General features: G+C 42.0%; 2 protein-coding genes across 3 annotated transcripts; one reads left to right on the top strand and one right to left on the bottom strand.

The window, feature by feature from the left end:
- Window positions 1-1,654: 1,654 nt before the first annotated feature.
- On the top strand, window positions 1,655-114,294 carry LDAH (lipid droplet associated hydrolase). Of its 2 annotated transcripts, none has more exons than XM_030311573.2 (7): window positions 1,655-1,753; window positions 15,967-16,122; window positions 31,469-31,612; window positions 46,138-46,307; window positions 79,774-80,008; window positions 94,738-94,820; window positions 112,151-114,294. In XM_030311573.2, exons 2-7 carry the CDS (start codon window positions 15,969-15,971, stop codon window positions 112,373-112,375), a joined length of 1,011 nt encoding a protein of 336 aa, XP_030167433.1. In that variant the 5' UTR covers window positions 1,655-1,753; window positions 15,967-15,968; the 3' UTR covers window positions 112,376-114,294. The 2 variants fall into 2 exon arrangements, with proteins under 2 accessions (XP_030167433.1, XP_030167434.1); XM_030311574.1 differs by lacking the exon at window positions 1,655-1,753 and adding an exon at window positions 1,765-1,959.
- Window positions 114,295-128,215: 13,921 nt separating this feature from the next.
- On the bottom strand, window positions 128,216-132,423 carry GDF7 (growth differentiation factor 7). Its single transcript, XM_030309061.1, has 2 exons — window positions 132,024-132,423; window positions 128,216-129,183 (listed from the first exon to the last, which is right to left on the bottom strand). Exons 1-2 carry the CDS (start codon window positions 132,421-132,423, stop codon window positions 128,216-128,218), a joined length of 1,368 nt encoding a protein of 455 aa, XP_030164921.1.
- Window positions 132,424-144,179: the final 11,756 nt, after the last annotated feature.

The following is a 144,179-nucleotide window of genomic DNA, read 5'->3' on the forward strand; positions in this document are numbered from 1 at the left end:
TGAACACAGCTTTACAGAATGCTCACCATGTCTCATACCCTATTCTAGACCTAGAGAATACAAAGATAAAAGAAGGAAGGGGTACTTGTCCTCCAGGACCTCACAGTCTAATGCTGAAGACAAATAAGCAACCTAACAGAATATAAATGGTGATATAGGACTAAAAAGGAGGGACCTCACCATACCTGGGGCACCAGGGAATGCCATTCCAAAGTGAATCTTGCATCATATGTTGCAGTTGGGGGGGGGGGTGGTGGAGGGATTAGGGAATGGAGGAAGAAGAGCATACTGGACAGAGGGAAGAGTGTGCACAAAACAAATGAAAGCTTTCATGAAGACAGCATGAGCATTCCAGAAACAGCAAGAAGATGTGGAAAACAATGAGGCTGCTTCAAGTAATCAGGTATAGAAGAGTAAGTGCTTCAACAATAGCAGAGGGAGTGGGAACTCATCCAAGCATGATGTACCATATAGAGTTGTAGAATCCAGCTCTGCCAAGTGAGGTTGGACAAGTTAATTTTCTGTGCCTTACTTTATCGTGCAGATAAAAATGGAGATAATCATAGAGTGTCCATCAGTCTGGAAAGAGATTTTTGTTTTTAAGTGATTGAACTCTCTTGGTTAGGTTTTCTGGCATAGGCTTATTTAATGAAATCAGAGACATAAATCACTTGAGCAAAGCACCACAAATGTATTCACAAGGATTCAAAGAAAGGCTGCATTAGTTAATCATGTTCATTGAAATGCACACACTGAGTTGTGCATTAGTGATGAGAAAAAATACCTTGAACATATGTAATGCCATTGCAATGTAATCACTCATTTAGTTTGTGTATTTGTGTTGCCAGATTCTATGGTCACATGTTAATACTGATCTCATTGGGCTGTTGGGAGGATTAAAAATGAGTTAATTCATAAAAAAAAAAAACCTCTTAGAGGCTTTTTCTAAACTCATTAACTATTGTTATCAAGGAAGTAAAACTGAAAAATGGAGAGGTAATGAATAAGAGGTACCAGTCCACTGCTAACAACCCATTGGATGGTGGTCCTATCACTGAAATGTTGAATACAAAAGAATCAAAGCTTCTTTCCTAACTGTGGGTAAGATTACTAGTTTGCCAGCCTACTTGTCTGCTTCCTTCCCTGGCTATAAAACGACGTCACATTCACTACTGCATTTTTGGACAGATGAACACGGATCAGCTACTATGCGCTGGGTACTGAGAATGCAACAGTTCACAAGATCAGTGTAACTGTCTTCATGGAGCTTGGGTACGTTAAGTTCGAAATACCTCTGGAATCGACATTTTCCACGGTTTTCTAAAGTGTGGAGTAGCAGAGGCTGGCCCTCTTAATGCTAACAAACAAGGTCCACTGAGAATCAACTTTCCTATGTATATGGGTAAGTGAAAGAAAGAGACGAAACCATTAACGGAGGAAGGGAGGACAACGCGGTAAGGGAAGAAGCAAACGAGATTGACTGAAATAAGAGGAGGATAACATTCAAATGAAAAGGAAGACAAAGGTCCAGAACAGCTACACCCTCCCGACGCTCTCGCTGAACAGGAAACACACGCCCCAACCCACGCTCAACTGCCTCGCAAACCTGAGAACGTCGCGCATCTTCAAAGGACCGCCTCTCCGCAGTGGTGCCCGGCGCCGCGCTATGACGTAAGGGTAGACGGGACTTCCGCTCCGAGTGCCGCCTGAGCAGCAACGTTGCGATAGAGCCTGCTGTTTTCTAGGCTGACAGGTGAGGCATTGCCTTGGGGGGACGACTTTGCACGAGAACAGACAGGCAAGCGGGCACAGGGGAGCCAGAGACCTTCCTCTGTGTGGTTTCTCGTAGAGCCTGGGTTGCCCTGGGCCCAACGGCCCGCAGGGCGTAAATAACTGCTGCGACCGCTCGAGGTTCGGATCCACTCTGATGCTGTCCCAGCAGTCGCTCCTATGGGCGCGGTAAGGAGCCATTTGTACTAACTGCAGCCTGCCTGCGGGACGTTTATGGAGGCCCTTTTGGGAGTAGGGGCTTGGACATTGGGCAGTTGGCCGGGAAGAAGTGACTAGCAGGGGCCAGTCTGGGCCGGAGACTCCACAAAGATCAGAGTTCTTGCAGTTCTAAGAAATTCTAAGAGCTCTAAGCCTCTAACTAGCCCTGGACTAGTCACTGTCTTCCCTGGAGCATCCCACTTATCCATCGGCGGGGTCATTAAAGGCTGTTTTCGTTTGACCTCAGTTTTCTCCGTCGGATCAGCCTCCTCCCCCCATCCTCTTCCAAATTTGTTACACCAGGTACCCTTGAGTATTGACTCATGGGCCAGTCTCTGAACTTGACACTTCCCTACCACATGTTTGATGTTCAGTCTTAGTTGCTCAAGTATTTTTCTGTGGCACCAACGTCAGAACTGAGCTCCTTCCTTTGAACTTAGAATGTAGCATGTTGGGGAAACCGTTGGGGCTTTCAGTTGCCTCAACTGCTTGCCCTGCATCATGGTATTTTAAAGAAGGAGTCTGTGCCTCAATTTTTCTCATCTGTAAAATGGGATACATTGGTATCCATTTGTTAAGATTGTCTTATCAAACAAGATAATTCTTGTGGCACTTAGAACAGTGTTTTACACACAAAAGCACTCCATAATCATCCACTGTTACCGAATGACACACCCATACCCACACCCACTTCACAGCTCTCTAGATGTTCTTTGCAGCAGGCATCTTGTGCTCACACTGCTTTATAATCACTCTTCACCCTAAGGCCTTAACTGTAAATTCTTACCCTTGAGTTTTTTTTATTTTTTCACACAAGGCAAGATGAGACATGTATTCTTTGATTCACAAATTCATTTCTCCTCTCACAAGTAGTAACAGAGCACCTGCTTTGTGTCTTGTATGCCAAACACTGGAAGAGTTCATAGTCTATATCTGAACCCGTAGTTCTTAGCCACTTTTGTTCCAAGAGCAAATCCCTGTGATGAAAGAGATAGATATAACAAAAAGAAACCCAGAAAACTTAGGGAAAATCTCTGAAATCTTATTCATGAAGGTTTTTTTTTTAAGCTTCTTTCTAAAATGATAAATAGGAAAGTCTCTTTTGGTTCCCCCCATCCCCCATTTTTCCACCTAAAGGTGAACGCCTGCAGGATTTTGGTATAATGTGCATCATGCCCATTCCTTCTCTGACTTTCTCCTACAATACTGTGCTATTTATTCAGATTCTATAGTACTACATAAAATTTCAGAGTGCTATGTGACTGGAAAATACTGGAATAGGAGTCTTCTGACTATAGAATTGATTTTGCCATTTAAAAGCCCCATAACCTTGGACAAATAACGTAACATCAGTTGTACATCCTGTCGTGCAGGCATTGTTAAAGTCAGAAGAGAGGACGAGAATGTACTGCACAAATGAAAAGAATTACAAAGAAGGTGGTTTTGTTGTGACTGGTGAGATTATCATCAAGTCAATATAGAAAATGATGACTTCCTCTAATATGTTATTTGGAGAAAGATGAAATGAATATAAATTTAATAGTAAGCAGACTAAAAATGTTCTGTTTATGCATCTATTATGTGTTGACTTGCAGCTGTATGTTTTGAAGCTTACATGTGACTGTGTGGTAAGATTCCTGGTTTTTCTCTTTAATTCCACTTATACCAATTGCAATTAAATAAGTACATGTGTAGTTTCAAAAACTTTCTTATTCTGACATAAATTATATATTGACAGGAAGTTGCAAAAAAATATATATAAGGAGGTCCCCATGTCCCATTCAACTAATGTTCCCCAATGGTAGCATCTTGTATAACTATAGTATAATTTTTTAAACCAGAAAATTGACATTAATGTATCTACAGAATTTATTGAGATTTTCCCCATTCCATAAACACTCATTTGTGTGTGTATATAGCTTCATATAACCACCATTTTCTTTATAGCCACAACCTTCTCATCCTACCTCAGTCCTTAACCCCTGGAAACCACTAGTCTGTTCTCCAACTCTTTAATTTTGTCTGTTTCAAGAATGTAGTATAAACACAACCATACAGTGTATAACTTTTTGAGATTACTTCGTATTAATTCCTTTGCGATCCATTCAAGTTGTTGAGTGTATCAATAGTTTGTTTCTTTTTATTGCTGAGTAGTATTCTGTGGTATGATTTACCATAGTTTGTTTAACCATTCACTTGTTGAAAGACATATGGGTGGTATCCAGTTGTGAACTATTACAATTACGACTAGTATGAACCTTTGTTTGAAGGTTTTGTGTGAACATGTTTTTATTTCTCTGGGATAAATGCCCAAGAATGCAATTGTGCTAGGTCACATGGTGTGTATTTAGTTAATTTATATGATATGATTTTTCTTCTTTACCATCTTGATATGGAGGATTACATTGATTTCTTAATGTTAAATGTACCTGAAATAGATCCTACTTGATCATAGCATATAATAATTTTTATACATTGCTGGATTCTTTTTGCTAATATTTTATTAAGGTATAGATATGACAGGCATTGGTATGTAGTTTTCTTTCTTTTTTTGTGCTGTCTTTGTCTGGTTTTGTCTTTTATCAACCCACAGGTACTCTAGAGTCTTTAGTGATAAACCCCTATTTCATTCCTAATATTAGTAATTTGTGTCTTCTCTCTTTTCGTCTTAGTGGAGTTTTATTGATTTTATTGATCTTTTTCAAAAAACTGCTCTTTATTCCATTCATTTTTCTGTACTTTCAACTTCAAAATTTTTTTTAATGTTTACTTTTGAGAGAGAAAGAGTGTGCGCATGAGCAGTAGAGGGGTGGAGAGAGAGACACACACAGAATCTGAAGCAGGCTCCAGACTCTGAGCTGTCAGCACAGAGCCCAAATCAGGGCTCAAACTGTGAGATCGTGACCTGAGCTGAAGCCGGCCGCTTAACTGACTGAGTCACCCAGGCGCCCCTACCCTTTCCACGTTTCATATGTAATTGTCCTATTTCCTCTATATACATTGAGCACCACATCAAATAATGCTATGAACTTTTGGTTCAAGCATCAAATATGATTTAAGAGCTTCATAAGGAGAAGGATAGTCCCTTATATTCGCCATTGCTTTTAATCATTCCATTGTTCGTCCTCCTCTGAAGTTAAACGTTATTCACTTACTTCTTTCTGTTTGGAGAACTTCCTAAGGATAGGTCTGTAAGGGACAAATTCCTTTAGTTTTTCTTCATTTGAGAATATCTTTATTTCCCCTTCATTCTTGAGAGGTCGTTTTTCTTGATACAGGATTTGTAATTGATAGTCTTTTTCCTTCAGCACTTGAAAAATGTTGTGCCACATTTTCCTGGCCTCCCTGATATCTAATGAGAAATCTGACATTCTAATTACTGTTCCCTTATAGATACTATTGTCATTTCTCTGTGGCTCCTTTAAAGATTTTTTTCCCTTATTTTGGTTTTCTGAAGTTTGACTATAAGGTGCTTTGTATTTCTGTAGTTAAGAAACTCTGTCCCGGTAAATATGAAAATTTATTATGTGAAAAAGATTGTATTTTAATTCAGTGGAGGAAAAGATGTTTTCTTTATTAAATGGTATTATCTTAAAGAAAACAAAGCAGATACTTTTATAGGTGGATTAACACTTTAAATGTAAAAACTAGAATAACAAAAATGAAAATAAACATCTAAGAAGCTGTATGTAAAATATAGGAATCCAGAAAAGGGCCAAGGGTCAGCAATATACAAAATTCTCTTGCAAGTCAATAATAAAAAGATAACCCATTTGGAATGTTGGCAAAGAATATGAATAGACAATTCATAGAAAACAAAGTCCAAAAGCCCAGCAAACATGAGAAGATGTTCAAATGCACTAGCAGCCAGAGAAATGCAAACTAAAGAGTGCGATGTTTTATACCCGAAGACTTAAAAGAATTAAAAATAATGGTAACTCTTGCTGATGATAGGATTATAGAGGGAAAGATACCTTCCTAGATTGCTGGATGAAATGTGATTCTTACACCCTTTTGGAAAGCCATCTGGCAACACCTATTAAAATTCAACCCAGGAATTCCACACTTGGGAATCTGGCCATTAGAAACAAAAGAACTGGTGTATATGGATATATGTAAGAACATGGGGATTTAAGAGTACTTATGGCAACATTGTCTCAAAATACTGGGAGTCAGTGGAGCGCCTGTCAGCAGGGAAATGGTCACATGAATTATAGTGTATCCATATTATAGAACCATTTAAAATAATGAATTGGAGTTACACTATTTGACTTAGCAGGATTTTTGTGTGTTATTATGAAAGTAAAATACATCGGAGTGTGTATAATATGCTCCTACTTACCAAATACTGACAATTCATATTTATCAAAATTCATATAAATGTTTATGTATATGTGTATGTGATTATAGAAAGATATGGAAGACCTTATACTGAGTTAGTAACTTGAGTTTAGGAGTAATATGCATGGACGTGAAAAGAAGAGGTAGAAATGAGGCATATAAAAGATTAAAAAGTAATTGACCATTTTTTAAAAATCCCAGTATATATTATATCTCATTTATACATTCAAATGAAATTGTGCGTGTGTATGTAAAATTTCTCAAACAAAGAACATGACCCCTGGAGTCATTCAGACATCTGGGTTCAAATTCTGACTCTACCACAGTCCAGTTTACAGGTTGTGTGACCTTATGCAAATTCCTTAGTATCTTTCAGTCAATTTTCTTCTCACATGTTTTGTTGGGGTAGAGGGAGGAAACAGTAGTACCCATCTCATAAGATTTGTTGTGAGGGTTAAGTGATGACAATATGTATAAAGTGTTTAGCACAGTGCCTGGTTTATAGAAAGTACTCTTAAAATGTGAGTTCTTACTATTGCCTCACTTCTTTTGCTCTTTGACATTTGTATGTTTTTAAAAATTCATTACCAGCTCCTAACTTTCTGGAAACATTCCCCTGTGGCTTATATGACTTTACATATCTTCTTAGTTCATGCCTGTTTCTAATTGTTCCTTTTCATTTTTTAGCTGGATTTTTTTTTTTTTTCTTGCTTGGGGAAATTCCCCTCCCCCAAAATTGCAGCAGGAGCTGTCAAAGAATCTTTTGAGTTAGGTGACTGGGTGAATAATGGTACTCTCTATAACAACAAAGTCAGGATCTAGGATGGGATCTGTAGAGTTTATTTTTGAAACAAGATGATTTTAATTTTTGACACTTATAAAAGTTTGGTGCATCAGTGAGGCACCCAGATGAAAATGCTCAGTAGTTAGCACTCAAAGGGATGAGGGCCTGGGGCAGAACCTTTGGGTACAGGCAATGGAGGAGGAAAAGGTTCTCAGTGAGGATGGGGAGGTATCATAGAAGCGAAGACAAAGGAGCTCTTTAAGAAGGAGCTGGGCAGGGGCACCTGGGTGGCTCTGTCGGTTAAGCGTCTGACTTCGGCTCAGGTCATGATTTCACACGCCATGAGTTCGAGCCCCGCGTCAGGCTCTGTGCTCACAGCTCGGAGCCTGGAGCCTGCTTCAGATTCTGTGTCTCCCTCTCTCTCTGCCCCTCCCCTGTTCATGCTCTGTCTCTCTCTGTCTCAAAAATAAATAAACATTAAAAAAAATAAAGAAATTTATTTAAAAAAAAAAAAGGAGGAGCTGGGCAAATCATCTCTCTACTGTGACCTTTCTGGAGCGTTAGCTCTGTGGGCCCCACTTTCTTCCGGTATTGTCACTTATTTTCTTGAAACTTGCTGTGTTCGTAACTGAATCAGCTTCCTTTCCTCCAACTAACTTCCTTTCCCCAGTATTTCCCCTTTGTGTGGACTAGTGCTTTCATTCTCCTCATCTTTAGCATCAGAATCTAAGTCAACTTTGCACTCACCCTTCCCTGGCTTGTCATACAGAATCATTACTAAGACTCTAGTCTCTCATTCAACTCCTTTATTCCCAGCCTCATTTCCTGCTTAGGTTTTTTTGATAGTATCCAAGATTTAGTGTATTCTTCTGGGGTTTTTTTTCTCCGTCTTTCACAGTCTTTTTAAAAGAACTACATTGGGGCGCCTGGGTGGCGCAGTCAGTTAAGCATCCGACTTCAGCTCAGGTCACGATCTCGCGGTCCGTGAGTTCCAGCCCTGCGTCGGGCTCTGGGCTGACGGCTCGGAGCCTGGAGCCTGCTTCTGATTCTGTGTCTCCCTCTCTCTCTGCCCCTTCCCTGTTTATGCTCTGTCTCTCTCTGTCTCAAAAATAAATAAACGTTAAAAAAATTTTTTTTAAAAAATAAAAGAACTACATTAATCAAATCCTTCCCCATTTTAAAAACCATCAGACTTCCTGTGCCTTCAACACTTTCCCAAACTGTTCAGAAAAAGAGAGTGAGACGTTAAAGGGAAAAGTTAATACGATCACCATTGACAAAATTGGTCAAATCAGCTTTTAGAAGGTTGTATGTATATTCTGTCCCTCTCTTAAAGGCTCAAAAATTCTTATTAGTGTAACTTGAAAAGTTCTGCAGAACCGAAATTTATGTATCTTTGTTTAACTTATTTTGGTAGGTTGTGTTTTCCAAAGTTGGCCACAATAACTCCCATACCACATATTCTTGTTGCAATGACTTTGACATGCTTCATTTTGAGAGGGGTTCATTTTTCCTCTCTTTGAATATGGGTAGGCTGTGGCTAACATGCCACTGATGCCATGTGACTTGTGAGGCTAGGTCTTAAAAGGTTACTGTTTTAGTTTGGTCCTCTTGAGACAATTGCTGTTGAAACTCAGCCATTATGTTCTGAACAAGCCCAAAATAGTCCATGTGGAAGGACCACATAGAGTTGTCCAGTGCAGGTGTTCCTGGCCAAAACCTATCTGACAGCAGCATCTGTCATCAGACATGTAAATAGAGATACTTCCAGATGGCATCTCCTGCCCCCAGTGTACATATCACACACCCGGCTGTTGAGTCTTCTCAGCAAAGGTCCCCAACATTATGGATTAGAGATAGGCTATTCTTCTGCTGTGCCATTTGTCAATTCCTGACCCAAAGAATCCATGAATATAGTAAAATGGTTGCTTTAAGCCACTAAATTTTGGGGTAATATGTTATGTAGCAAGAGTAACTGGAACACTCATAAAATATATACGATCTTGTCTGTGAATAATGACAGCTTGCTTTCTTTTTATCCAATTCACATACTTTTATTTCTTTTCTGTGTCTTATTGTATTGGCTAGGACCTCAAGTACAACACAGAATAGAAGTGTTGATAGCAGATTTGTCTTGATCTCAAACTTTGGGGTCGGAGGTGGGGGTAGGGTTGGTTTTCAGCATTGCACCCTTAATAAAATGTTTGCTGTAGGCTTCTTTTATAGATACTTATATTTCATCAAGAAAGATCCCTTTTTTTCTTTCTTTCTAAAGAGTTTTTTCATGATTCTTTATTGGATTTTATCAAGTGTATTTTCTGTATTGGTTGAGATGGTTATATGGCTTTTCTCCTTTATTCTGTTAATGCAGTAAATTGACTAAATTTTGAATGTTTAAACAGCCTCACATTTCTGATATATACACAGTCTGATTGTCATGTATGGCCATGGTATGAATCACTGGATTTGGTCTGCTAATATTTTGAATAGAGTTTTTGCATCTATGTTCATGAGCGAGGTTGGCCTGTAACTTTTCTTTCTTATAATGTCAGGTATTGATACCAAGATACGCTGGGCTCATAAAATGAGTTAGGAAGTGATCTCTCTTTTTCTGTTTTCCGGGCAACTCTGTTAGATTGGTGTTATTTCTTCCCTAAGCATTGACTCTCATCTGGCCCAGGAATTATGGACTCAGTGTCTTTACTAGCTATTGGACTATTAAGAGTCTTCTAGCCTTTTTGTGTTTGTCTGTATTGGAATTTGCCCATATCAAATGTATTGGCATAAAATTCTTCATGATATTCTTTATCATTTTGATGATATAACTCCATTATATTTTTAATGTCCATAGAACCTAGATTGATAGCCTCTTTTCCCATCTTATTGGTTATTTGTGCCCTTTTTCTTTATGAGTCTTCTCAGGGGCGCATTTATTTATAACTCTTTTGAAAGGCTAACCTTTTGGCTTTGTTAATCCTCTCAAATGTAAACTTTTTTCCTATTCCATTAACTTCTATTCTTTATTATTTTCTTTTTTCTATTTTTCTTTATTTGGATTCATTTAGTTTTCCTAACTCCTTAAGATAAATAGTTACATCTTTAATGTCCAGCCCTTTTTCCCTAATATTTTAGAAAGCATTTTAAGACTTTAAATTCTCCTGCAGTCATACCTTTATCTGCATCCCATACATTGAAATTTCTTATTTTCATTATTTATTTCATTATTACTTAGTTTTCAATTACATTGTGAATTCTTCCCCTACTCATCAGTTATTTGGACATTTGTTGCTTAATTTCCAAAAATTGGGGGATTTTCTTATTATTTTTGTTTTTTTTATCTAATTTCCACTGTGGTTAGAGAACATATTCTATTATTTCATTTTTTTGGAAATTTATTGAGACTTGCTGTATGGCTCAGTATATGGTCAGTTTTGGTAAATGTTCATGTGCACTTGAAAAGGATGTGCATTTTGCAATTATGTGGTACGGAATTCTACACATGCTGATTGTGTTAATTATGTTAATATAAATATTATGTAATTCAAGTTTTCTATATTTTTATTGGCTTTTTTCTTTGTTTATTATTTCAGATACTGAGGAATGTCAGAATCCTCTACCACAATTGTGGTCCAATCTATTTCTCCCTTTACATTTGCTAATTTTTAATCTATCTCTGGAGGCTAAAATATTATGTACATACTTACTTAGAATTGTTATGGTCTCCTGGTGGATTGACTTTTTGAAATGTTCCTGTTTATGTCTCATGTGCTTCTTACTTTAAAGTTTACTTTTTAAATCTGACTTCAGTATAACTATACCATCCCTTCTTTGATTAGTATTTCCATGGTTTATTGTTTCCATCCTTTTACTTTTATACATTATGTATCCTTATTCTTAATGTGTATTATTTATAAGTAGCACACAATTACTTGTTTTATTTTTATCCAATCTGATCATCTTTGCCTTTATCTAATTAGTGTAATTGGTCTATTTACATTTAATTTATTACTGTTATATTTGGGCTTAAGTAGTTTTACTGGTTTTTTTTTTATTTATTTGTTACACTTGGTCTGTATTACTTCTCTGCTTTCTTCTTATATTTATATTAATTATATTCTCTATTTCCTCTTTTATTACACATTCTTGAGCAGTTCTTTTATTGGTTACTGATTTTTTTAACAGATTTTTTTTCCAGTACTGTTTTTTCTCTAGCTTTTCATACGGTTTCAACACAAGCAAGGCTTTCCTTGCTAACATGGGATTGAACTTAATTCTAATGTACGTTTTAAACTAAATTTAAAACAACCCCCTGGGGCGCCTGGGTGGCGCAGTCGGTTAAGCGTCCGACTTCAGCCAGGTCACGATCTCTCGGTCCGTGAGTTCGAGCCCCACGTCGGGCTCTGGGCTGATGGCTCAGAGCCTGGAGCCTGTTTCCGATTCTGTGTCTCCCTCTCTCTCTGCCCCTCGCCCGTTCATGCTCTGTCTCTCTCTGTCCGAAAAATAAATAAACGTTGAAAAAAAAAAATTTAAAACAACCCCCAGACTCACCAGATTCATAGAGCTCTCCAGTATGTTAACGTTCATTAATAGAGTAACTAAAAACTTAACAGAACTTTAAATAAAGCTTCTGCTGCTGTTTTTGTACATATTTGTACTTCTTTTGTTGTGTTTTGAAAACAATTACAAATTTTATATCTCATCACTGGGACTTAAAAAATTCAATTTTCACTTGTTTAGTCACTAAATATTCTACAAGTAGTTTTAGTACTAGTGCCCAGAAACATCATTAATTAACTGTCAGTCAGGGCTCAGGTACATGCAAAGTATATGCTCTGCTCTGTGTAATTGTGGGACATTAACACAGCCCTAGTGTTTTAACTCTGAAAGAAAATCATCTTACTACCTCTGTTTCAAAGTTAGTGTACTTTAATTGAAGACTATCTGCACATTGCAACACAAATTTGGTTGTGCTCATCACAGCAAGTGCCCTCCTTGATACCCATCTCTCATTTGGCCCATCCCCCACCCAACTTCCTCCATCAACTCTCAGTTTATTCTCCATAGTTAAGAGTCTGTTTTATGATTTGCCTCTTTTTCCCCTGCCATCCGTTTCATTTTCTAAATTTCATTTTCCACATATGAGTGAAATCATAGTATTTCTCTTTCTCTTATTTTGCTTAGTATATCCTATAGCTCTATCCATGTCATTGGAAATGGCAAGATTTCATTCTTTTTTATAGCTAAGTAATATTCCATTATATACATATAGCACAACTTCTTTATCCATTCATCAGCTGATGGACATTTGGGCTCTTTCCATTATTTGGCTATTATTGATAATGGAGCTGTAAACATCGGGGCGGATGTGCCCCTTCAAATCAGTATTTTGTATCCTTTGGGTAAATGCCTAGTAATACGATTGCTAGATCATAGGGTAGTTCTACTTTTAATTTTTTTTTTAACTTTTATTCATTTTTGAGAGAGAGAGACAGAGTGAGAGCAGGGGAGAGGGAAAGAGAGAGGAAGACACAGAATCCGAAGCAGGCTCCAGGTTCTGAGCTGTCAGCACGGAGCCTGCTGTGGGGCTTGAACTCACAAACCATGAGATCATGACCTGAGCCAAAGTCGGACGCTCAACCCACTGAGCCACCCAGGCACTTTTAATTTTTTGAGGAACCTCCATACTGTTTCCAGAGTAGATGTACCAGTTTGTATTCCCACCAAGATCGTAAGAGGGTTCTTCTTTCTCTGCATCCTCACCAACATCTTTTGTTTTCTGTGTTGTTAATTTTAGCCATTTTGACAGGTGTGAGGTGATACCTTATTGTGTTTTGTTTTGTATGACACAAGTTTTTTAAAAATACTTCTATCATTTGCAGTTATTACATGCATGAATAAAGCAGAATTCTTATTGAGTAGCCAAAATGAAATGCGAATGTTGTTTGGATTTGGATGCTAAAGCTAAATGAGACTCATTTATAACTCCACTTGCAAATATTTTTGTTCATTAATGTAGCCTCACTGTCTCACCGGCTGACTTTATAATAAATAAATATTATAAATTTGAACAGTAAAATTTATACTGATCAAATGCTGCTTTTCTGTTTTATATATTGTCTAGGTTTGTGTAAGATTTAATTGGAAATTTTTTTTTCTAAATAAAATTAAACCCATTAATAAAAACAGATGAACACCTATATTTAGGTAAGTAAAGCTTACCTAAATTACACAAATTGTATTCACACTTGGTTTTTATCCACCCTAAGTCTTGCTGGTTATCAAAACTGATTTCATTTAAGATTGCTTATAGGCTGTGTTTGTAGGTAGGGCCATCAGCCTCTACTATTATATACTTAGAACACATTGTCCCTTCTTAATTGGACACTTGTTTGCAGACCAAATCACCTTGGATTCTTAGGTAAGGAAGAACTTGAAATTTCTTACTGTTAGGGTTTCCTTTGCTTTTCATTTATTTATATATTTTTTATTATTCTATTATTATTATTATTATTATTATTATTGGCTATGTGGGAATCAGAAACATAAGTGTGAGTAAAATTAAAAGATGCTCTGTTGGGGCGCCTGGGTGGCTCAGTCCGTTGAGCGTCCGACTTCAGCTCAGGTCATGATCTCGCGGACTGTGAGTTCAAGCCCCGCGTCGGGCTCTATGCTGACAGCTCAGAGCCTGGAGCCTGCTTCAGATTCTGTGTCTCCCTCTCTCTCTGCCCCTCCCCTGCTCACATTCTGTCTCTCTCTCTCTCTCTCTCTTAAAAATAAAGATTTAAAAAAATTTTTTTGAATAAATAAAAACACTAAGAAATTAAAAAAAAAAAAAAAAGATGCTCTGTAATACATAGGTTTACTCCAGGTCTCTTAGTTGTATTTTATTTGAGGTATTTTAGAGGTGTAATTAATTTTTTGTTTTCCAGATTTTATAGACTGTGTTTGAGTTTCTTATCTATTTGAATTCTCATTAATTTTGTGGCTAATCGAACTCCCAACATGTCATTTGCTTAAAGTTAAGTATTTATGAATAGAATATAGTTAATAACTTTGCATTCTCTTCTAGTGCAAGTATGCCGTTTATCCAGTGTCTTCTTGGATGGTGCTCTAATTTAATGTAGTATAGAACAGTTAAATCTCATTGTTTCCAACATTTTATAAATGTCATAAGAGCTTTATAAATATACTCTGTTGTGTGACAGTTTCAGAGATTGGAGTACAGTGACAGGTATTAGTGAACTAAAGATCGATACTTAAGAAAATGCGAGATGATACTTTCATTTATTTAGTCAATTTATTTTGAATGAAGAGGAGTCCCCACTTTTTGAGTAATATTTTTTTTTATTTTCTAAGTAATTTTATTTGGGAAAGTTTTAGACTTTGGGTTACACATGGAGATTGGGGTGTATGTTAATGTTTTCTTCCTTCCTGTGTCCAATCCTTACCTTAACCTAAGGTGGCTGTCAATCTGGGGAGGTTTGGGTGGTGCCGGTAGTGAGTTTGTTGACTGTTGTGCTATGAGAGTATGGCATGACATGAATAACAAGTGCATAGATTACCAGGTGAAGTTTACCTGGTTACCTTTACCACTGTTGACTTATGTTAAAGAAAGGTGCTGTGAGTTTAGAGTTTATTTGAGGAGTTCAGGGAAGACCTCAAGTAGGAGGTAGGATTTGAGCTACGTCTAAGATGGGAAAGATTTGAAGAAAAAAATCTGGATAGGCAATGCAGGATGTATCAATCTAGATCCATTCAAGAGACAGAAGCCACACAATAACTCACATGGTTAATTTAATATAAGGAATTATTAAGCTGTGGAAGAAGAGAAACTATAAAGTTACTGTATAAAGAAAACTCTAAAGATCGCCTAGGGATGAGAGAAAGTACCCAAGAAGAGACAAACTGGGAACGTGGGTTTAGATCTTATTTAAAAGGTGTGGTTGCAGCCCAGTGTGTGGTAGAGAAAGTTGGTGGTTGCCTGCGCCAAAGCTGATCCACAGTTGCCATGTCAGGACGTGAACCAAGACTGGTGGGAGGGAGTGCAGAGTGAACCAGGGTGCTGGTGTAGGTGTGAGGTCTGGAGCGTGTGGTGCCTGCATGAAAGGGCCACAGGAGCAACTCCAAGTGAGTTGAGGCTGATAGGCAGGTACAGAGGAAGTTGGGACACTGCTTTGGTTACTGCTGGAATGGGGAGTTGAAGAAGCTTCCTTTTTTTTTAAGCAACCCAGAGCTCTATTGGGCAAGGCACTTCCAGCCTACTGTGTGTGACAGAGGTCAAGTGGCTGGCTCTTCAGTGTGCATGTGACTAAGGAGAGGGTGCAGGGAGCAGCCACCTGGTCTGAGGTATTATCTGGGACTCTTGCTACATTGCTGCTGCTGCCAGAATAGAGAGCTAGAGAAAGAAGAAACACATTGCAGCCAACCAAATGCTGGACAAACTGTACTCTATAGGCACCTAGTATTAGAGTAGGGTTTTGTTTGGTTTGGTTTGGCTTTTCAATCTTGGCGCTGTTGACTTTTGGGCTAGATAATTTTTTTGTTGTGAGTGTTATCCTAGGTGTTATAGGATATTTAGCAGGATCTCTGGCTAATCTGATCCTGATTCATACTCCTGTGAAGTCTTTCACTTCACTGAAGATGTGTCTCCCTGTTTCTCCTTACTCTTGTGGTTTGTTTTAATTTTGTGTGTGTGTGATCCTATAATCCAGAATAGATGAGTGGTCATATACCTACCGTATATGCTTGTGTTTATTGAAATTTGCCTTTTTTAAAAAATTCTTGAATATTGTCTTTGGCCCAAGGTTTTACATTTTAGCAACTCATTTTATTGTTTTTCTCCTCTCATTTAGAAATGGACTCCAGTATTAAGGAAGAAGTTCCTGTGCATGAGGAATTCATTTTATGTTGTGGAGTTGAAACCCAGGTTCTAAAATGTGGGCCCTGGACTAACCTCTTCAATGAGCAGAGAGCCAACAGGCCTAAGCTGCTTATTTTTATTATTACAGGTAAGTTTAAAAATGTGGATTTTTCAGATTTTATTTTATTTTATTTTTTTTTTTTTTAACGTTTATTTATTTTTGAGACAGAGAGAGAGCATGAACAGGGGAGGGTCAGAGAGAGGGAGACACAGAATCTGAAACAGGCTCCAGGTTCTGAGCTGTCAGCACAGAGCCCGACGCGGGGCTCGAACTCACGGACCGCGAGATCATGACCTGAGCCGAAGTCGGCCGCATAACCGACTGAGCCACCCAGGTGCCCCAACTTTTTCAGATTTTAAAGAGAATTTGATAAATATAAAAAGCTTTGTGGAAAGAAATAAAATCACTCAAACTATTGATAACAACCATGCTTAGTACTTTAGTGGCTGGGCTTTTTGTTTTTCTTCAGTGCATTTATATTATGTATATTGTGTTGTGTATTACATATGCATTTTATTTTTATTGTTTTTAATATGAAATTTATGAAATTGGTTTCCATACCACACCCAGTGCTCATCCCAACAAGTGCCCTCCTCAATGCCCATCACCCACTTTCCCCTCCCTCCCACCCCACATCAACCTTCAGTTTATTCTCAGTTTTTAAGAGTAAAAAAAGAGGATCCTGGGAAGATGGCAGTGTAGGAGACGATGGGCTCACCGCGCGTCCTGCTGATCACTAAGATTCCCCCCACATTGGCCTAAATAACCCAGAAAACCGCCAGAAGACTAGCAGAACGGAGTCTCCGGAGCCAAGCGTAGACAAGAGGCCCACAGAAGAGGGTAGGAAGGGCGGTGAGGCAGTGCGCCCTACACGGACTGGCGGGAGGGAGCCGGGGCGGTGGAGGGGCAACCCACTGGGCAAGGCAGAGCCCCCGAAGTCTGGCTTGCAAAAGTGGAGGGGCCGGACTCCATGAGTTCTGACAGCCAGTGGGACTTAACATCTGGAAGGTTATAAGCTAACAGCTCTGCTCAGAGAACGGGAGGGCTGGAGGACAAAGGGAGGGAGAGTTGTTGAGCCCGGAGGACAGAGCTCAGCTTGGCAGGGAACAAAGGCGCTCCCAGCGCCATCTCCCTCGCCCATCCCCCTCGCCCATCCCCCAGCCAAAATCCCAAAGGAAACCGGTTCCTGCCAGGGTACTTGCCTGCACCCCGCAAACACCCAAAGCTGTGCTTCTGCGGATCCATTCCCTCCGGCGGATCTGACTCCCTCTCGGTGCCGCAGGGCCCCTCCCGAAGCGGATCTCCGAAGGAAAAGCGAGCTGAGCCTGCCCCTCCCGCCCCTATGCACCTTGCCCATCCACCCCAGCTAATACGCCAGATTCCCAGCACCACAAGCCTGGCAGTGTGCAAGTAGCCCAGATGGGCCATGCCACCCCACAGTGAATCCCGCCCCTAGGAGAGGGGAAGAGAAGGCACACACCAGTCTGACTGTGGCCCCAGTGGTGGGCTGGGGGCAGACATCAGGTCTGACTGCAGCCCCGCCCACCAACGCAAGTTATTCAAGACAGCACAGGGGAAGTGCCCCGCATTCCCGCACCACTCCAGGGACTATCCAAAATGAAACAGAAGAATTCCCCTCAGAAAAACATCCAGGAAATAACAACAGCTAATGAACTGATCAAAAATGATTTAAACAATATAACAGAAAGTGAATTTAGAATAATAGTCATAAAATTAATCACTGGGCTTGAAAACAGTATAAAGGACAGCAGAGAATCTCTTGCTACAGAGATCAAGGGATTAAGGAACAGCCAGGAGGAGCTAAAAAATGCTATCAATGGGGCGCCTGGGTGGCTCAGTTGGTTAAGCGGCCAACTTCAGCTCAGGTCATGATCTCGCGGTCCGTGCGTTCGAGCCCCGCGTCGGGCTCTGTGCTGACATCTCAGAGCCTGGAGCCTGTTTCAGATGCTGTGTCTCCCTCTCTCTGACCCTCCCCCGTTCATGCTCTGTCTCTCTCTGTCTCAAAAATAAATAAATGTTAAAAAAAAAAAAAATTTTTTTTAAAATGCTATCAATGAACTGCAAAATAAAATGGAAACAACTACGGCTCGGATTGAAGAGGCAGAGAAGAGAATAGGTGAACTAGAAGATAAAATTATGGAAAAAGAAGAAGCTGAGAAAAAGAGACAAAAAAATCCAGGAGTATGAGGGGAAAATTAGAGAACTAAGTGATGCACTAAAGAGAAACAATATACGCATAATTGGTATTCCAGAGGAGGAAGAGAGAGGGAAAGGTGCTGAAGGTGTACTTGAAGAAATAATAGCTGAGAACTTCCCGGATCTGGGGAAGGAAAAAGGCATTGAAATCCAAGATGCACAGAGAACTCCCTTCAGACGTAACTTGAACCGATCTTCTGCATGACGTATCATAGTGAAACTGGCAAAATACAAGGATAAAGAGGAAATTCTCAAAGCAGCTAGAGATAAACGTGCTGTAACATACAAAGGGAGACCTGTAAGACTCGTGACCGATCTCTCTACTGAAACTTGGCAGACCAGAAAGGAATGGCAGGAGATCTTCAATGTGATGAACAGAAAAAATATGCAGCCGAGAATCCTTTATCCAGCAAGTCTGTCATTTAGAATAGAAGGAGAGGTAAAGGTCTTCCCAAACAAACAAAAACTGAAGGAATTTGTCACCACTAAACCAGCCCTGCAAGAGATCCTAAGGGGGATCCTGTGAGACAAAGTACCAGAGACATTGCTACAAGCATGAAACCTACGGACATCACAATGACTCTAAACCCATATCTTTCCATAATAACACTGAATGTAAGTGGACTAAATGCGCCAACCAAAAGACATAGGGTATCAGAATGGATAAAAAAACAAGACCCATCTATTTGCTGTCTACAAGAGACTCATTTTAGACCTGAGGACACCTTTAGATTGAGAATAAGGGGATGGAGAACTATTTATCATGCTACTGGAAGCCAAAAGAAAGCTGGAGTAGCCATACTTATATCAGACAAACTAGACTTTAAAGGCTGTAACAAGAGATGAAGAAGGGCATTATATAATAGTTACAGATTCTATCCATCAGGAAGAGCTAACAATTATAAATGTCTATGCGCCGAATACGGGAGCCCCCAAATATATAAAACAATTACTCATAAACATAAGCAACCTTATTGATAAGAATGTGGTAATTGCAGGGGACTTTAACACTCCACTTACAGAAATGGATAGATCATCTAGACACATGGTCAATAAAGAAACAAGGGCCCTGAATGATACATTGGATCAGATGGACTTGACAGATATATTTAGAACTCTGCATCCCAAAGCAACAGAATATACTTTCTTCTCGAGTGCACATGGAACATTTTCCAAGATAGATCACATACTGGGTCACAAAACAGCCCTTCATAAGTATACAAGAATTGAAATCATACCATGCATACTTTCAGACCACAATGCTATGAAGCTTGAAATCAACCACAGGAAGAAGTCTGGAAAACCTCCAAAAGCATGGAGGTTAAAGAACACCCTACTAAAGAATGAATGGGTCAACCAGGCAATTAGAGAAGAAATTAAAAAATATATGGAAATAAATGAAAATGAAAATACAACAATCCAGACGCTTTGGGATGCAGCGAAGGCAGTCCTAAGAGGAAAATACATTGCAATCCAGGCCTATCTCAAGAAACAAGAAAAATCCCAAATACAAAATCTAACAGCACACCTAAAGGAAATAGAAGCAGAACAGCAAAGACAGCCTAAACCCAGCAGAAGAAGAGAAATAATAAAGATCAGAGCAGAAATAAACAATATAGAATCTAAAAAAACTGTAGAGCAGATCAATGAAACCAAGAGTTGGTTTTTTGAAAAAATAAACAAAATTGATAAACCTCTAGCCAGGCTTCTCAAAAAGAAAAGGGAGATGACCCAAATAGATAAAATCATGAATGAAAATGGAATTATTACAACCAATTCCTCAGAGATACAAGCAATTATCAGGGAATACTATGAAAAATTATATGCCAACAAATTGGACAACCTGGAAGAAATGGACAAATTCCTAAACACCCACACGCTTCCAAAACTCAATCAGGAGGAAATAGAAAGCTTGAACAGACCCATAACCAGCGAAGAAATTGAATCAGTCATCAAAAATCTCCCAACAAATAAGAGTCCAGGACCAGATGGCTTCCCAGGGGAGTTCTACCAGACGTTTAAAGCAGAGATAATACCTATCCTTCTCAAGCTATTCTAAAAACTAGAAAGGGAAGGAAAACTTCCAGACCCATTCTATGAAGCCAGTGTTACTTTGATTCCTAAACCAGACAGAGACCCAATAAAAAAGAGAACTACAGACCAATATCCCTGATGAATATGGATGCAAAAATTCTCAATAAGATACTAGCAAATCAAATTCAACAGCATATAAAAAGAATTATTCACCATGATCAAGTGGGATTCATTCCTGGGATGCAGGGCTGGTTCAACATTCGCAAATCAATCAACGTGATACATCACATTAAGAAAAGAAAAGATAAGAACCATAGGATCCTGTCAATCGATGCAGAAAAGGCCTTTGACAAAATTCAGCACCGTTTCTTAATAAAAACCCTCGAGAAAGTTGGGATAGAAGGAACATACTTAAAGATCATAAAAGCCATTTATGAAAAGCCCACAGCTAACATCATCCTCAATGGGGAAAAACAGAGCTTTTTCCCTGAGATCAGGAACACGACAGGGATGTCCACTCTCACCGCTGTTGTTTAACATAGTGTTGGAAGTTCTAGCATCAGCAATCAGACACCAAAAGGAAATCAAAGGCATCAAAATTGGCAAAGATGAAGTTAAGCTTTCACTTTTTGCAGATGACATGATATTATACATGGAAAATCCGATAGACTCCACCAGAAGTCTGCTAGAACTGATACATGAATTTAGCAAAGTTGCAGGATACAAAATCAATGTACAGAAATCAGTTGCATTCTTATACACTAATAATGAAGCAACAGAAAGACAAATAAAGAAACTTATCCCATTCATAATTGCACCAAGAAGCATAAAATACCTAGGAATAAATCTAACCAAAGATGTAAAAGATGTGTATGCTGAAAACTATAGAAAGCTTATGAAGGTAATTGAAGAAGATATAAAGAAATGGAAAGACATTCCCTGCTCATGGATTGGAAGAATAAATATTGTCAAAATGTCAATACTACCCAAAGCTATCTACACATTCAATGCAATCCCAATCAAAATCGCACCACCATTCTTCTCAAAACTAGAACAAGCAATCCTAAAATTCATATGGAACCACAAAAGGCCCTGAGTAGCCAAAGTAATTTTGAAGAAGACCAAAATAGGAGGCATCACAATCCCAGACTTTAGCTTCTACTACAAAGCTGTAATCATAAAGACAGCATGGTATTGGCACAAAAACAGACACATAGACCCATGGAATAGAATAGAAACCCCAGAACTAGACCCACAAACATATGGGCAACTAATCTTTGACAAAGCAGAAAAGAATATCCAATGGAAAAAAGTCTCTTTAACAAATGGTGCTGGGAGAACTGGACAGCAACATGCAGAAGATTGAAACTAGACCACTTTCTGACACCATTCACAAAAATAAACTCAAAGTGGATAAAGGACCTGAATGTGAGACGGGAAACCATCAAAACCCTAGAGGAGAAAGCAGGACAAGACTTCTCTGACCTCAGCCGTAGCAATCTCTTACTCGACACATCCCCAAAGGCAAGGGAATTAAAAGCAAAAATGAACTACTGGGACCTTATGAAGATAAAAAGCTTCTGCACAGCAAAGGAAACAACCAACAAAACTAAAAGACAACCAACAGAATGGGAGAAGATATTTGCAAATGACATCAGACAAAGGGCTAGTATCCAAAATCTATAAAGAGCTCACCAAACTCCACACCCGAAAAACAAATAACCCAGTGAAGAAATGGGCAGAAAACATGAATAGACACTTCTCTAAAGAAGACATCTGGATGGCCAACAGGCATATGAAAAGATGCTCAACATCACTCCTCATCAGGGAAATACAAATCAAAACCACACTCAGATATCACCTCACGCCAGTCAGAGTGGCCAAAATGAACAAATCAGGAGACTATAGATGCTGGAGAGGATGTGGAGAAACGGGAACCCTCTTGCACTGTTGGTGGGAATGCAAACTGGTGCAGCCACTCTGGAAAACAGTGTGGAGGTTCCTCAGAAAATTAAAAATAGACCTACCCTATGACCCAGCAATAGCACTGCTAGGCATTTACTCAAGGGATACAGGAGAACTGTTGCATAGGGGCACTTGTACCCCAATGTTTATAGCAGCACTCTCAACAATAGCCAAATTATGGAAACAGCCTAAATGTCCATCAACTGATGAATGGATAAAGAAATTGTGGTTTATATACACAATGGAGTACTACGTGGCAATGAGAAAGAATGAAATATGGCCCTTTGTAGCAACATGGATGGAACTGGAGAGTGTTATGCTAAGTGAAATAAGCCATACGGAGAAAGACAGATACCATATGGTTTCACTCTTATGTGGATCCTGAGAAACTTAACAGAAACCCATGGGGGAGGGGAAGAAAAACAAAAAAAGAGGTTAGAGTGGAAGAGAGCCAAAGCATAAGAGACTCTTAAAAACTGAGAACAAACTGTGGGGCTCCTGGGTGGCGCAGTCGGTTAAGCGTCCGACTTCAGCCAGGTCACGATCTCGCGGTCCGGGAGTTCGAGCCCCGCGTCGGGCTCTGGGCTGATGGCTCAGAGCCTGGAGCCTGTTTCCGATTCTGGGTCTCCCTCTCTCTCTGCCCCTCCCCCGTTCATGTCTGTCTCTCTCTGTCCCAAAAATAAATAAAAAAAAGTTGAAAAAAAAAATTTTAAAAAAACTGAGAACAAACTGAAGGTTGATGGGGGGTGGGAGGGAGGAGAGGGTGGGTGATGGGTATTGAGGAGGGCACCTTTTGGGATGAGCACTGGGTGTTGTATGGAAACCAATTTGACAATAAACTTCATATATTGAAAGAAAAAGAAAAAAACAAAGTTAGAGAGGGAGGGAGGGATTCAAACCGTAAGAGACTCTTACATATACATTTTAAATCATAATTGGAAGTATGCATTTAGTTTTATAATCTTTTTAAAATTTCTTAATACCTAGAATAATTAGAACTACCAAATTTGTGACATTTTTCTAAATAATTTTTTCTGTCTCATTCCAAGATGATTGTAAGTTTACTGTGGAACGTTTATTTATTCTGAGATGTGGAAGCTGGGTCATTTGTGACTTTTGCAGAATCACTATCAGTAGAATGTCTGGGGTAGTTTCTTGATTGTAGATATTCAAAGCCCTTTTAAACTTGTACGTTAGAACATATTATATGTATATATATATGGAGAGAGAGAGAGAGAGAGAGAGAGAGAATAGATATCTATCTATCTATATAAAGATATATCTCTATATATCTATATCTCTATGTCTCTATATATCTATATCTCTATATAGAGATATATAAATATGTCTCTATATATCTATATCTCTATATAGAGATATAAAGATATATAGAGATATATTTATATATCTATATATCTCTATCTCTATATAGAGATAGATATATAGAGATATATAGATATATAGATATATATAGATCTATATATAGATATATAGAGATCTATATCTCTTTATAGAGATATAAAGATATATAGAGATATAGAGATATAGATATATAGAGATATACCTTTATATAGGTAGATATATCTATAGATATATAGATATATAGATAGATATCTCTATATATCTGTATATCTCTATATAGATATATCTATTTATCTGGTGTATATATATATATATAGAGAGAGAGAGAGAGAGAGATACATATCAGTCTTAAAGATTAAGATTAAGAATGAAATTGTGACTACATATCATACCGTATATAGCTAAGCCAATGAGGTATTATGATTGCGTTTCTTTTCTTGTACATTTTTTTCTTGTTGTTCTCTCTGAGCTAATTATTGTCTTATTTGCTTAGTTTTCTACTTTTGAATCACTAATTTATCCTAAAATTATTCTCTAGGAAATGAGAAAAAAAGTCCTTTTAATGCATTTGAGTAATCAGTCTGGTTTTGGTTTTGTTTTTCTCATTTTTGTTTTGTTTTGTTTCGTTTCTTTGGAGATACGCTTCCCAGAACTCTCAGTTCATTGGCTCCAGTCTGGACTGATTGCTCTGTAGGTCTGCTGCCCAGGCCATGCTGGGAATTCCTGTCACTTTTCTCCTGAGTTAGATTCCATTTCCTGGATCCCACATTTTCTTATTTCTTGCTTTATTGGTTAAGCACATCTCTTAGTAACTTCCTGAGAAGAGGTACATGGGAAGTAATCTTTTAAAGATCTGTCATGTCAGAAAATGTCTTAAGCTTCTAGTTTGGAGATAATTTTTCCTTAGAATTTAGAGGGCATTTTAGCTGTTTTCCATGGTCCAGAGCTGCTTTTGAGAAGTCTTGATATCATTCTGATTTTTTATCTTTTGTATTTGAAGCTCACCTGCAAGGAAAAGCATTTTAGATCTTTTCTTTGTTCTAAGATACTGAAACTTTACCATAAAGCACATTGTATGGATATTTTTTTCATACACTATAGGTTTTTGTGTACCCTTTTAAACCAGAGAGTCATATACTTCAATCCTAAGAGCTATGTTTTCTCTTCTTTTTTTATAGTCACCTGTTTCATGGGTAAATTATCATTTTCTTTGGCTTCTTGCATTATTAGAGTTTTTACTTTCTTCCTTTTTCTGTTTGTTTGCATTAGCATTTGTTTTTCCTCAAATGTCTGGTAATCCTGACTACCCTTTCATTTTTAAGAGGAAGACACAAACAGCTATTGGAATCTTTGTGTTCAGGGATGAGGCTTGTCCTCAGGTGTGCCTAGAGTGACCAGCTATTGTAGTCTGAGAGATTTTATTGAAGGACACATGCCTTTCAGTACTAAAACCACAACAGTCCTATGCAAAACAGGATGGCTGGTCACCCTAGATCCCACGCTAGGGTAAGGGTAATTGGGTAGGGACCCAGCATTTCACTGGAGAATTTCCAGCTTTCAGTTATCTCTACCTATTTCTTGGGTCATTCAGTTTTCCTAGGAAGGAATCTCCCAATATCCTGTTTGAGGAGTGGAAACCTGTTTGTGAATGTTCAGGGCTGAACAAGGGAAAGAAGGTAGGAAGTTTCAGTGTTTAGTAACAGTTAATCAAAGCTCTTCTCAGTATAGTGCTTCTGTTTTCAGTTGGCCTAAGATTCCTGACCCAAAACCTCTTCCGTTTAACCTCTTCTGGAAATAAAATTTCCAGTTTCCTTTCATGATATAACAGTCATTTTAGAAAGCAGTCTGTTGGCATCTATTGAAATTAAAAATACATATGCTTTAATAGCAGCTAGGGAGAGTTTGAAATTATAGGCATGACAAGTACTGTTTGATGGAGCAGAGATTTGAGGCCATGGTAGAGTATAGGATTGAGAAGGTAAGTAGAAATGTTGTCTTGGACTGGAGACAGGATATTCTTCAGAGGCTAGCATGAAGGAGGTGAAGTTAGTTACCAAAGTGGAGAAAGTGTGAAAGCACGTCAGAGAGAGTAAAGTAATTTCCTGCCTCCTGAGCTCTGTTTTTTCTTCTAATTAAGAGTTGAGGTGATCTGTTGAGAATAAATATGGCAGAGGGTAGATAAGGGCCCTGAGGAAAGGGGTCAGCATTGAGAATAGCAGGTATACAGGATGAAAGGAATTATCAACTGAGAACAAGTAGATTTTGAGCAGCACTGTGATGGAATAGCAGGTATATTGGGAGTGAAGTCTGACCTATCAGAGGTAGAATGGTTTGAATGTTAACCATTTCTGGGTAATGAAAAAATCTAAACCAGTGGTTCTTAAAGTTGGTGTTGGGACCAGCAGTAGCATCTGAGAACTCATCAGACATGCAGGTTCTCGGGCCCCTCCCAGACCTTCTGAACCAGAAACTCTGGGGGTGGAGCAGTCTGTGTTTTAACACGCCTTCCAGGAGATTGTGATATGCTTACCACTGATCCTAGGCTGTGGCTATCAGAATTAGTTGCTTAAGTTTCATGTGCAGGAAGTTCGTTGAATTTGATCAGGGTAATGAATTATGGGACAAAGGTGTTGGATCGGGGCGCCTGGGTGGCGCAGTCGGTTAAGCGTCCGACTTCAGCCAGGTCACGATCTCGCGGTCTGTGAGTTCGAGCCCCGCGTCGGGCTCTGGGCTGATGGCTCAGAGCCTGGAGCCTGTTTCCGATTCTGTGTCTCCCTCTCTCTCTGCCCCTCGCCCGTTCATGCTCTGTCTCTCTCTGTCCCAAAAATAAATAAACGTTGAAAAAAAAAATTAAAAAAAAAAAAAAGGTGTTGGATCAGTGAATCTACCCAGATTTTGAAATCTCCTGCCATGGAATGGCACCTAAAATTGTTATTTAAGGGCCAGGGTTTTCAGGGAATGTGTGAGAGTGACTAAGAAGTTGATAGACAGAGATGGAGGAGGAGAGGTTGTTGCAATAAGGTAGACGAGTAGGTGGAGCTGACAGTTCCCTGTGCTTCCCTACTCAGAGGTGTCCGTTCACTCACTCACTTACCCTCAGAGCTGGGAAGCTTGTGTTGCAAAAGTCTTTGCTCTCCTTGAGGTGCATGAAGTGTTAGAGAAGAGTGCGGGCTCTACTGTGGACGCTTGAAAGGAAGAGTCCACCACAGGGGAGAGCCAGGTTTAAAATATGAGGAAGAGACAGATAGAGGGAGCATTCAGTGAAGACACTGTGAAGAAAGAAGCTTAAAACATTTGTTGCTTTGTGGTGTCATTGTTTTGTGGTGCTTTGACATTTTCAGATCATTCTTAGTTTTTTAGTGTTCTTTTATGTTTGCCCTTCTATTCTCATTGCTGCCCTTGGCCCTTTTCCTTGGAGTTCATGGGAGCTGAAGGCTGGTGCTGCTCATTAGTTTATGGAGTTCAGAATTGTATTTTATATTTGGGCTTAATCTATTTATACTGTGGGGAAAATTAGGATGACAGTATTTCAAAGATTGTTAAACCACTGAAGACATCATATTTAGTCTGTCTCTGATAGATTGATGTAACATGTCATTTTAAATCACTTTGCTTTTGCAGCTAGCAAAATTAATCACTTTTAAGTTGGTAATGATAATGAGGAGTGATTTATTAGAATCCACAGATTGAGGAACTTTTAATTTAACTTCGTCTTTTCCAGTGAAGCTTTGTTGTAGAATTTCTGTTAAGTAACAATATCCTTGGACTTTCTTTAAATAGAGAAATGACCAAAGGGAACCAATTTGAGAACTCACTGTAAAATATATTGAGTCATTATAACTCTCCAGTGGTCATATGGGGATAATAGAGTCATCCAATATGTCTTAGATTTGAGTACAGTGATCAGAAATGGAGCGGACAAGGCTCCATGTGCAAGCCCAGTGTTCTTTCCATCTGACAACCTTCTGTATAGATGCTATGCCACATTAACTTTATATGTGGCAGGTTTTGTCTCCTACAAGATTAAGTGGAAGGCAAAAATCTACAATTGCAATGTTGAATAGTTTATTGGCAGTTGGGGTCTAGAGATGGTCACCACAGCCTCTGTTATATGTTACTCAAGCACTTGACTATATGTTTGATCAAGCATATGTTTATAACACATTTTGATATCCTTTGATAAAAAGTTTTACTAGCAGTTTTGTATTGAAATGTTTTCAAACATCCCTATACCTGAAAATACACGTATACATACATGTGTGAATGTGTGTATATCTGATTTTAGCTGCAGAAATAAGACCCTTTCAATTTTTTGTGGTTTCCTAACCAGAAAGTTAAATTCATGGTTCATAAAGTGTTATTTAAGGGCCATGATATTTAAGTAGTGAAGTATGCAAAGACATTTAAACGGTTTGCATTACATTTTCCACTTCTATCTCACTTGTCAGTCGGATCTTCCTGATACTTACTGGCCATTGTGGACTCTTCTGTTTCTTCAGGAGCCAAGCTCTTCATTGCTTGAGGGCCTTCGTACCTGTTCTTCTCCTGTTCTGGTATCTTCTTTCCTCAAATTTTTACAAGGTCGATTTCTTTTCATCTTTTGGGTCTTAGCTAAAGGTCATCTCCTTAAACATTTTTCTCAGGCCACCCTAATCTCTTCCCTTGAGGATCCTCCCACAATCATCATATAACTTCTCCCACTCTTGAATTAGCTTCTTTATTTATTTAGTTATATGTATATATTTTCCTACTGAATATGAATTATAAAAAGGCCTTTAACTGTCTTGTGCCTGACACAGTGACTTCCATGTAGAAGGTGATCAGTAAATAATTGGTAACTAAAAGAATATACAAAAGAAGCTATAGTACTGAATAGAATGAAATGAACATGAAGCAGTTGAAAGTATCATTTACTTGATGATGACAAAATAGTGAACAAGAAAGCTTCAAGGTATTTGCTTAAGATCTTATAGTCATTAAGCAAAAGAACTCAGAACCCAGAGATAGGTGGAAAAAATTGTTTTGTAGCAATTCATTAGCTAGTACTTTTCAGGTTCATATTGTAACTCATTGTATTCGTGGTAATTATTGCATCTAACTCATGTGTGTGTTATCTTTGGATTCTCCTTAAACCAGTTTTAATGTGCTGTGCACCTTAAACTTACAGAACACGACATGTCAGATTTATTCAATAAAAAAATAAATATATAATAACAATTACAGTAATAATAGCTACCATTTATTCAGCCCTTTCTGTGTGCCAGGCATTGTGCAAGTAATTGCCCATTCATTATTCCTAATGATAAGGCCAGCTACTCTGTGGGGCTTTTATAAGATTAACTAATACAAGGTATGCAGAAGATCCTAAACCGGATAGTTTATGATGAAGAACTGAAATGATGAAGAAATCAGTGTCAGGTAGTTTATGTTCTTTTCTAAATTCAGTATTATTATTTTCTTTTGTATACTCTTCCAGTCATCAAATACTTATTGAGCACTTATCATCCGTGTGACCTTGGGCAAGTTGTTCAACCTCTTTGTACCTCAGTTTCGTCATTCATAAAATGGAAGTAATAATAGTACTACCTCAGGTTGGGACTAAATGAGTTAATACATGTAAAGCACTCAAATGCTGCCTAGCATGTAGTAAGTTCTAGCACTTTAAAATGTTAATGACTATAATTTTCTACCCATGTGAAAAAAAATGGTAAAACTTAGCTGAGAGACCTAAAACATTTAAATATGAGACATAACCCACTCCCAGAAGATTATACTCAGTAATATAAAAGACATCAAACCTTTTTAAATTAATGTATAAATGAGGTGAATTTCATCAGAATTCCAAAAATAAATTTTAAAAATTGAACCTGGTGGAAATAATTCTAAAGGTTATGACACCAGCCTAGAAAATTTAGGGGAAAAAATTAAGAGAAGGGATTTGGCCTGCCAGTTACCGAAACATTTTAAAAAAAAAAAGAAAGGAAGGAAGAAAAACACAATGTAGTAATCAAGGCAGTATGGTGCTGGCAGAGGAGAAAAGGAAAAAATAAATGGAATTATTTGGAATCAGAATTAGCAAGCAAATGTAAGAATTCAGGGTTGAATTCAGAAGACATTTCAAATCAATGCAGAAAGAATGGGTTATGTAGTAAATGGTCTTGGGGCACTTGGCTAATCATTTGGAAAGAAGTTGGATTGCTACTTTGTACTTGATACTAAAAAATATTCCAAACTTATTAAAGATTTAAATATAAAACATGAAACAGTGCTGCCCACACCCACCTTAGATGTTATAGCCCTAGTGCTGTACATCCCTCCTCTCTTCATCAGCCAGTCAGCTGACCAGAGAACATATTACTGCATTTAAAGAAGTTTCTGTACTATTTAACAAAGATGTCACTGGCACAGTTACAAAAAGGAATTTAGAACTCAAGTCACTAGGTCTGAATGCAACAGAAGCAGACTAGCAATATGGACGACAAGACCATTTACCACCATCGCTAGCCATGACACGTCTGAGTAGCTAACATTTATACAGCACTCGCATCGAGCCGTGTTTAGGTGCTTTACCTTTATTAATTCACTTAGTTCTCACATTAGGTAGTGCAGTTATTATCCTCATTTTGAAGACAAGGAAACCAAGGCTCGAGAGGTTAAATAACTTTCCAGAGGTCACACACTTAATAAGTGCAAAGCCGTGATTCCAACTCCCACAGTCTGGCTCCCGAGTCTGCCCTTAACCGCTTTGCTACATTCCCTGTCAAGAAAACTGAAATGATGAAGAAATCAATGTCATTTGACAAGGGTGGCAGAGGTTATATCAGTGCAACAAAACCATGTCATCTAATTACAAAGAAGAGAAACCTAATAGCATGAAAAAATAATAAATTGTACAATAGATATTGCTGGAAATGAACTAGTGTCTGTGAAAGCATTATACAGATGGTGACTGCAAGATGAAACCCCATTTCACTGTCATTTCCCCCTAAGATATATCAGATTGACTCTTTTTTCTAAAAGGTTATTATTCATTCTGTTTCTCTATAGCAAGCCCATGTCAAAAATACCTTCTGTACATACACAAGAAAAATCTATATGTCGGTGGTCTTTTTCCCAAAAGGTCAAACTATACATATGTTTACAATAGAAGTACTTGTGATAAATGACAAGGAAACACTCAGTACACTCCTCAAAGTACGCTTTGTGAATGATTCTTACACTGATTTGTTTTCATGCAGCTTGGTAACTGAGCAGAATAATATCTTGAAGGGCTTTAGAGGCAGGATTAATGACTTTAAACCAATAGGATGATAATGGGAAGCCAGTGTAAGGTGTTTAAATAGGATACAGCTATGATTTGATCTGAAGTTTGAGGGTATCTCTCTGGGTACCTAAAGAATGGATTCCCGGGGGACAAGAGTAGCCAGAACTCCCATTGGGAGACTAGTGCAGAAAACTTGATGGGAAGTGATAATGCTAATGGAGAGAAGTAGACAGTGTAAGGATGTATTTTGGAAGCAAAGTTCACAGGACTCACTAGGGAATTGGCTGTGAAGAACAGGGACAAACCTGGTGTTAGTACTTGAGCATTTGGTGTAGGGTTGGTGGCTCCATTTATTAAGGAATAGGGAGGAAGAATTTATCTTGAAACAGTTGGAGAACAAAGCAGGAGCAGGAATCTTCTGAGCGATCATTCCCAGACTTAAGGCAGAAAGGATATTAAAATTGAAGTGTATGTGTCAATGTTAGTAGATTTGTAGAAGAAAGCGTGAGGATAAATCCATCGTTTCCACTCTGCACATCTTCTTATGTGAGCTTAGCTTTGGTTAACTAAGATCTGTGTTTCTTTTCTTAGGTAATCCAGGTTTTTGTTCCTTTTATGTACCATTTGCAAAGACTCTGTACTCCTTAACAAACAGACGCTTTCCAATTTGGGTTATCAGTCATGCTGGACATGCTTTGGCGCCCAAAGACAAGAAGATTCTTACAACCTCAGACGGTATGTCTTTATTAACATCTGCTTTCCTTTACAGTGAGTGAGTGTTCATGAATCTGGAAAGCCTGCTAAGGTTAAGAGTTACATCATTGAAAACCTCTGCTTGTGGCATTGGGCCCAGGCTCTCACATTTTGGTAATTTTAGGGTTTTTAGAGTCATTTTAATTTTTTAAGGTAATTTTCTCTAAAAATTTGAGCAGATCAAACAATTTGTGTAAAACTTGCCTTTTCTGTGTACCAGCTAGTAATCAGCTATATATTTATTGATCAAGCACTGTATCTCCAGAGTTGTACCATGAGGTGCTGGGGGGAAAAAGTATTGTAAGCCATGGTCCTTACTCTAAAGAGGCCCTTACTCTAACATTTAGAGAATGATTAAGTGATAAACCCTGGCCTGCTAATCATGTAGATATCGAAGAAGTGAACAAAGGAGAGAACACAGTATTGGTTTGAAAAGACTTTGTGGAATAGATGGGTTTTGACAGTTGAGTAGAATTTGGGTCTGGGGGTAAGGCGAGTGCACAGGTGTAACAGGCAGAAGAATTAGCACAGCAGGGAGAGAGATTCAGTAGGTGTGCCAGTGCTGGGCAGGGCCAGACACGGAGGAGCCTTGGACCTGGGGAGAGAGCTCTGACTCCATTGCCGGAGGCCTTTAAATGCAGGACATAAAACCATATAGCTGCAAATTACTTGCTTCTAAAGCATAAAAATTTGGCATGTTCACTCTTCTAAAATAAAACAGTGAGAGGGAAAAAAAATACAACTTAACTTCTCTGTAGGCATCTCATTCAAGGGCCATTTGTCCTAAGCATGTCCCTTAGTTAATTTGAGGTGGGAGAGAGGTGGCTGTGGTGTCATTGCTGAGTTGCTCCTCGTCCTGGTGTGCCTCTCCTGTGGTATGAGCATTTTAATGAGCATCTAATTATATGGGAAACCACATGTGGGTAGGGAGGGAGAAAAGGGCAGGTGATAAGGGAACTCTCTGTACTAATCAGTAAAAATTTTCTATAAATCTAAAACCATTCTGAAGACCTGCTAAAAATTACTGGAATTTAAAAATAATTTAATATTTACATTGTGCTCTTTATCACTGTTTTAACTTGGCCTGCCATAACAGAAACCATAGACTAGGTAGCTTGATTAATAGGAATTTATTTTCTAGTAGTTTGGAGGCTATAAGCCCAAGATGAAGGTTACAGCATGGTTAGGTTCTGGGGAGAGCCCTCCTCCTGGCTTACAAATGGCCTCTTTCTCTTTGTGTCCTCATATGACAGGGAAGGAGACAGAACAATTTCATGTGCTCCAGGAAGCTCTCTGATGTCTCTCCTTGCAAGGCCACTAATTCCATCATTAGGACCCCACCCTTATGACCACCTCTAATCCTAATTACCTCCCAAAGACCCTATCTCCCAGTACCATCACATGGGGTTTATGGCTTCAATATAAGAATTTTAAGGGAGACAAACATTTAGTCCAGGACAGTCATGAGTAAGAATGTTTTATACATATATTTTTAAGCTTTATTTATTTATTTTGAAAGAGAGAGAGAACAAACGAGAGGCTGAGAGAGAGGGAGAGAGAAAGAATCTTAAGCAGGCTCCACACTGTCAGCACAGAGCCCAACTCAGGGCTCGATCTCACAAACCTTGAGATCATGATCTGAGCGAAATCAAGAGTCAGACACTCAACCCACTGAGCTACCCAGGTGCCCCACGAATGTTATATATTGACATTCCAAATCTGATCACAAGTATAGGTCAGCATATATATATATGTACCTGAATATATATTGTACCTGAATAATACTAAAACATACCAGTTACTACTTGAAATAGTTTTACTAAATATTTAATCAGGTTTTAATAGTTGCCTTTGGTCTGTCCTCAGAAGTATTTCAAAACTGGTCCTTTGAGGGTACCAGGGTGACTCAGTCAGTTAAGCCCCCAACTCTAGATTTCAGTTCAGGTCATGGTCTCATAGTTCATAGGATTGAGCCCTGAGTCAGGCTGTATGCTAACAGTGTGGAGCCTGCTTGGATTTTCTCTCTCTCTCTCTCTCTCTCTCTCTCCCCCCCTCATAATAAATAAGTAAACATTAAAAAGGAAAAAAAAAAGAAACTGGTTCTTTGAAGCTTTGAGTAATGAGGGAAGTTTCTGTTCTAAGTAGAATTTCTTCCCACATTCATGAACATCTGCATGTGTGCTAAATTTGTAATAATTGCCTTATTTGAAGAAGCGGGTGACAGCTAAGAGGTGTCTTATTTTTATCCACATCCTGTTTTTGGCTGTTAACTGGAATATACGGTCAAGACACAATGTAGTTTTTGCAGAATTTAGGAACCAGAACCACCCTCATGACTACAAGGTTGATGGCTCTTTGGTTCTGTTGTTAGTATGGAATTTGGTTCTCTTTTCTTTTCCCTCCTGAAGCCGTAGCTCAAACTCTGTGTGTGTCACCTCACTGTGAACATCTCAGCTCCCTGGCTCTTGACCTCCTCTTAATTCTCACATATGGTAGTAAAGATCAGCTTCCTGAAATGTTAGTTCTGGTTCCAGAGTCCTGTGTTAACTTTAAGTTGATTTTAACATGAGATACCAGCTCCTGAGAATGGAATTTAATCTCCTTCCTCCCCGCCCCCGCACCCCACCAATTTCACTTAATTTACTCATTTTAACTTGTCTCTTTGCTAGCACTTAGGGAAAAATATGCCTGCACTTACAACAAATCTGTTGGACTTATATTGTTTATTGTTAGGTAAGTCATCAGCCAGATTTCCTATGTCCTCCTCTTTCTTTAAGATATCACATGTAAGATTACCCTCATCTCAGGGGCGCCTGGAGTAACTCAGTTGAACATCCGATTCTCAACTTTGGCTAAAGTCATGATCTCACAGTTGGTGAGATGAGACCCCCATCAGACTCTGTGCTGACAAGCGTGGAGCCTGCTTGGGATTCTGACACTGTCTCCCTTTCTCTTTGCCCCTCCTCTACATGCTCTAAACAAACAAACATTAAAAAGAAAAAGATTACCCTCATCTCCAGAAACCCTCCACTCCTCTCTGCTCAGTTTCCACTCTGCGCTCAGGCCTTTGGTAAGTCAGACTTCACTTCAGTACTTTAGTCGCTCAGATTTCTTCTACTACACTTCCACCATCTTTTTTTACTTCCCTAATTATCTTCTATGTAGAATCATAGATCTACAGATCCAGTGCAATCCTTGTATAAATTCCCACCAAAATTCCAATGGCATTTTTCACAGAAATCGCAAAAAAAATCCGGGGTGCCTTGGTGGCTCAGTCGGGTAAGTGTTCGACTTCGGCTCAGGTCATGATCTGATGGTTTGTGGGTTCAAGCCCCACATTGGGCCCTGCGCTGACAGCTCAGAGCTCAGAGCCTGCTTCGGATTCTGTGTCTCCCTCTCTCTCTGCCCCTCCCCCACTCGCACTCTGTTTCTGTCTCTCAAAAATGAATAAATGTTAAAAAAATTAAAAGAAAAAAGAAATAAAAAAAAATCCTAAAACTCGTATGGAATCATAAAAGGCACCAAATAGCCAAACAAACCTTGAGAAATAAGAACAGAGCTGAAGGCGTCATGCTTCACGATGTCAAACTATATTGCAAAGGTGGTAATCAAAACAGTGTCACACTGGCATAAAAACAAACCAGTGGAATAGAATAGAAAGCCCAGAAATGGACACACACAAATAAAGTCAATTAATCTTTGACAGGGGCTCCGAGAATGCACAATGAAGAAAGAGATAGCATCTTCCGCAAATGGTGTTCAGAAAACTGTATATCCAAATGCAGAAGAATAAACTGAAATACAGTTTATAAACTGAAATACTGGAAATTAATTCAGAATGGATTAAATACTCACATTAAGGCCTGACACCATAAAACTTATTCTAGAAGAAAACATAAGGAAAAATACTCCTTGACAGTGGTTTTGGTGGTGATTTTTTGAATATGACACTGGAAGTATAGGTATGAAAAGCAAAAATAAACAGTGGGACTATCTCTAAAAAGCTTCTGCACAGCAGAGGAAACAATCAACAAAATGAAAAGATAACCTGTGGAATGGGACAAAATATTTGTAAACCATCTATCTGATCCAAAATATATAAGAAACTTACATACTTTGATAGCAAAAAAATTAAAAGTCTGATTTAAGAATGAACAGATTTTTTTCAATAGCCAAGAGGTGTATGAAAAGATGTTCAACCTCACTAATCATTAGGGAAGTACAAATCAGAGCCACAGTGAGACTCACTTCACATCTGTTAAGATGACTGTTATCAAAAAGATAAAAAAAAAGTAACAAGTATTGCCAAAGGTGTGGAGAAAGGGGAACCCTTCTGTACTGTTGGTACAACCATTATAGAAAATAATATGGGAATTCCTCAAAAATTGAAAATAGAATTTCCATATGATCCAACAATCCCACTTCTGGATATATATCTTTTTAAAAAATATTTGTTTACTTATTTTTTTTTTATTTTATTTTTGGGACAGAGAGAGACAGAGCATGAACGGGGGAGGGGCAGAGAGAGAGGGAGACACAGAATCGGAAACAGGCTCCAGGCTCCGAGCCATCAGCCCAGAGCCTGACGCGGGGCTCCAACTCACGGACCGCGACATCGTGACCTGGCTGAAGTCGGACGCTTAACCGACTGCGCCACCGAGGCGCCCCATTTGTTTACTTATTTTGAGAGAGAGAGCGTGCGTGGCGGAGGGGCAGAGAGAAAGAGAATGAGAGAATCCCAAGCAGACTCCGCGCTGTCAGAGCAGAGCCTGATATGGGCCTTGATCTCATGAGCTGTGAGATCATGATCTGAGCTGAAATCCAGAGTTGGAAGCTCAACCTACTGAACCACTCAGGCGCCCCTGGATATATGTCTAAAGGAAATGAAATCAGTATCTCAGATATCTGATATGATATCCCATATTCATTGCAGCGTTATTCACAGTATATGGATAATTCCAGGATATTGAAACAACTTAGTGTCTGTTAATGGATGAGTAAAGAAAATGTATATGTAGACACAATGGGATATTATTCAGCTATGAGAAAGAAGGGAATCCTACCTTTTCAACATATTGATAAACCTGGAGGATAGTATGCTAAGTGAAATAAACCAGACACAGGAAGACAAATACTGTATGATCTCAGTTATATGTGGAATTGAAAAAGTCAACCTCCCAGAACCAGAGGCTAGAATTTTAATTGCCAGGATTTGAGGAATAGGGGAAATAGGAAGGCATTGGTCAAAGGGTACAAACTTTCAGTTGTAAGATGAATAAGTTCTGGGGATCTAACATACAGCATAATGATTCTAGTTAATAATACTATATTGTATAACTGAAATTTGCTAAGAGAGTAGATCTTGGTGTTTGCACCATCACAAAAAAGAAAAGAGGTGATTATTCCCTCCATCTCGAGCCTGCTGATGGCAGTGCCCTTAGTTAGGGATGCCTGCAGCACTTGCCCACACACACATCACTGGTAGGGAGCTCCACAGACATTTCCTCCATCAGGGCACATATTATGGCTGTACTGGCTCTTGTGGTTCTTATTGTGATCCGCAGGATTCACTTCAGCAAGAAGCCATCAGGGAACTCTGAGGAAACAAGATTTATTACCTATAGTTCCTGGAGGGTACATGGCACGGGGAACAGATATGGGGCTCTGCCTTTATTAGGGTCTGAGGGTGGGGTGTCTACAATTTTGGAGGTTTACTCTGTAGAGCCAGAATTAGGGTTTGGGAAGGTAGAAGTGGGTCACACAACAGTCAGTTATTTAAATTACCCAAGGCTTGAGGGAGGGGAGGAGGGTGATGGGTATTGAGGAGGGCACCTTTTGGGATGAGCACTGGGTGTTGTATGGAAACCAATTTGACAATAAATTTCATGTATTGAAATAAATAAAATAAAATAAAATAAAATAAAATAAAATAAAATAAAATAAAAAATTCAAAAAAAATAAAAAATAAAAATAAATAAAATACTTAACTCAAAAAAAAATAAAAAAATAAAATAAATTACCCAAGGCTTTCTGAAAGGTACCTTTGTGGGTGGGGGGGGGGGGTGGTCTAGTTCCTTATCTGGTTGTTTTGCTAGCAGCTGTGTCATAGAGATGGCAATATGTTTATTGAAGATGGATGTCTTTTGATGTGGATACCTCGTTAATCAAAAGCTTAAGGTCAGGTACTTACACTACACTGCGTAGGTGATGGATATGTTCATTTGACTCTGGTAATCATTTTACATTGTATACACATATCAAATCACGTAAAAACAATCCTGCATAACCTAAATATATACAATTTTTATTTGTTCATCATATTTCAATAAAGCTGAAGAAAAACAATTATAGATAGTGGATGATGGGTACTTGGGGATTTGTTATACTATTCTCTCTACTTTTGTGTATGTTTGAAAGTTTCCACTCTTGAAAAAAAACTTTAAAGAAATAAAAATAATTATAGAATCTTAGATCTAAAAGTATCTACAGCAATCCTACCATGAACGCTTATTTTTTAAGGAAAGAAAATGAGGCCCAACAAGGCTAAATCACCTGCTGGTGAGTGGCAGAATTTTGACAGAAGTGCCTTTTTCATAGTGTCTTTTTCTCTGTGTTATTGTGTGTGCTTGCGCACACTTGTGTGCATGTGTGTGTGTGTGTGTGTGTCCTTGTGTCCCTCTATGAATGCAGTTCACTTGAGATTGAGAGTCTTTTACACTTTGCAAAAGACTAGGGTATACTTTGAAAAGTAAGTCGATCCTGATTACCTAGTGTGAGAGATTTTCAGAGCAGTAGTAAGTGAAACTAAATACACAGATCTTGTTGCCTTGATTAAAAACATCTATTTCAACAGCCATTGTATTGAAATGTAACTGAAGGTGGACAGAATGTAGAGCAGATACTTGCTCTGCTATGAACTTTTTTAAAAGATACATCTTTATTGTTTTAATCTATTTCTTCATAATGTGCCCAAAGAAATTTGGGGGTTCAATACCATAGTTTTTCCTTTGTAAGGAAATTTATGTGTTTGCTTAAAGTGTGTTTTTGCTGTTTGGAAAACAGAGGTGTTAAAAGAATTCTTCTTAGAAAACAGACTCACTTAACATGCTAAACCTCCAGAAGCTGCCGGCCCTTCTGACCTGTTATCTTAACCTCTGGCAAGAGAAGAGACAAGCCCAGGACAGAGGGAGCCAGGAAGTAGTGGAAATACCTCGGGATACTCAGTGAAGGATAATGCATCTTCTTTTCTGTAATGTAATGGTGATTAGCTAACATATCTGATTCCTACATTCTTAACCTGAGTGAGAAAGACCATCTACAATAGAAGCTGTGTACTGAATTACCTAATGAGAGCAACATTCAACTCAGTTATCAACAGTAAGTCCTTAAGTGAAGACAAAACCAAGCATTTGAACATGATGAGCAACTTTGAAAGTTGAAAATAGATTCAAAGAGTAACCCTAGATGAGGGCTTCTCAAATTTTGGCCAGCATCAGAATCACCTGGAGGATTCGTTAAAGCAGATGAGTGGGTGTCACCCCAAGTTGTTGATTCACATAGATGTGGGGTGGGATCTGAGAATTTGCATTTTTAACAAGTTCCTGGGTCATGTTGATACTATTAGTCCTGAGACCACATTTTCATAACCATTACTGTAGATCTTCACCAGTAAACACTAGTGAGGAAAACCAGTAGAAATTAACTGTTGTATGTCTGGATTTCTGAGAAATGTCTTTAGTTCTTGTCTTATTGTTCTTGTTATTTATAACTTTGAGTATACTTGTTGCTTAGGCTTCTTCTCTAGTATTGAGTTAATAACTTAGTAATTAGAGCCTGGTTCCTTTGCTCCCTAATGAGAACAGTGCCATCTAGAGGCATTAGCTCAGAGGGCCACCAGAGGGCCAAAGGAAGCTGTGGTTTATCTAGAGAGGGTGAATGGACAACTCATCATCATCGAGGGTTTATTGGCAACCTACTTGGTTATTACATGAAATTCCAGTCTCCGCCTTTTAGGTTAGTGCCTTTCTTTTTTTTTTTTTAAATTTTTTTTCAACGTTTATTTATTTTTTGGACAGAGAGAGACAGAGCATGAACGGGAGAGGGGCAGAGAGAGAGGGAGACACAGAATCGGAAACAGGCTCCAGGCTCTGAGCCATCAGCCCAGAGCCTGACGCGGGGCTCGAACTCACGGACCGCGAGATCGTGACCTGGCTGAAGTCGGACGCTTAACCGACTGCGCCACCCAGGCGCCCCTTTTTTTTTTTTTGTAATTTTTTTTTTTTTTGTTAGTGCCTTTCTAAAAATTTGTTTAAATGTTTATTTTTGAGAGAGAGAGAGCATGCAAGCAGAGGAGGGGCAGGGAGAGAGACAGAGGATCTGAAGCAGGCTTTGCACTAACAGCAGAGAGCTCAATGTGGGGCTCAAACTCACAAACAGTGAGATCATTACCTGAAGTCGGATGGTTAACCAGCTGAGCCACCCAGGTGCCCCGGGTTAGTGCCTTTCTGTCTGTTCTGAGGAGCCAAAACCTCTGTGCAGGGCAGGGGAGGGTGCTGTGGGCCCCACTTGCACCCTCATTTAACCAGAACAGTTCTGCTTTCATCTGTTTTACATAGTGAAAGTTATGTTTGCAAATGCAATCCATGGTAGATTGCTTTGGATAGGCAGGACAGATATATTATTCATCATCCAAGATTATTGCTCTAAAGTACAGGTTTTTTGACATGCAAAATATGGCGTGAAAAAGATGTAATCATTGAGAGAAAGGACATAAGCTATAACCACCCATCAAATGTTGAAAGTATGTTTTGCTTCATATTAGCACATGTTAAAATTATGAACAGTTGGAAATAATATTCTAGTTGCACCACATTATCACAATCATAAATTGAGTATAATTGGGAGAACAGATGTTCACCGATGTCAGGAGGGGGTGATTCAAGACAAAAAAAAAAAAAGTGTGAAAAGAAAATGTGAGGAATTAGAAGTATAAACTCTTTCTGGCTTTGATTTACTATAGAGTCAGCTTACTTGATGGCAGATTCATTATCAACTATTTTAAGTCATTTGTTCAAAAAGTATAACATAAAAGCTAGAAATCACAGTGGTTTAGTTTCAGCTGATAAAACATTACCTAAAAAAGTTATACAATCTTTCAACTAATGATGAATTTGGGTCATGCTTATCCAAAGAAACAATAAACCACTCCCATTCCAGTATTCAAACAGAAGGAAAGAGAGAAAAATGGAGTTTTCTGTCTTGCCAGAACCTTGATTGTCAGAGGAACATGAAGGTAAAATGGAATGGGTAGATGAGCCCAAGGCAAGGACAGTCAGGGGCTCACAGTCATTGGAAATAAACAAGTCTCTAAGTAAGTGGGAAGAGACAGAAAACCAAAGGGCAGAACAAGAAAGGAAGTTAAGAATCAAGCAAATTGTAGAGTCTTGGGGGAGACAGAAGTAAGAAGCACAGCAGGACTAAGGAGAGTGACACTGCAGTTAGTGTCCTGTTACTGGGTCTCTGCCCCTTTCTTTGTGGACCTTAGGTATCTTCTTACTGCTCATGCAGTGGAACCCCGACTTCTTGGTGATGTTCAGTGTCCTCCTTGATCTAGTTGCAGCCTTCCTTTCCAACTTCATTTGTCTTGTCCCACCTCTCTATAACCATAGACACAGAACTCATCACTTTCCAAAATTACACCTCACACTTTTATGCCTTTGAGCTTTTGTTATTTACTGTAATAACATTATGTTCTCCTTGCTGAATCAATCTCTCTGTCTCTTTCTCTCTCATTTCCCATATTTTCCCCCATTGAAATCTTTAGCAGATCATTGGGTTTTGTCAGGGTTTTGGAAAGCATAATTTGATGACCCTGGTTTTCACCATCTATTTGGAGAATAATAATTAAAAATTATTTTACAAGGCATGTTTGGGTTTTACAAAGGTTTTTGTTTGATAGCGGTTTTAAATAGAGTGCCTAACGTCACTGCGTTACATATCTTAAAGGCTAACAGAGTCACACCAATGTTTAGATACAGGGAGTTTACAGAACTACTTAGGGAGCCAGGGACAGTCAGGGCCTAAACTATGAGGGTGTGCTTTCACATTGACTTAGTAAATTCAGGGCACCATCATAAAAGGAAGGCCTTTGGATCAGTAAATTAAATAAGCATAAAGAATTAGAGACAGTTCATGTCCACTGTTTCACTGATATTTGGCAGAAATCTAGGTAAAGTCCTTTGGGGCTTTTGTATTCCATTGAGAATAATGAAGAAGTGAAGGGTGGTTTCCCCTATAAAACTGATGTAAGATAGGTAAGAACAATATGCCAAAGCATTCTTTATTAAAAAATTTTCTTTTATTTTGAGAAAAAAATTTTAAATGTAGAAAAGTACAAACAGTAGTGTAACAGTCCAAATTCTGTTAGTTGATTTTCTCTTGATAGTTAACACTTTGCCATAATGGCCATATTTACCATCATTGCCTCAATATTTTCTGTTAATAAATAAAACAATACAGAAAATTTTCATTTTTAGATCCTATCTCCAGTTATAATTTAGAGTAAATTATATTTGTAGTGACATGAATGTAATGATGCACAACATGTGATATTGTTTTGTGTTTTTAAAGCTTTACCTGAAGAGTAAATCATATATGTCTTCCTCAAAGCATTCTTTAAAATATGAAGTGCCATTTTTAGCCTTTTAATATCCCTATGTAAGTTGTTTAATTGAAGTTATTATTAATAAATAGCTTTGGAGTAATGATGGGGGCAGGATGGAAGAGTCCACTAGTTGAGAAATTCTGGTGTGAGAGTGGAGAGCTACTGTCTGTAGACTCAGTCCCAGCAAAAGGCTCATGTAGGCTAATCTCCAATTTTGTTAGTTGGATTGCATTTGAGTGTATAGAGTATACATTTATAGTAGTATGCACTAGTAAAGAATATTTCCTGGATGTTTATCTTGGTTTATTTGGAGAAGGACACAGTAGTTTTCATGAAACCAGTATGCATTACCTTTCAGCTGTGATGCAGTAAAAATGTGTCCTTTTCTCGAGGAAATGCTTGATATATACTTATTTCAGTGTTTTACAATTGTGTTTTTATCTATTTCTGTTTGCTCTTATTAGATTCTGAATTCCTTGAAGGGAAAGGGATTATATTGTATTTATATCTGTATTTTCAAAGTCACCATGAGCCAACTAGTCACCATTTTCTGTCAGAATGGTCAATTCAGTTGATGTGAAATGGAACAAAATAATAGTTATCAGATTTCCTGTATCCAGAATCTGTCATTTTTTTATTTATTTTTTTAATTTATTTATTTATTTATTTACTTATTTATTTATTTATGTATTTAGAGGGAGGAGGGGCAGAGAGAGAAAGAGAGGGAGACAGAGAATCTCAAGCAGACTCCACACTGCCAGCACAAAGCCCAATGCAGGACTTGAACCCACAAACCGTGAGATCATGACCTGAGCCTAAATCAAGAGTCAGATACTTAACTGACGAGCCACCCAGGCACTCCCATAATATTTTGATCTAAGATTGACAGAATGTTAATAACTGGATCAATCAATTTGAATAACTAGATGAAAAGTAAATATGAAGTGCTAATATTACTTAATTCCTCTATGAACTTTGTAGAAACAGATTATATATACCTTTTGAAATAAACTCCAGCATCAGTAAATGAGCTATAAAGTAAATTCCATAGAAATGGGCCTAAGAAATAGGGCCAGGTTCTAAAATGGAATTGTCAGTATCATATTTAAGACTGTATCTGGATAAAGATTATGTTCCAAACATACTTTGTTGATTGTAATTTGGAGTACATTTTTCTATTGAAAGAATAGCTTAAGTAATTTCCATATTATTCTTCTTCTGATTTGGGTACAATTGAATGTAGTTTTTTTTACTGTATTTTGTGGACAGTAAGTTAATGATTTCTAGCATTTTTTCTGAGTATATTATAATAAAATATGAAAATATGTAGTGAAGTTTATAGCTTTTTAACTTCTAGTTTTTGCTAGTAAAATAGTGTCCAGGTAGCACATTTAAATTTGCTATCAACATTATTTCTAGAAAGTGCTTTCTCCTTTAATCTCACTACTACAGCAGACACTAATAAGTAACGTGTTTGCCTTGGGAATCTTCTGAGGAGTTCCCAGAGGTAAAGCCAGATTTACTTCTGAAATATTCATTTGAGTAATCTTTTGAATTTTAATATGCATTAAAGTTTATCCAAAATATAACCTTTTAGAACCTTATTTCTGCTGCCAGTGAAGTTTTAAAATGTTCACTACATTTAGCTCGTTCCCTTTCTGTTTACACTATCCACATAAATGTCCTTGGTATATATTCGAGGGAGGACATAAATGACAGGAACTGAAGTGACAGCAATCGTAACTATCATTTCTGTCACAGTTTATGCCAGACAGCTGTGCTCTGTGCTTCAGAAGCGTTGTGTTTACACTGCCAAGACTACCTCCATTATATATGAGGACACTGAAGCCAGGTTAAGGGACTTGCCTTAGCCACCCTCTTAGTGAGGTTCTCGGCTGGGATTTAGACCCAGATTTATCTTGCCCCTAGCACCCATGATGTTTACTACACCATACTATCCCAACGAAAGGAAGATTTTTGACATTTTCAAACATTGGGTATTTTGAAAAATAAAGGATTTGGCTTGCAGGTGTTATAGATGCTTGTTTTTAGAGTATCAGAGAACAATATGATCCCTTCTGGGTAGACTGATCAGAGAAGATAAACTGAGAGGGAAGCATAAACTACTCAAACTTAAGTGTAATATTAAATAAACATTTGGGTTGGGAGCTATCAGGGGCCCTACCAAAGTCAGACTTCCAGATTCTGTCTCTTCCCAAGTCTGTTTGATGCTGAACTTCCTTGTTAAACGGAGAATGGATTCGAGGCTGACGTAGGAAGAAGGATTAGGGCAGAACACATCTTACCCGAGAGATCAGTAATACCATGGAAAAAGGGAACTAAGCCTCACTGACTGGGTAGAAAGGTCTTCAGAAACTGTATGCCAGGCATTGGGAGACAGAGATAAGAGACACAAATTGTAAAGTAGGAATAAATCAGGAGTAGTGTGGTGAGATAAACATGGATGGGATGTTGTGGGAACCGAAAGGAAGGCTACTTTCTCCTCGCCTACTGAATCATAAAATGGCTTTTCAGAGGAGATGACACTTGTTGGGAGGTTGAAGGATGAAGAAGAGTTGGCCAGATTAACGGGGGAGCTGAGCACCGAAGAAAATGAAAACAGCACGTACAGATAAAACTAAAGAGCAGTCCTTTGCAGTGAGTTTCAGGTACCTTTCGAATGAGCCACGTTGTGGCTCATTATAGTTTGCATGAGTAACTTGTAGGAGTCAAATTCTAGTAAACCAAATTTTAATAAAGAATTTATTACACCTTATGATACTTTGAAACATTACAGGTTCATAAGGAAAACCTACTGACGTTTTCTATATGCATAGAATATCAGAGCTGACAGCGTCCTCAGAGAATGTCTAGTCAGTACATATTTTCACGCCACACAAATATTTACTGCGTGCTAGTAGTCACAGAGGATACAGATGAAAAGATGGACCTTGCCTCCAAGGAGCTCACAGCCTCCGAGAGGAAATAAACAGACCATAACACAAGTATGATAAAGGGTTGTAATAAGGATAGAGAGTACTGGTTAAACACAAAGGAACGCTCATTCATTTTTCTTGGAGATTAGCTAGATAAAGGTTTAATTAGCTCTTGAAGATTCCAGAAGACAGTTCATTTAAGGAAGGAAAGGAAGAAAGGATATTTCAGTTAAGGCTGCTGGTTAAAAGGAACAACTTACAACATTTCTCCTTAAGGCCTTCAGTCAAAGTTCTTCAAACAAAAACTACCTCAAATAATGAAGCACTGTCATGGATAGTTGTCTATTAATAATATAAACTGGCCTAACCAGTGGTTCTCAGTGTGTGGTCCTGGGACCAACATGTCTGGGAAGCTTAGAAATGCAAATTCTTGGGCCCCAACCCAGACCTACTGAACCAGGAAGTTTGGTGGTGGGGCCCAGCAGTCACCACTTTCACGTGTCCTGCAGAGGATTCTGATACCTGATCAAGTTTGAAAACTAGTGGCCTAAGCGAACTGTAGTTCATGGAATAGTTGAAAGTTCATGGGCTTTGAGGACAAAACCTGGGTTTGAATTGAATCTCACCTTTCTCACTTATTAGGTGTGTGACTGTCAGTCTATCACCTAATGTCTGTGAGCTTTGGGATTTTCATCTATAAAATGAAATCACTAACACTTCCTTTCCAGGACTGTTGTGAAGACTGGTTGATGTAATTTAAATAAAGTGTTTAACACTGTAGCTAGCACATTTGTAGGCTTTAAATAAATGGTGACTGCTACTGTTGTTAGTTTTTTTAGATATTTTTCCCAGTGAATTTATTACTTTCACTAATTGAGTGAAAACATATTCATATCTTTTGCTTTTAGATTCAAATGCTCAAGAAATCAAAGACATCTATGGACTACAAGGTCAAGTGGAACACAAGCTAGCTTTCTTGAGAACTCATGTGCCAAAGGAAATGAAACTTGTGGTCATTGGCCATTCAATAGGCTGCTATATTTCCCTCGAGATTTTGAAGCTTGCTCCTGAACTGCCAGTAAGTATGCCTCAGGCGGTGACGGTAGATGCCTGATGATGTTGTTGCACAAATCCTCCTCAGCTCTCCTTCCCCCTTTTGTCTCTTGTTTAACTGATCAGTAAAACAGAGAGGGGGGTTATTTGGTGGCTGTGTTTACTTTTATTTGTATTACTGTGGGCCTGTGCTAGTGTATGTATGTTCATGCAATTTCCATGTGTTTCAAAAAATAATACGGTAAGAGGTAGGGGTTTTTCCAGATGGATGCCATTGAATCTAGGGTTATCTGGAATTCTTAAGTTGTATGTAACTCATTGTCTTTTATAAAAGAATAGTGAAGAGCAGTTACCAGCTACCACCCAGCAAGAATCTTTTTTGGGAGAGTATTTTGCAAATGTTCATGCCTCCTTTCAAAAGGAAGAAAATTTATCATCATTATCATCATTATCATCAGTAGGCAAACAACAGCTGCCCTTTATGGAACACTAAATCTTTATTAGGTCATAAGTCTGGGCCCTTATCTGTTCCACAGCTTGGCAGCCTTTTTGAGACATTCACTTATTCATTCGCAAATTATTGTGTGCCACTAGGTGTCAGATATTAAGTGAGACACTGGAGACACAGAGACCTGTTTAAAGTGCCCAAGAAAGCTAGTGAGCTAGAAGAGACTTAAAACAGAAACTTGTACTTTCACTAACATGTACCATTGAAATGACCTTTTGAATGGATGCAATTCACAACATAAAGTATTTCTTTATTTGATAAACATATATTAAACACTGGCCATGTGTCAGGCCCTGAGCCGTGTTTCGAGGACATCCCAGTGAGTAAGACAGCCTTTGAGGTAAGAGAGTCCAAAGTCTCGTGAAGGAGACACACTAACCCATAGGTCTGATAACTATGATCTTACGTAAGTACGGGGTGTGAGGGAGTACTATTTAACCTTGTAATCCAAATGCAAGATTGAAAGTGATTCCTTCCTGGAATTCCATTCCATATGATAAAATACATCTAGTGGAGTTTCGGAGCTCACTAGGAATTTTCTCTTTCTACCAGCTTGGCACACTTACTTCTTATAATCGCCCTTAGGAAATGTACAACTATAGCCTCCATGGGTGTGTTTTTTAATACCAAATGGAAATTGTTAACTTTCTTTTATTGAGTATAAGAAAATGTATTTTTCATTTCTGAATGTGATTTTGATAAATTCAAGATTGCAATCCATTCGCTGTTTTTTGTTTCTATTTTTTTTCCCATGGATAAGCCATCTTAATCAGAAAGGAGAGATTTCATTTCTGTTTTTAGCATTTGGCTTGGCTTCTAATCTCTTTTATGCCTTCTAAATCTCCTCCAGTACTGTGTGATGAGGTTACCATCTTCACAGTGCCCAGCCCTGCCACTCAGTGCTTCTGTTTACACAGTTGCCATAAGCCCTGGTTCCAGAGCTAAGACACCTACCTATGTTCAAACAGTCAGTGTCATATTTTGTCTGTGTGACCTGGGACAAGTTATGGAGTATCTCTGTACCTCTGTTTCCTCATCTGTGAAATAGGGATAATAATATGTTCCCCAAAGGATTTTTGTGAGGAATTATATAAAGAAGTAAGAATGCTGTCTAGACCTTAGAAGTTCCATAATAGGTATTAGCTATTATTATGATGATGGAAATGACAGTGGAACCATTGGCTCACTAATTAAGTACTATATTAGTTATCAACAGCAAGTAACAAATTGCCCCAAAGCGTAATAGCATAAAACCATACACGTTTATCCTCTCACAGTTTCTGTGGGTCTGGGATCTGGCTGATCTTATGATCTTATGAGACTGCAATCAAGGCGTCTTCCAGGGCTACAGTCTCATTTGAAGATTTGAATTGAGACAGAGGTGCTTCTAAGCTCACTTATGGGGTTGTTGGCAGGACTCCATTCCTTGAGGGCTTTTGGAATGATGACCTTGGTTCATTGCTGGCACTTGGGTGGAGTTCACCTTCAGTTCCTTAACATGGGAGAGTCTTTCTAACTTGCCTCATTAGAGCAACTAAGGTAGAAGAGCCAGAGGAAGAGTCTGATTGCAAAATGGAAGTCACAGACTGTAACCTCATTACAGAAATCATATCCCATTACTTCTACAGTATTCCACTTGTTAGAAGTAAATCACTAGGTCTAGCCCCACCCCACCCCCGACTCGAGGAACAGATTACACTAGAGCATGAATATTAGAAAGTAAGGATCACTGGGAGCCATGTCAGAGGATGCCTGCCACACCACTACTACAGTTAGGATTCCACTTGTGTGGTGTACAATCAAGTATGTAGATACATAGATCTATATAAATTAAAAGACTGCATTTATTTCCCAGTATAGAGGTGAGTTTATCCTGTCAAATAGAGTATAGCAAACTGATATGAAATAGAATTTTGGGTTATTAGTTATCCCAGGTGTTTTAAACACTTAAAAAATACATATTTTAAAGAAAAGAGTCCTTGGCATATTTGAAATAATAATAGCATTACCATTTGTGATAGTTAATTTTTTTTTTATTTATTTATTTTGAGAGAGTGCATGCACAAGCAGAGGTGTGGGGGTGGGGGCAGAGAGAGAGGGAGAGAGAATCCCAAGCAGGCTCTGTGCTGGGCATGGGGCTCAGTCTCACAAACCATGAGATCATGACCCAAGCCAGTATCAAGAGTCTGATGCTTAACTGACTGAGCCACCTAGGAGCCCCCATTTGTGGTGGCTAATTTTACGTGTAAACTTGACTGGGCTAAGGGAAAGCCAGATAGCTGGTAAAACATTTCTCAGTATGTCTGAGGATGTTTCCAGAAGAGATTAGCATTTTCATCAGTTGACTGAGAAAAGAAGATTTGCTCTCATCATTGTGAGTGGGCATACTCCAATCCATCCAGGTCCCAAATAGAACAAAACTCAAGAAAGGAGGATTCTTTATCTCTCTTCTTCAGTTGAGACATCCATCTTTTCCTGACCTCTGACACTGGAGCTCTGAGTTCACTGGGCTTCAACTCTGGGCCTTACACCATCAGCTCCTCTGGTTCTCAGGCCTTCAAACTCGGACCGAATCATACCACTGGCTTTCCTGGTTCCCGGCTTGCAGATGGTATATTGTGGGCCTCCATAATCATGTGAACCAGTTCCTATAATAAGTCTCCTTTTATATATATCTATATCTTTGTGCGTGCGTGCGTGCGTGTGTGTGTGTGTGTGTGTGTATCTCCTATTGGTTTTTTCCTTCTGGGGAGCCCTGACAAATACACTATTCTGTAAACATAGAGAAGAAAATATTCATTTCTGAGTCCTTCACAGTCTATTAACTTAATCACCGATCTTTTTGGTTTTTGTTTGCTTCTCATCGATTCTGCATGTGATGTATGGTTTCTCTTGTGCATATTTGAAAGCAGTTGTTGAACACACCTGTTTTGAACCCATCTCTCCATTTTGGCATGCATTCACAGGTCTGTTGGGAAAAAAATACAAATGCATCTTAAGGTTAATGCAGCTTCTTACAGCTCCTTTAGCTTTAGAGCTTTCTAATTGTTGCTCTACTTCCAGGTGTTCTTGCCCTTGGAATAGTGGTGAAAAGGGGGAAGGAAGATGAAACATGAGCTTAACGTACTCTGTTTGTGAAGACATAACTCATACTGTGATTATAGAGTTTTCAGAGGGACATGTGAAACTGTGTTTTCTTAAAGCGGGTGTTTTCTAGAAAATAACGCGTGCGATAAATTGTCCATAAAGGTCACCCGGGGAAGACGGTGAACATCTGTATGATTTTTTTTATTATTATTCAAAAGCTTTATCTGGTTTCAATTAACTGCATTGTTGAAGTTCCCCCCACCCCTCTTTAAACACCTGGCCCAGTTAATATCGGTGGTGTGATCCCTGCTGAAGTGTTGAAATTTCAGTGTCTCTGGGCTACTCTAAGACGGCACGGTGCCTGCGTGCCTGAAGTTAGCATGACACGCTCCATTTAAGATGCATTGGACAATCAAATAAGTTTGTGTAAGCCAGAGTGTTGCAATCCCTAATCATTTTGCCAAAAATAAGTTAGCTGTTATGTTTTATAACATATGAAGTGTGATAATAAGAAACTTGTGTTTCCATCTCTTCTGTTATTTTTACTGGAATATTTGACTCCCATAAGATTTTGAAGACATATGTGTAGTTTAGTAGCTGGTTTATTTGGTTTTATTTTGGTTCAGTTCTTTATAATATTTTTATAACTAATTATAGGAAACTTTGGTCTTAAAATCATTTTAAGTAACTTATTGTACACTTTAGATGTATTATCTGACCTATATTTAAATATACTAAAAAAAATGGCTTCTTTAAAAGTCTAGAATTAAAATTTTTTTTGTTTCTTTAAGCAAATTTGTTACATAGAATTATCGAAATTCTTCCTATGTTTTGACAGTAATGTCCAGAATAAGGAATTTAAATAGAAGCTGGAGAAAATAGATATTTGGAATACTGTTAAATAGTAGCTTTCATAACTTCTAATAATAAACATAGTTTTAGACTCATAGGATCTTAGAACTGAGATGGGCTTTGGGAACAGTCTTGTCCCATCTTTCTTTTCATGGATGGGAACTGAGAGCACAGTCCCTTGCCAGGATGCAGCCTCAGCTCTGTCTGAATCCAGGGGTGGGGTCCTGTTATGTTAGCTGTGGGTATAAAGAGAGTCTAAGAAGATATTTGATGGGTCTTTCAAACTTAGGATGATAGCAGAGCCTGCCGATAGCTCACTATACTCGTGGACTATACGCAACAAGCTGCACGTGGTCCATTACATTGCAGCTCAGGGAACAGGAGATTCCATGAATGAATGCTGTTTTAGCAATTCGGAGCTAGAGGTGGAGTAATCAGAGCAGAAATAGTAGTCTTATCCCCACTATTTAGAATCTTCTTTCAACATTGATCCTATGTATGTTAAAAAAATGTGCCATCTGATTTTGCCAGTAAATTGTTTGCATAAAGTTCAAGGTTGGGAGTTGAAAGCCCTTGATTCTTAAGTAGACTCAGCACTGAGTCTTGAGGTGAACCTCAAGTAATTTAACTTTTATTTTCCTCTAAGTATTTATATAGCATTTTATGAAAACACTTCATTCCCTTCCAGGGATAGCAGATCCTTCAAAACCTTATTTTTTTATATCATTTGGCCTTTTCTTGGGGAAAATGCACAATAACATAGAGCTTCCTTTGTCTGTCTGCTTGGCAAAAATGTCTTCTCTCTAAATGAAATTTCCAGATTACTTGAACTCACTTTTTGAAACACCAGATTCTTTTATCCAGTTGGATAAAACTGTGTCTAAAATTTATTATTTATCTGCATCCTTATCTGCATCTGCATCCTTCAACAATGCATATTGATTATGGAGGAATTAGTGGTTCAAGGACATCATTTTGAAAAAGTGTTATTATACTATAGTAAAACACAATCAAAGGAAGTTTCCTATGTCCTAAAGTTTCTTATATAATAGTGCTTTTAAAAAATAAAAATAAAAACTTGTCTGTTTATTTTACAGTTTCTCTGTCTCCTTCCTCAGTGTTAGGCTCCGTGTTTCTTCCCTATTGCAATTTCTTACTGCAGTTTGCTGCTAGTAGAGAAAAAAGATAATCATGTTAGAATTTTGTGTTAAGAATGGACAGGTCTTAAATGAATATACAAGAGTAAAATTGATGAAATTAAGTACATGGATTTTTTTACTGCTCGGAGCTTTCTTTTGTTTCTTTTGGGATCCCTGGTGGTGTTTTAGGTACTCAAAATTTGAGAGACTCAAAACACACTGCAAGTACAGCTGAGAAGCTTGAAAATTTTTACTGAAAGAGTTAAAATAGCATGTTAAATCACATGTGTGTTGATTTAAGAGTGCCTCTTGTCTGCAGTAAGGAAAAAAAATATTCTGCAAGCAATGAGATTATTTAGACTGTGGTGCACTTCCACTGTTCTGATGAACCTTCATGTCTGCAGTCAAAGTTAGATATGCTTGTGAGAAACACCCATATAACATCAACAGTGGAGATAAACTGGAGGGAGGGGGAAGAATAGGAGATCATTCACATGTCAAAGTGACTGTTGTGAGAGACCTGTCCCTAGATTAAGTGTTAAGAAACGGAAGGCAAAATGAGGAGGTACCTTAAGGCTCTGAATGTTTTGAAGAAAGAGATGGCCCCTCCCTGAGAAGATCAGAAGACTTTGTGAAGAACTGGTATTTGAGCAGGGGAAGACTGAGTTAGTACTTAGAAATGTGTAGGAGTAGAGAGTTCGATGTTTGGGTGGTAGGGGGTTGTTATATATTCTAAGCGGTGGGAACAGTATGAAAAAAAATGGTTTTTATCCCTGGACACATGAAGAGAGCAGTGAGCGATCTGATTAGGGTGCAGCATAGTGTGCATGAAGGGAGCTGTGGGAAGTGAGAACCGAGGCTGATAGAAGTGGGGACAAGAAAGTTTGGGCTCGAGGTTTGGACTCTATTTCTTGGACAGCAAGGAGCCACTGAAGGACGTGTGATGATAATAGTCCTGCATCAGATATGTTAATGTCTCAAGAAAAAGGAGAGTGAACTGGGGAGAGAGTGTAGACTAAGAAGCTAACAACCAAGTGATGGGCAGGTTTACTAGTAGTTCAAATGAGAAATAATGAAGACAGTATATGGAATTTGCCAAGGGAAATTGTTAAGAGAGGAAAGAAACAGGTCATAGATATATATGAGGAGAATGACTTTCTTTGATAGAGAGGAGGATGAAGAAGAGGAAGAGGGGCGCCTGGTGGGGCTTAGTCGGTTGAGCGTCCCACTCCGGCTCAGGTCATGATCTCCCAGTTAGTGGGTTCAATCCCCGCATCGGGCTCTGTGCTGACAGCTCAGAGCCTGGAGCCTGCTTCAGATTCTGTGTCTCCCTCTCTCTCTCTGCCCCTCCCCCATTCATGCTCTGTCTCTCTCTCTCTCTCTCTCTGTCTCTCTCTCTCTCTCTGTCAAAAATAAATAAACATTCTTTAAAATTTGTTTTTAAAAAAAAAGAAGAGGAAGAGGAAAAAGATGTAATAATTTTCCAAAATAACAACTGCAGTCCATTCGTGGATTCTGAAGCCACTGCAGTGGCTTCAGTCAAGATAGGGTAGACCGTGCTATAGTAACACAGGGTCAGTAGCTTTTAACAACAAACGCTTATTTACTGTTCATGATACAAGTCTTTTGGGGATTAGTCGCCCCATGTAGTTCTCACCTTGCACTCTTAATCTAGAATCCAGATTGATGGAGTAGCTTCCATCTGGAATATTCCAGTCTCATGGCAGAAGATAAAAAGGAAATAATGAACCAGCCACTGCATTTTAAAACCTCTGCCTGGAAGTGACATTTGTCGCTCTTCACACAGCATTAGACACAGCAAGTTATACGACCAAGTCTGCCATCAACAGACTGCAGAGTGTAAGGAGGCTACAAAGTGTCATCCTCCTCAGAGCAGAGAAACTTGTTTGTGAACAATAAAATAGCATTTGTAAAAATATATCTAATAAAGTAGAATAGAAAGTATTAGTGTATTGATTGCGAAGCTTCTGTTTCACTTTTTATGGAGTATGTTGATATCCTACATTACAATGTAGAATGTATATCTTACTGTGAGTTAAGGTTAAAAAAAAATTCAAAGCCATTACCCTAAGCTGGAGTGTACCACTCAGTAAGAGAAGAGAAAGGAGAATGTCAAGGAATATGTGGATACATGGTGGATTAAAGATGGCCAAAGATTCTTTGCCATTCCTCTCTCAAGAGATGAAGTCCCTTTCCCTTCTCTTTTGCATTTGGGCTGGGCATGTGACTTTCACCAATGGGATACAGTGGAAGTGATATTCTAATAATTCTCAGCTTAAGGGGACTGGGAGCTTCCATTTCTTCCCTCTTGGAAGCCAGCTGCCATATACAAAAGTCCAACTGCCTGAGACCATCATGCTGTGAAAAAGCCCATGCTGACCACATAGGAGGAACCAGGTGTGAGTGAAACCTTGGACCTTTCAGCCTATCTCATTTGCTACTGAATGCAGCCCAGGGAGTGACCAGCCAATGCCACATGGAACAGAAGTCCGGCTGAGCCCTGTTTGAATTCCTGACCCCACAGAATAAGAAAGAGTAATCATTGTGGTTTTAAACCATAAGTTGGGGGATGGTACATTATGTGAAAATAGATAACTGAAATAGGGTAGCAGAGTTGAGTTCAAAGAGAACTTCAAGCTTCTAGTATTGGTAACCAGAAGGCCATTAATGACCCGTAAGAGAACGTTTGTAGTGAAATAGTGGGAGAAGGAGATTGCAAGCAGTTAGGTGATAAATGGATCGTGTTCCAGGAATTGGCCAGTGAAGAGGAGGAGACAAAATGATAACTTAAAGAGTACACTGGTCAAGAGAACATTTTTTTCCCTGTAAGTGGGAGAGCATTTCACATGCTGAGAGGAATAGCCCATGCAGAGAGCGATGTTGAGAATGAAAGAGAAATGGGAACATTTGTTGGAGGATCATCATCATCTATTTGTCTCTTAAACTTGCACACTTGGAAACTAGGAAAATTGAATTTTTATTAATCTTGGACTAAACCCTTTCAAAAGTGTTTTTGTGATTTAACTTGGTTCTTCATTTGAGTCTAGAAACCTGAAACAGTTTTTAAAATTGATCTATTGTCATCACTAACAATTATACCCAACATTCATGTGAAATTTGCAAAACAAATTTACATGTAATAAGGACAAGAAACAACCTAATTTTTTCCATTTTGCGATGGAGAGACCATAGTTCCAGAGAGTTACGTGTCTGACTTTTATGTCAGTTAGCCATGAAGCGGCAGAACCAGGACTCTGCCTTCTGTTTTCTAACTTTTCCATTATCTGTTTTCCAGGTGAGGTAGCTGGGGGGGTCATGATGATAAGGGGTAGAGTAAGTTACTTTGACAAACCACCAAAACCTCTTGGACCTAAATGTAAGATTTCTACTGCTGTTTCTTTAATACTTGAGCTCTTTAAATACACAAGGAAGACTTTAATGGGAAGCAGGTTGATGCTTTCATGGGGTGTTCAGAGAGAATTAGGAGGAATGAGAACCTGTGTGTTTTCTAGAGCAAGGAAGATAAAGGGACTTGGTGTTCAGGCATGGGCCAAGGGCAGAAAGTGAACTCAGAAGACAATGAATCAGAATCCTAGGACGGAGCTGGGGGCAGAGGGGAGATGGAGTATGGAAGGAAGTGGGTGGTTCTGTAGACACAGTGCACAGGAATGCCACACTTGTGTCCTTGTGAACCATGAGTGACCCCTGGTACGTGAAAACCACAGAGGTCAGGCAGTCAACAGTTAGCTACTCTGCTTGGTGAAAGACTCCATTTCAGAAAATAATAAATCCCCTGTTCTGAGGAAGGTTTATATAGAATATGATGAAATGCTATTTTACCAATCACTTATGCATTTATTTAAATGTATTTACTTATCTGTTTATGTGTGTGCATACACATTATCTTTTCTGAATTACCCAGGAGACTACCTTGCTGAAAGCTGAACACATGGAAAGTTTCAACTTTTTGACTTCAGCCATTTTTTAGTCATCTGCATATTTTTTAAAAAATCCTAAAATTGCTTTCAAAGTGGAAAAATTGTGTGGGCTTTTTTCATCTTTTCATAACTCAAAAACTATTTAATATATTTTTCTCAAACTGTGCAAAAAAAAAAAAATCACCTTTGGGCTGAAACCAAGCATGGAAAATTTCACCACAAAGGGCTAATTTTTTTGGAAAGCTGCAAGAAAGTGAAAACAGGGGTTTATAATAAAACATTCTTCATGCATGTTAATACTTAGTACTTTATCTAATGCATTTCATCTGAGTATTTCTGAGCACTTTTCTGATTTAAATATTGAGCCATTTTAGTATTTGTGTATCCATGGTACTATCAAATATGGAAAATTCTCCCCATCCTCTCACAGACCCAGTATATTGGGAGTTAATGACATGTGTTTAAAGGAACAAGTAAGTAAGGCAAGTGAAGTGAAGTGGCTACTAGCCAGACAGCCTTATATGCTGCCTACACTCATGTTATCACCACCGCTTCCTGGCCCAGGCATAGTTGTGAGTAGAATATAATAGATGATATGAGGCACTCATTCAGATAGCTAAGCCGGCATTTCAACGTTTATTTATTTTTGGGACAGAGAGAGACAGAGCATGAACGGGGGAGGGGCAGAGAGAGAGGGAGACACAGAATCGGAAACAGGCTCCAGGCTCTGAGCCATCAGCCCAGAGCCCGACGCGGGGCTCGAACTCACGGACCGCGAGATCGTGACCTGGCTGAAGTCGGACGCTTAACCGACTGCGCCACCCAGGCGCCCCTAAGCCGGCATTTCTCAAAGCAGCATCAGCATTACTTGGGGTCTTGTTAGCAATGTAGATTATTGGGTCCCACTCAGACGTACTGAATCTGAGACTTTAGGGCTGGGACCTAGCTATCCGTGCTGCAGGTGATGCTGGTGCATGCTCCCACCAAACTTTCCAGAAGCTGGGAACACAGAACGTATGGAGATTCCGTGGACAATTAAATCTGCCCTTGGTCTTTCGGGAACATGTCAGTTCTGTCTTCTCACATCCTCCCTTCGAAGCAGGAGGAACGCTAATCAGGTTCTCTACAGGAAAGTTCTTTTTTTCTGTATTTCATGTATCCTAGTTCTTTCTGCCTACGATCCGATCCACAAGCACAGTGACCCTCTTGAGTAGAGGTGCGGATATCCAGATTGTTCAGGGAAACAACACTCCCAAGAAGTATTTTCTCATTTCCTTGAGTTATCAGGGTCAAACCTGGGGTGGGAACGTATATTTCACTGTCATTTCTTGGATTTAAGTGGCAAGGTAGCAGAAGTCTGTCAGCAGAAGCTGACTTAAGCCCCACACTTCAGGGTGCGAGTTCTCAATCTTATGTTTTGCAGTGGCCTCTGCATTCCAGCAAACCCCAATGCCTATGTTATTGTGTCTCTAGGCACTGAAGTAGCTGTATTTGTGGCATTATAACAAATTCTGAGAATGTTCTTCTGGTGGCGGAAGTCATCAGTCAACTGTTGTATGTGGACCTTTAGCTAACCACCTTGTTTTGGAGATAGAAAATTTAGACATAGCCTGGGAAAGGTGTTTAAGTAGTTTAAAGCAGTGTAAAGGTGGGGTGCTTGGGCAGCTCAGTTGGTTGACCATCCGACTCTTGATTTCAGCTCAGGTCATCATCCCATGCTTCATGGGATTGAGCCCCACATTGGGCTCTGTGCTGACAATGTGGAGTGTGCTTGGGATTCTCTCTCTCCTCTCTCTCTCTCTCTCTCTCTCTCTGCCCCTCCCCTGCTTCCTCTTTCTCTCTCTCTCTCTCTCTCTCTCTCTCTCTGTCTCAAAATAAATAAACATTAAAAAAATATAAAACAGTTTAAAGTTATATTCAGTTGCAGTCCATCTGAGCAAAGCACGAATACAGCTATCTAAGCTAATATAGATGGAAAGGAAAAAGAGACTCCTTTTTAAATTGATCATCTAAAATTTCTATCATGAAAAACTTCAAACAGAAAAATAAAAATAATTGTAATTGTATAATGAATTTACAGAACCCACTATCCAGATTAATATAGCTACTAGTATCTTGTTTGCCTTTTTTTTTTCTTAAATACTTTCAGTTGAATTGTAGCCCTCATGGTATTTTACCCATAAAGACTTCATTGGGCATCTTGAAAAAGGGGCTTTTTGTTATATAATCACCATGTCATTATCACAGCTAACAAAATGATAATTCTTTGATATCATCTAATATAGTCAATATTCAGATTTTCTTTGTCCCCGGAATGTTTTTTTACACTTGGTTTGTAAGATCTTAAATTTCAGGAAGGCAAAAAAGTAAATGTAACTTTGAAGGTTGATGTAGTAGACAGAGAGACTTAACATACTAAATGTACCATAAATTGCTTTTGTAGCTCAACACATAGCTTTTTAAACTGAACGTGAAATTGTTTACAGAAAAGTGTGGATAGATCATGATTTTATGTAGGTCATTTTAAACCTATCTAACTTGAGTTTTCATGCTTAGACAGAGAATAATACAGCACCTCCTCTCAATATTGTTTTATCTAATAAGAAAACAATGAAAATTTGACCTGTTATGCATCGTTGCATATTAGGGTATAAAATTTTGTAGAAGATACTTAGTTCTCTTGTAGATATTTAGAATTATTAAAGATTAAATTATGAACTATTTTTTGCTGTGGAAGTTAGTATATTACTGTTGCTATCATTTGTGGGTCTTGCTTAATCCATCCAGCAACTCTTTGAGGAGCTCCTGTTCCCAGTTTCTACATGAGGAAACTGAGACCTCAGACAGAAGCAACTTGCTCAGGGTTAGACAGCTGGTAAGTGCCTGTGGTAGGATTTGAACCCATGTGTGTTTGACTCCAAAGTCCATGCTCCTAGCCACTAAGCTAAAAGGTTAGCTTCTTATTATAGAGAATTTGTAGAAATCAATAAAAAGAACAGTAGACAGTAGCTTTTCCAATAAGGCACAGAGGACATGAACAGATAATTCACTAAAGAAGAGCTAATAAAATCTATCAAAAAATATGTACCTAGCACAATACATGACACAGTGCTTAATAAATTAGTATATGGTAGTACTTAATAATGTCTGCTTACTGAGTATATAGAAGCACTTCATAATGCTTGCTAAATGGACCTCAACAGTTCTCAAAATGAGCTGCTACAATAGTAGCAGTATTTAAGAAAAGTTTAATGTTGTATGTGTATATACTTTTGTATACACTTTTAGAAAGTCTGAACTGGTAAACACCAGGTGGCTTGTATTAGTGATCTCTGGGTTTAGAGTTAAGGGTATGTTGGAGGTAGAGACTCTACATTGTTTCTGCTATTTTACAATGACTGTGTGTTATCAGAAAAAAATAATTCCTATAAAAAATGCCCATACCCTTTGAACCTACTAATTCTTTTCTTTGGAATCTATATTAAGAAAAAAATCTCAAAGATAGAGAAAACACTCATGTACAAAAACTGGTGATTTGTTGTAGCAAAAAATTGGAAACACCCTAATGTTCCACCCTAAAGGAAAGGTTAAGTGGACTATAGAATGTGCAACTATCAAAATATATTCCCAAAGGGTACTGTAGTACACAAGAGTTATAGAATGCTAAGGAGAGTATTAAAATATTAAATGAAAACATACATTTAAAAGCTTGAAAATAAAATTACCAAGGTGAATATAGTGATTGTGTTTGAGTGGTGAGTTTGGGGGTGATTTTTTTTCTATTTGTGTTTTAAAATTTTCCCTTCGGGGCGCCTGAGTGGCTCAGTCAGTTGAGCGTCCGACTTCAGCTCAGGTCATGATCTCACGGTTCGTGGGTTCGAGCCCCACTTTGGGCTCTCTGTTAACGGCTCAGAGCCTGGAGCCTGCTTTGGATTCTGTGTCTCCCTCTTTCTCTGCCCCTCCCCTGCTCATGCTGTCTCTTTCTCTCTCTCAAAAATAAACATTAAAAAAACTTTTTAAAATTTCCTTTAATGGCATATGTTTCTTCACTGCTATAAGCATTTAATGATTATGTATTTTCTTTGTTTTTTAAGAAAGCACTTTGTAAGAGTTCATAACAGAAAGTTGGTTCAGGAGAGAAAAGTTTTGGTAATTTGTTAGGCAGCAATCGATAACAGATAAAAGGGTGAAAAGTAAAAAGGTGAGGTCAACTTCCTGGTCTCTCTGCAGGAAAACCCACCCCTAAGACCAGTACTGTCACCAAGTTGGTAGCAGCATCTTTCGCAGTATCAGCAATGCTCAGGTCTTACCTGTCCTACCTACTCTTCATACTCTACTCAGTCAAGCTAGGCTTTTGTCCTTCCTGGTGATTTTTTATTAGCCTGTGTCCCCCCACCACTCCCAGAATAATTTCGATTGTTGATAGGTATGTGTTTTGATGGTCTCTTCATGATTGTTATTTGAATGTGATTTTTTTTTAAAAATCACAGTTGGGATTAACTCATCATTCATCATACTGCTAGAGTAAAGAAGGTTCCTTTTCAGAACAATACAGCCCTATTCAAATCTCATCGGACTATAAGGTTCATAGTGGCTAGGACTCTAAGAGGCTCTGGGATATGAGTGAGTGCCAGTGCTAAGGCAGAGGGTTATCTTTATGAATACCCTCACACTTAGAAGGATACAGGTATGAAAAATATGCTCATACCTTGCTACATTTAGACTTTGTTATGCCAGTGAACTGGGTGTTCACAGACATACAGACTCGTAGAGCCTTAGTGGATGGAGCACAGCAGTCAGAGAAGAGAGAATCTGCAAAAGTGTAAAAACAGATGAACAAGATTCTGTGAAGTTCTTCTGTGGCTAGTGTTCATTTTAGCCAGAAGATTCTTTTTTAGGTCTATCAACCTATGGAGATGAGAACTGCGAATGTGGTCTTTAGGGAAGGAAAAGGCTCTCTAGTATGGTTGTCCAGTGCATGAGGCTCCTTCCCCCTCCCTTCTTGCTCTGACGGAAAATCTGTGAGCAATATGTGACGTAGGCCACAACAAATTCCCTCAGGTGGAAAAAGCCCAGCAGGCACTGAAGGGGAGATGCTTCACAAGAAGAAAATGTGGTCGCCTTGAGATCTTGCATTCCAAGCCAGTTCAGACTAACTGCATTGGGTTGGGAAGAAGCCAGATTATCAGGTGTCAGAAAGATATACTGATGAAGGGATAAAGATTGACGCCAGCATCATTTCTGGCAGCCTGTTCCTAGGAAAGCAGACAATACAGCATTCCCAGTGTCAATTTTACAGAGACCGGAGGGAGCACGCATAAATGAAGTCTGTAGATAGTCCAGAAACTCCATTTCAACAAATAATTTTAACTCATCTCCTCACCAGTAGAGTCCTGAGAGCCTCTATAGTAAACCAAATTGAGTGTTAGAGATTCAACCTTTTCCTTTTCCATTGCTCAGTACCCTTAGGGAAATACTGAGGAGCTTTGTGAGCCCCACTGCAGGCGAGAAAGGCTCTGAGGGCTTCCATAACATCATACAAATGTTGACTGATGCTGACTCAGAAGTGATTTCATGAAATCTTAGGGGCAGATTCTGGTTATCTGAGTTGCAGGGGAATGTTCCTCAAGGTCCTCTGAGAGAGATGGTCTCCCGTGGCCGTAGTCCCTGTGCCTGCCAGTGCATACCTAGTGCTCCCTCCTAGCTATTATCACTTCTTCTTATCCACTTCTTTTCTGCTTTTTCCTCCCAGCACCCAACAGATGCCTTCTGCCCGTCTTCTAAAATCATCTCAGATGCAGACTCTTGTCAGAACTCTCCTGATTCTCCTTGGTCATTTTTATTGTCCTTCCTTTGAAACCTTTTTTTCACAATTCTTATATATTCCACCTTGCATCATAGGTATTGTAATGCATTTGATACTATTAGATTTTTGAGCTTTTCTTCTTTTTTAAGTTGGGGTATAATTTACATAAAAGAACTCTTTTTCTCTCCCCACCCCAATCTACGTATTTTCTCCTACACTGCTTTTCAGTTCAGCAATCTTCACTTCTGCTACATATAAACTTTTAAACCCAACTTTTGCGTTCTTGATTCAGTTATTCTAGTTTTTGCTTATAAAATTTCCATTTTTTAATTTTTGTTGTTACAAATTCTTAAACTTCTGTTGTGTCTGATAATCTCAGTATCCAAGTCTCATGTTGCTGCATTTCTTTCCTGCTGTCCCCTTCTTTGTTTTTGGTCATGTCTTCTTGTCCCTCAGTATATTTGTGTAGGAGTCAGAGTTCTCCGGAGAAACAGGACCAGTGGGATATGTGTGCATATAGAAGGGGATTAACTCTAAGGAATTAGCTAACGCAATCCTGGAGGCTGACAAGTCCTAAGAGCTGTAGTCGGTAAACTGGAGACCCAGGAGGGGCAGGTGGTGTATCAGGTCTAGTCCCAGAGCAGGCAAGCTAGAGACCCAGGAAGAGCTCACATCTCAGAGTCCAAAGGCAGAAGAAAAACAATGTCCGGGCTCAGAAAGAGTCATCAGAAAGAATTCTCTCATACTCAGTCTTTCTGTTTTATTCAGGCCTTCAGCTGACTGGATGAGGCCAACTGACATCAGGGAGGGCAGTCTGCTTGACGTGGTCTACTGGTTCAAATATTTATCTCATTCAAAACACCCTCACAGATGCACCCAGAATAGTGTTTGACCAAATATCTGATCATCCCATGGCCCAGCCAAGTTGACATGGAAAATGAACCATCATTGCTTAGTAAGCTGTTCTTTTTTTTTTTTTTTTTTTAATTGAATACCTGACGTTCTATGTGAAAAATTGTTACGACAATATGAGGCTTCTAGATTCCTCCATGGAGAATTTCCTTTTGCTTTTGACTAGCAATTATGGTGAGGGATGATCACTTTAATGCCATCTGGAATCAGGCTAAACTAACAATATCTTTGTGAAAGTTGGTCTATTTCCAGTTGGTCACTACTTCTAGGGGGTAGCCCTTTGGTAGTTCCCACTGAAAGGCTAGGGTGCCTTCTCTTTAATGGGCACCAAATGCCCAAATTTAGACCATTGAGCCATATTATATGTCAGCCTCTTGTCCTCTTAACTACTGCTCACAAATTGGTAAATAAGAAAAACTGTTTCAACACACCTCTCTTGAGTTTAATTTTTCTCTAGAATTTTGGCCCTTTCAGTCTCTTCTGCCTTTGATGCTTTCAAAGGCACTTTAAGAAAATACTTTTTCCAGCTTTTCTAATTGTTCTTGGCAGGAAGATTGCTCTGCAGTAAGCTAGTCTGCCCTCCCTGCTCCACTGTGACCGGCTGTTGCCTGGCTTTAAGTTCTTCAAGCTCTGCTGTTGAAAAATATACCATTTTGAGTTTTTGATTCTTTATGTGACTTGTTTTTTCTCTGGGCAATTTTAGGATCTTTACTTTATCCCCATTATTACATTTTATGATGATATTCTCTGGACTGTTTATCCTTTCTAATTTGAAAACTGGCATCCTTATGTACCAAAACCCTCTCCTGTATATTTTTTTTTCCTTGTTGTCTCATTATTTGCATATTAAACATCCAGAAATGATTCTCTTGATTTATTTTATTTTCCATTATCAATCTCTTTCTTCTCCCCCCCACCCCTGCTTTTTCATTCTATACATTGAGAAATATGGGATATTTTCCCGACTTTTTCTTATAATTTATATAACTAAACTTTTAATTTTAGCCTTCATGCAAATAATTTCTAAGATAACTTCTTGTTCTTTTTTCCCTTTTTGTAGTGTCCCTTTTATTTTATGGCTCACTCGCTTTCTCTTTCTGAGGAGAACAAATTTTTGGAGTTTTGTTGCACTTTTTGTACTATCGCGATTCATTCTGGATTCCTTTTTTCATATTTTGTTTATGTTGATCTGTGTAGTATAATTGAAGCTTTGCTCAAATGTCTGACATTCATTTGTTATCTCTTCATGTTTAAGAATGAAGCACCGAAAATCCTTGGCGGTTTTGTGTGGGAGTGGGCCTTATCAGTGAGTCAGCCTCGTTGCAGGGTGATTGGACAGGTATCCAGACATTTTTTTGTGTGGCATTTGTCAGTGTCACTGTCTGTATGGTGTTTCTCTGAAGCCACTCAGTTTCTCAAAAAAAGTGTCCAAATCTCCCGCCTAAGGGCAGCATCATTAGAGCAAAGCAGCACGAGAGGCTGGTGTTTGCATGCGAGAGTGTCCGCACTCAGTGTTTAAGCTTTCATCTGAGTCCTCTTTCCTGTGGGCCCTTTCCTCTGCCTTTCTCTGTGCCTGACCCAGCTCCAAAAGCTCTCTCCTTCAGTTTCTATACAGAATAAACCTGTAGTCCTGAGCTGGCTTGCAGAGGAGGAGTTGCTTGAAGGTATTGGATGAGGCAGTCATTTTGGAAGATTTGCTGCCCGTCAGCCAGACGTGCATTCATTCAGTCAGCGAAGTGCCATGCACTGTCACTGAGCCCCTGTCCCAGACGTGAAGGTACTCGTGAACAAAACAGAAAGGAAGCTCTGTGCTTTCAGAGTTCACAGTCTGCTAAGGGGAAATGGTAATAAACATGAAAAATGCCCAAATTAATATGTTCAATGGTGATACTACCTTGATAAAGAGTAGAACAAGACCAAGGGGATTGGAAGTGCCATGGCTGGGGATAGAGGGCAGTGGTGGACTGTACTTAATTATTTAATGCTTTATTTGGAAACAATTTCAAACTTAAAGAAGAGTTGGAAGAATAAGAATAGCACAAAGAACATCATATACACAGGGTGCCTGGGTGGCTCAGTCGGCTAAGCATCTTTGGCTCAGGTCATGATCCCACGGTTCTTGAGTTTGAGCCCCGGGTCAGGCTTTGTGCTGACAGCTCAGAGCCTGGAGCCTGCTTCATATTCTGTGTCTCCCCCTCTCTCTGCCCCTCCTCTGCACATTCTCTCTCCCTTTCTCTCAAAATAAATAAATAAACTTAAAAAAAATACCATATACACTTTATCTACATTTATAGTTAGCATTTTACCTCATTTGCTTTACTACTTGTTCTCCCTCTGCCCACCCTCTCATATTCCATCTGTCTCTGTGTCTGTGTTCTCTCGTGTATCTAGTGTAGGGGTGTATATATACTATATATATATATACATATACAGTATATATACTGACTATATTTATATGTGTGTATACACGCTCAGATATATAGAGAATATTAGTTGCTGGCTAAAATTTAAGCTGATAACAAAGTCCAATAAAACCTTGGTTTGTGAGCATAATTCATCCTGGAAACATGCTTGTAATCCAAAGCACTCATATATCAAGGCGAATTTCAAGAACCATCGGCACAGTTGTGATCACATGACATTCGGTGTCACGTATTACTCGTATTGCAAGACATCGCTCGTTTATCAAGTTACATAATTTGTTAGAAATCTTTGCTCATCTTGTGGAACACTTGCAAATCAAGTTACTCCCAATCCAAGGTTTTACTGTACATGATTCCCATGTCCATCACATAGCATTTTCAGATACCATGGAACATTTTCAATTGATAAATTAGTGACCTATTGCGTGTGTATGCCAAATACTCTTAAGAGCAGATGTTTACAGGCTGTCAGGGATGCGTCCACCCCTGTTACAAGAAGGTAAGGAAGGGCCTTCCCCAAGGCACTTGTCCCCTCTCTGGGCTCCATAGAAGCTAAGGTCTCAGGAATGCAGTGAGGCATGTGGGAGGACTTGGAAACTACCTCAGGTGTTTGCTGAACCTAGGAGACAGCCAAGAGGGATACTACCATAAGGAACCTGCTGTATCTGTGTGTCAGTGGGAGCAGGAATACCCCCTTCAGAGACCTATGAGGAAGAAGATATGTTAAGATACATCTTTGATACATCTATTTTTTCCTGATCTGAAAGGAGGATAGATCCTTACCTGTTTCATTACCAAAGCTGGTAATGGGAGGCGTATGCATGAACTTCAGTTATTTGGGCCAAACAACTTGTTTTCCCAAGTTTTCATTTCTGCCTCCTAGAGTCTTAGCTTCCCTATTGGATGTGCTTGTCGCCACATAAAATGAATCTTGAGAGCCATACTGTGAGCCTTCCTTTTGACTTCTGAGAAGCTAGGAGTGTTTACTGGGACAGCTTCTGAGCAGAAATCCCTTGTTGTGTGCTGCTTTGGCATGCACCCAGAGTGCGCTTCTGGCCGTGGGCCTCTCCGTTGTTATGCTCTCCCTTGGTCTGGAAACCTGTAATGGATACCTTTGCTCATCTTAGTTCAGGTACTAAAATGGCATTTTAGTATATGGGACTGAAGTGTACATGTTTCCCAGTGTCGTTCAGCAAAGTTAAATGGGGAGGAGTCTTTTGTACAGGTTTCCCTGAATTACCCTGAGCAAAGTAGTCAGCACTTTGCTCATGTACGTACTCAGTGAATATTTGTCAGCTTCTCTTTCCAAAGCCCCTTTCAAAGGTTTCTAGGCCATGATGAATCAGAGGTTTCTGGTGCCCATTGTATGGTTCTCTTGTACTCTTTCTTTCCCATAGCATACTACCCATCCTGCATTATTATAAATGTCTCTCTGCTTAGACTTAAGTTCTCTGAAAGCAGAGACTCTCTGTCTTATTCACCATTGAGTCTCCAGCACTCACCGTAGCATTGGCATCTGGTAGGTGCCAATTTATCCTCAGTGAATGAATGAATGAATCAATCAATCAAAAAACAAGCAATAGGCCTAATTAATGACCCTCCCTTCTCAGTTATTCTTGGCTTAAGCTTTTAAAGACTGGAGTTTTTAATTTTGGAAAGTCCCAACCCCACTGCTGAACAATTGGAATTTTTTGTTTCCTGACCCACATAGGCTACTCCAGCTCCAAGTTTAGGGAATTGCCAAGTAGCAGGTTTTAGGTCAGTAAAACCATCCTTTTAGATTCTGTGTCGCTTTGCCATTGGAAACCAAGAAAGAGCTGAAATTGCCAAAAGCCCGTGGTAGTCACGTAGACATGAGGATGGGTCTGCTGTCGTCACCATTCGCTGCATTCTGAGGCTACCTGGAGGACGCAGTTCAGTTCAGAACAACAGATGCTGTGTCATGGAGTGCTGTACTGCAAGGGTCTGTGAGCATAGTTATTTTCTATTTGAGTGCTTTGTGATTCTGAATCTGAAAGACTCAAAAGAAAGTGAATTCCGAGAGAGATTAAGCTGATTAGAAGAGAGAGTTTTTGCATTCAAAATAAATAAGAAGTGTATAAAATGACAAAAGCTTGTGAAGAATGGGCTATGGGAAGATTTTGAACCCATGTTTTAAACATTTAAGTGTAATCATAAGTTATAAGTATACCTGCAAATATGCAAGCATTCCTTGTAATTAGCAACATTGACATGTAGATTAAATGCATGGAATGGCTTTTTTTTTTTTTTTTTTTTTTTTTTTTTACATTCAGGTCGTTAAATTGTAGAAAAATCCCTTTCCCAGAAAGTCATGACTATAATTCAAATGCATGGAAAATGGTAAAAGTAGTCATTTTCTCGAACGCCAATTTTTTCTTAAGCAAAACATGTTGAAGCGGCATAATTTTTTTCAGTAATCAATAGTTGAAGGATCCCATGTTCTATTTCGTAAGACATAGGGTTAGTTATTTCTGAAGCTGAATGGTTCAAAACACTTGTAAATATTGGCATGCCTCTAACAATAATGATAGTGACTGGCTCAAACATAGGAAATTGTGTCACCAGATAATATTGATTGCTAAGAAGTTATTTTGTATGCAAGTATATAGTGTATATAGTCATTAATGGCTTGGGCTCTAAAGTTATGCTTGACTGCATACCTCATCTTTGTCGGTAAACCTCCATTTTCTCATCTATGGAATGAAGACAGTTACTTGATAAGTTTGTTACAGGTATTAAATGAGATAATGTACACAGGGTGCATTAGCATAGTTCCTAGGAAGTAGTAAGCTAACACTACCACTGCTATTGTAAGCACTTTCTTACTGTGGGGCATATTCCTATCTTACTCATGTATGAAATTGTTAAGCAAAATATAAGATCTCAAAAAGCAAGCACTTGATCATTAGAATAGAATGGCATCTGCAGTTTATAAACTGCATATGTGTGATTAAATAAGCTGAATAGTCTTATCCTCAGGAGAGGAAAACATGGCCTTATGGAAAGAGAGAGAAACAGGTTTAAACTAGGATTATTTCTAGGTCTGTGATTTGATCCTAGCAGTTTTATCTTTGAAGGCTGTGTGGTTTATCGTGCATGTTTCCTAACATGTCTTAACAATGTTGGCAATCATATAGAAGGAAAAACTGTGTGCCATCCATTCTTGTTTTTAACATGTGCAGTGGAGAAGCACCCTGACATTACGACAGAAGGTGGGCTCAGCTAATAAACAAATAGGGAGAGTAGCAGTGATGCTGTTCTTTTGACCATTTTAAAGGAGCATGGGCTTCATTTAGTCCTATCATAGAGGCATCCTTGCTGCACCCTAGAAGAATGGATGCATCTGTAGTACATTATCTGAACAGTAAAATTTATTGATGGTTTTTTTGGATTTTACTCTTTGTTTAAGAAAAAAATACCCATTTAATGAAACAGATTGCATACAACCCACACCTGAACATCATGCATCTTACCTTATGGCTATAGTTCAGATTGTTCCTAACTTCCTTTCTGTAAAGTAATTAATAATAATAATAAATTCAGGAAAAATAAACATCAAAATACTATATCTAATCCCCCAAAATGTACCTCTATAAAAAGTCCCAATGTGTATATTTACTTTCCTGTACTAGTGAAGAAAACATGGTTGTGCTTCATCATCAAAGTTGACTCTGGTAGATTTCAAGAGAATGTGAAATATATGAAAATGTTTCCTTAGAGTAGAATGAATTGGCCAGCCTAGAAGTTCTTTCTTTAATGAGACAGTAACATAAGAAAATGTTTTGTCATGTACACAGATTTGGAAACCTTCTCTGCACAGCTGTGTTATAAAATTGGGTACACTTTCTTGACCTTGGTGATTTTTTTTGCCAATGGGTTTCTATATGAATAAAAGAAATTTTTATTACTGTGGCTTATCCTATCAAATTTGGGCTATAAATTTCATTGAAGTTACTATTATGGTATCTAAGGAAAGTATAAGTTTCACCCAACAGGTAATAACTGTTGTTCTCCAAAGGCAAAAGAGGAAAACCAGTCTCATCAACTAAGTATTAGTTGTGATAAACAATCTTTGGTCTTCTTATAGTTTTGAGAGGCAATGATGCATTCAGAGTATGTATTAGAACTTCCTTATTGTTTCGGTACATTCCCATGATTTCAGAGTGCACTTTAATTCTCATTTTGTTATTGATATAAATCAACCATATGTAACCCTGTAGTTGCTCGTGTATTTTTAGAGTTTCCCTTGCATGCAGTTTTGTTTAACATGGGTCACAGTAATGGATCATTTATACAAAGTAACGGATTGCTTCCTCTTTCTGCCAGCTGATTTGATCAGTCCGAAGTTCCTTTATATTGTGGGTTACATAACTAGTATGGAATCTGTATGGTATATTTTTTAGTAGGACAGTAACTGTATTAACCATTTATATTCTCTAAGTCTTTTAAGGACATTTTAATAATCACAAGGAAGCCATTGTTTTGAAGTAAATAAACTTGAAACTAAAATGAGCAATGAGTTATAATAAAGGACTAAACTACCAGACTTCTTAGAAAACAGATCATTTTCAGGGCGCTTGGGTGGCTCAGTCGGTTAAGCATCCATCTTTGGCTCGTATCATGATCTTGCAGTTCGTGGGTTCAAGCCCCGTGTTGGGCTCTGTGCTGACAGCTCAGTCTAGAGCCTGCTTTGGATTCTGTGTCTCCCTCTCTCTCTGCTGCTCCCCTCCTTGTGCGCTCTCTCTCTCTCTCTCTCTCTCTCAAAAATAAATAAACATTAAAAAAAAAACCAGATAATTTTCATTAGGTAATTGTTCTTGTTTAACTGTGGATTGGCCAGGCGGGGGAAAAAAAACAAAAACATTTCTTTCTAGCTTTCCCATTTAACATATTTTTCTGCTTTGACAAACAGAGTACGATAGAACGTAATAGTTTTACTTTCCTAATGAAGAATTGTAGTGCCTAAAGGTCCTAGTTCTGCATATATTCCTTCATCATCCATGGTGCTATTCTATAAATGGCAGAAGGTTTAGGGATTAGGATTAAAGGTAGTGATCTCACATTACTCCCTGGAATTATTTTTTTAATCAAATCCCTGATAGTGGTTGGTTTGGTTATTTACCAATATAGTGTAAAAGTTGCCCAGATGAGGAAATAAGACTGAGAGCTGAACAGTTAAAGTCCAGTTAGTGGAGGGAGACTGCATTATCTAGTGACGTCTCCGGGTATCATTTATAGGACATAGTTGAGGAACCTGAAAATAAGCAAAATCGCCTTTGTGTTTTCTGAATTAAAAGCCCAAAGAGCATATGAGCCCAAATGCATAGAATGTCTCATTTAAAGCTTGCTAAATCCCAACCAGCTGGTTTCAAAGAAGAGAAATTGGAAATCCTTGTGGTCTGCAGGTGCAAATCTATCTGACGTCTCATTGTAGTATAATGTTCCATTGTATGGGTGCATCACAATATGTGGGGCCACTCCTCATTATGAACTCTCATCTCCAGCCCTTTGCTGTTCCAAATAATTCTTTTTTCCAGTTTTCCCTACTGCATTTAATGAACAACTCCTTTTTTCTCCACTGATGCCTTTATGCTAAATTTAATTCCCACATGTATTTCAGGTTTGTTTTGAGACTCCTTTTTGTTCTGAGTTATGTGATCCTTTTCTGATATCATACAGTTTTAACTATTGTAGCTTCATAATCTGCCTAACATTTAGGAGAGCTAATCTCCTTCTCTTCTTTTTCAGAATTCCTAGATGGTTAATGCATTTCATTTTCCAAATTAACATTAATAGAATTCATTAAATTTCAAAATAACAACCATGTTTTAGTATTTTAATTGGGACTGAAATGAATTAATAAATTAACTTGGTGGAAGAATTTGTATCTCTTTTGCAACAGAAGAACAAAGAAATGCCCCTTTGTGTATAAAATTTTTTTTTAGATAAGCACTACATTTTTTCTTACATTTGTACTTAGCTATTATTTTTATACATGAGATTTTTAAAAATATTTTAAACAAAAGTCATATGGTAATTTTGCCTTTCCAATATTTAGAACTCATTTTTTTATCTTGTCTGATTTCATTGATTTAGTACCTTTGAGATAATATTAAACACCAGAGTAATTCTATTAAAATGGAAGTCAGACATACCACCTCTGTTTCCAAAACCCTCCAAAGGCTCCTCGGCTATCCAGAGGAAAACTCAAAGTCCTATTAGACCCTCATCCTCTGTCCCCTTGCCGCCCCTGTGATTACAACGTGAAATGCTCTCCTTTTACACACCCCACCCCAGTGACACTGTACTCCTTGCTTTTGCTCAACACAACAAATTAGGTTCTGTCTTATGGCCTTTGCGCTTGACTTGCTCCTCCCTCTCCCAGAAAAACTATTTTTCCAAATATTTCCCAGCTTACTCCATGACTGACTTTGCTCAAACGTCACTTTTCACTCAACACCCTGTTTAAGGGAATACTGTCACTTCCACCAAGTCCTAGTCTTCTTTCATTATTTTATTTCTTCCCTATGCCACCGTGGACATTTTACTAACATATGCATTTTTCTTATTATATTATTATTCATCTTCATTCCTTAAATTGTCATATAATTACTTTAGAATTATTAATCATTTTTGTGATTTACTGACATATATTCTTTATTCATTTTTTGTATCACTCAATTATTTAATACTTACTATCAATTATATTTTTATTATTTGTATCTTTCTCATGCAAAAAAAATAGTAAGAAAGAAGAAAAAAATAAGGTGAGGATATACAAAAAATAAAAAGCAACAACGTAGGATTTTAGGTTTATATTTTAGATGTAGCTTCAAAATACTAGGAATTATTTAAATAAAAATGCAGTAAATGTATTAAGCATATTAGGTAAAAGACAAAGATTTTCAGGTTAGATAGAGAAAAATAATCCAAATATATTCTCTAAATATAAGGTCATAGAAAGGTAGAAAGTAAAAGAGTAGGAAAAGTTACATCTTGAAAATTCTAATCAAAAGAAAGCTGGTGTAGCTATGTTAATATTAAAATAACCCCTAAGGGAGAAGCATTAACAGAAGTGAAGATAGTTCCTTCATAATTGTAAAGGTTTACTCTATCAGGCACTAATAGTATCAGTAATGAAAGGAGTGATATTGCTACTGACTGTCCAGAGATTGAAGTGTAATTGCAGGATATTATAAATAATTTTATGCTAATAATTTTTGAAGTTTAAATGAAATAGACAAACCTGTAGGAAAAGTTAACATCAAACAATTCAAGAAGAATTTTTAAAAAGCCTGAATGGCCCTAAGACATTAAAGAAATTGAATCCATCAATAGGCAAAGCTTTTTGTTTTGTTTTTTAGTAGGCACAACTTTCTAAAAATAAACTCTAGGCTTCACTGGTGAGTTCTATCAAATATTCAGAGAATAAATCATTATTATTTTATGAAATCCTCTAGGCCATGGAAGAGGACACCATACTCTCCAACTCAATTTCTTCAAACTAGCAAACCCTTTACATCCAAACCTGGAAAAAAACAATATAAGAAAAGAAAGTTATAGACCAGGCTCACTTATCAACACACAGAGAAGTCCTACACAAAGTACTAGGAGACCATGTAAAAAAGATGTATCATGACCCTGGTGGGTTTATCCCAAGAATGAAAAGTTAGTTTCACATTAGAAAATCAATTGATGGTTTACCACATTAATAAATGAAAGGAGAAAAGTCATATGACCATCCAGTAGGTACAAAAAAGGTAATTGATAAAATTCAACATTCATTTATGATTTTAAAAACCAATTAACAAACTAGAAATAGAGGAAATGTTTTTAATCCAACAAAGTATATCTCTAGAAAACCTTCAGTACATATAGTGCTTCTTAGTGATTATATTGGGAAAAAGTTTTTTTTTTTGTTCGGAAACAAGAATTATTTCTGTCAGCATTGTATTAAGGTTTTGGTTAACTCAGGTAATATAAGAGAAAAAAGATAAAAAGATTTGAAAGGAAGAAACAACACTGTCACTGACATATTATTTGTGGATATTTGTGTCCATATTATTTGTGGATAATATGAGTGTGTACTTAGAAAATTCAGAAGAATCTGCAGACAAGTTATTAGAACCAATAAGGGACTTTAAAGTTTGCTGGACAGAAAATCAACATGTAAATATTATTTATATCGTATATATAAGCAACAACCACTTAGAAAATGAATTTTTTTAAATATCCTATTTACAATAGCATAAAAATATAAGTACCTAATACTCTGACAAAGTTGTGCAAGATGACTATATGTAAAATGTCTAAAACATTTTCAGAGACACATAAAAGGAGAACTATCCCATGTTCATGGGTTGGAAAGCTCAGTATTGTAAAGATATTACTTCTCCTCAATTTATAAATTGAATACAATCAGAATCTCAATGAGATGTTCGTGGAACCTGAATAGGCAGCTCCAAAATGTGTATGGAACTGCAGAGAGCCAAAAATACCCAAGGCATTTTTGAAGAACAACAAGGTGGGGTTTAACTTCTTCTACCAAATATCAAGATATTGTGAAGGTTTTAGTAGATAAGACATTGTGCTATTGGCCCAGAGTTAGATTAGTAGGCCAGGTCAGAGAGCCCTGAAAAGGACCCATTCACATCTACACAGGATTCACAACAGGAGTGTCGCTGCAGAAAAGCAGGGAAGGGGCAGCCTTTTCAGTTAATAATGCTGGGACAATCGAGTTTCCATATGGAAAGAAATTAAATTAGACCCATATTTCACAGCACACATGACAATCAGTTTCAGGTAGATTGTGAACCTAAATGTGGATGACTAGACCACAGAGTTTTTGGAGAAGCTATTAAAGAATGCTGGCTGCTGGGGAGCCTGCCGTGACTGAGGACTGTAGCCAGCCTGGCCTTCTCAGCATGGCGTGTTCCTATAGCTCCTGGTGAGACTGGCCAACGAGAGGCCAGCTGAAGCCAAGAAGTCAGTTCCTTCATCTTTCTCTTTGTGGCCACCGCAGCTGCTGACACACCTGCTTGCAGCCTCGAGGGAGAAGACTTCCTGTGGTTGGGGCGAGTAGCTCCTTCATGGTCCTTCAGCTGGGAGGCCTCAGCAGGGCAGTGAGAAACCTGCCTCTCCCAGCACCAAAGATTGCTTTGCATAAATCCACTCTGTTAGAATTTCTCGAATCTGGTTAAGTCCAATAGAACATTGGTAGCACTTAACAGGAATAAAAGGTTAGATGATGTTAGAACTACCCAAAAGAGAGGGAAAAGACTTCTGAGTTTGAATGTGTAAAATCGATGGCTAATTGTAACACCACTCCAGTTGCTGAGAGAGCTCATCATTTCTACCTCTTGGACTCTTAAAGCATGCTGCTTGCTACCCAAGCGAAGTGTCAGATCCCCGATTTAAACTTCTAGCGTTCAACAAAATACTAACAATGTACTTTCTGTGTGAGTTCTAGACACCCCCTCAAGAGCATGTACTTGGAGAAACAGAGGAGGAAAGTCTAATAGTTAATGCCATGCTGTGTAAGTGTTCTTGTTGATCCACATCTTTAATACTTGGTGTTGTTAGACTTCTTTAATTTTGCCAGTCTGAGGGTATATTCCATATCTCTAAGAGAGACAGCAGTCACACTTGACTTTGAGCCTCTGGCCACGGTCCTGAAGGATGTCTTTGGGCAGAAAGGCAAAGGTGAAGTAGCGACACACAACTGTTCACCGAATACAAGAACAGGGAGGTCTGTTCAAGGGCTTGGAGATGTTGGAAAGCTATTGGATTCTTTACAGGTGCCTCCTGCAACAGAAGAGGCCTCATGCTGGCGCTTTCACACCCTGCTTACCCTGGTCTTCACCCCATGGTGGTTACTGCTGAATCAGGAATGCTGTAGCCCAGTGGGAGGAGGGCTAAGTGGCAGGGGGAGGAAGAAGACCAAGTGTCAGAAAAGTCCTGGGATTCTAGAGCTGATCTCATTCCTGTCTGTGTTTGAATACACGGAGTTGGAGTTCACACTGAAAATGGCATCCAGGGAGGATTCTTTTAGCTGACTTTTCTCGGTTAGTCAGACTTTACAGAGATCCCATAACCTTTATGTGAATCTTTGTATATAATCTTTGTATAAACCCATTGCAGTACAGGCAGCTGGCTCTGACTGGAGGATTCTGGATCATCTCTGACGTTTTGGAGCCCAGATCATCTACATCACAAGTCCCCATGAGTGCCTTTATTAAATACACACAATCCATTTAGCTTCTTTGCTGCTTTGTACTTAAGAAGATGCTAAGGTGGCAGAAATTCCCAAATTCTAGCTGAGACCCTGCATTCATTCCAAATGCATGTTATGGGCATTTGCATGTATTGTTGCCAATGCAGCATTTAAAAAATCATCTGAAAAGACTGTGGCTCCCTGCTCCCAAAGAATGTCTTTTATTCACCACCAAGGCCACAAGGAGTAGTACATTCTTATTTATGTGACAGAGGAGAAGACGTAGTAGGGGTCAAATTATTATGAGCAAAAAAGAAATATCTCAGCTACTGTTGGGAGAAAAGGAAAAGTCTATAGGAAATGGCTGAGCACTCAGCTGACAGATATGACCAAGGAAAAACAAGAACGATGATTAGAAAGAAAAGAGTCCTCCATGGTTGCACCTTCAAATCCCTGTTCTCAGGGCACCTGGCTGGCTCAGTCAGTTAAGCGCCTGACTCTTGATTTCAGCTCAGGTCATGCTCTCACAGTTTGTTAAATCCAGCCCCGTGTTGGGCTCTGTGCTTACAGCCTGGAGCCTGCTTGGGATTCTCTCTCTCTCCCTCTGGAGCTCTCTCTCCCTCTCTCTCTCTTTCTCTCTCTCTGCCCCTCTCTCTTTTAAAATAAATAAACCTTTTTTAAAAAAATCCCTATTCTCTATTAGTAAGAAAGACACTAGTAGACCATATATTAGTTCAAATTACAGATCAACTTGAACATTTGGTTAATGTCACCCAATGTTACTATGGAAAAGGACTGTCAATGGTAAAGAATGAAAAAGAGTCCACAAAAACCCACCTTTACTGTCAGCCCCTACCAAGAAAAGTGCATTCAGTTCATCCAGAAGGAGGAATGTAAATACAAAAGGGAAATGGCGAGTTACTGATACCTGAAATCAAAGGAACACACCCACAGCTGTAGTTGAACACAACCAGAGGCTTAAACATACATTGTAGAACAGCTCAGAGGTAGCATTACCTAATTTCTAAAAAAAGCATTTTGAGGGGCGCCTGGGTGGCGCAGTCGGTTAAGCGTCCGACTTCAGCCAGGTCACGATCTCGCGGTCCGTGAGTTCGAGCCCCGCGTCGGGCTCTGGGCTGATGGCTCAGAGCCTGGAGCCTGTTTCCGATTCTGTGTCTCCCTCTCTCTCTGCCCCTCCCCCGTTCATGCTCTGTCTCTCTCTGTCCCAAAAATAAATAAAAACGTTGAGAAGAAAAAAAAAAATTTAAAAAAGCATTTTGAATGAAAAAAGTAGTATCTGCATGATATGAGGTTGGACAAGAATTTTTTGAACTAGGCATAAAGAGAGGCACCTGAGTAGCTCATTCGGCTGAGCATCCAACTCTGATTTTGGCTCACGTCATGATCCCAGGGTTGTGGGATGGAGCCCCACATTAGGCTCTGTGCTGAGTGCGGAGCCTGCTTGAGATTCTCTCTTTCTCCCTCTCCCTCTCCCCTGCTCACTTACTGTCTCTCTCAAATACAATTTTTTTTTAATTTTTTAAAAAAGAACTAAGCACCAAAAACAGTAAGTATAAAAGACTTAAATTCAACTGCATCAAACTTAAGAAATTAGGTCCATTGAGAAAAAAAAATAAGAGATGAACAGGCAAGCCAAGGACTGCAACGTGACAAAGGACTAGAATGTAGAATTAAAAAACAAAAACAAAACACACGCAAAAAAACCTACAAATCAAGAAGAGAAAATGGCAGGCAGCCTAATAGGAAAGGGTGCAAGAGACTTGAATAAGCACTTCAGGAGATATAGACAATGTCCAGTAAACACACAAAAGCTGTTCAACCTTACTGGTCATCAGAGAAAAAAAGGTCATAGTGAAAATATGTCAGGGTAGTTGAAATTACAAAGTTTGCCAGTACCAAATGTAGTGTGGATTTGTAACAATATGAACTCTCATGTCTGTTGGCATGAAAATCATTTGGAATCATCTACTAAAGCTGAACTTATGCATACCATATGACATAGAAGTTGTACTTTGTCATCAACAGAAATACATACATACATGCATCAAAAGACACATATAAAAATGTTCCTAGCAGCATGTATGTAATACCTCTGCACTGAAAACAACCCAGATATCTATCAGATAAAATAAATAGCAATATGTTCATGCAATGGAAAACTATATAGCAAAGCTAATAAGCTATTGCTGCATATATCAACATGAATGAATCTTACAAACAGTGTTGAGAGAAGTAAAACACAAAAACATACTACATGATTGTATTTATGTAAAGTTCATTAACACACAAAATTAAACTATAGTGTTAAGAAATGTGTATTAGTCTGCTCAAACTGCCATAAGAAAATACTGTAGACTAGGTGGCTTAAACAACTGACATTTATTTTCGCACAGTTCTGCTGGCTGGAAATCCAAGATCAGCCTGCCAGCACGGACAGTTTCTGGTGAGACGTCCTGGCCGGTAGATAGCCACCTTCCCCATGTGTGTTCAGCAGACCTCTTCTTTGAGTGTGCCTGGGAAGAGAGAATGAGCTCTCTGGTCAGTCTCCTTATAAGGATACTAATCCTATCTATCAGAGCCGCACCCTGTGACCTCATTTAACCTTAATTACCTATCTCTACATATAATCACAGTGGGAGTTAGGGCTTCAACTTACGAATTTGGGAGAGACACTTCAGTCTCTAACAGGACAATAAGTATTAATGTAAAGCAAAATAAGGAAGTGATTATAGTATTAAGGAATGGTAAGTATTTATATAAAGCAAAGTAAGGAAGTCAGGATAGAAATAACCTAAGATGTGAGGAGAGGTAGGAGTTGAGATTAGAAGATGCCATGCTGTCAGTGTTTTGCTTCTGGAGCCACATAGCTGTTCATTTTATACATTATTTATTAAATTGCATATTCATATTTTATATGCTTTATGTATCTTATATTTAGCTTAAACTTTTTTTAAAAAAAAAGTAAAACCATTGTGTCCATTCTCGTTTCCTGTTCTACACTCTGTTAATACTGGTGATCTATTTCATTTATATTACCGTATTGTTAATAGGGACTGTGCTTAACTATTTGCCTTTTCTGATCCCCCATAGAAATTATTTTCATTAATTTTTAAAATATTGGTATAGTACGTAATGGTAAATGTAAAATGTTTTAGCAATGCTCCTTTCTTGTGGAGTATTATTAAAATATACTTCCTGACATCCTGATGAATTCAGTTGAATTATATTTTTGTCCTTAAACATTCTCCTGTGTATGTAGAGATTTCTAGCTTTGCTTGTTTCTAGCCTGCACTTTATTAAGGTTAAATCATTTGTTAGAAATGTATCTGGTCCTTTAAAGATTGTCTTTTATCGGTAACAGTAAGGAATAGAGGAGTGTTTCAAAAAGTGAACTATCCCCAAATATAATCAGTAAAAGAAATGCTGACTAGACACATAATTTTTTTTTAAGTTGATTTATTTTGGGGTGGCTGGGTGTCTCAGTTGACTGAGTGTCCTAACTTCAGCTCAGGTCATGATCTCACTGTTTGTGGGTTTGGGCGCCATGTCGGACTCTGTGCTGACAGATGTGGAGCCTGAAGCCTGCTTCAGATCCTATGTCTCCCTCTCTCTCTCTGCCCCTCCCCTGCTCATGCTCTTGCTCTCAAAAATAAATAAATATTAAAAAAAAATAATAAAGTGTATTTATTTATTTATTTTGAGAGAGTGAGCAGGAGAGGGGCAGAAAAAGAGAGGGAGAGAGAGAGAGAGAGAGAGAGAGAGAGAGAGAGAGAGAGAGAGAATCCCAAGCATGCTCCACACTGTTAGCTCAGAGGCTAATGCAGGGCTCAAACTCATGAACCATGAGATCACAACTTGAGCTAAAGTCAGATGCTTAACCCACTGAGCCACCCAGGTGCCCTTAGAAACAGAGTTCTTTAGGGGCACCTGGGTGTCTCAGTCGATTAAGCATCCAACTCCAGCTCAGGTCACGATCTCATGGTTTGTGAGTGCAAACCCCACGTCGGGCTCTGTGCTGACAGCTCGGAGCCTGGAGCCTGCTTCGGATTCTGTGTCTCCCTCTCTCTCTACTCCTCCCCCATTCGCACATTCTCTCTCTCTCTCTCTCTCTCTCTCTCTCTCTCTCTCTCTCTCTCAAAAATAAAAAAACATTAAAAAATTTTAAAAATACAAGAAACAGAGTTCATTATGTAGCTCTACTTTCTTCTGTTATCATTAGTCAGTCAAGGTGGTATAACATGGTATATGAATTCCTAATTTCGGCAATCCTTCAAAGGGATTGTGAATTGCTGTCACAATCAGGAAGTTATCTAGGAATCTGATTTGCTCCTCACCCTGAAAATTGACCCCAATAACTCAAGGGACATCCTTCTATGCTCCCCAGATTGTTTGTGCACTGAGAAGACAGCATATGGTGATTCTTCTCATTTAGAACAGATCTTCAGTCATATTCTGAAACCCAGTCATTTGTCAGTACTATACAAAAGAAACAGTAAAACAGTGGGTTATCCCTTAAGAAACTTCTCACCAAAGTATGTTTTTTATTGTAGATAATTCGCTCCTTTCTGCTTTTTCCAACAATCGAGCGACTATCTGAGACACCAAACGGCAGGATCGCCACTCCACTTCTGTGCTGGCTTCGATATGCTCTCTATGTTTTTGGCTACCTTTTACTTAAACCATGGCCTGAGAAAATCAGGTCCCTGATAACAAGAATTGGCCTTCAAATGATGAACGTGCAGTACGAATTTTCGGTCCTGAATATATTGGAACCATTCTGCATTGGTAAGCACATTTTAAAAGGTTTATGTTTATTCTTGTATCAGAAAGTAGTAAGAGAACAACCTCAGACAGTCCATGAATATCGAGCCCCAAAGCTTAAAACCAGACATAAAATAAAAATAGAAATAGAAGCTTTAATTTTAATTTCATCAAGCTTTAATTGTAAACCTTACCCTTCTGATTCTCCCTCTTGCTGCCAGATGGTGGGAAGGAATATTTGCAGGAGTCTAGCGTGTGCCCTGTTAGTCCAGTGTGAGAAATTAACAGAAACCAGCCAAGGAAACCAGGCCAGATATTCCCATAGAGGGAACAGGCTATGCTTTTATTTTTCCTCTTTAAATGTTTTTGGAGGAGTTTAAATGATAAAAGTAATAAATAATAGTCATGGTAATACAACACTGGGTATTGTGCTGAGTATATTTTCTGAATGTGCCAGGGAACATTTGCTACTTTATCTTTTGCCTTCAACCTTTGTTTTTAAATGTAATCTACCTTTGTAGGTTAATACTAATTCATAGAATGCTTATAAATTATTTTCATAATAAAATAATCCTTTTTAATCTATACCTCAAGAGGGTATTGCAGAATTAAATATGATAATATGTGCAATGTGTCTATATAATATTTTATTTATAATAAGCCTCCAACGAATGATATAACAACAGTTGCAGCAGCAATGTCTGCAGCAGTTGCAGAACAACAATGGCACCGTTCTAAGCTTTTATTTGTAGTTCTCAAAACTAATCAGGTTTGGGTATTTTACTGTCCCTGTTTTACAGATGAAGATACTGAGGTACAGAGAAGTTACATGATTGGCACAGTCACACAACTAGTGGGTAGTATTTAAACTTTGACAGTCTACCACTGTGCTAAGCTTCCTTTTACCATAGTTGCTACTATTGTCTTTCTGCCCCAGTTAATCGTAATGGCAAGACTCCTGAAGAAAGCTTACCGTGTTCACCTGTGTTAAGAGCACCACACAGTCATGTACATAATGAATCCAGGAACAAGTCACAGCCCTGTTGTACAGCTACAGATTGATTATACAAGGTTATTTTTCCAAATATGTAGCAAGAAGCAATCATTACAAATACAAGTTCAATATATTTTCTGTATTTGTATGGATTTTTGTCTGCTCCATACTTTCCCCAATGTCCATTCTTTATTACAGCCTTAGCATAGCAATGGAAGAAGATGAGATAGGAAGAAAGGAAGCAAGGATAAGGACAGTTATAAAAATCACCAAAGATTGAAGTTGGAGAAGTCCCTTAAAGAAGGATAAGGTCCAGCCCTTTATCCTTCCCTCATATTATAGAAGAGAAAGAGATGGCCTAAGTGAAAATAGTATTGACTGCAAGTCAGAAACGCTCAATTCTCATTTTGGTTTTGCTTTGGTTTTGCTTACTCATTTTGGTCCAGACTTACTCTGTGACTTCAGTTTAGTCCCTTCCCCTGTCTGGCCCTCAGTCATTGTTCAAAACAAAGGTGAGACTAGATGATCTCTAAAGGAACAGTACACTTTGGAAATTATTTGAAACCAAAGTGGAAGTTACGTGAAATTCTGGCAAACATGTATAAAATTACTCCACATTTACTTCAATAAATAATTTTATTTTTCTTTACAGTTTTTCCCCCTTTGGTATTTTTCTTTTTACCCTATAGAGGGAACTATAAAAAACATTTTCCAGTTAGGGACTCCATTTTTCTCCAAGGAATTCTGCTTCCAGGAGGATGGTATAGATGTACTTTTCCCTGCTTTTCCTACTAAGTGCTAAAACCCCTGCATGTTAGGGAACACAGCAAACAAAAAACCTTGACAAATAGAAAACAAATAATAAAATGGCATACAAGCTCTAACATACCAATTACATTAAATGTAAATGGAAAAAATACACCAATTAAAAGACAAAGATTGACAACATGGATTAAAAAGCATTACCTAAGTATATGCTATCTTCAGACAACCCAGTTCAAGTATAATTATATATACATAGATTGAAAGTAAAAGAATGGGCAAAGATACATCATGTAAACAATAATCAAAAGGAATAAGGAATGACTGTATTAATATGAGATAAAGTAGACTTCAGAACAAAAAAAAAATTACCAGGGACAGAGAGGGACATTGCACAATAATAATAAAAGGTTTAGTCTACCAAGAAGACAGAAGGCAGCAATCCTAAACATGTGTGCACCAAACAAGACAGCTACAAAATATATGAAGCAAAAACCAATAGAATTGAAAGAAATAATGGACAAATCCACGATTATTGTTGGATACTTAAGCACACCTCTCTCAACAGTTGATAGAACAAGACAAAATTAGCAAGGATATAGAAGAATTCAACCACAGTGTTCACCCAGCAGGACTTAATAGACATTTATAGAACACTTCACCCAAAACATGAGTTTCTGATAGGCATTAGGTAGACAGCTACCTGTGCTTTTCTTATACCTCTTTAGAAATATGTTCCAGGGGTGCCTGGGTGGTTCAGTCAGTTAAGCGTCCCACTTGGGCTCAGGTCATGATCTCATGGTTCGTGAGTTTGAGCCCCACATTGGGCTCTGTGCTAACAGCTCAGAGCCTGGAGCCTACTTCAGATTCTGTGTCTCTCTCTGCCACTACCCCGCTTGTGTTCTGTCTCTCTGTCTCTCTCTCTTTCTCAAAAATGAATAAACATTAAAAAAAATAGAAATATATTCTAAACTCAAACCAGGACATGGAGTATACAAAAGTTTTATTTGTTTTTCTATATACATTTAGTAACTATGTAACACATATGATATATAGTCAAGTATTTAATGTTTTTAACTAAAAGACAATTAAAGATGTTTTCCAATTTTTCTCTACCGGAGTTATAAGCACCCTTTTAGAGAAGTAGGCTGTATAAGCTGCACTTCAGAGAAAGGAATCTTCCTTTCAGCTATAGTGATTGACCTCCTGCTGCATCTTTCAGTGGCCCCAAGTGCAGGCATTCAGGAACAAGATAGTTTGGACATGACACACTATCCTCCCAGACTCAAGGCAACCAGAACCTTCTAGCCACATTGCTGCCTGGGGAGCCCTGGGATTCCTTTTTCACACAACAACCCCTGTAGAGTTACAGTATGTGCAAATTAGACTCTAAAGCAGACTGAGCCCTCAGCTGCCTTACTTCATCTCTGTTCCAAATAACCAACGTGCAAACAAACTTTTGGAACATAGCTCTCCTATTTCAGACATCCTTCCTTCTCTGATGTTCTGTTCTCTTTGTTCTAGATCAGGCCTTCTGATGTCCATGTAAGCAGTACTTTGGCGGTCTCTTTTTTTCCCCATTACTCAATCTGTGTAACTGGGTAAAGGGAAAGCTGGTGAAAATTACTCGTCTTTCTTCTTTGGGTTCTTGGTTCATTGTCTACTTGGGTTTTAGTTAAGTCTCATAGTCGTGATCCTAGGCTGATCCTTAACCAAGCATTTTAATCATGCTAGCCAGTCTCTTCCTACCTATCCCCTTTGGGTCTCATATCACCCTTGCCTCCTCTTGCAACAAGTACCATAGAAGCTGTTTTGCCTGGGCTTGCCCTGGCAATCCTTTAGGCAATTCCTATTACCTTGCTTACTACAAAAGGAAGAAGGTCCCAGCTGAGAAATACCCATACTAATAAGACCCTGGCTTTTGCAGGTGATTAGTGGACTTCTTCCAAGCTTATATCCCATGAATGGTAAATGTAATCAGTATTCAGACCAGCCACTTGAATCAGCAGCATGATTTTTAGGTTACACAAAGAGAGGGTTTATCAAGACAAAGGAAGACCAGCTCCAAGATCATTCTCAGGGTCTGTGCAATCTGTGACATCCTCTGTAGACCTGTTTCTCTGGCTTTCCTGTCGTCCAAAGAGTGACCTTGAACATGCCAGCTTGACTTTTAGGAGGGCTTGCAGTGTTTGCACATTATGTAATGTCTGTGCTTTAGTAGAAATCTTACAGAAACAAACGGAGGAAGTTTGCTAGTCCAAGTAGTGGATAATAAATCCTGCCCTATCTAGATAGAAACTGATTTTCTGTATCCTTTAGTTTATACACACATTTTTTTGTTGTAGTAAGGTCTGAAAAATTCAAGGAACCAAAATATTCAAGTATTTCAAATGCTGTTGCCCTTTTGGCAAAGACGGCCCTTCCTGTAGGCTGAGATTCTGTGTATTAGCCTCCTTCACCACACTGAGTGAGTAAAACCACTTCCTATCCATCATTCAAAGAGTAGCCCTAATTCAATTACCATACTTTATAAACTTTACCACAGTGTCCATCAGATGAATTTACATAATTAAATTGTTTTAAGTGTTGTTTTCAAAGAAAATATATGAGGTTTTTTACTTTAATTCTGGAATGTTTGCTACTACATATTTTCTTTACAATAGATGTTCTTCTATTTCATTAGACATAGGCTTTTCACTGAGACAGCTAAATTGGATTTCCTGATCAAAGCTGAAAGCAAATATATTTTAGCTTAGCAGTATCACAGGTCAAGATAATTAACTTTAAAAAATATTCTGGGGTCTTTTCATTAGGCCAAATGGATATTTTAATTCCTCTCAGTTACCTAACTAGAAAAACAGTGCAGAGACAAAGGTCATTCCTGGTAGGTTATGTTATTTTGTTGCATACATTCTTGTAAAAATCAAAACAAAAAACAAACAAGCAAAAAACTTTCATTATCTTTCCTTTACTTGATCTATATGGAAATAGCTTTTTAAAACATGTACAATGATATGAAATGAACTCTTCAACAAACTGAAACATAAGCTTTATTACGGAATCAAATTTCTTCTCAAAATATTTTTAATCCAATCTCAGAATAATTTTTTGAGTAAGACAAAATCAGACTCCTTTGTTACCTCTTCTCTCATTTATGTGTGTAGCTTAGAAAAATCTATTTATAGAAGGCAACTATAGCTTTACTAATTAATGGAAGTTTAGCCTAAAATGCAGCATGAAGGAGAAGTTGTGTGTGTGTGTGTGTGTGTGTGTGTGTGTGTGTGTAGTCAGTATTAAGATTTAGGACAAAAGTTGATTGGATACAACACTAGAATATCATTTCTGGTTTAGAATTAAATCATTCAATGAAGGTTTTACTATGTTTTTCTAAATAAACATATATATATAATCTGCCACTCTAAAAAGCTGTATTATTTTTTCTAAAAAAATACCTGCAGTTGTGGTTTTCACTTTGGTGAACTTACTGTCACAGAAACAAGATGATCTGTTTGCAGACTAAATGGATTTTTATAATCATCAGTATAATGGCAACACCAAACGAACTGAAGCATTTTGTGGAGCCCTACTAGTGGCCCTGGGCCACCTGCCACCACAACAGCAGGACAAGTTGGCTTCCAGTGCCCAAGCTCTACTTCAGACAACTATGTATGCATCTCCCCCAAACTTCCTGTTGTATCATTAATTGTGGGTTTACTTACCTCTGCATTGTCCCCCACTGCTGAGACCAGTGCTTTATGAGGCCCAATTTTCGGCCAGTCTCAGCAGAAGCTCTTAGACTGTCCCCGCGCCTGGAGTGATTTGTCCCAGTCTTATACCACTACCTCCCCGCCGGGCTCACCGGTGTCAGTGTGCTTCTGCCTCCACTTCTGGCCTCCATTGTGGCCAGACGTCACCTCTTGCACCGCTTCAAGGAAAGCAGCAGGTTTTTCCTCTCACCCCCCCATCCCCCCAAAAAACCAACACCAGTTCAGTCCCTTCCCATTTCATTTAACAACCCTCACTGACACCTGCCATGAACCAAATACTCTGATAAGCACTGGAAAGAGTAATAAATGAAATATAGCTCCTGCCTTTAAGTTAACTTCCAGCATGGAAGAATTTTAATACATCACCATTAGGGCTGTCATGAGAATAACCACAGGACGTGAGTAGTACCAATAAAGGAGAAATCAGTTCTACCTAAGTAAGGAAGGGAAGAGAAGACAAATGAATTCAGACATGAAGATGAGTTGGGATTTTTCCAGAAAGATGAAAAATCACATCAGTACAGGTAACTGAGGTCAGCAGAAGGCAGTGTTCTGTCGTATATTATGTGTACTTGGAAGCGCTTAGTGACGCTTAGTCTGGCCTGTGAGATGCAAGTCCCACTGGTCCCTCCAGCGCCGGCCCCCACTCCTTTTGTTCCATTAGCCACTCTCCTGCAACATGAAGGCCTGTAGTGACACTTGAACACTAAGCAGGTTCAGAAGATATGGTAGCAAATAAAATAGAGTATCGGACTCCTTGGCGAGTTTTTTTACACCTGTATTTGGATTTGTAATGGAAAAAAAATAAACAACTCACACTCTCCGAAATCATTCTCTTTCCTTCATGTTTTTGTTTCCATTACTCCTACTTCTGGATATTTCCTTCACTGTGGTGCTTGAAACTCTGAATTCTGCTGGGTTTCCAGGAATGCTGTTGGCAGTCATTGCCAAGAGAAATGTGTTTTCCCCTTAGGAAATTACATGTCCATTTGGTATTATTATTTCTGACCACTGTGTTGTGTTATGAGCATTTCTGAGGAATGAAAAAAAATGGCTTCCTTGGAGCAATTACAGGAAAGGAAGCTGGTATGTTACTTTCTTAAAAAATTTAAAAAAAAAAGTATACTTAGATGAGAAATTATCAGGAGAAAAAATGGAAAAAAAGGTAGGGTGAGATACATTCCCTGATAAAAACTTTACTTTTAGAAATATAAAATTCCTTACCAAGTTATTCAGATTTTTAAGTTGTTTCTAATTGAGGAATGACACTACAGAAAAGTGATTAAAACATAAATGGTTTTACCTCCCATGAATTATCCCAAAGCAAACTCCCATATAACTCCCACTCATCTCAAGAGTCACCATTGCCTGGATCTCAGAAACCTCCCTAATAGCCCTGCACATCCAGAAATCCACTTCAGAGCTCATTCAGGTTGTTGGCAAAGTCTGGTTTGTGTGGCTTTATGACTGAGGTCCCCATTCTCTTGCTCACTGTGAGCCAGGGTCCCTCTCAGCTCCTAGAGGTCATTTTCCATTCCTGTCTACATGCTCCATCTTCAAACCAGCAATGGTACCTCTAATCCTTTTAGCACTTTGAATCTCTAACTTCCTCTTCTCCCACCAGCCAGAGAAAAACTCAGATTTTGAAGGACTTATGTGATTAGGTTGGGCCCACCAGGATAATCACCCTTAAAGTCATCTCTGCTTTATAACGTAACCCAGTCATGGGGGTAATATGTCATCAGATTTACAGGTTCCACCCACACTCAAAAGGGAGTGGATTCCGGGAGGGCAAGGATTATTTGTTTCAATTTAGAATTCTGCCTGCCACAGACCACCTATTTTCTGCTGCTCTTCAATGCTACCTCTGTCAGAAATCCAGTATCCACATATGTGTAGGATATATGGAAGAGTTTATGTAGAATCAACATTATTTCTTCCTTAAATATTTGATAGAGTGGACTAATGAAGTCCTCGTGCCCTGGGGTTTTCTTTGTGAAAAGGCTTTAAATTACAAATTTAATTTCTATGATGTAAGACTTTTCAGGTTATCTATTTTCAAGTAAGCTTAAAACTTTTGTCTTTGGGGGCGCCTGGGTGGCTCAGTCGGTTAAGCGTCTGACTTCAGCTCAGGTCATGATCTCACAGTCCGTGAGTTCGAGCCCCACATCGGGCTCTGTGCTGACAGCTCAGAGACTGGAGCCTGCTTCACATTCTGTGTCTCCCTCTCTCTCTGCCCCTCCCCTGCTCATGCTCTGTCTCTCTCTGTCTCAAAAATAAATAAAAATATAAAAAAAAAAACAACAAACGTTTGTCTTTGTTGTAGATTTTGTACGTTTTTATCTAAGTTGTTGAATTTCTTAGCATAAAGTTGTTCACAAAATTACCTTGATTATCTTTTTTGGCATCTGTAAAATCTATAGGATGTCACTTTTCTTTCCTGATATTTAGTAATGTTTTATGTCTCATGTCTTCCCACATGTTGTTTTTTCCTGATCAGTCTGGCTCAAGGTTCATCAGTTTTACTGAACTTATTCTTGGTGTCATTTATTTTCCCAACTGTTTTTCTGGCTTCTATTTAATTAATTTCTGCTGTGAACATTCTTATTTATCCTGCCTACTTTGAAGTTAATTTTCTTTTTCTGGTTTCTTACAGTGGAACAGAGGTCATTTATTTGAGATCTTTTTCCATTTATAAACTGGGTTTTTGGTGCTTTACAAACTTCTCTCTAAATACTGCTGGGGTCATGTCACACAAATTTTGATATGTTGTGTTTTTCTTTTTATTCACTTCACAATGCTCTTTTATTTCCCTTTAGATTTCTTCTTTGACCCAGGGGTTATTTAGAAATGTGTTACTTCATTTCTAGATATTTGGAGATTTTCCAGAAATCTTTCTGTTATTGATTTCTAATTTGGTTCCATTATGGCCAGAGAGTGTATTTTGTATGATTTTGTTTTAACGGACTGATACATGTTTTATGGACCAGGATATGACTTAACTAGGGAAATGCTCTATGGATACTTAAAAAGAATGTATATTCTGTTCTCATTGGGTAGACTGTTCTATAGATGTCACTTTGGTCAGGTTGATTGATGGTGTCCTTTTCTGTATCTTTACTGATTTTCCTCTCTAACTGTTCTGTCAGTTATTAGAAGATATCAGGGTGCCTGGGTGACCCAGTCAGTTAAGATCCGACTCTCAGTTTCAGCTCAAGTCATGGTCTCACAGTTTGTAAGTTAGAGCCCTCCATCAGCCTCCACACTGACAGTATGGAGCCTATTTGGGATTCTCTCCCTCTCCCTCTCTCTCTGCCCCTCCCTGCTCATGCTCGCTCTCTCTCTCTCTCGCTCTCTCTCTCAAAATAAATAAACTTAAAAAAATTAATTATTAGAAGATGAGTATTGAAATCTCTGACTATATTTCTGGATTTGTCAGTTCCTTTTTGTATTTCTGTTAGTTTTTACTTCACGTACTTGAAGTTCAAACATACCAGGTGCATAAACATTTAGGACTTTTATTTATTCCTGATGAATTGACACTTTATCACTACAGAATCACCCTCTTTATCTCTGGTAGTATTATTGGCTCTGAAATCCATTTTGTCTGATATTAATATAGTCATTCTACTTTTCTTTTGACTAATGTTAGCATGATTTATTTCTGTTTTTTAACTTTTAGCTTATTTATGCCTTTATATTAAGATCCATTTCTTACAGGCAGCAAATAGTTGAATCTTGGTTTCTTACCTACTTTGCCTTTTGATTTGAATGTCGAGACAATTTGTATTTAATGTAGTTATGAATAGAGCTGGGCTTAAATCTGTAATCTTGATATATATTTTCTATTTGTCTCCTATGTTCTTTGTTCCAATTTTGCTTTTTTCTACCTTCCTATGAGTTAATTGGATATTTTATGCTTTCATTTTATCTCCTGCATTGGCTTATTAGTCATTCTTTGTTTTGCTGTTTCAGTGGTTGCTTTAGGATTTACAGTGAACATTTTTAACTTTTATAGTCTTCAAATGACTTACCACTTGAAGTATACCGTAAGAAACTTAACAACAGTAAGCCTTTTCTCCCTCCTGGCATTTGTGATATTGTTGTCATATATTTTACTTCTTTGATATGGTATTACTATTTTCTCTTTAAACAGTCAGTTGTCTTATAAAGAGGTATAAATAAAAATTGTATTTTAAATTTACCCACATAATAACTATTTCTCTTTTTTTTAAGGAGAGAGAGAATCCCAACCAGGCTTTGCATCTCCAGCACAGAGCCTGACATGGGGCTTGAACTCATGAACCCTGAGATCATGATCTGAGCCAAAATCAAGAGTCAGACTCTTAACCAACTGAGCCACCCAGGCACCCCATCTAATGTCCTTATGCAGATACAGTCTCCATCAGATATCATCTTTTTGCTTCAAGTATTTCTTGTAACATTTCTTTTACTTCCACTGGTAGTTAATTCTTTCAGTTTTTGTATGTCTGAAAGCTATTTTCACTAACTATAAAATTCTAGATTGGCAGGCTTTTTTTTTCTTTCATTACTTTAAAAGTGTTCCTCCACTGTCTCCTAGTTACATCATTTCAAGAAGAAATCTGCTGTCATTTTAAGTTTTGGTTACTCTGTAAGTAAGATGGTTGACCCTTAAACAATGTGGAGAATAGGGGCGCCAACCCCCCATGCAGTCAAAAATCTGTGTATAACTTTTGACTCCCCAAACACTTAACTATTAATAGCCTGTTGAGCAGAAGCCTTACAGATAACATAAACAGTTAACACATATTTTATGTATTATATGTATTATATACTCTATTCTTACAATAAAGTAAGAGAAAAAAATCCTAAGGAAGAGAAAATATATTTACAGTACAGTCCTGTATTTATCAAAAAGAATCCATGTTTAAGTGGACCCACACAATTCAAACCCATGTTGATGAAGGATCAACTGTGTATCATTTTTCTCTACTTTTAAGATTTTCTCTTTATACTAGTTTGAAGCAATTCCTTAGGTACTTTAATATAGTTTTCTTCATGGTTCCTATGCTTTGGAATTCTTTGAGCTTCTTGGATTTGTAGGTTTATGGTTTTAATATTTTAATATTTTTTCAGATATTTTTTTCTGTGCTTCCCTCCTTCAAAGACTCCAATCACATGGTATATGATGCCACTCTGAAGTTCACTTGTGGTTCACTGATGTTCTGTTCTTGCCCCTGTCCCCCTCTCCCCCACTTTCTTTCTCTGTGTGTTTCCCTTTGGATAGTTTCTATTGCTGTCTTCAGTTCACTAATTTTTTTTTAATGATGTCTGCTCTGCTATTATCCCATCTAGTGTATTTTTCATCTCTAGAAGTTTGATATGAGTCTTTCTTATATCTTCCATAATTCTATTTAACACGTTCAATATTTCTCACTTCTCAAATATATGGTATAGGTTATAGAACTCTCAATATCTGCAAATACCAATTTTTTAAAAATAGGTTAATTTTGATGTAATTAAAATGCCATAAAACTCACTCCTTTAAAGTGCACAATTCAGTGTTGTTGTTTTTTTAGTATATTCTCAGAGTAGTGCAACCATGACAATTATGTGACTTTAGAATATTTTCATCACCTCAGAAGAATCCCCATGCCCATCACTCACCATTTCCCCCTTACCCCAGTCCCTGACAACCACTAATCTATTTTCTCAATGTATTTCTCAATGTATAATGGACATTTAATTATAAAAGGAATTATACAATATAATAATATATATATACAATATACAATATAATACTATACAATATTATATACAATATAATAATATAATTGTATACAATATATATTGTATATTATATACAATATAATAATAGCCTTTTGTGACTTTCTTCTTTCATTTAGCATGATGTGTCCACGGTTCATTCATGTTGTAGCATGTATTAGTACTTCATTATTGCTCAGTAATATTCCATTGTATGGCAGTATCATATGTTTCTTTTCCATTTCTCATTTGATGGCCATGCACATTGTTTCTACTTTTGGGCTATCATGAACAATGCTGCTATACTCATTCCCGCAAAGTTTTGTGTGTACCTCTGTTTTCAGGTCTCTTGGACAAATTGGAATGGCTAGATAGATGCAGTAACTCCATATTTAACATTCTGAGAAACCATCCAACTGTTTCCACGGTGCCTGTACCAATTGACAGTGCTACCCACGATGTATGAGGGTTTCAGTTTCTCTGCATCCCTGTCCACACTGACTTTCGTTTGTCTTTTTTCTTGTAGCATCCTGGTAGGTGTGATATGGTATCACATAGTTTTGATTGCATTTCATTGATGGCTAATGATGTTGAGCATCTTTTTACATGCTTATTGGCCATTTGTACATCTTCTTTAGAGTAATGCCTGTCTAAATCCTTTGCCCATTTTTAATCAAGTTTTTGTCTTTTTACTGTTAAATTGTAAGAGTTCTTTATATATTCTGGATACTAGATCCTTATTAGATGTACAGTTTTCTTTCATTCTGTGGGTTATCTTTTCACTTTTCTTGACAGTGTCCTTTAAAGCACAGTGTTAATTTTTATGAAAACCAATTTATTTTCCCTTTTCTCACTTGTGCTTTTAGTGTCATATCTTAGAACTCATTACCTAATCTGAGATCATAAAGATTTATTCCTATGTTTCCTTGTAAGAGTTTTATACATTTAGTTGTTAAATTTAGGACTGTGATCCATTTTTAATTAATTTTTGTGTATGGTATGAGATAATGGTCCAACTCATTCTTTTGCATTGTGTATATCCAGTTTTCCCAGCACCATTTCTTGAATGTTTACCAATTTTATTATCTTTGTCACTTTTCGGTCAGTTTTTATTAATTTTTTCCTTATCTTGTATTTTCCTGCCTTGCATACTTGATAACTTTTTATGGGATGCTTTACATTGTTAATTTTACTTTGTTGGATGCTGGGTATTTTTGTATTTATGTAGATGTTCTTAAGCTTTGCTATGGGACAGTTATGTTACTTGGAAATAGTTTGATCCTTTCTGTTCTTGCTTTTAGGCTTTATTAGTTGCTTGCAGAACAGCATTTAGTTTAGGGCTAATTTGACCCCTCTACCAAGGCAAAAACCCTTCCAAGTTCTTTAGTTGATACACCTTTTTTTAATGTTTATTTTATTTTTATTTTTGAGAGAGAGAGAGAGCATAAGCAGGGAAGGGGCAGAGACAGAGGGGACACAGAATCTGAAGCAGGCTCCAAACTCTGAGCTGTCAGCACAGAGCCCAACACAGCCTCACAAACTGTGAGATCATGGCCTGAGCCAAAGTCGGGCACGGAACCGACTGAGCCACCCAGGTGCCCCGATACACCATTAATTACAAGACTTTTCTGCTAGGCTGGTAGGAACAGTAACTACTTCCAGTTTGGACACTGTTCCATCTAAATCCTTTCAAGTGGTTCTTTCCCCAGCTTCTGGTGGTGTCTCACATGATAGTGCCAATCAGTACATGGCTGGAGCTGAAGAGGAACCCTCTGCAGACTCTGGAGCCCCTCCTTCAGTAGCTCTCCCCCACTCCACTACTCTGCCCTACAAAACCACCACACTGACCTCCCCATACCACCTCTGCCTTGTTTGAAAATGTGCCCAGAATTTGTTTTAATCAGTGTGGCAAAATGACAGACATGGAGAACAACTGCCTTTGGAATAAGAGTTTATTACCCACAGCTCCTAAGAGGAGACAGAGTAGAAGGAAGGCATGAGGAAGGTTCAGGGATGCTAAGAGTCACCTTATTGGAAGGAGAGATTATAGACACTGATTAATTCTAGACCGCAGTAGAAAAAAATAGGTTTTACAAAATTTTAGGTACAGCTAACCATTCAGTGAATAAAAACAGAATTTATGCGTTCAGGCTATTAGTGAAAAGAAATTTTTAAAAGATAGTAAAGGGGCGTCTGGTGGCTCATTCAGAAGAGCATGCAACTCTTGATCTTGAGGTTGTGAGTTCAAGCCCCACACTGGGTGTGGAGATTACTTAAATGAATAAATAAATTTTAAATAGATAAATAGGAAAAGAAAACTCATCATTCACACGAAAGGGTGTGGAAAGAAGAGTTAGAAATCACAAGAAAGTGAAGCATATACAAAACAGGATGACAGGAGCCAGACCAAAGATCTTTTAGATCAATAGATGTGACTATGTTAAGTCCTTTATTTAAGAGATACTTTCAAATTATGTTTTTAAAGAAGCCTATGATTTAAAGAGACATACTTCAAACAAAATAAGAAAAGATTGAAAATAAAGAAAAGGACACATATACCAGGCAGTGATGACAAAAAAAAAAGCAAAGTGACAATAATACCAATCAAATGAAAAGGAACACGGCATTGAATGAAAGTTTTCATAGTAGTACAAGAAAGCCGCATAAATTCATGTTGTCTCTTGTTTTCTTCTTTCTCAGGTGTGTGACATCTTGAAAGGGAGATGGTCAGTTTTGCTCATTATGCAGTCAGTACAATGGAACTAACCCTCATTAAAAACGTTTAGCCTTTAAATTGACTTTAAACCCTTTTTTTTTTTACATTTATTTATTTTTGAGAGACAGAGCGTGAGCAGGGGAGGGGCAGAGAGAGAGAGGAAAGGGAGACACAGAATCCGAAGCAGGCTCCAGGCTCCAAGCTGTCAGAACACAGCCTGATGTGGGGCTCAAACCCATGAACCGTAAGATCATGACCTGAGCCGAAGTCAGACGCTTTACCAACTGAGCCACCCAGGAGCCCCTTGACTTTAAACCCTTTTAGTTGTATCTTTAATAAAAAAAAAAAAAAAAAAAAAAAAAAAAAAGTCAGGATAGTTTCACGTTAGTAACTGCATGCAGTTTCCCTGGTATACATGATTTATCTGTGAAAGTCTGTGCTTCTAATCCTTAAATCATAAAAACACACTGATCAGGTGCACTACACGCCATCTACTGAGGTGTCTGACATTAGGCCATCGTACTGCTGTGTGTTGCTATTGAGAAAGGCAGGTGAGAAGAGCAGGTTCTTTTGTGGGACATGCTCTTTCGTCCGGAGGCCATGCACACTGCCTGACTCACACGCCTCTCTTGGCCTAGTGATATCTCACATCAGGTAGTGCTTGCTGAAAGGAAAAGGGGGAACAGGAATTAAATACAGTGGATTTGACATGTGTGTTTGTTCTGCATATTCCAAGTGTTTGACTTTTTTTTTTTTTTAAATATAGCTAATGCTGTCTACCTTGGAGGCCAAGAAATGATGAAAGTGGTGGAGAGAGACAACGAAACCATAAGGGCACATTTATCTAAGGTAATCACTTTAATGCTGCAAAGCAGTAAGTAGATGGGCAGCAAAGTTTAATGAGCATGAAGGGCTAGAACTGGTTAGTCTGTAAGATCTCAAGGGTTTGTAGATTTCATACAGAGTTCTACTTCTAGTTAAAATATGGCAGTTCTAAAAGTTGCATAGGAAGGAAGTAAAGCTGACTACATACTTAAATACATACTTAAATATAGTTTACCACCTGTTTTTGTTAGGGTTTTTTTTTTTTTTTTTCAGAATCAATGCTTCTCTCTAGGGCCTTATTCTGAGAAGACTCTCAATAATATTTATAGAATAAATGAGTTATATTAACATGTGAGTAAAACACTGGACAAGAACTGACATCACTATGACCTGTTGACTCAGCTTGTCTTTCTTTATTCCCCAGTGCATTAGAGTAGGAGTGTCCAGCTCTTACCCCAAGACCAGATTTCTATACAAGCAGATGCAGAAAGGCCAAGATTGAAATATTTAGTACTTGGGAGTTACTGCTGCAAGTTAGCTAGAGTCTTACACGAACACATTTGGAAGCACCAGACCCTGAAACTGTGAGGGTGCCATGGTTTAGAATATGTCTCAGTACCCTAGAATTTAGGTGGCCCTGGTACTCCCATGGCATCACTTGTCTGTCTGTTCATCCTGAATAGGATAGAGCTGCACTGTCTAAATAGGATAGCTGCCAGCCACATGTGGTTTCTTGTGGGCTGGTCTGAAAGGAGATGTGCAATGAGGGTAACATACACATTGGATTTCAGAAACTTAGTACCCAAAAGGGGTACATGTTGAAATGATAATATTTTAGACCACTGAATTAATAAATAAAATAGATTATTAAAAGTAATTTCATCCATTCCTTTATGCTTTTTAGTATAGTTACTAGAAAATTTTAAATTACATTGTGCCTTTATGTTTCTGTTGGGCTGTGCTAACCCAGAGCTTTATAGTCAGTGCTGAACTGTGGCATCTGCTGGGTATAATGCAGCGCCCTTACTGAGTGGCCACAAACAGGGCCCGGGAGCCTACAGTCTACAAGTAAAATTTTAGATACCCCACCCCAGGTTTAGAATGTCTTTATAAGCTTTGAGACTTTGACTTAAACTTGCCACAGTGTTAATTCATATTTCTAGAACCTCCCAATACACTTATCTTAAAGCATGAAATGTACATATGTTCTTTCAAAAAGTATTCTCAGAGTATTGATCTATAGTAGCTTCACTCAGAGAGAAGACTTTTGAAAATCTGTGTTTGTCTTAACGGCCACAGTGGTCATCTTTTTCTAAAATAGCATTTGGCTAGAGACTGAAATTTTGAAGCCAGAAGGAAACCCTCACTAGCTGAATGGAGGAGGTTGGGGCCTCAGAAGGACACTCTCTCCAGGCCTTTCAGCTGTTTCCAGTCATTGAAGGATGTAAAAATTCAAGAAAAACAGTATTTTATTTTTCAGCTAGATTATAAGTGAATTTGTTTCAAAAAAGCATTTAAGTTCTCAAGGCTAGAAGTTCATAAAAACAACTCAATTCCCAGTTAATAATAAGACTGGCAGAAGCTCACTTCCAAAATTCACACTTGCTGAATGACTAGACCCGTCATGTGTCGAAGCCCATCTTACCACCTGTGTAAGCCAGCTGCTGTAAAATACTCATCATTTCGGGATTCTGTTTGTATGTTGTTCTCAGAAAGAGGTCAAAAGAAGGTGCTAACTTATTCCTGTCCTAAGTTAAATCCATATGCAAGTGTAATCATTCCCAGATCGAAGTCTGCTTACGGTAACTGTGGGAGCACTGTAAGTTTCCTGAAACTTTCAGGAGAGAAATACGGGAGTATAATGGTAGATGGCAGGCATTTGAAGGTTAATATTAACACAGTCACAAGAATAAACTTTTCCAACTACAGAAAACTGTTTTGTTTTGTTTTTAAGATAGCATTAAATGTACTTGTGGAATTTTGGAAAGTAAAGCATTGTTTAGTTTAATGATGCAAAACTACCTTGCAGTTCATTGATTATCATTTGTACCGGCTAAGTTTGATCTCTCCACTAGAATAATATAGTTGCAATTCCTAAGTGAAACGAGGTACAGAGAGACAGGAAGTTTATTGCAACTTTTTTTCTGTAATGAAAAAAGAGGAAACATGCTGTAATTTAATATTGGTAAAAGTTGAATCAACATATGTTTCAGTCTTGCTTGAGAAAATAAGGAAACTTGAAAGGGTACATACTTTTAGGAAGATGGTGGGCAATGCCTCTTGCCTTCCAAACAACCCTGATAAGTAGTTCAACTTGAAAACCGATTTCCAAGACTAGACATATCCCTTTTTAGATACTCTAGTCAAGGATACCCAGTCCCATTTCAGCCCAAACATATATGTTCAAAAACTTCATACCTATCCAGGGCTTCCCTTCCAGGGAAGGGCTTCCCTTCCAGCCCTTCCAGGGCTACCTTCCAGTGTGAAGACTTTTTGAGCCATATATTTTGTTACAAAGATCTTATAGTGTGTCTCAAATATTCCACTAATTTAAGACAGTTCTAAAAAATGCATCTTTGTGCCATCCAGTCAGGAAGCCACAAGAAAGTTAGTCTAAAAATAGTCTCTCTGCTACATCATGTGGATGGCTTTTGGATTCTTTCTCATCTTCTAGAAAACTATCATCACCAGGCTTTGGTCCTAAATTCAAATTTTCTACCACTGGATTTCCATTGTCCACATGAAGAGAACTTTTTATCTTCTTGAGGAAACTGGACCTTTTTAACTATGAAAAATCCACCAGGCTGATTGCCTGCCTGCCTGCCTGCCTTCCCTCCCAACCTCCCTCCCAGGTCTAGAGACTTTATATACAGTATCAGACAGTTATGTTTATTAGCAGTGCTTTAATACTACATAAAATTATGTCCCTTTCCTGAAGCAAATATACCAGACTCATAGTTATTGTCAAAAGACTATACTGTGTCCTTTGGCATCATAGGTTGTGTTCTTTCTTCACCTGACTGAATCCTATCTGCCCTTTAAAGTTCATTTATTTAGGGGCACCTGGGTGGCTCAGGTCAGGATCTCATGATCCATGAGGATTCATGAGTTCGAGTCTCACGTCCAGCTTCACACTGACAACACAGAGCCTGCTTAGGATTCTGTTTCTCCCCCTCTTCTGCTCAAGCTGCTGTTCTCTCTCAAAATAAATAAACTTTAAAATGCATATATTAAAAAATAAAGTTTATTTATTTATTTTGAGAGAGAGAGAGGCAAGAAAGAGGGAGAGAGAGAATCCCAAGGAGGTTCCATGCTGTCAGTGTAGAGGCTGACATGAGACTAAGTCCCATGAAATGGGAGATCATGACCTGTGCCAAAATCAAGAGTCAGACACTTAACTGACTGAGCCACCCAGGCACCTCTGGATCTTATCCATCCTTTAAAACCTGGCTCCATTGTCATCTCCAGGAGGCTTTCCCAGCCCCTGGTTTTGGTTAGGTGTCCCTCTCCCAGTTCACCTGGCTCCCTGTGTAAAGTTACAATATTACATTTATCACAGAGTATTCAAATGGTTGGTTTGCCCTTTCCTCCACCTGCAGGTCAGGAACTATGTTTTTCTCATCTTGATATCTCTAAGACTCAGCACAGTGAACGATACCTGCTGAGTAATCAACAAATGCGTACTGGATGGATGGATGGGGAAGCCACTAGGGTAGAGAGTCTAAGTCTTCCCTGTGCCATGCGTCTCTTTGGCTCTCTCATGTGTGGACCCCTATGCAAAATAATTTATCTAAGTGCATAAAATAAATACATGAAATTACTACAAGAAAGCAATTATATTGAAGTATATTTATCAAAATCACTTAAAAACAAATTTGTGATACATAGTATATATACCTTTATTAACACATTAAATAGTGACATATAATAGCAGTCAGAATTAATACTGAAAATGTTTATTTTGAGAGAGAGCATGTGTGTGAGTGAGGGAGGGGCAGAGAGAAAGGAAGAGAGAGAATCCTAAGTAGTCTCTGCCCTGACATCGACAGCAAGGAGCCCGATGCACAGCCCAATCTCACAGACTGTGAGGTCATGACTTGAGCTGAAATCAAGAGTCAGATGCTTAACTGACTGAGCCACCCAGGGTAAATTTATAGCAATGAGCATAAATAATTTTTTAGTTATCCTCAACAAGTTTACTGCGATTTAAGAATTTCCGTAATTTTATAGGTGACAAAATATAGGTGTTACTCATACTATTATCATTTATTGCCTGCATACATAATTGAAGGAAATACTAAATTATAGTTAGAGGTTAGCAAAAATAAAGATGTCATCTTTTTCCCAAGCAAGTGTACGTTACCCCTCCCCCACTGCCACTTCTATACAAACCCACATGGACCCCTAGACCCCAGTGAAGAAGCCCTTCCTTGGAGAGACTAGAATATAGATTAGGCAGCACGGTGTTGTGGCTTGCGCACTGGCCTGAGAACAAGAAGCCATGAGATGTTACACTAAAAAGACTAGATTATTTTGAGATGCTAGGGAGCCATTGTAGGGTTTAAGTAAGGAGTGATATTCACAATGTTTGACAACCATATGACACAGCCATTGACCCATCAGAGCATGTGCCATCTGTGAACAGCCAGCCAGTTGAGAGCTACCAGTTCACATCAGTCAGCCCTAGGAATGTGGCTAGATTAACAAATGAGAGGGATTATTTTGGGGGAACATACGGAAAATATGGGATAAGAATGAAATTTGAGGTAGGGAGATCATTCAAAAGGCTTTTACAAGGACTCAGGCAGTGGGATGGGGGTGGAAAGGAGGTAAGATAGGGAAGATTTAGGAAGTAGAAGAACTTAGTACTTGGGAGCAGACTCTGTAACTACTGACCTGTGTTGCTGTGGGCCAGTGTAAAGGTGCCCTTCATGTGTGCATGTTAGTTCACTGATTAAAGTTTTGAGTCTATAACAAAAAACAACAGCACTTAGTACTAAGTGAAAGAATGAGAGAATGGAGATGGAAGAATCTCAGATTATTTCTCTGTATTTAGATTGATAACAAGATAGGGAAGGAGGATCAGCTAGTTGGAGGAGGTGGTTGAGAGAGTAGTTGATTTGGGTACTTTGTTTGAGATACCTGTGGACACCCAAGTGGGCACATGTCTGGCAGGTAGCTGGCCGTACGGTGTGAAGCTTAGAACGGTAGCCCGGGCTGAAACGGTAAGGATAGATTTGAAGCCATGAGCTTGGGTAATAGTAAGAAAAGGAAGTAGTATGTGGAGAGAAGACATCTAAAGATTGACCCTTGGGGAACACAGCTTAAAAGGTTGGGAGGAAGTAGAGCGGCTAATGGATGAGACGGGAGGGGGAGGGACAAGAATGAGAACCAGAATAGAAATAACCCCAAGGAAGAGAATCAACTGTACGTCTTCGCCACTCCTGTCCCAATTCTTTGGAGAACCCCTGGAGTATGTTCTGCATTAGGAGGCACCTGGTGTGTCTGAGGCAAATAGGTCAACATTCGTGTGTTCTGCCCTTGTTCTAAACTGTACGAGAATGTATGTCTCATTCACAGAAAAGTGAATTCGTGTTTGGTTCAGAAACTTGAAGTTTTCATTTAAAACTCACTCAGGAGGGAAATTCTAAACTGCCGTGACCATCTCTGGCCTCAGCGAATGGAAACAGCTGGTGTGTGCTACTGCCAGACGGAATCTGGGCATCACTGCCGGTCAGCAAGGGTCTAAAATTGTTCCCGGCGAGAACACACGAGGTGCAGCTTTCTGACAAAGGCAGACAGCAGTAGAAGGGCCGCCCTGCGCCCAGAGAGCCAGGCCAGGGTGACAGTGTTGTTTGGGAAAAGGGGCAAAGTGCCCTCAGGAACAGGAACCCCTCTGCTACGGCTTTTTCCCCATCCTGCTTAGCCCACCCGAGCCCAGAGGTGCACGTTGCCTTTGGGAACAAACGTTGTGCAGTTGTTTGCAGATTCGGGCATGCAAATCCTTCAGACATGCACACGTCCTGCTTAGCGGAGCATGGGAAGTGCTGCCCGGACCTACTAACCAGGTCTGCTTTCCGCCACGCCTCGGTCTGAAACTGATTGTGTTAGTTCTGCCTGTCTCATTTGAAGCCTGTTCAGAATGTCATAATCATCCTGGAAATACATAGGCTTGTTTTTATGTCAATCGTTTTGACCTTGAGAGCTTCATGTTACGTACGTGTGTGAGCACACCCTGAGTTCTCAAGTGAAGAGTGATTGAAAGGGGTGGGTATGCACTGGGGAGCAGAGTCTTCTCCTGGCCTGGGGTTCAAACTCCAGCTCCACCACTTGCTCACTTATGTGACCTTGGTTAAGCTACTTGACCTCACTCTGTCTCCTTTCTCATCAATAAAATGGTTTAGTAATAGCATCTAGTACTATACATTTGTTCCAAAAATATAATGCTATAATTCATATAAAGACCTTTTAAGAGTATCTGGCGTGCCCTAAGCATTCCGCTAGAAGTTTATTAATATTATTACAAATTTAGTCATACCCTAGATGTGCCTCTGAGTGCTTTAAAAAGACTATTTGCTTAACTTCTCCTCCCCCCACACACTTCTTCCTAGATGTTTTCAGTTCATCCTATAGTTAAAGATTTCGGTAATACTAAATATATAGCCAAGAGACCCTGGAATGCCCCAGTCCCATTCTAGATCCCAGCCACTGCTCCCCTTGAGATGCCCGAGGGAGATGTTGAACAGGAATGAACAGTGGTGAAGGAAGGCATAGGAGCACTTAATCTTTACCAGGATTTGGGCCAGTACCCTCGTGCAGAAGATTCAGATGAGCTGAAGGTCCTAAACAGGACCCTTTAGCACATCTGCCAGTTTCCTGAGGCATATGACCAGGGGGAAACACAAACACAAGGGGATAGATTTGTTCCCGATGCCTCATACTCTGTAGCCTCACCAGAGGGAAATTGATGCCTCAGGTCAGCTTCGTACTCTAGTCCCAGGTAAGAAAGAGACAAAGCTAATCACTGGCTGGTCCAGCGCCTTCTGTTTGGGAGTAGGTGGGTTCTGACCCTTTACGCCTGCGTTTAACACGGAAAGGAAAGAGCTCCACTTCGCAAGTCTGTTGGTTGCGCAGTCATTCCAGCCACTGGAGAGGGGTCCGGTCAATAACCCGCCAGCCCTCACCTCCTCCTTGGGTGGCTTGATTTCCACCTGCTCCCCAAGGTGCCTGAAGAAGGGAGAGGGCTCAGTGGTCTTGCCCCCATCCTCAGCCACTTTTCTTAATCTTTGGGGATTTTAATTCTCATGTTTTCAAGAATGGTAATTGAGCCAATTCTGGATAAAAGGAAGAAAGGAAACAAGGTAAATTGGAAAATGAATTTCCTAAACTGCCTCCCTTTCTTTAACAACTCTTCAAGTTCCTAAAAATGGTTGCTTGGAAAGACTTGCAGTGAAATTGTAAAAGTTTGAGGCTGCTCTGTTCCCAGGAGGAATATGATTTTTAAATAACTGAAATGAAGAGGCTTATGTTACAAAACAGGTCTCCTTCACAGGTGCCGGGTCTGACTTTGGGGAGGGGATGAGCAGCAAGCAACCTGTTTTGGATTCTCCCCAGGGGTGGGATACAGTGCAGGAGGGTTAGTACCCTGAGCCTGGGAAAGCTGGAGGGGGGTGAAAACAGGGAAAAAAAAGGCAGGACAGGGAGATCTCGCTGGGAAGTACCTAAATGTGTGTGGGTACTAATTTGACCTCTCTGTAAGCAGCTCGCTGCCCTATATCTGATCTTTTGCTTTTTTGATCAAAAACAAAATAAAAACAAAAAACAAACCCACACCTGTTGGGTGGCAGTTATTTCTGAAAAGGAAATAAAAAGTGGAGAAAGCAGGAATGGCGTAAGTTTTTTGACTTCTCAGAGCACGCTAGAGAATACGCGTCTCCTCCCTGAACATCTACACCGTTGCTCCTTGGTTGCTTTCTCAGGGTGGCTGTTTCCCCTGCCATGCGGCTCGAAGGCTCAGGGTACTCTTTCTAAAGAAATCTGCACGTAAACATACTGGGAAGCCTGTTCATTCAGCACCCAGGGAAGCATTGGGCCTTATCTCCACTCCCAGGGGCTCCCTCTGTGAGCCCTACCAGGAGGGTAGTCTCCGAATGCTGGTGCCATCCTTCATTTTGGAAGATACTCAACCAGGAATACCCAGATGGTGCTGCAGTGTAGGCTCCAGGTCTCATTTATAAGTAAAGTGGCTGAGCGTCCACTCAGTGAGCTGAGCATGAGTGGTGGCTTGCAGACAGGGGTTGTGCTTCACTGTTTGTTTGGTTGATGACTGATCTTGGATCTTCTAACTAATGTCTTTCCCCATGATCTTTTCACGGGAATACAGTGTGTGTGTGTGTGTGTGTGTGTGTGTGTGTGTGTAGAGTGCATGTTTGCTATACATGATAATGTATATAATAACATACTTTGCTTTAGGCTTAAAGAAAGTGTATATTACTTCCATATTTCTTTTAAAATTTTTTTAATGTTTATTTATTTTTGAGAGACGGAGCATGAGTGGAGGAGGGGCAGAGAGAGAGAGAGAGAGAGAGAGAGAGAGAGAGAGGGAGACACAGAATCCGAAGCAGGCTCCAGGCTCTGAGCTGTCAGCACAGAAGCACAGAACCCGACGCGGGGCTCAAACTCATGAACCGCAAGATCATGATTTGAGCCGAAGTCGGCGCTTACCCGACTGAGCCACTCAGGCACCCCTCCACATGTTTTTAATATGAAATTTATTTGTCAAATTGGTTTCCATACAACACCCAGTGCTCATCCCAACAGGTGCCCTCCTCAATGCCCATCACCCACTTTCCCCTCCCCTCCACCCCCCGTCAACCCTCAGTTTGTCCTCAGTATTTAAGAGTCTCTTATGGTTTGCCTCCTTCCCTCTCTCTAACTTTTTTTTCCCTCTTCCCCTCGACCCTGGTCTTCTGTTGAGTTTCTCAGGATCCACATATGAGTGAAAACATACGGTATCTTTCTTTCTCTGCCTGACTTATTTCACTTAGCATAACACTCTCCAGTTCCATCCATGTTGCTACAAATGGCCAGATTTCATTCCTTCTCATTGCCAAGTAGTATTCCATTGTATCTATAAACCACATCTTCTTTATCCATTCATCAGTTGATGGATATTTATGCTCTTTCCATAATTTGGCTATTGTTGAAAGTGCTGCCTTAAACATTGGGGTGCAAGTGCCCCTATGCATCAGCACTCCTATATCCCTTGGGTAAATTCCTAGCAGTGCTATTTCTGGGTCATAGGGTAGATCCATTTTTAATTTTTTTAAGAACCTCCACACTGTTTTCCAGAGTGACTGCACCAGTTTGCATTCCCACCAACAGTGTAAGAGGGTTCCTGTTTCTCCACATCCTCTCCAGCATCTATAGTCTCCTGATTTGTTCATTTTAGCCACTCTGACCAGCATGAGGTGGTATCCCAGTGTGGTTTTGATTTGTATTTCCCTGATGAGGAGTGATGTTGAGCATCTTTTCATGTGCCTGTTGGCCATCTGGATGTCTTCTTTAGAAAACTGTTTATTCATGTCTTCTGCCCATTTCTTCACTGGATTACTTATTTTTTGGGTGTGGAGTTGGTGAGTTCTTTATAGATTTTGGATACTAGCCCTTTATCCGATATGTCATTTGCAAATATCTTCTCCCATTCCATCGGTTGCCTTTTAGTTTTGTTGATTGTTTCCTTTGCAGTGCAGAAGCTTTTTATCTTGATGAGATCCCAATAGTTCATTTTTGCTTTTATTTTTTTTTTTCAACGTTTATTTATTTTTGGGACAGAGAGAGACAGAGCATGAACGGGCGAGGGGCAGAGAGAGAGGGAGACACAGAATCGGAAACAGGCTCCAGGCTCTGAGCCATCAGCCCAGAGCCCGACGCGGGGCTCGAACTCACGGACCGCAAGATCGTGACCTGGCTGAAGTCGGACGCTTAACCGACTGCGCCACCCAGGCGCCCCTCATTTTTGCTTTTAATTCCCTTGCCTTTGGAGATGTGTCAAGTAAGAAATTGCTGCGGCTGAGGTCAGAGAAGTTTTTTCCTGCTTTCTCCTCTAGGGTTTTGATGGTTTCCTGTCTCACATTCAGGTCCTTCATCCATTTTGAGTTTCTCTTTATGATTGGTGTAAGAAAGTGGTCCAGTTTCATTCTTCTGCATGTTACTGTCCAGTTCTCCCAGCACCATTTGTTAAAGAGATGTCAAGCTTTCACTTTTTGCAGATGGCATGATACTATACATGGAAAACCCGATAGACTCCACCAAAAGTCTGCTAGAACTGATACATGAATTCAGCAAAGTCTCAGGATACAAAATTAATGTACAGAAATCAGTTGTATTCTTATACACTAATAATGAAGCAACAGAAAGACAAAGAAACTGATCCCATTCACAATTGCACCAAGAATCATAAAATACCTAGGAATAATCCTAACCAAAGATGTAAAAGACCTGTATGCTGAAAATTATAGAAAGCTTATGAAGGAAATTGAAGAAGATACAAAGAAATGAAAAAACATTCCGTGCTCATGGATTGGAAGAATAAATATTGTAATGTCAATACTACCCAAACCAATCTACACATTCAATGCAACCCCAATCAAAATTGCACCAGCATTCTTCTTAAAGTTAGAACAAGCAATCCTAAAATTTGTATAGAACCACAAAGTACCCCAAATAGCCAAAGTAATATTGAAGAAGAAAACCAAAGCAGGAGGCATCACAATCCCAGACTTTAGCCTCTACTGCAAAGCTGTAATCATCAAGACAGCATGGTATTGGCACAAAAACAGGCACATAGACCAATGGAATAGAATAGAGACTTCAGAATTGGACCCACAAATGTATGGCCAACAAATCTTTGACAAAGCAGGAAAGAATATCCAATGGAAAAAAAGACAGTCTCTTTACTTCCACATTTTCTGAGCCTGACTTACATCAAAAGCAGCTTATCAGAAGAAAATATATTTTCTCAAAAATTATTTTAAGGTCCTGTGGCTTCTTTTTCCTCTGATCTGAGCACAACTCTCACTGTAGGGAAGAATCTAGACAGATTTTGCCCCCACAGGAGATCCCTTTGTCCTCATTGTTATCACCAGTATAACACCATGTGTCCTTTAAGAGTGCTTACTATATGCCAAGTGCTTGATGTGCTTTGTTTTCTAATCCTTACCACCCCACAAGGTAGCTGTTCTATCCCCACCTTGCTGATGAGGAGACAGGCACAGACAGGCTAAGAAACTAGTCTAAGGGAACAACTAGTGATAGAAGAACCAAAATTCCAGTCTAGGCAGGTATGGCCCAGGGCCCAAGTTCTGCACGCTGCACCATGCTCTCTCCCTGTGACTGCACAATGAACTTGAGCAGTTTCACAGATTATTTTACCATAATAGAACACAAAGGCTTTATGAGAAGCCCTTTCACTCTGAGCATGATGGCCCTGAAGCGCTATTTGCTCCTCTGCTCTAGTCTACACCGTATCATGAAACAGATCGCTCGAAGACCACTTGAAGAGAGGAAGTTCACTTTGTTAAACTGCCAAGAACTAGCTTATACCAAACTTGGCTTTATGATGAATTATATTCTAAGGAGCTTCTAAAATTCAGCTTATGCATGGGGCGCCTGGGTGGCTCAGTCGGTTGAGCGTCCGACTTCGGCTCAGGTCATGATCTCACAGTTTGTGAGTTTGAGCCCCACGTTGGGCTCTATGCTGACAGCTCAGAGCCTGGAGTCTGCCTTGGATTCTGTGTCCCCCTCTCTGCCCCTTCTCCTTCCCTCTCTCTCTCTCTCTCTCTCTCTCAAAAATAAACATTAAAAAACTTAAAAATAAATAATATAAAATAAAATTCAGCTTATGCGTAAGGTTAATAAAATGAATGAATGAGGAAGGAAGGAAGAAAGGAAAGAAAGAGAAAGAAAAGAAAGAAAAGAAGTAACATTCTAAGCCTATGAAACACTTTTATTAGGCCTGTGATTCCTATAATACCTGTAGTCCTCTGGATTGTTGAATAGAGAAAAGTAATACAAATAGAGATTTTTTTCCAGCTTTATTGAGATATAATCAAGGTAAAACATTGTATTAATTTAAGGTATACAACATAATGAATGTGATGTATGTATATATTGCAAAATGATTACCACAGCAAGTTTAGTTAACATAATCACCTTACATAGTTACAAATTTAAATTTCTTGCTATGAAAGCTTTTAAGATCTGCTGTCTTAGCAACTTTTAAATACACAGTACAGTGCTGCCAACTCTAGTCAGCAGGCCCTGCATTAAACCCCCCAGGGCTTACTCATAACTGGAAGTTTGTACTTTTTGACCCCCTTCACCCAATCCTTCCACCCATCCCCACTGTCTGCCCGTCTCTGGCAACTACCACTCCCCTCTCTGTTTCTATGAGTTCTTTTTTTGTTAGATTCCACATATAAGTGAAATCATACAGTATTTGTCTTTCTCTGACTTACTTCACTTAGCATAACGCCTTCAAGGTCCAGCCATATTGTCACAAACAGTAGGATTTCCTTCCTTTTTATGGCTGAATAGTATTCCTCTGTGTGTTTGTGTGTGTGTGTGTGTGTGTGTGTGTGTGTGTGTGTGTGTGTCTGTACATCACCAGATAGGGATTTTTGTGGGTTTTTTCATGTTTAATATTTTGAGATATATCATTGAAAGTGATTTTAGTTTGTTACCAGCTAAATCAAATATATAAACTTAGGTCATAAGATGGTTTCTGGTATTTCTTTTGTTCTTAAAATAAATCCTCTGTTAGTAATGCATAAAAGCCAACAACTCAAAATGTGTTCTAAAAAAAGATTTGTTGAGGCACCTGGGTGACCTAGTCGGCTGAGCATCAGACTCTTGATTTCAGCGCAGGTCATGATCCCAGGGTCGTGGGATATAGCCTGCATCGGACTCTGCACTGAGAGCGGAGCCTGCTTAAGATTCTCTCTCTCTCCCCCTCTGCCTGTCCCCTGCTCACCCTCTCACTCGCTCTCTAAAATAAAAAAGGTAAATAAGTATTTTTAAAAGGTTTGTTGACTCCGTCAGGGCAGAATCCAGGTTTTCCTCCTTTGGACTCCAGAAGTACTTTATACCCTTCTCTGCCTCTTGTGTTTAAGGGCCAGTGTGTACATGCCTGTGTTCTTCCCTAGTCTGGCAGCTTCTCCCGAAGTGAGATTTACTCCCTTGTGAATTTCAACCACTTAGCCAACGCCAGATGGGAAGGAGGGTTAGAGTCATTTTTGGTGAGACTGCTTTGAATCTGTTAGTTTCAGCAGCAAAAAGTGAGAGAAAAAACACCCACATGAGAAAAGACAAACGTGGCTTCTCACTGGTAGCAAACTGCAACAATTTGCAGGGACATAGCTCCTTAGGGGCATGCTGAAATGTTTAAGGAAAATACGTCTGTGAGCACAGGCACTCTAGTAACTATAATTCCACCTTACTGCAGAACACACATGAGGAAAAGCAAAAAGCACAGTCCTGAGAAGTTAAATTTACAAAAACTGGGAAAATTAAATTTTGTGTTTAATAGAAAAACGGATTACTTAACATGACAGCAGTTTGGAAACGGAATAATTTCCATTCAGTAATGTGTACTTTTTATCAATTCTCATGCATAGCAAAGCTAGTGCCAAGGAGAAATAAAACTACAGGAAACAATTATTTATCTTCTTACAAACCTTTGAATTTAAACGTCCTGCTGATAACCTGAGGTTCTTAGTTAACAGTTCCGGTCATGTCCCAGCAGTTACTACACCCGTGACACACAGAGCCCCAGAACTACATAGACTTCGAGAAGGCTGTAAGTGGAGGTTGTTGGGTTTGCTCCTGCCCTTGATTGTCACTCTCAGTTTTCATGGCCAGTTGAAGACTGCCCAGTCTTCAGGTTTTGTCTCTTCACAACATGGGTCAGTTCACTGTTAATTGCAAATCATAGTAAAGGGTACAGATTAGGAATGTTGTCTCTGGATTTATACCCCAGCCTTACAACTCACTAATTCTTTGAATTTAAACAACTTAATCTCACTATGCCTCAGTTTCCTTTTCTGTAAAATAAGGATAAAATACCTTCCTCAAGAGTATTGTTGTAAGGACTCAGTGAATATAGAGCTTAACATGTTATTCTCAGTTTTTAGCAGTTCATTATTATATGTTGTGATGGTTCTTTGTTTTGACACATCGATATTACAATAGCATATACGCTCTTAACCACCGTGCTTTGGTGTCCAGTTCTTTCTTTCTTTCTGCTTCACCTGTCTCCCCCCACCCCCAATAGTAGCTCCACACACCCCATACTTTTTCTGTTTCCTGTTTAGGGTTACAGATGCAGAGCCTTCTGTCCAGATCTATTGCCTGTGACTTCTAATCTATAGGGATGGAAAGTATCTTGAGCCAGTGTATATAAAGGCATTAGAATAACCACATGTTTTGCTTGTAAGCCAAGATTTTCATAGAAGGCTGCCCTTCAGTGAATATAGTCTGAAGAAAACTTTCAAAACACCTAAGCAAAAAGACCTTACCCCACCATTACTTAGAGATTTAACGAAATACAGCCACTCTAAATGGTTACCGGTCATAGAGGCTTAAGAAGTAAAATTAGATGAACCTATGGGAAATCTGGAATCCTCACTGTTAATGCCATCTTGCACACTTTGTGTTAAGGGTCCTTGGACATGTCTTGGGTAGCTTAACTACTTGGACACGACTTGTCTCTGGATACCCTGAAGTAGGTGTAAGGCCTCTGTAATCCACGTGTGTTATTCCTGCTCAACTGTCCACACCTTCATTCGTGAGGGAAGGGATGGTGTTTCCCAGCCCATCAAGCTGGACTTTTCAATGAAGACATTTTAAGTTGTAATTCCCTCACTGAAAAGTAAATGCTAAACTCTCCAAAGGAATAGTCTCTGAAATATGAGGCAGAAAGCAGCAGCAGGTGCACAGAGTGATGGAGCGCTCCTTGTCAGAGACCCCTGGAGAGCTCTTTCTGCCTTGCTGTCCCTCTAGTTGATCCTTCTACAATAGAGCTTTTCACAAGACTTTGCCAGCTTATGCAGGTGTGAGGGCTCCCAAAGCACCTTTGTCGGCATTCAGGAATCTTAAGGCAAGAGAGTGCACTGGGGCAGAGGAACACACATGACGGTCATGGGCCCAAGTCAGCACTTGCAGATTTCTCAGCACTGTTTCATACTCTGAGGAAGTGCCGAACCACTGGGCATGAGGACTGTAACGTACTCGATTTCCTGGATATAATTTAAAAGATTCTTGTGGGTAAGGGTAGGGTATGGTTTAGAGAGAACCTAAAGTTATTAGCCCTATTGGTAGGTAATTAATGCCTGCAGGCAGGGTGTTGCTGGCCAGAATCGTCACCCTCTGCTGGTGGGGTTGCAACATGGCAGAGCTGTAGAGAGACTGATACCCAGGGGAAAGAGCCAGGCTGCCACCAGGTTCTCTGTCCTCCAGCAACAGAAAGAACTTCATACGCTGCTAAGAGCCATGGCAGAATGAATTTTGGTTTTAGGGGCTTTGGAGTACTCACAAATGATTGTAGTGAGCAAAACATAGGAGAATGGGAAGAAGAAGTGAGCAGCCTGTAAGCCACAGATCCTTTGCAGCTTTCAAAACTAAAACCTCAGGTGACAACCAGAAAGTTGTCTGTGAAGTAATTCAGAGTAAGTCTGCAACTCAAGGTTTAGTTGTTAGTAACTGACTCTCTGGAGTAGTCTACATATTTTCCTCTTTAAAGTATTGTTTTAACTGTTCCTTTAAATATTGGTTAAGTCATAAGGTTATTGTAATAAAGACCAGTGTCTTTATCAAAAGAGTCTCCCTTGTCCATATTCAGATAATGGATTTAATGACTATTAGATCAAAATCACCTAGTGGGCAGTAACACGTGTGTCCCGCGTCGTCTTCCCGACACACTTTGACTGCTCCCATCTCTCTTTGCCATTGTAGCCAGAGTACGTGACCTACAATGCAGACCTGATCGTGTCACTTCATTGTGTGAAGTCTTTTGTTAGCTCTTATCAGGTTTCCCCCACTATCCAAAAGTAGAGCATTCCTGTAAAACCTTTTATAAGTTGAAGTGGCGTAAAACAAAGAAGTAATTACCTTAATTTATATGGAAAATTTTTTGAGTGTTCCCAGACCCAAAAAATAACCTCTCTCAGGCTTTTCAGATACTTTAGGACACATCATGCTAGTGGGTACCCAAAATAAATCCAGGTAAAGCCCAGATGCTTGCAGCCACAGTTCAAAGCTATGGTGGCTTGATGTGAAATGTAGTTCCAGGGGAAGGAGCGTGGTGGAGCCACTCCCTCTTCCAGGTGTGTGCTGCCTCTGTACCTGCCCACTGCCAAACAAACACTGAACACTATTTTTGCTTTTAGCTTTTGTTCATAAAAACGAAAATCCGCTTCGGGTGTCTTTTGTTTAGCGAAAACAGATGCTAACATAGGTGTTTCATAAAAGCAAAGTGGCATAACACGAACTTTGGAAAAGCAGAGGATACCTGTATGTGCATATATACGTATGTACCCATACACATATACAGATTCGTGTATATACGTACATACACATATTTGTGCGCGCGCGCGTGTGTGTGTGTGTGTGTGTGTGTGTGTGTCATGGGCAGGTATAGATCAGTATCCAGTAAGGGTCTTAGTAATGTCTTAAAGGAGGCTCTGTCTCCATGCAGCTGCTTGCTGTCACCTGAAGCATGATTATATCACCTGCCCACTGAATCTGCATACTCTCCTGCTGCATGGAGCCCATTCAGAAATGTTACAGCCACTCTCAGGATTCTGATCACTTTTCGTCTGCTACATTGAGAAGCCTGAGTCTCTCTACTTCATCTTTGGATGCATTCAACAAACATATCCATATGTCTACCATGTGGCTGCGTGAAAACTGTGAAGTGTGTATGAATGGTCACTAGTCCTTCAGCGATCATGTCTCAGTCACTCTTCCCTGTCCTCCACAGCCATCTCTCCAGTGTCCATCCCAGCCTCAATGTACACAACTTTGCTGGCATGTCCTTTTAGTGAATCATGGGAAATCTATCACACAAGACTCTCCCTATGTGGGGATGGGTTTCTTTCCATCAGATGCCTCTTAATTCACTCTCATAAACCATCAAGGTCACTTCCTTAAGAGAGCCATGGTCTGGAGGGAGGCTTGCGGCTATCTTATAGGGCCAGGTACAGGGGCTGTTACCAGAGCATTGCAGGTTGCTGGTGTCATGTTTGTGTTGGCAGAGGAAGTGTTTTCTAATAAAATGTTTTTGTCTTGTCTTTTAGCTTACATTTTACTATGGTACTATGGATGCTTGGTGTCCAACAAAATACTATGAAGACATCAAGAAAGATTTTCCAGAAGGAGATATTCGACTCTGCGAGAAAAAATTACCTCATGGTTTTATCATCCATTTTTACGGAGAAATGGCTGGCATGATAGCTGACTGGCTAAAGGATGATCTGTCCAAAATAGAAGCCCTGACACATGGAAGCGTCACTGACAGCTAGTACATAGCAGTGGTAGGTGTGCTGTCTCTTAGTAGTTAGTAGTGTACTTAGTAGGTAAGTGTCCGGTGTTAATGTCTGATACTAGAAGACTTGGCTTGCTGTCAGCTCCGAGCTAGCTCCCCACACTACAGACTGAAGTAAGCCCAGTTGGTGAAATACACCATAGGCTTAACAGAAACATTCTCCAAGACTCAGGGAACACAGTGATCAGTGATCTAAACAAGACCTTTTCTGTTTGCACGGGATACCCAGTTGGCACTATGCAGTTTATTCTAGTGGGCAGGATCCTTGCAGACAAAAGGAGGTCTAAATTCAGTTGGTTTTAATTGAGTTACCTTGTAGAACAGGCTCTCCTAGAGGAAATTACAAAAATGTAAAAGAGATCAGTGAATGCTAAGTGTATAGTCAGAAATGTAAGTGTATGTGATCATGAGGACGCACATTCCAGTAGCAGGAAGTGATGACTAGTGGGTCTTGGCAGTGGACCTGGGTCTCCCTTAAGGACAGGAGCTAGAGATCAGCCCGGACTAACTTTGTACAGGTCCTGGCTGAGCTCATCAGAATCAGACTGGAAGCCAGGCCAGCCTGCAGGACCTCCCCCCACCCCCCGCTCCGACCTGTTACTACCTTGCGTTGGGTCACAGGCCCCCAGCGGGGCCAACATCAGGGGAGGTACTGCTTGTCTCCATCTCTAAAAAGCTTCTCTGAGGAGTGAGACTTCCTGATCTTCCTGCATTACACAGAGAATGAAGTTCACCAGACATTCCACTGGTGAAGGAACCAGGAAGAGCTGTTGAAGGATCCTGACTGAGCCTCCTGCCGCAAGACAGCCAGCAAGCTCTGTGCTGAGCCTGCCAGGTTGTGAGCTCGCTGCAGGCTCCTCTTCTGCGGGGCCCAGATGGGGAGGCCCCGGGTTGTCCAAAGCCGGTCTGTACCTGCCTCGTGGACTTGCCCCTTCTGTGTTTTTTCCAATAAAACTACACTGAGGGCCAGCTATGAGCTAAGTACTGTGCTAGGCATTGAGGATAGAGTTCTTAGCTATGCCATGATTCTTTTCTTCTGCAAATCGTCCAGTAAGTAATTTTTGAGAGGGCATCTTTCAATTGCTGAATAGAGAAGGACCATAAATGAGTTCTACATTTCTGCCTTGGCTTTGTGAGTTGGAAAGAAGTTATTTTACTAATGAACCAAAACAATCCATTAAATTATGTGAATTCACCTTCTCTGGATGCCTTGAGGACCAGTAGAGAAGAAGCTTGTTCTCCAGCCTGGAGCAGGCTCACAATATTTCTGCCTTCCCTAAAATGACTCAATCCTGGGATCCTAGGAGCCAATAAATCCCACTGACAGCAGTAATAGTTGACAGTTGATCCAAAGCATTCAGTTTTTTCCTAGAGGAGACCCCTCATGGCGTTATCATTCCAAAAGAACAATAGAATGTTGTCCTTCCTTTCAAAGCCTAAAGCCCCCTGATGAAAGCTTCAGCTCTGATATGCTGCCAACCCAGTGGTGAGGGTTGAACGAGTTACTGTCCCTTGGCATGGCATCTGCATCAGAGCAAATGACTTCTCAGAGGGGAAGAGCCAAGTGCTCCTGGCCCCGGAGATAAACCAGGAGACACACAGGCCACTGGCATAGGGCTACACACGAAATCCTGATTGGCCGCTGTGTGGGTGGGCCTTCTGGAAATCTGGTGTCAGAAGCTCCGATTCACGGCTCCGAACTGCCTTGCACATAGGAGATGCTCATAGTACTAACTTGAAGCCCTTGACCAAGTCCTGGTGAATCACACCTACTCAGAGAATAATAGCATTGCCAGCTCTTCTTTCAACATTAGTTTGTATTACTCTGTCCATATATATGACATTGTGTCTTATGGTGGTTTTTCAGAGCTTAAATAAATGATGAAAAGTAGAAGATATGGGCTCGTTTTCTGTTTATCATCCAATCGCCAAATGAATTTTCAAAATAAATGTTTAACCAACACTTAGAACTGCCTGGCCTGACCTCTGTATGGGGGGCGGGGGTGCATGGTACCGTCTGAACAGGCTCCTGAGTTAGACTTGGACCCAAGTCTCTCTGTTGGATTTTCTCATTCCTCCTTTTAGAGAAGAATCTGATTTCAGGAGATTGGAGTTCATTTCCTTAGGAATTAAACAAAGCACTGAATATTTCCATGCATATATACGACATGATAAGGTATACAGGAACTCTGGAGGCCTTGTCACCTGTGTGATTTTTAGACAACTTTCTCTAATTTCTCCATGCATCAGTGTCCTCACTTAAAAGATAGGATTAATGGGGTGCCTGGGTGGCCAGTTGAGCATCCAACTTGGGCTCAGGTCATGATCTCATGGTTCATGAGGTCGAGCCCCACGTCGGGCTCTGTGCTGATAGCTCTGAGCCTGGAGCCTACTTCAGAGTCTGTTGTCTCCTTCTCTCTCTGCCCCTCCCCCACTAACATTGTGTGTGTGTGTGTGTGTGTGTGTGTGTGTGTGTGTGTGTGTCTCAAAAATAAACATTAAAAAAAGTATATTTTGCTTCATATGGGTTTATCTAGTGCTGAGTGAAAAGTCTAAGCTGGAGTCATGACCAGTGGCCTTGGCCAGGCTGCTCTGGGCCAGGGGACAGAGAGAATCTCCAGAGGCAGTTCCTGGGGCTCTCATGTTCAAGGTGGCCAGGCACCTCTCACCATCCACTTCTCCACCCAACCCTTGGAGAGCCAGGGACCTCTAAAGGCTTGATTTTTTTTTTCTTCACCCTACATTATATTAAAATTAATTCCATATTAGACTAAAAAGACATGATAACTTAATGCAATGCTTGATTCTGAAGTAGATGCTTTCTTTAAAAAACATTGTTGTGGGGCGCCTGGGTGGCGCAGTCGGTTAAGCGTCCGACTTCAGCCAGGTCACGATCTCGCGGTCCGTGAGTTCGAGCCCCACATCGGGCTCTGAGCTGATGGCTCAGAGCCTGGAGCCTGTTTCTGATTCTGTGTCTCCCTCTCTCTCTGCCCCTCCCCCGTTCATGCTCTGTCTCTCTCTGTCTCAAAAATAAATAAACGTTAAAAAAAATTAAAAAATAAAAATAAAAAAAATAAAAAATAAAAAATAAAACACATTGTTGGGAAGTTTGCACAACTTGACTGGGATCTACAGATGAACTGGGAGTAAGAGATCGGTGTTCATTTTCTGACTTCAGTGGTTGGATTGTGGAAAAGAGGATGTCCTTATTTGTACTCTGCAGACACACTGAAGTGCCTGGGGGTGGGCTGGGGCATCATGTCCGTTTGCTCTCACATGGTTCAGAGGAAACAAAATGTTCTTGGTACTTGTAGCTTTTTTGTAAGTTTGAGATGAGTTTGAAATCTATAAAAATAATTTTTTAAAAATCCACCATGTTCTCTCCTGCATCTGTCTCTCATGGATGCTTTTCTAGAAAGTAAAGTTCTTTGGGGCGCCTGCATGGCTCAATCAGTTATGTGTGTCCAACTCGGTTTTGGCTCAGGTCATGATCTCACATTTTGTGAATTCGAGCCCCACATTGGACTCTGCACTGATGGGATTTTAGATTTGAGGAAGGCTTTTGTTTATTTTTAATGGGTTAATTGAGTTCATGCGTATAGCATCTAGCACCTTGTCTGGCTTACTGTAGATGCTCTGTAAAATGGTAGCTGAAAGAAAAGGCTAGCAAACTTGCTTTTCTCTTACTGTGTCTTCTCTTTGGTGCAGCAGAGGACCCGGTGACCTCTCAGCTTCTGCATTTTTTCACCCAGCCTGCAACTTGATTCTTGCAGTCTTAACATTTCTGGTTCATACTCAGGGGGAGGGACAGTTACCCCCCTCCCCCCTCAGCTTTCTGGCCCAAGGCCATGCAGTCTTCCCACACAGAGCAGAGGATGCTCAAACAGCACCTTGAGGACCTTACGGTAGATTTAGAAAAGATGCAGGAAGCAAAACATTCCTTAACATGAGACATCATCTTTGTTCCTAGCCTTCTCTTGCAGGAAAGAAGAGGACATACTTGGGCCGCACTGTCCCATGGGAAATGAGGTTTAAAGAGAGGTCAGTGGCTGGAACTAAGTGCGCTCTGTGAACACATCTCACTTTGGGCCATGTGGGGAACCACTGTGGAACATGGGTCTGGCCTCTCCCACCAGACTGAAGGCTCTAGGTTGCCATAGTTCTGTGAAGAGGAAACCCCCAGAAGGAGAGTGGAGGAGACTGCTCCTAGTACCAGAAGGACAGGTGAGAGAGAGGAGAGAGCCCATAGAAGCCACCGCCCTCCCTTCACATTGTTTCATGTGGGCCTCGTGGTCCCATGAGGTTATGGCCACACTCACTACGGATTACCACAGAGGTGACAGGTAAGTGACTGGCTGAAGAGCTCACAGCTACTGAGAGGCGGCAGGAATTCAAAGGCAGCCTCTACTCCAGAGCCAAGATCCCTCCCCTTTACACGGCACCGTGCTGCCTCCTGGAGGCACCAGTGGGCAGTCCAGCAAGAGCAGAGGGCTGGCACAGGAGTGGAGAGAAGGGAAATGAGGGCCAGGTTGGCAGGTCACGTGGTTGGTAACAATGGAATAGTTTGAGAAGAATGAGGGAGCAGAGTGTGTGGTGGGAGGTGGGGCTGGGGTACACAGGGCAGTGAATTGCAAGGAGTCACAGCAGAGGCTGCCGTCCCTCCTCCTGACCTCTGCTCTCTGCCACAGCTGCCTTGTCCCTCCTTCTGACCTCTGCTCTCTACCACAGCCGCCTTGGCCCTTCAGGCAGTGGTGTCTCTGACTGCACCTGCACCCTGAGAACATTGGAGTCAACTGCTCCAGCTCTGAGAGTCCCCATGTCTCTACTGCCCACCCCCAGACTCGGCCCCAAACGCCAACTACTCCTGCCCCCCAGCATAGACCCTTCCTCCCCCCAGAGGGAGGGAGCCCTCACGGTGCACTGGCCAGGTCTCTACTGGAGTACTTACCAGCTATTCCCAGAATTCTACTTTTCCAGTCTGCTCCTCCCCGCCCCTGCTGCCAAACTCTTCCCTGGCCTTAAAAGGAAAGTTTGAGGACATGGGACTTGTGTCTTCATCATCTCTGTGTTCTCAGGACTTATAGAATAGGGCCTGCCACACAGAATATTCAATAAGTTTTACCTAAATTAATAAAAGTTTCTACCATACCTGAGGGTCAAGGTCTCAAGAAACACAGTCCTCTCAGTCGGTCGGACTCTCAGGGAATCATGTCTCAGGGACTCTTCATCCCTCACAACTGAATGTGTAAGTGGAAATGTAAAGTGGACCAGCTCTTTTCTGCCTTAAGCCTTTCCTCAGCTGAGCTGTGCACAACCGGGACGGACGGACTCAAGGACATCGACTGTTGGCTTTCTGGCTCCAGGGACTGCAGAAAGCGAGGCCCCCACACTTCATGGCCATTCTGGTCCCCTCCAAATGCAACTGTTATTTCCATTCTTCTACGGTTAGAAAGCCTCTGGAGTTTGGGTATTAGCAACTACCAAATATGCAGTTATTATTTGTTGAGCGTGAACCCCGTGCAGCACCCCTGAGTGGGAATTACAGCAACAATGCACAAGACCACGCTCCGGGACAGCAAAGCGTTTTCATTTTGTGGTACATTCCTCAGACATTCTGGCAGAGGGACCTGTGCTGACCTCCCTACATTGGGACAGACTTCCTCACTGGGTTAAGTCTATGGGAAAATTCCTCTTCCCTGGGAAGGGAATGTGACCCTGTGACTGGGCGTCCATTACAGCCAGGGGGTGCGGGTGCACCTGCAGGGCCTCCCTGCTCACAGAGGGACTAGGATCCCGCCTCTGCAAATCCACCCTGCTCAGGCCCCGCACCGCAGCTGGGCTCCCTCCTACTGGCCACTGCCGAAGGGCCGTGCACCTGCATGCTATTAGGACTGGCAGACGCCCACAGCCTCGCAGGCGGTGGCTGCACACTGGTGACACGTTGCAAAGGATGAGCTTCTCCCCAGATCACTGTTCCTTCTGGATAGAAGAGTGCGGGATTCCCGGGAGCGCAGGAGCACGATGCATCCACAACCAGGTCAGGCAGCGCCACCCTCAGCGGGACAGCAGGTGGCACGCATGTGCCTTGGCTGCTGGGCAGTGAGTGGGCACTGGGCACACCAGGGTGCGCCAGAGGGAGCAGGGCCTGAGGTCTCCGCCTCCCGTTAATCTCAGTCACTGTGGACCTTTCAGACTTGCTCTCATCAGTGTTTGGGGAACAGGATAAAGTGCTAAATGCCACCCCTGACTTTGCTTTCTCCCTGTAACTACCCCTTCTCTGCTCACCGGGTAACCCCCTAACCATGGAAGACCAGGGTAGGCCAAGTGGAGACTGAGAAATAGGAAAGCGAAGAACCAGCCAAGAATTGTTGGAAACAGCATGACGAGACTACACTTTTCAATGGCACGGTCACAAGTCCTACACTTTCACATACCTACCACATAAGTTAGTTGAAAGGCGAATATAATTCCCTTCCAATGAAAAAGACTCTTTAGTAATGAAATTAAGAAGTGAAAGGGGAGCAGACTTTCTTGAGCTACATTTCACGGGAGAGAGACTAGCATTAACACGCTGCAGAAGCAGCCAATTACAGTAGACATGTGCTGCCATCGCTCTGCAAATAGGTGGGTCCCACTGGCCGTACCCAGATCCCGGAGGAGGTCATTCTGGTAAGTCATTAGTGAGGGCAGTTCCTGTCACCTTCCCACAACTGCTGCTCTGTCACTCATCCTCTCCCAGAAATACTTAAGGAACAGATGAAATCACTTTCTCTTTCCTCTGTTGTAGAAAAAGTTGTGAGGGCAGAACAGCTGTAGAACACTGTGTAGCCGGTGCTCTCCTGCCTGGTCTGGGACAGCCAAGGCGGTGCCGCTGAGCGCAGATCTTTGTACTTGTCTGAAGAGCACTGAGCAAAAGCGACCCGTCCCATTTGCTGTAGGACTCTGTTGGTTTCCCTAAAATCTATAATTGGCCTTGCAGAGCAAGCTGCTACCATCAGGCGTTATGCCTTTGGATTTCTGAGACTCGACAGTGCCACCTCTGGAATGGGAGCGCTCAGGCTTTTTGAAGTGAGACAGATCCCACAGCAGCCTGGCCTGTAAAGAGCACAACCTTTCACTCGGACTGTGTTTGCAGTGATGATGTTCACTCATCCCAACTGGCAGTGTCTGGAGTGCCGGGTGGCTCAGTCAGTTAAGCATCCAACTTCAGCTCAGGTCACGATCTCATAGTTCATGGGTTCAAGCCCTGCATCAGGCTCTGTGCTGACGAGCCTGGAGCCTGCTACAGATTCTGTGTCTCCCTCTCTCTCTGCTCCTCCCCTACTCCCTCTCTGTCTCTGTCTCCGTGTGTGTGTGTGTGTGTGTGTGTGTGTCTCAAAAGTAAATAAAACATTAAATAAATAAGGCAGTATTCTTTTTCCAAAGGGACAGTGTCTTCCACTGCATTCTGGCGTCTTCAACCCTGAACCCAAGCTGGGGTGCTTCCCCATGCAGTGTGGGGCTGTGCAGTGTCCTGCAGAGCCACACCAGTCACAGAGCCCCAGGGAGCAGCGGCCCCATGCAGAGGCCCCCATCCGTATGCACTTGACAGCCTGAGGTGTGTCAAGGGGGGACGGTCAGCATAAAGGCGGACAGACCCGGCGATACCCTGCACCCCCCTTTCCATGCAGTCATCCAAACACCTGAACGGTTGGCTTCCATTCTTAGTGTTGAGCAGTGGGAGAAGACCATCAGAGAAAGGCTGAATAACGAGGCAAAAAACAGTTCTCGAAAGACCAGCCAGGAGCAGGTTTATCAATAAAATATTTAATCACCTTATCTGTACAAAATATTAAAATGGTTAACGAAGAGTATACAAGCATGTTTAACAAATATATACTGCTATAGAAACGTCAAGAAAAATAGAGATTGCTGTTTTACAGTTCATTTACATTCCGATATGTACAATCTATTTAAACTTGAGAATACATATACACAGTGGATTTGTACCTGACCTTGAAGAGCTCCCTGCCAACCACCCTGGGCATGGGCAGCATTCACGACATCAGTTCATGCTGCCCCAGTGGCCCATGGAACAGCAGGGATACAGCCTGGTCTCCAGCCTCCAAGTCTCAGAGCTCTGCTCTGGCCAAACCAGAGCTAGAAGGACTGCCAGCAAAGGAGAGTTCAACTTGCATTAAGTGAGTTTAAAATTCTCACCACTTTTCCCGTCTTACTCCCGAGCAAAGCTGAGAAATAGTGGGTATCATTGCGAAATGAAAGGGACTTCAACCCCCATCAAAATAATACATTTTGGTATGTATTGAGCTGTGACAGCATTCCTGTCACTTTGAGTTTTGCCCATTTCCTTAAAATCACAGTATTGGCAGCGGGGTCAAGGTGGCTCACTAAGGGGCAGGCAGCTACTGGCCACCTTAAAGCAGAGCCTGCTTAAACAGAGGGATGCTACAAGCTGGTGCAAGAGTTCTGCAGAAACCTCTTTATACAAACATATATACGTATGTGTATTAAAAGTTTTCCAAACTTTTCAGAATCTCCTTGTCTCACGTGCTGAAGGGCAAGTTGCAGTCAGCATGCTAATCCTTGTAAAAAAAAAAAAAAATGCATTAACATTTTCATTTGGGACGAAATACTTCCAGCTGAAAGGCCTAAGGTGACTCAGTTATGACTCTTTGTCACAGAAAACATAAAAGTTGTTTGCACTACCGTAAAAAGTGAAATACAAAACAAACAAACAAACAAACACAAAAATCCAAAACAACAACAGCAACGACAAACCAGCAATTATTGTAGGGAAGCTTATGTTCAAGCTGTGATTTATTCAAGGCAGAGAATGCCAGAGAAATTCCACTTTCCAGAGTCTCTGTTCCTGGCTTGGAACACTTGAGTATTTCCCAGCCAGAAAATACATTCTTGCTTTCTCCCTGAACATGCATCATCATTTTCTAAACAGAATGCTAAATGGCTGGCTTTCCTCGGACTCTGATCGGCCCTGACCCGGAAATATAAGTTGCAAAGAAAAATAAGTCCTGCTTGTGAAGGCACCCCTTCCTCAAACCAGCCTGCTCAACCTCAAGCCAAGTTATTGCCGTCCCGAGCCCCGGGGGAAACCTCGGACACGTGTGTCTTTTGCTGCCCCCGGCAGCCTTCATGCGCTCGGACATAAACGTGCAGACCAGGAAAGGCTTTCTGTACACCTTGTCAGACTCACTCCGCTGAGAAGTCCAGGCTAGGGCTGCCCAGGTGTAAGAGGTCTGAGAGAAGCCAGGCTTGTCGGGAAGATGTGCAAGTATGTAAAACAGCTACAACGTGTGGCAGATTCCCCAAACCACCTTGCCCCTTCCCATCTTGCAGCCCAGGGAGGGCCCTCAGGGGAAGTGCGGCCTGTGTGCCTCCCACTGGTTTGTGTTTGCCTCCAATTCAGCAGGACTCCGATGAATAAGCCTTACAGGGAATCTGGTTTTTGTTCAGCCACAAGCACACCTCGGCACCAGAAAGAAGGTTCAGATGAGGTTCTAGATTCCTACAGCCAAGTGTCGGAGCAGGGCGTAAGCTCAGAACAGGCATCTCGCCCCGCGGTAGGCGGGTGTGTTCTCCGCTGCTAGTTGGAGCAGTGCAGAGAGGACTTTGCAAAGAAGACAGCCACGGGCCCACCTCCTGCCTGGCCACATCTCCAGCTACCGCTGCACCACACTCCTGTTTGCCAACAGCTCAAAAGATCATAAACTAGAAACGCAAAACCAAAGCCGCTGGCCGCATCCGGAAAGGTCTGTACTGCCAGGCTGAAAGGTGCCTGGGACTTGACCATCAGAAGCTTTTCCTTGTTTTTCTAGACAACTTATTTCAGCTTCCTATAACTGACTTAGAAAAAGGATACAAAATTTCTGCCACTACAGCTTTTACCAGGTGAGCCTCTCTGGGATGAAGAGTTTCTAAACTCGCAGAAGAAAGTGCTTCATATGCCACCGTGCACAGCTGTCTGTCCCGTCAACAGACTCACCTGACTATAGATACCCCTCTCTCTGGAAGCTTCCATGCATGCTGCAGCCCTCTTGTCACTGTAGGGGGATGCACGAGAGAGAAACCAGCCCTTTCTCTCACAGCCCAGACCCAGACACTCACACACACCGATGTGAGTGACATCGCAGGATTACTCCCTGGAGACCTGCACAGGCAGGAGCGAGAGGATCATCGCCCTCCACTTGTGCTGCTGGGAGGACGTGCTTGTACTTTTCAACAACTCTAAGCACAGCTTGAAATGCAGACCAGTTTTGGGGCTCCTGGGTGGCTCAGTCAGTTGAGCGTCCAACTTCGGCTCAGGATCTCTCGGTTCGTGGGTTCAAGCCCTGCATCGGGCTCTGTGCTGACAGCTTGGAGCCTAGAGACTGCTTCAGATTCTGTGTCTCCTTCCCTCTCTGTCCCTCCCCTGCTCACGCTCTCTCTCTCAAAAATAAAATAAACATTAAAAAAAAGAGAAACGCAGACCAGTTTTTTTGATGATCTCACACTCTTTGACTCCACCCTCCCCTGGTTGCTCTGCCGAAACTGCTGCTGCCGCCATTGTGAAGCCCCAAGCGACGTCTGCCCAGTCAGGAGGCCTGTGGCCAAGTCCCAGGCCAGCTGCAGGCACAGAGCCTCCACAGACAGTTTTGGGGGCGGGTAGGGAGAGGCCAAGCTCTGGGGAAGCTGGATGTGTGTGCATCATGAGCAGAGAGTATCCCCGGCCCAACAACCAGAGCCAACCCCCAGCCTTCATGCAGCTACATCCAGGTAGGAGACTCCACAAAAGGGAAGCGTGGACTTCCGGACAAGAACAGGCTTCTCTCGCCTCGAGCCCCATCAAGATTTAACTATTTAACAGATTCAAGTCCAAAAATGGCACAAAAGGAGGAAGAAGCTTGCTCTAGCTGAAATGGCCAGAAGGCTCCAGGCACAAAAGGCAGAGCTGTCTGAAAAACTATGAATAACATCTTTTGACTCCTCCCTTCTAGTGTTTCTTCACGGTAAACTCTGCCACCATTATCCAGGCAAGAAAGAAAGAAGAAAAGAAAGAAAGAGAAGAAAGAAAGAAGAAACAAAAGAAAGAGAAGAAGAAAGAAAGAAAGAAAGAAAGAAAGAAAGAAAGAAAGAAAGAAAAGAAGCTGTCCTGAAAGAAAGAGAAGAAGAAGCTGTCCTGATGCCTGCCCCCAGGTCACTCCTCCAGCGAGCTGGACCAGACACAGGCATGGCAGTGAGGAGGGCTGGCGCACTTCACTCCTACATAGGCTTGCTTGCCTCCTCCAGGGACTCTGGGACAGTCCCAGGTCCCTGTCTGGGCTGCCAGCAAGGCCCAGCCTTTCTTTCCTCTGCTGCTCCCACAGACGCACCAGCAGCAGGGGACAGCCTTCCCAGGATCTGGTCACAGAACAGTCTCAGCAGATGTGGCTCTACCTACCCCTGTGAGAGCACAGGTCCCTCACTTGGGACACAGGAAAGGTCATGGCTCTGGGGAGGTGAGCTCTACCCCCGAGATCTTAGCCTCTCCTGCACCTGCCTTGACCCAGGTAGAAATCAATGCCACATCCAGGAAGCACCAACAGAGGCCAGGAGTGTAATGGACACACACATACACATACATGTACACACAGGCAAGAGCCGTGATACTTGTGAGAAGCACCTACGATATCGGAAGGGGACCCTTTCCAGGAACAGTCACATCTGCTCTGCCTGTGAACTATGTTAGTGGGCTTTGGGACCAAGTAGAACCCTAGACCCACGGAACTGGAGAGCTCCTCATTTTACAGGGGCGGAAGTGGGAGCTCCGGGCAGGGAGATGGTTGCCCAGACTGACCCAGACCTCTCAGGAGGTGCCTTGCAGAGCTCTGGCACCCAAGTGACCATGCAGCAGTCAGACAGCAGGTGACAGCATGGGGCAGTTCACTCCTGGGTGTGCAGAAGTCCACAGATACACCAGTGCTGCTGAGACAGACCTCAGAGAGACCTAGTCCCTCCCATCCCAATCCCAACGTCTTCTAACTGCTGGGTTCACTTGCCAGCTGCCTCTCCTTCCCAGTCCAGACACCTGGGGGGACAACGCAGGTCCTTCGCTGCCTCTGACAGATGGCTGCTTTCCAGACCCTCGGTGCTCCCGAGCCACCTGGCATCCGCTGGAGGCTCCTGGCCCAGGCCCACTGAGAGGGCCCTGCTTTCTGGGCCTGGGGACACTTCTGCGTCCCCATGGACATAGGCCCTAACGATGTTTGTGTCCCAGACACAGCTGCTGTACTTTCTCTTCTCATCGGACTTTCTGGACACCAGATTCAAGTGAGGGGAGAGTCTGCCTTTTTCTGTGCACAAGCTCCTCTTGGAAAGAATTCAATTTTTCTCCCTGCTTTAAGAAAGAAAATCAGTCTACAGTCCCGGGTTATTTTCTGCTATGAGTCTGAATAAAATTACAAACAGGATAAATGACTTGTAGGATTTGAGTTACACTCTGATTACATCCACAGGGTGGTCTATACTCCCCTCAGCACTGACAGCAAAAGCCCCAGTCCTGTTGACACTTCCAGGAGACTGTCAGGGGACCTGACACTGCACTGGGTTTGCTGGATTTGACTCGACTTCACACAATCCACAGCTCGTCTTTTTCCCATGCCACTGATAGTGAAACGCCAGGACGCCAGGGCGAAGGGGGGTGTGTACATAATGGAGGGGCAGAGCTCAAGCTAAGGCAACAAAGCCTGCCACTCTCTCGGGAGAGCCCAGTGCTGCTGCTTGGAACGCCAGAATTCAACCAGGGAAGCATTTGGGCATCAGTGGACACAGCTGTCTGCCAGTGGAAATGTCTGGCTTCCAGAAGCAGTGACTAGCCTGTCCTCGTGTTTGGCAGACCAGGCACCAACGCCCCAGCTGACCAGCCCTGTGCTCCCCAAGCAGGGATGCCCACCCTGTTCTCCAGCAAGGAGGAGTGGTTCAAATGGTCTCAGCTAGAATACACAAGTCTCTCCCCACAAAATGGAAAACTCGACGTTCTTTAGGAAGAATATTTTGGTGGCCCTAGACTCCGGGGGGCCCAAGCCGGGATAGGGTGGGGGGCTGCCTTCACTCACAGTCCTAACACACTTTCTCTCTGCTTGCCAGCAGCCAGCTCTCCCATGGCTGGGGACTGGGGCTCCCAGCTGAGTGATTCGGACCCCCCCCCCCCCGGTGCCCCACTGCCTAGAAGACAGTACCATACTACCAAACGTGCTGGCAGAATCCTTCTCCAAATCCTGGCCACGCTGGTCGAACCACATCATAGCAGCAAAACCCAGAAGCGGTGGCCCTTTTGCTGTCATTTTTACAAGGTGTGACACATCTTCTCTGTTCACCTGCTTTGAACTCTAAGATGCCAGAGGCCCAGGCAGAGTTGTAGAGGGCACAGGTGGTCTGTGGTGGCTCCACCCAATTCCAGAGCAATTCCGGGAGGCATTCCTTCCATTCAGTAAACAAGAACACCCTGAGGGCATCTGAGACCCTGGAAGGAGCTGTCACTGCCCAAGGACACATGATGCAGCCTGGACCTCAAGACATAGGAAGATGCCTACTTCCCACATCACTTACAACACATCTCGATGGAAGGAGGTCATTAGGAAGAAACAAAGAAAACGGACGTTTTTTTCTTGCCGCAAAAAAAGCTCAGGCTAAATCAAAACATGTCTTCCCCAAAACTTGTTTTTCCTAGTCACTAAAAAAGAATCAAAATGTTTCCTTTTGTCCAAGATATTAAATAACCTAGAATTTCTTCAGAATAATAGCGAGTTTCTTATTAACTCCCTTTCTAAAACTTCAAATACTACAACCTTTTAGTGTCATTTTTTATTCTTCATTATGACAGGGCAATCACCATGCAATTATTAAAATCAATTTAGAAAAGTGAAGCTTCTCTGGCAAAATCCACAAACGTAATGGGACCATGCATATACCAAAGCTGCCGCTTTGGGAAGTTTGTTTTAACCCAAAGAGACTTACATCTTATTATTTATAGCTACTCACATAGCCACAGCATATAAATTCACATTATAAATGTATTTTCCTTTGAGGGAATTTTACAAGATAAAAAAGGACTCAGGTGGGGCCCTTAAGTCAATTAGCTGTCTAAATCTTCAGTATCTCTCTCTCTCTCTCTTACACGTTAAATCACTGAGAATTAAAATTTGAATAACTCATCTATGGACCTTACCATCCAAGACCAGAAGGATGGAATGCTTGCCTTTCCCAGGAACCGTAAAGGAAAAACCCCAACAGAGCCTTAAATAGGAGTACCCAGCAGGGCTGCAGGGTTTTTCAAAGAAGCCCTCAGAGCCCTGGACAGGTGGAATCCAAATTGTTTCTCCTCCTTCCCTCAAAGCCACAAAGGACTCCCAGGCAGAAATGAACCAAATAAAACAATGGGGACTGGGAGACAGGCTTCCACCTCTGCTTGGCCACACCAAGGCCCCCCAACGCCCTTCCCTTCCGAAGGGGCCACAGCAGCCAAACTGAAAATGCCCCTCCACGCTGCAGAGGGAGGGGGGCCTTCCTCCCCGCTCTGCACCACTGGGTTGTGGGGAGCTGAAATCTCACAAAAGCACTTTTGTGTAGCTTCACTTCCCGTTACTATCACACTGCCAAAAACTACAGCAACAACACTGTGAAGGCGTGTAAGAGCCGACACAGACTTGATAGCTAAGCGCAAGCACATGTTGGCCCATTGTGAGCACACCCTTTGGAGCCGGTTGCGCCTACCTGGCAGACAAGCCTGAGTCTTCTGCAGAAGCCCGCCCCAAGATGCCTCCCGGCCTCTTTCCCAGCTCCCTAGCAAAACCTCCTGTCAGGTCTCTAGGAATAGGCAGAGCCGCCCGCCTTTCCCCATTCCCAGCCACTGCACCAAGCCTCCTCCTCAGCACCCCCAAGGCTTGCTCGCTACCTCCTTGAGCTGCCCATAGGAGCTTCAGAACCTGGCACATGCCACCCCACCCCCCAACTCCATATCACATCAGGCTGGCAGTTAAAAAACTCTCCTCCATTTCACTTCCCCCAAAAAGAAAAACACTTTTTTTTTTCCACATTCTAGATCATTCCTAATTGGAACTGATTTTTTTAAAAAGGGTAGTGCTGGCCTTTGCACAGATCTGGGTAGTTCCCCGCAATGCATTCTTTCGGACAAATGTTCCCTTTCAAAACTGACAGGGCATGTTAGACTTTTTTAAGTTAAGGAAAAAAGATGCCTTTTGCAGCGGTTCCTTCCCAGAGTAAATGGCCTCCATGCCACGCACACCTTCAGAAAGGACATTACAGCTGTTCAGTTGGTCCCAGGGTGTAACACCAAACACTCAGCCACCCAGCCAGGTGCTCCCCTACACTCAGCCACAAACAGAAAGGGGTCAGACAAAACGTACTCCAGTACCCCACTAGTCCACCCATTCTGGAGCCCCCAATTCCCTAACCCGTTCCTACCCGATTTAGCGCCTGTGACTGTTAACACTGCCACAAACACCATCCTCTCTCCAAAAGGGGACGACGGGTACGATGGGGATGTGTCATTTCCCATCGGTAAGCGTCATTCGGTAGCGTCAGGTCGTCTGCTCCCAGGGCTGGCGGACGCTGCCCACGGTAAAGGTGTGCATGAGTGAACGAGTGTGTGGGTGTGAGTGATGGTGTGAGTGTGAACGTGCGCTCTCCCTCCGTGCGGGCGCGGGACCAGAGGCGGACGCGCACCCACGCTCAGTGACAGGCCCCGGCCCACAGCTGCTCTTCAGCAGGGGGTCCTCGGTGGCGCGGCTGCCTGCCCCCTCCCTGGCCGGGCCGGGCCCTCACGCTACCTGCAGCCGCACGCCTCCACCACCATGTCCTCATACTGCTTGTAGACCACGTTGTTGGCGGCGTCGATATAGAGGATGCTGATGGGGCTGAGGCGCGCGGGCACGCAGCAGGAGGCCGGCGCCGCGTCCGGCGCCATGGAGTTGAGCAGCGTCTGAATGATGGCGTGGTTGGTGGGCTCTAGGTGGGAGCGCAGCGGGAAGTCGCAAACGCCCTCGCAGTGGTACGCCTCGTAGTCCAGCGGCGCGATGATCCAGTCGTCCCAGCCCAGCTCCTTGAAGTCCACGTGCAGCGGCCTGCGGCTACAGCGGGTCCGGCCCCTTCGCCCGTGGCCCCGGCCCGCGCCCCCGCCCCCGCCGCTGCCCTGCGTCGCCCGCGCCCCGGCCAGCGCCGTCCGCCGCCGCCTGCGACCGCTGATGACCGCTGTCGGCGACCCGGTGCCGGGTCCCGGGTCCCGCGGCGGCTCTGCCGCCAGCGCGGCCCCGAGCGCGCGAGCCTGGGCGCGGATCTCCCGGAACAGGCTCCCCTTCCTCTGCGTGCGGGAGGAAACCACGAGCAGAGCGCGCTCTTCGGCCGCCGCGCCGTCCCTGCCCCGGGAGCCAAAGCCCAGCAACCGCAGTGCCAACGGGCCCTGCGAGGGCCCGGCCACTGAGCGCAGCAAGAGGCAGAACGCGCGGGTGGCGTGCGGCTCCTGGCGGTGGCGCCGAACTGCGTCCGCCACGTCGAACACCTCCCAGCGCGCTCCGGCCAGGGGCTCGGCGGCCCGCGAGTGCAGCAGGCGGGGCGCTCGGGCGGCGCCGGGGCAAGTAGACAGCAGGAGCAGCGGCAGGGGAGTCGCGCTGCCGGGGCCCAGCTCCGGGGACTCGCGACGCAGCACGCGCAGCTCGGCTCCCACCACCTCGTCGGCGTCGGGAAGGCTGGACACGTCGAACAGGAAGCTCTGGCCGGTCTCGGCTGCGGATTCGTCTGCAGAAGTCGGGCAGAGACAGAAAGAGCGCGGTGAGAGCGGAGAGCGAAGCCAGCACTCCGGGACGCGGGGCCTCCTAAGTGCGTATAGCCCAACTGCCCCGATGCCGGAGTAAGCCCGCTGGAGCTGGCGCCAGCCCTGTCGTCTCGGCCCAACCAGACACCTGCCAGCCTGACCCAGAGTAAAGGGAGCCTTCGCCCTGACTGTCGACTATCGGGACCGGGGCTTCGGTTCATCGAACCAAAGTCCCACCACCTGGACAATCCACGGGCACTCACTTATCGCTGAGCCTCGGGGACAGGACCATACCCCCTGCACCCGATGCCACGACAGGTCCGGTGCCTGACCCAGAGCCCTGGGTTTGCGGGGTATAGGTCGGAAGCCAGACTTTCGGGCCGGTGGCTCACAGAGGGCTCCGCGGGAGGCGTATCAGAAGTCCTGTGCCCCTTCCGAGGTCTGGAGGCCAGGCCGAGGTCCCGCGCTGTACCCGGACTGCTCATTATTGCCCCGCTGAGCCCCCAGGAAAGCCGCGGAGTCCTGGCTGTACGAAAACGGAAAAATCATGTCCCCTGAAAACTCTGCTTCTTCCTCTACCTCTCTTCCCCAGCTCAACCTGGACATCCTTGCGGGCCACGATCTCCCGTGCTGGCCTGGCCAGGCGTGCGAGTAGTCCAGAGGAAAACGCGTCAGCGGGGCTGCATAAACCCTCTGGTGTATCCAGCCTCCTCCTGGCCATGCTGAAGGGGAACTAAGGCCCAATTAGGGAGGGGCCCGGCTCGGCCCAAGGTCTCAGAGCGAGGAGCGCTGCTGGTCGCAATGGGAAACTCCCGTCTCAGCTTCTCCCAGCTTTCCGCGGCCTCCGATGGAGGAGGGAAGGCGGCAAAGGAGCGCGAGGAACCTTCTCCGAAGGGTTTGGAGCAATGGGGTGGGGGTGGGGGGCTGCAGTGAAGGCAGTGGCTCGAGGAGGTCTCGCCTCCAGGACCCACCGATCCCTCCGCGGACATATTATTTCCCTCCGTTATGACTTCTCTCTCAGGGTTTGAGGGTTTTATTTCTGGTCGTGGGCACTTTTTTCTTTTTGGGCTCAGGGGGGGAAAAAGTTGAAATTCCAGCGAGCAGCAGATAAGGAGCTCCCTTTGAAGAAGGTCATATGGTTTCGTTTTGCCCCAAACTCGGTGAGAGTGTGCAGACCGCCCCCACCACTGGAAATCTGCTGACGGACTACCACCGCCAGGCCCTCGCCTCCCTAGGTCCCAAGTCTGGGCTCTGCCGGTGGCTTCTGGGGACCTCAAGTAGCTCTGCTCCAAGCTGAACCCAGAGGGGAGAGCGAGGGAAGCTCCAAGTGCTAGGCTAGTAGGGCTCCTCCCCGCCACTGCTTTCTCCCAGGGCTCCCTGTGGGCACTTTTTCTGAGCCCCCCCCCCCCCCAACAGCATCTCTCTTCTTGAATGTGCTACCACTGCATGCCCTCCTTCCAGAGGCAGGAAGGAGAGCTGCCTTCAGAGCCTGGCCAGCCAAGTAGAGCTCCCCAGGAAAAGATTTAGCTCAGGCTGAGGCTAACCAGAGGCCTAGCTCTACCTGAGAAAGAGCAGCTGGTGCCTCCGCCGGCCTACAGCCCTGCGCATTCACCTCTTCTACATCCTGGGAGCCCACACAGCAGCCTTAGGGCTAGAGCCTCCCCTGGCCTCGGACTCAGGCTTTGTATCCAGCATCCAGTCACACAGAATGTGGGGGCACACAGAATGCTACATGGTTGCCACTGAACCAGAGAGCCATCTGGACCCAGGATGTCCCACACTCAAAATAAAGCAGTCTGTGGATAGGCATTGTGTGTGTGTTCCAGGAGGAGGGTGACTTGATCACATCTACCTGCTTTCCCAGGCTAGGGTCTGGGATGCACAGCCAGCAGAGGCTCCCAGAAACGGCCAGTCTGCCGCTTCCTTTCCAGCCCTATCCCCCCCTTTTTTCCCCTCCTGCCTTCCATGCTGGATCTTTGGCTGGATAGAATTAAGGCAAACATTACTTGCATTTCCGCCTGAAATTAGTTAAATTTTCCCTATCTATCTGCTTTAATGACTTCAATAGAGATTAATAAAATCCAGATGACACACAGCCACCACCACAATCTCACCCACGTCCTACTTTTGAGAGACCCAGGGCAGAGTAAGGTGGGGTGCTGGGTCCAAGAGAGGCCTGCATTCCTGCACGGTCTCACTGACCACCCTCTCCTCCTCACACAACTGGGGTCCTCCACCTCTGGCTGTCCCAGGGGCCCAGCACAGACACCCATGGCCACACACCTCCACCCTGACACAGCCTGCCAGAAAGGGACCTCCGTGTACCTGGTGGTGCCACCAGCCTCTCCGGGGCCACTTATTTCAGTCTAATGCCTGCCTCTTTCCCTCATTCCCCTGAATTCCCCCCAATTTGTGCGCCCCCCCCCCCCCAGGAGACTAGAAGCTGCAGAGGTTGCTGCAATGAAAACAGCCGCTGCCGCCTCCACCACCATCACTGCGCAGTCCCTCTCGGCCCGGGCCCCGTCTTGCTTCGGATCTTGGACTCAGCCTGCCTGCCTCCTCGAGGGGACCCGCCGGCCGGCAGGGCCAAGACAATCCGGCGGAGGGACCGGCTTAGCCCTCTGGGACCGGGCCCTGAGAGCTGCTGCGCCTCTCGCCACAGTCCAGCGGGTTCGGGTGCGTGGGACTCGGCGGAGTTTCTAACACCTGAGGCTGGGACGTGAGGAGGCCGCGCCCGGAAGGGTCTGGAGCAGGGGCTCGGCTCTGGCGGTGGCCTCAGCCTAGGAGCGGACAGGATGGACGGGCGCAGAAGAGGCGTGAGTACCTTGGTTCGCCTGGTCTGCGAAGCCGGTGATCGTGTCCGCGCGGCCGTGGCGGCCAGAGCCCGAGGTGGAGGCGGCGGCTGCCCCGGCCGGAGCCCTCCCGGCCAGGTTCCGGTAAAGCGACATCATGAACTGGTGCGGCACCACCGAGCCGTTCCTGAAGCCGGAGCCGGCGGCGCGGCGCGCGGCGCGGACTCCGGGAGCCGCGGCGGCCGGGGCAGCGGAGACGCCCGCGGCCGGGGCGAGGGTCCGCCCGCCGCTGCCGCTGCCGCCGTCGCCCCCCGGACTCCCGACCGGCCCTGCCCCCGCCGCTCGCAGCACGGCGGCCGCTTCGAGCCCGTCGCGGGGGCGGCAGGCGCTCAGCAGCCAGAGGCACAGCGCGGCGGCCGCGCTCAGGTCCATGGGCTCCGTGGGCCAGGCGGGCGGGCGGCGCGGGCTCCGTGGCTCCGGGAAGTCCCCCGGTGCCTTTTGAACATAGTGTTTAATAATGGGGGAAGTGTGCGCAGCAAGTCGCGGCCCCCCCCCTCCTCTCCCACCCCACCCCCGCCCAACGCCCGGAGCAGCGCCCCCTGCTGAACACTGGAGTGGCAGCGCCGCGCCCCCCACTCCGGCCTAACGCGGAGTCCGGGACAGGAGCCTCCTCCCCGCGCCGTAGCGCTTCGCCCCCACTCTCGCCTTGCAAGTCTTACCCGCCCGAGGCTCCCGCCACAAACCGGGGCCCCGCCTCCCTTCCCCAAGGCGATGCGCCCCCCGCTGCCCACCCCGCACCCGAGCCAAATGCGCCCTCCGGAGTTAGAGGCTCCGAGGCATCGCGCGTACCCGCCCAGCTTCGTCCCCACTCCCCTGCGGAGAAGCACCCGCCCCCCGCCCGCTCCAATTCCTTGAGTGCTTGAGACGCCAGAGGTGGGGCCACGGAAGGGCTCGGCCCCGCCGGTCAGTGCTGCGACCTCGGGGCCAGGGCGCACAGAGAGGCCACAAGGGCGCACGGAGGCCACAGGGCGCGCAGGGCTGCCACAAAGGCGCGTTTTTCATCACCGGTTCGAAGGCTGCCCAGCCTGACACAGCCTCCAAAGATCGGAACGCTCGGCGGGAGCAGGGGAGGGGACCCGTAGGGAAGAGAGGGCTAGCGGCTGGAAGAGCAGGCCGGAAAGACAGATGGGTGTGGACCGACAGTTGGAAAGCAACGGTTTGCGCTCAGAACGTGCGCTTAAGCCGGAGCCACGACCTCAAAGGAGCGCAAGAATTACGGTGGCAGCCCCGGGGTGATGTGGGGAGTCCTGCGCGGGAGCAGCGCCCTGGGTTCATTTGTGCAGCGAAAGTGACGACCTTCCGCCGGCCTTCTTGGGGGGCCGGCCAACGGAAACGGGCTACCGGGTATGTTGGGGCGCGGCCAGACGCCGGGAGGGCGGGCAGCAGAGAATCTCAGGCTGGCGCCTCCGTACTTCTCTGGCCGCCGTTACGGGTGATGGGTGGAGGCGACGCCCCGCAGCCACTGCGCGGCATCCCGAGCTCACTCGAGCGGGGTAGGGAGGTCGTCGACGGGTATGGATCGGCTCAGCTCCACCGGCAGCCCAACATGCCCCAGTGCGGAAACGTCCAGCGGATGGACAAGGTCTTCTTGGTAGGCAGGTGGAGGACCTGAGCCGGAACGACACTCAAAGCAACGCAGACGCGTTCTTTCTCCTTTAAATTTCACTTTTGCTACCAAACTTGAAATCTGGACGGGGGTCGGTGCGTCATGGTCACTTTGAGTTGATCAGCGTCAACATGACACCACAGGACTCAAAGCCCAGTGAGTCCCAAGTCTTTCCCGGTTGCGCCACACTGGCCCACGCTCATGCCCGGCCTGGGGAGTTCCCTGGCACCAGCGGTTTTGGTCCCAAGCAACCTCTTCAGTGATGACCATGCTGGCCACCGCGGAGACGCGGCATCTGCTCATCTGGGCACTTTGGTCCACTCATCACCCCCCGGGGAATTATGGGGGCAGGAGGGGAGGTCTGGCGAGGGCCAATTCCCCGGGACCCCAGGCCCATCAGGTGGGCAGAGGAGAAAGGCATTAGTGTGGGGAAGCTGTGGTTGGGGCCGGCAGGCAGGGGAGGGGAGGGAGGACGTGGGGCGGGGAGGGGGAGGGAACAACAAGGGCTGCCTCAACCCACCCTGCTTTAGGTACTGAGGATGGAGTGCCAGCAACAAACAAGGCCTTGGCCACAAGTCTCCCTCTCTGGGCGGTGCTGGTACAAAGTGGCCCTGCAGGGACCCACGCAGGTTGTCTGGCAGTGCCTCCCCTGGAGACACTGGTCAGGCTCTTGGCAGCCCAGCTAGGGGAGCCCCTCGGTCCTCGCCAGTGCTGGGTCCCTGCTGTCTTTCTAGCTCCTTTCCCCCTAGAGCTACATGCGAGCAATCTTTGATTATGATTTGTACAAACACCCTGGGAACCCAGGGCCAGGGTCAGTAGTGCAAGTTCTAGTCCTGGCTTTGACCTCTTAAGAGCAAGGACAGAATGGGAAGGTGCTGGCAGAGACTTGGCAGAGCCCCTGCTGAACGAACACGTGTTGATTATATGATTCTTCTGTCCTGCGGCTGCCTTGGGGTTTAGGAACTAGTGTTCCTGAATTCTTGCTGCCCCTTAGCTTCTTTGAGGCCAAATTTCCTCGTCTGTAAAATGGGAGGATTCTCACCTCGGGGAGTTTGTGTGTGGCCAGGATAACAGGCTGGCACAGATGAGACTCAGTAGCCTTGCCCCCCACCCACCCTGCCCCCGGTCTGCTGTGGGGCCCAAGGGTGATGATGGCTCGAAGAGAAGTGGCTCACAGGCACTGGAACACTCTGGAAAAGACTGCCCACCAGCTGTTTGTGCTTGAGCCAGGACTTAACCACTCCCACCTGTGCTTCTTGTCTGCGACGTGAGCTAATCATTCATTCGTTCATCATTCATCCATCCCCCAATTCATTCCTTCTTTCCAGTAAATACTTACTGCCAGTAGTCTTCTATGTGTTGTGGCTTTAGCAACGCACAGGACAGGCACATGGGAAGCCGGGGCCGGAGGGGTGGAGTGGGGTTCGATCAGCAGAGGACACACCAGAGCTGAGCCCAGAGAGGAGGGAGGCACAGGGATGCTTGAGCCATGTCTGGATGTCTGGCTCCCTCTCCTTCCCCTGAAATAGTGACAGTAACCATTTGTTCTCTGAACGCTGGGCATCAGGCCAACTGCTTAACACACCTCCTGTTACTTCATTCCCACCACTGCTGTGTCCCGTGAGGTAGGTATCATTACTCCCATTTTATAGACAAAGAAAGTTGAGTTACAAAGAAATTGCACACCTTGCGCAGGGTCACTTGGTAAGTGACAGAGCCTGGAGTCACCAGCTGTTTTTGCCCATCCCGTGGCTGCCCACAGGGGAAGTAGGAATGTGAAAGGCTTGGTTTGTAACACCTCCCAACCCCAGTGAAGAGGCAGAGTGTCCTGCCTTTCCTCTCTAGCTCTCCGGAAAATTCTTGGCGGAGAATGAACTCTCGGGTCAGGTCTAGGTGAAGACCATGAAAGCATCCGCCTGGGGACTCCTCCCCGCCCCTGCTGCCAGCTACGAGCTCACAACGTCTGCCTTTGAGCACATTCTGTCATCACCAGCAGCAGGGCCTGCGTGCCTGCCTGTGGCTCCTGAAGCCACAGAGCTCAGAGTAGGATGGGCTACCAGGAGCACATGGTCCAACTGCTAAGTTTCCATGATGTGACCTGATGGCTTCACGAGTCAGGCCCACACCCAGGGCTTGACTTGATCCACGTCTCTGGATGCACTGGGGCCCATGAATCAGTACCTGTCTGGAGTGAAGGTGGCGCCCTCCCTGAGGATGGGGAGACGTGAGACCGGGAGTTCCTGGTCCTCCACCCCTGACTCCATGAAGCTGAGGCCTCTGGTGAGGAGGTGGCCCTTGTTGGACCCGCGATGCCAGGCTGGCCCAGGCTCACTTGGGGCTTCCTCTTGGGGGATGCAGGGAGCCTCTGGTAGACGGACCAGGCAAGAGAACTGGAAGTTGTGTTCTTTGCGCTGCTTTAGAAGGGAGTTTCCTCTGCCTTCTGTGTTGCCCCAGACGTCCCTGGGAAGCTGTTGATGAGGCCCCGACACCAGTGCAGGAAGTTCAGAAAACCAGGCACTTCCAGCTTTCACTGTTCATCAGTCTGATGACCACCTCCCAACTCCCCAGCACTCCAGACTCCAGTGGTTACCACCTCAGAGACAGGGAGTGAGACTGGCTCCAAGGGCAGGGGGTGGGGAGGGTAAAAGCAGCCTGGTTGTGGGCTGGGTGTTAATGACTGAGGTGGAGAGGAATGGTCCCCACATTCTGACCTCCAGACCCTTCCCTCGGAGAGTACTTTGCTGCTCATCCCTTCGCTGCAGAAGCTGTCTGCTCGCTCAGAGCACCCGGAATTTGACCAGGTCACAGAACCCTAGGATCCAAAGGAACATTTTGGGTTATTTGGTCCAGCTTGGCACCGCATGCCTGAATCATGACAAACTGCTACCCGGCTGTGCTTGTGTACCTGTAGAGATGGGGAGCCTCATACCCCACATAGCCTCCTGATAGCTCTGAACGTGAGGAAGTTCTTCATACGGCACCTGCAAGAGCCACAGCGTCTCCCAAAGGCACCTTTACAAGTCATCTGGAGCATGAGCCTGGCACACTGGGTTGGGTTGCCGCTTAGGAAGTTACATTTGACCCTTGAACAAGGCAGAGGTTAGGTACCCACCCCCCACCTCCTGCGCGGTCAAAAATCTGAATATAGCTCTTGACTCCCCCAAAACGTAACTACTAATAGTATACTGTGGACCAGAAGCCTTGCTGATAACATAAACCGTTGATTAACACACATTTTGTATGTTACATGTATTATAAACTGTATTCTAACAATAAACTACAAAAAAAATGTTAAGAAAATTGTAAGGAAAACACATTTACAGTACCGTCCTGTATTTATCAAAATGAATCCATGTATAAGTGGACCCACGCAGTTCAACCCCTTGTTGTTCAAGGGTCAGTCATTGTCCTGGATTCTGCCGGCTAGAGCCACCTTGTGGTGACCTTCAGGGACCAGAAATTGCACCGGCCCCACCTGCAGCTTGCTCAGTCTTGAACAAGTGACTCCTGCCACACCAGACACTGGGCCTCCATGTGTGATGACCGGTCCCTTAAAGATGGCCTGCTCCACGGTTCTGTTGTCCACAAGGAAGCCAAGTCTCTGGGGGAAGGAAGTGACTAGCATCGAGCCATCTGGGATGGCGGGTCCCTTCTGTGATCCTGTGCCTTTGCTATCCATGCAGCTCAGCAGGTGTCACCCCAGCTGTGCCTGAGGCACCCTGTAGGTGAGGCAGATGGGAGCTCAGCCTCCGCCTGTCCAGGGCAGCCAAGCATTATATTGGAAAATAAGCCAGATGCCCCCTGGCTATGATTGGTTGATGCTCCTGAGAGTCTAAAGACCAGAATCCAACTCCAGCCCCTAACCTTGGGCTGCGTGTCCCTCAGCCCTTCCTGCCAAGTGCACGGTGAGCTCGACAATCAAATGACCACGGTGGGTCCAGCTGTGAGAGGTGGAGAGCAGGTGAGGGTGGGCCCCACTGCCAGAGACCCAGACGGGAGCCTCCCTCAGTCTGGACCTGCCAGGCCTCTGTTCTTTGTGACTCAGAGCTGGAGAGAGGGTTGGTGGTGAGGGGGCAGGGCCCTGGGTGAGCCGGGGCTCTGCCCCTGGAGAAGGTCTCTCTGGGAGGGTGTGAAGGGAAGATAGTGACATCGACCCACAGAGGGAGCCACCTACTACTGCATCTGGTGCAGCAAGTCTCCCCTCAGTTGGAGATGTACTTCAGTCCTCTCCCCCAGAAAGAGCTGGGATGGGGCTGCCTGGGCTGCAGGTGCGGGAAGATTCCAGCAGAGCTCTGGCTCAGCCCTCTGATGCCCGGGGCTGGGCTTCCTCAGGCTCCCAGGAATTTCCCATGCTCAACCCAGGGCTGCCTCTCCCCGTTACCCGGCAACAGCTCAGGCATCCACAGCAGGTTGGCTGCAGCCTGGCCCGGGGGCCACCTGCTCCAGCTGGCCCCTGGGCCGGGTCGGCTAGGTGGGGGGAGGGGACAGAGAAGAAGGGAGTGGGTGGCCTCTTTCCTGGAAGTTCCACAGGGGACATCTCAGAGCCCTTCCTTCCCTTGGGAACAAATGGTGAAGGGCTGGTGGACACTGCCATCTGCTGGTCACTGGTTATAACAGCATCACAGTATGGCAGCACTCTGGCCCATTCCGATCTACAAAGCCCAGGCCTGCCGGGCCAGTCTGGGGGAAGACCGAGGAGCCCCTGCACCAGGACCCCTGCAGTTGAACCAGGTCACCTGAAGCTGTAAGGTATCCTGGGAGATGAGGGGACAAGGGCCACAGGCCTCCACTGAGGCCAGGAAAGAGACTACAGTATGGGGTCATGATAAAGACCTGGCTTCCAAACCAGGAAGTGCACTTCGTAGTGCACTAGCCTTGTGACCTTGGTTAAATTAAGTAGCCTGCCATCCCCCACCTCCTCATCTTTATTTTATTTTATTTTATTTTATTTTATTTTATTTTAACATTTATTTATTTTTGAGACAGAGAGAGACAGAGCATGAACGGGGGAGGGTCAGAGAGAGGGAGACACAGAATCTGAAACAGGCTCCAGGCTCTGAGCTGTCAGCACAGAGCCCGACGCGGGGCTTGAACTCACGAAACGCGAGATCATGACCTGAGCCGAAGTCGGCCGCTTAACCGACTGAGCCACCCAGGCGCCCCATCATCTTTAAATGGAGATGGGATCCTACCTGTCAGGGTGTGCCAAAGTGTAAAGGAAATAAAGTAGGTAAAGTCATCACAGTGCCTGGCTCACTGGTGGTGGCTTTTATTGTTTTCTGGGCAAGTCTTGGTTTAACCTTTGGGAGGCTAGTTGCTCTAACCTGTGCATCCAGTATGCCCTGTATGGCCTCTGTCTTGGAGGCATTTCCCTTCTATCAGCTTGCCATCTTGTGAATATCAGTAGTCTGAATGTTCTGGAGATTTTCTTGGAGACCTTTGTAGAAAAATAAGATTAAAAACACAAAACTCCTTTTGGAATAAAAAACAGGTGCTCTTAGAATGTTCAATGATTTGTAATGTCCCGTCCTTTAATCTTGGTCAAATAGGAGTCCAGGGTTTCTGTTCTAGGCACACGATGAATAGGGGACCATACTGTCTTCATTTGGGCAGATGTGGGCTGGGCATGGGCCAGGAGCAGAATTGGGGGAACCAGTTGTGTCCCCCAATCCCAGAAGTGAGACCTCGCAGCTGCCCCCGAGGATGAGGACATTGGGACCAAAATGTGCATGGTTTCCACAGCAGAGTGTCCACTGGGTAAGCATCATGTGGCTAACCTGGGGACCCACTGTCAAATGTTGGGTGGCCTCTCTCAGGTCTTCTGGCCCGTGTGGCAAAGGCATCTGTGAGATTTGTCTACAAGAGACAGTCTCTGAGGCTGTGCCGCCCAGGAGGAAGCTGCCTATAAAACTTGGCCCTAGGCCATGGCCACCCCTATACGCTCCCCGCTTTTCTAGGTAGCTGGTCCACCTCTAAATAACACCTTAATTTAGGGCAGCGCCCTAGCTTGGTTCTGTCTCCCTGACTTCCTTCCTGGGTTGGACAAAAAGTTGGAGAACTCTAATCAAAATGTTTATCGTGATGTGTGGGGACACAAATCTGTGAGAGTTAGGGAAACATTGGGTGACAGAATCAAAATCCCAAAAGCCACCAGCAAATCATTGCAAATTAAAAGAACACTGAGATGCCATTTTTCTTTACCTCTCAGGTTAGTAAAGCCACAGAAGATAAAACCCATTATTGGTGAGCAATGGACAAGTGGGCATTCTGTATACCCTTGGCAGGAATGTAAGTTCATAGATTTTCCAAGAGCAATGTGACAGCACCAACTTTTTATTTATTTTATTTATTTTTTTAATGTTTATTTATTTTTGAGAGAGAGACAGAGTGCGAGTGGGGGAGGGACAGAGAGAGAGGGAGACACAGAATCTGAAGTAAACTCCAGGCTCTGAGCTGTCAGCAGAGCCTGACATGGGGCTAGAACTCATGAACCGCGAGATCATGACCTGAACTGAAATGGGACACTTCACCGACTGAGCCACCCAGGCACCCCATGACAGCACCAACATTTTAAAGAAGGAAATCCTTTGACTCAGCATTTTTACTGGTAGGAATTTAATTGTTATGCATCTACTCACACAGGCAAAGATGAGTATACAAGGATTTTTAAAATTGAGGAAGTTGTGGAAACTAGATATTACCAAAATGGCTTTTAACAGGGCCATAATAAAATAAATTATGATACACCCTCACATGGATTGCTCTTCCTCTATTATGAGAATGAGTTAAGGGGAGCCTGAATGACTCAGACAGTTAAGCATCTGGCTCTTGATTTCGGCTCAGGTCATGATCTCACGGTTCATGAGTTCAAGCTCCACATTGGGCTCTATGCTAACAGCTCAGATCCTGCTTATGATTCTCTCTCTTCATCTCTCTCTGCCCCTCCCCTGCTCACGCTGTCTCTCTCTCTCTCTCTCTCTCTCTCTCTCTCTCTCAAAATAAATAAACTAAAAAAAAAAAAAAAGAGTTAGATTTTGGTGTGGGGAATGGAAAGATGCCCTCAATATATGACTCTGAAAGGCCAGGGGGACTGAACAGAGGAGGAGGAAGGAGCGTCCACACCAAAGCTGTGTGTCTGTCACTATGCTTCCACCCATGCTCTGTAGCCCAGCCCTCTGCCCTCCTCAGGGACCCCTCTCACTTCTTTCTTCTCCATCTAAAATCAGATGCACATTTTTTACATCGTCAAACAGTAAATCTGCCTCAGCGAGCTTCATTATTAGATATCCACGTTAAAGCAATTCCCGTTTACCACTCAAGGTTGCATTGACAGATCAAGACAACAGAATAGGGAGTCCAGATAACAATGCTTGGGAGTAGTTAGCATATAAAATGGTGACAATTCCAGTGAGAAAGGACAAATTGTTCAATAAAACCTACCAATGAGATACTTGGCTAAGTATTTTGGGGGGTAGAATATGACCCTTATCTCAAGACATAAACCAAAATGAATTCCTAGTGAATCAAAGAATCGATTGTAGAAAATATATTTGGAGAAAAGCTGTGAATACTTACATAGTCTGGGGTAAGGAACTCTTATCAAAGTATAATTTCATTGTCAAAAAAAAACCAAAACAAACAAACAAAAAAATGTCCAGGGTTGGAACTACATAAAAATCTTAAAACCTGCATGCAAAAAATTCAAAAAGCAGAACTGACCTTAAGAAAATGATGCAACTCAAGGGCACCTGGGTGGCTAAGTCCGTTTAGCGTCCAACTCTTGATTTCTGGTTCAGGTCATGATCTCATGTTCGTGAGATCGAGCCCCTTGTCAGGCTCTACACTGACAGTGCAGAGCCTGCTTGGGATTCTCTCCCTCTCTCTCTTTCTCTCTCTCTCTCTGTCCTTCCTCCCCTCCCCCCAAATAAATAAATAAACTTAAAGAAAACAAAATGATCCAACTCAATGTCACCAATCATGGGAGACACTGGCATCACATGCTCCCTGATGTGATTACGTGCCAAACAGTGACCTGCATCAAACCATGAGAAATCATGAGACAAACACCAGCTGAGAAGTAGTCTGCATGATTGCTGTGGACCCCTCAAAGATGACAGCGTCCCGGGAGATGGAGAAGCCTGAGAACCCTAGAATGGAGCCTAAATGCACATGACATTAAATACCAGGTTAAATACAATGCATGATCCTCGATTCAATTCTTGATTGGGAGGAGGGAGCAGTTGTAAATAAAAACTGGGCACACTGGAATATGATTGTATGTTAGGTAACAGTAATTAGGTCACATTTCCTGGGTATGACCATCGCATTGTGGTTATGAAGGAGAACGCTGTCCTTCTAAGAAAGGATGAGCCAAAGTATTTAGAGTGAAGTGTCATGGCGTCTACAACCATTCAGGAAAATCACAGGAGAGAGAAAGGATAAAGCAAATGGTGATGTTAACACCTGTACAGCTCCTCGGCTGCCCCACTCCCCTCTGCAGGGCTTAAGTGCTTACCCTCTCCCTGCTGGGAATACTTACTGAGTCTCCCTGGGACTCAGGGCAACTGAAGGACGCTGCCTCACCAAGGTCAGACCCCTCCTGGGGTGGCTCACAACCAACGACTGGCCTAGTCAATGGGGGTATTCAGTCCTGCCTCCTCATCTCAATTCAGGAGGACTTGGGGTGGGGTGGGGTGTTATCAGAGTTCCTCCCGACACAGGCTGAGCCCCTGCTGTGACTGTGGGGCTCAGCCCCCTCTGCCCAGCCCTGCTTCCTCCCCGGGGCGATCTAGTTCCATCTCAGAAACTCACCGTGAGTGTAGGTGAAGGGTGAGCAGATGTGGCATGAACCCTTCCCTTTTTCTGTGAGTTTGAAGCTTTTTCAAAATTAAAACTTAGGAGAAAAAATAAGTTAAAGACAAATAGGGAGAATACATATCAGAAAAGGTTAGTATCTTTTATAATGCATTCTTACATATCAGTAAGAAAAAGACAAACAGCCCAATTTTTAAAAACTGTTTATCTATTTTGAGAGAGTGTGTGTGTGTGAGCAAGGGAGGGACAGAGAGAGGGAGAGAGAATCCCAAGCAGGCTCCACACTGTCAGTGCAGAGCCTGGCATGGGGCTCGATCCCACAACCCCGAGATCATGACCCGAGCCAAAATAAAGGGTGGGGATGCTTAACTGTCTGAGCCACCTAGGTGCCCCCAAGAGCCAAATTTTTAACATACACAGAGGAAATAAACAGGAGCATTAGGAAGAAACATTCTGAAACCAACAAACTGGTGGAAACATGTTTAACCTCGCTAAGAATCAAATAAATGCACTTCTAAAACAAGAAATCTCACTGGTGGCTCAGTTGGTTGAGCGAACGACTTCGGCTCAGGTCACGATCTCACGGTCCGTGAGTTCGAGCCCCGCGTCGGGCTCTGTGCTGACAGCTCAGAGCCTGGAGCTTGTTTCAGATTCTGTGTCTCCCTCTCTCTGACCCTCCCCCGTTCATGCTCTGTCTCTCTCTGTCTCAAAAATAAATAAATGTTAAAAAAAAAATTAAGAAAAAAAAAGAAAGAAAATGAATCCAGGGCTGGCGTGACTTTGGGAGGAGCAATCATCCCCCTGAGGAACGTCTGGTGGCAATTACCAAAGGCACTGAGAGGTTTGTGTCCCTGTGGGTGCACCCGAGTTCTCCAGACTTCGGAAGTCCCTTTACTTTACCATCCAGACACCCCAGGAGGAGCCTCACGACAGAACAGGCTCAAGGCTGCCGCTGAGTGCCATCACGCCACAGGGACCTTCCCCACCTGGCTGGACGCCCACCCATCTCTCCCTGAGCTCAGAAGTTGCCAGCAGACAACTCCCAAATGTCGATCACTCTTTGACTCGAAAAGATGAAGCTCTTGGTCTAACTGCTCTTCTCCCAATATCCTGAGACCCTCCCTTATTCAAGAAAGTACACAGAGACTCACCAAAATGTTTTCTGACACACTAACTCTTATCTCCCAAGCTGCCTCCTGGTGTATCTGGCTGAAACCGCTAACTAGCATTCAAGAGATCCCAGCCCCCCATCTCCCACGTGGACCCCCAGCACCTTCCCATTACATAGCCATAGCTTAAGGACTGGGCAAGTCAGCGACACTACATCGGCACACAGCATCTTCCTAAGTAAGGATTTCAAACGATGGCTTGGGAGGTAATTTAACATGGAAGGATATTCACAGCGTGGTAAATGAAAAAGCAAGTTACAAAACAGGACCTCCAGCATGGTTTTGTGTTGTCTAAAAGGTGTACGTAGATAGAGAACAAAACGCCAAGAGGGCAATGGTTGTTATGCCTGGTATAGAATGAATGAATTTGATTTTATTTTCTATTTGTGCTAGCCATGTTTTCTGTACCTTTTCTGCAAAGACGAATGATATCTGTGTAACCGTTCTAGGAAGTCACCTGCTTGCCTCCTCTGTTTCAGAATCAAGCTTCTGGAGCAGGGTGCCACACCCACCATCCTACCTTCTCAGCCCATCCCATC

This window comes from Lynx canadensis, chromosome A3 (genome assembly GCF_007474595.2).
Source record: "Lynx canadensis isolate LIC74 chromosome A3, mLynCan4.pri.v2, whole genome shotgun sequence".
Taxonomy (NCBI): Eukaryota; Metazoa; Chordata; class Mammalia; order Carnivora; family Felidae; genus Lynx; species Lynx canadensis.

Bases quoted from the DNA above. Each gene is read 5' to 3' on its own strand.
- LDAH (XM_030311573.2), top strand. From the start codon at position 15,969: ATGGACTCCAGTATTAAGGAAGAAGTTCCTGTGCATGAGGAATTCATT. The intron at 46,308-79,773 runs GTAAGTATGCCT...TTTTTATTGTAG, and splicing joins AGCTTGCTCCTGAACTGCCA to ATAATTCGCTCCTTTCTGCT. The intron at 80,009-94,737 runs GTAAGCACATTT...TTTTAAATATAG, and splicing joins ATTGGAACCATTCTGCATTG to CTAATGCTGTCTACCTTGGA.
- GDF7 (XM_030309061.1), bottom strand. From the start codon at position 132,423: ATGGACCTGAGCGCGGCCGCCGCGCTGTGCCTCTGGCTGCTGAGCGCC. The intron at 129,184-132,023 runs GTACTCACGCCT...CGACTTCTGCAG, and splicing joins CGCAGACCAGGCGAACCAAG to ACGAATCCGCAGCCGAGACC.